Raw genomic sequence first — 121,896 nt, 5'->3', positions numbered from 1 at the left:
GTGTATATAAATACTCTTTTGTCACAGACTTCCAGTTTGCGAATTCTTTCTTTCTCAGGGGATCTATGACACCAACCAGAGGAGATCTCTTACCCTCAATTCTCACACCTCATCAACTGGTGGGTTCATTCTTTTTCTACTTTGTTTTCTGCTTCTAAGAGATCTAAGTAGTTTTCCTCTTTGCTTTCAAGTGATACTGGCTTGGCTGGTTTTTAGCTGTGATTTGTGTTGGCTAAGCTACTCCTGGCCTCCATCTTCTACTTTGCAGTGGTTATTAAGTCTCTTTTGGTGATTGGGGCAAAGACTTTTTTGATCTGCATAGCCTAAGGCCACAAGAACTTTATTCTGGCTGAAAGCAAAAACCAGCAGATGGCAGGTTAAAACTTAATCTTTTTTTTTTTTTTACTAGTCTTTTTTCTACTGCCATTTCCCTGATACTGTGGAGGATATCATCATCCTCCCAATCATTTAGAAGCATGACTTAGGTATCATCTTCCACTCCTTATTCTCTCTTACCCTTCTAAATGCCCTCTTTTCTTCTCTGATGTTTCCATTGTCTTATTGTAGACACTTATCACCTCATGCTTGTACCATTGCAATAACCTGTTATTTTAGTTTCCCTGTCTCAAGTCTCCCCCAAGTTTTTTTAGTTTATTTTTCACTCAGTTGTCAAGTTGATTTTTATAATATTCTCTCTAAAATGTATTTTTCTCTTGTTGGGGTTTTCTTGGGGTCTCTGGAGACAGCCTTCCTTTCAGTTCAGTAATCACCACAAGTGCAGCTAGGGATTAAAGTCCAAATCCTTTATTGTCTCTTTCCAAGTTTTGTCTCCTTTCCTGAGGCCCGGTTAGCTTTCTTATAGTCCAGATCCTTTATTATCTTCTTCCTGGGACTAGGAAGCTTTCTGGAGAGTCTTTCAGTCTGGCCTTGGTTCCAAGAGCTTGAGCTCCTGCCTGCCTTCTCTGACTTCTGAATCTCCCTGACTGAATCTTGGCTGAGGCTCTGAGAGCTTATAGTGTGCTTCTCCTTTCTGGCCCTGAGAGCGTCTTCTTATATGCCCCACACTGAGTACAAACCAATTATTGTATCACTAGGAAACCATTATTTGTTGTAGGATTAAATCCAATGCTAAACTAGATTTAACCATTGTCTCCTCAATTCCACTTAGTACCTTGTTTCAAGTTCTGGCCTATAACATCTCCTTGTAGGATTAAATCAATCATATTGAACCATGCTAAATTAGATAACTATCATCTCTATCAATTCCACTGACTTAGTATCTTGTAAGAATCCTTTGTTTCAAGTTCAGAGTTCTGGCCCATAACAGATTTTCCTAAAATGAAGAGCTTCAGTCATTCCCTACTGCCTCCAATCTCAAATATAAAATCCTCTTTTTGATTTTTAAAAACTTATATAACCTTCCCCTTTCTTAACTTTCCAGTCTTACTACACCTTATACCCCCTTTTCTTCATGAGCAATATGCCTGATGATTTACACTTGGTTGGAGTTCCAGCAGACAACAGCTGGACTCAGCCACTATCAACCATTTAAGAAGCTCTCCTTGTTTATAGTGGCAGTTCTTTAGATTTTGTTTTGGTACAGGATTCCTGCCCTAGTTATTGTACAGCAAGTTTCTGACTAGACTGGAGACTTTAACTAAGACCCCCATTCCATTCCAAAGCCAAAACCACATACCTATTCTTGCTTTTGAACTTGCTTTTAGCTCATTACACCAACCTATGGCTTGCAACCACTTTTCATCCCGGAATGTCACTCCTAAGTGTCATCTTTCTCATTTCATCCTGGATCTATGACTTGGAATAGAATACCCACAGAATAATGGGTGACAACTGCCAGTTGACACTTTATTCCGCACTCTATGCAAGGATAGATCCCTTTATCCTGGATATAAGATCCTTTTTGTCTCTGATGCACAGCTTCTTGCTATATTGAAACACTTAGGATTGTCTTTCTTGGCTAAAGTCAAGTCTCTTATGTCTGTAGATGTCTCTGTCTTCTTATGTTCCTCTGAATTGGAAAATGGCACACTGTGATTTTTTTTTCTTGGACTCTCCAATCAGGAATCAATCTAGTTTATTTTCTAGATCTGTAGGAGTTTATTGGAGAGTTTTACTTTCCTTTCTGCTACTTCACCATTTTTGTTCCACTTTCCCTCTTCTTTTATTTTAATGCCCTTCTAATTAGATTCACAAGACTTCAGGAAAATATATTCTTACTGCTGCCTCTTTGGTATATGCCATCTTTAGCTAGTAGATTGTTATTCCTGTCTTTTAAATCATGATCCAGAAATCCAAACTCCATTGTCAAACACTGTTTAATCAATTATTCGCTTTCCTTGGCCAGATCATATCTGACTCTGTTATGGACTTTACATTTTAGGTAAGAACATTCACAAGTTTGAGTTTATAACCTCCTTACCAGAATGATGATGATGAGCCCAGAAGTCATACCATACAAAAATAAATTCGAGAAAATTAGGGGGGGGGGGGGGGGTTAGGCTGGGGAAATATTGGAGAGAATTAATTTGAAGGCTGTCCCATGGAAGAGGAATTAAACTAGTTTTACTTGTTCCTATATCAGCAAGTAGATGGCATAGTGGATAGTGTGCTGGATTTGAAATCAGGAAGACTCATCTTCTTGAGTTCAAATTTGACTTCAGATACTTACCAGATGTGTGACCCTGGGCAAATCACTTAACCTTATATCCTCATCTATAAAATGAACTGGAGAAAGAAATGGCAAACTACTCTAGTGTCTTTGACAAGAAAACCTCAAATGAGAACATGAAAAATTGGACATAACTGAACAATAATTTGCTTTCATAAATCAGAAAAAGAAACAGTAGATTGAAGAACCAGATAGATAGGTTATAACTTTTTAGCAATTAGAGAACTATTCCAAAGTATACCATGCTATTTGAGGATATAGGGGTTCCCAAGAACTTGAGGTGTCATCTCCAGAATGGATATTGTACAGGGAAAAACTGTTCAGTTATACAATGGGCTAGGTGATCTTTGCAATATTCTGTGCCTACATGTTCCCATTCTTTGCTTCTCATCTTTAAACCAGCTTCTTGCCTGTATTTATTCCCTCAGAGAACCAACTACAAATAATTCATGAGAAGCAATTTCTTCTTTACAGAAAACATGTTGCATTTCCCTCTAATACTTTTTCTTATTTATTATAGGCTCTTGAAAGATGTTCAGAGGCCATAAGGACATAAATTCAGAGCCATAAGGAATCTCAAAGGTGAATACAACCCATATATTTTAACAAATGAGGAAAGTGAGGCCCCGGGTCACATAGCTAGTAAATATGTAAGTCAGGATTTGAACTCAGGACTTCCTAACTGCAAGCCTGGTGCCTTTTTCACTAGACTGTGATGTTTCATTGATTTTAAACTCCCTAGGTTCCCTCTGTCATTGCTCTGGTGTACAAAGATCACAAAGATCACATCTAATAAATCTACTACAGTGATTTTTTTTTTTATGAAGACAAGTTAAAAGTCAAGGATAAATCCGAGTAATTTGTCATATATATATAAATAAATATATATATGAAGACAAATTACTCGGATTTATCCTTGACTTCCTTCAGAACTGTCATTCATCTAGTCTGGTGATTTGTACATTTATTTTCTTCATCCATTCCTTTCAACAATTTGACTTGAATATCCTGAATCTTGACTACTCTTAATTTAGTGTCTCTTCCTACTCACTTAAGCTATTTTTCTTTTTTTTCAAAATGTGTCTCTTCCTATAAAAAGCTGACTCCTTAGGTAACCATCAATGGCTTTTTTTTGGTTCCTGAGTCTGCTATTTGTCACCCTTTGTATATAGTCACCAGGCTTCTTAGATTCACAGAATTGTATAGTTGAAATATCAAACTTTGATCTAAATTGGGAATTTCTAACAATCCCAATAAGTGATTACTCATACCCAAGTAGCTCATTCTATTTACTATGGTTTTATTTAGTGGCTTATGTTTTCTTAAGTTGACTTAAAATATGCCCTCATGCAACTTTACTTCATTGCTAGATATCTGTCCTCCAGAAAAATACATCAGTATGTCTGGTAACCAAAAATTTCAAGGCAGTTTTTTTTTTTTTTTTGAGTTACTGACTTTAAAATTTCTATGTGTTTCTTCTTAGTCTCTTTCCTAGATGAATGAGCCAGATTAATGCCCACATTTTCTCATTATTCCTTTCTCTAAAATTAAATAAACATATTATGAATGCTAACTGAGTCTTTCCCTTTGAAAATGATTAGGGTTTCTAGTGTGGGTTGATGTCCATGTCACTGGAGTGGATTGCAAAGAATTCATCATGGAAGCCAATGCCAGAGCTAGAGCTGGGAAGGTGGAGACATAACAAAGCCAAATGTACTTTATTGATAGGGCAATAGCATCATATAGACAAGAGCGGCTCCATGAAGCCAGGGTCAGAGTAGAGTCCAGTTTACTATCTTGTCACAACAAGGAAACAGCCAAGAAGGAACAATTATTTGAACAAGACTTCTTTCTAAAGTGCAAGGTCCCAAGAGGCACTGAACAAATTGAAAGAAGATTATATTTGGATTGCAATTTAGTATAATGTTAAAAAGAAAGTACTAGATTGGAAGTTGGTTTGAGGAAAGGGACCAAGATCTGGAGCATTTATCTCTGCCCCCACTTAAACTGGGGAATAGGGCTTCCTCAACTTTTCACTTAAGGGAAAACCCCTGACTTCTATTCCAATTATTTCACCAACAGTTTGTGTGTCAGTCTTGGGTCAGAATCTTAGTCCCAACAGATTGTGTGACCCTAAGGAAGTTGCCAGTCTGGGCTTCGTTTTTTTTCATCTTTAAAATGAGGGTGTTGAGGGGTGACTTTTAAAGTTTCTTCTTGCTCTAATATTCTCTAATTCTAGTCAGAGATATTAAGAAAAAATTTTATAAAAAGCAAAAGAAGAAAGGGCTGTTTCTCTTCCAGGTGGTCTCAGAAGAGTTCTGACCAATCTTTAGAATTGTTTCCATGAACATAAATTACCTATTTACATACATCCTGTGGTCTAGTAACTATTTATTTATACTGAGGAATTCATATAGAACAGGGATTCTTAATATAGGATGTGTGAAATTTTAAAAAATATATATTTTGATAATTATATTTTAATATAATTGGCTTCCTTTGTAATCTAATGTATTTATGTATTTAAAAATAATATTCTGAGAAGGCTTCACTAGACTACCCCAGGCATCTATGACATAAAAACATTAAGAACTCCTTCCATAGAAAGATACTGCTGCAGAATAACCCTTTACCCAAGTTCCTTCCACATCAATTGTACCCTTTCCAAGTAAAACCTCTCATGAATGAGTCCATTCTTGAGTAACTTATTCTCTGCTTGGTATTTTGTCGCTCATTCATACATGTATTTGAAGTTCTGTACCATGCAGAAAACAGGATTATGTTAGACTTCCTTTTTGCCCAAGGTAAGGAAACAAAGCAGAGAACTGTAGCTATTATTCTCCAGTATTACTTTCACTCCTATGGTAGGAGGCACCAGGCCCCTTTGAATATTTTTTAGCACTACATGGGTAACATTTTTATAGCAGCAGAATTTCAGCCAGTGGAAAGGAGAGTGTTACTTTGGTTCTCGGGTTCACTCTTAGAGGAGGAGTTGTTTTGAGAAAGGGAGCCAACTTTTGCAGCTTTTTTCTTTGTCCTTCTTATTCACTGAGAAAGGAGACTTCCTAATTTTCCAACTGAGGGGATGAAAGAAGGCAGATGCTGGATGGATGGGAAAGAGGATGAAAAAGAATCTCAGGGTGTCTTCTGGAATGGAGGTAAAACACTGTTGAGATAAGGGTCAGAGTAGGGAATGATGCTTTCTGCTTGAAGGGGCTTTCTGTGTTTTGTCACACATCTAAGTCTCTGAAATCCAGGAAGAGACTGAAAGCTTAGGAGGCTAGCTGTGTATGTCCTCCTCCCTTTCCCCTTCCCCTTCTACTATTAACATTTTTTGGAATTGATACAGAAGACAAGAGATTGATTTCCTTTTTCTTGCTTTCCCCATTTTAGCTTTTGTTTTTCATGTAATCCTCTTAGCAGGTGAGTTCGGTGAAGGCTGTCTCCATTCTATGAATGAAGATGCAGCTGACTGGATTCCAAACTCAGGACAAGGAGTCTGTTTACTACAACTGCTATTGAAGAGGCTTTGGAAGCATTTACTATAGTAACACAGAAATGGTGTGGTCACTGAAAAGCCAGGCAGGAGGTGTGGAAAGGTTGGAAAGGTATGAAACGATCACCACAGTCACCATATTCCTGGAAAACCACTGTAGAGAATATCCCAGCCCTTTGCTCATCTGCCTGGATTCTCTAAATTCAGCTCTACTACATAGTTCCTATGTGGGATAGGCTGGCCAAGGAAATACATATATAAAAGCAGATTATTTATCTTTGGGGATGGGGAAGGGCTGAAGGACTCCTCTAGGACTCAAATGTTTTGGGATTACAGATGTCTCTGTCCCTGAGGAATGGACATATTTCTCTTATATGATCTCATAATACCTTCTGGCTGCCATATAGATACAGGGAAGAAGCCTTAACATTCAGGTTCTTGCTCTCCAATCTCTGATTCCTTTGAGTTGCCTTATCAAATAAACAGTGCCTCTTAACTGAGATCCAAATGAACTGGAAAGCCTTCAAAAGGGTGTGGGGTGAGGAGAGGTCTTGGGACCCTTGACACACAGGCTGGACAGGAGAAAGGATTGACCTGGGGTATGGTAAGGGGAGGGAAGGAAGGAAAGGAGGAGGCTGAGCTCCAAAGGGGCAGGGAGTGCTGCTCAGCAGCAAGTAGTCAAAGGATTCTGGAGCTGGGTGCCCATTTGTACCACCCCCTTGGAGTGTGCCTCCTACCCAGGTACTAGCATTGGCCGACCCAGTCATGAGATCTCATTGCCAAACACCTCGAGTACCAGGGGAGTGAGCTTCATGCTGTGCTCTGGTTGGAAGGACAGGCAGCGGTACTGCTTTGAGTGTTCCTCATTGAGACTGCGCAGATCTGCTAATTTCTGGATCATCTTAGCATAGAGCAGGTGACTACCAGGTGGAGGGTGGCGGCAGCGAATGTAGGTCTGCAGCGTGTTGGACAGCCGGTCTTGGATGGCCTCAATGAGTGCTGCATCCTGCACTCCAGGCCGGTCTGTAGGAGGGAGAATGGCAGAAATAACTTCTCTGAACTCTCTCAATGAAACTCTGGCACTAGGGCTCCTCAGACACTCCTCCCCCTTCCCCCCCCCCCCCATTACATCATTTTTGGCTACACATCTAGGTGACTATTTTTTGTGAAAATTCTTTCCATTCTTAGAGTTCAAAAGACAGCCCCGGCTATTCAGGACTGGGCTTGAAAATAAATATTTCATTTATCTTTTCCATTAAGAGCTTGGATCCAATCATATGGGAATCTTCTTACCTACTTCATCCCTATTTCATGTCATGTTCCCTAGTAGACCCTTTCTCCACCCAGCCAAATTCCAATTTTCCTTGGACCTTCCTGACCCCTCTGGCCTTAGTTGTGGGCCCCATACCTGGGGACACAATGCAGATAGCCATGAGTAAGACATGTTCTTCTTCATGCAAGTTCAGTTTCTTCAACCCAACCTGGAACTTGATAAGTGGTTCAATTAGTTCCAGGTTGTGTCCAGCTGTAGAGGAGAAAAGCCATGGATAGTTCAACCTCTCAACATGAAGCTAGCTGAATTCCTTCCCTTAGTCTACCTCCTCCCAATCTTTCACCAATTTTTCTGGGTATAGAAGGAATAAAGGGAGAAACTGGGTGAAGAGGGATTGGAGTAACTTACCTTTGGCAACATCACTGACACGGTACTTATAGTCTTGGCTCCCACAGGTCCAAGACATGTCATCCATGGTGAAGGATTGGTTGGAGCGAAGCATGATCACTTCTATAGCACTCGATTTGAGCAGCACAATCTGGTCCTCAGAGGTGAGGTCTCTATGGAGCAGAGTTTGGGAGTGGGTGGTATAGAGAATAAGCTTGGGGTACTGGCCATTACAACAAGTCCAAGTCAGCAATACAATAGTCACATGATACTTTTGTGGCTAGCATTGTGAAGACATGCAGAAAAAGTAAATAAAACTACTTCTATCTTTAAGGAGTTTACAGACTTGTTGAAACTAATAATTAGTTTAACAATAAATTCTCATTTTTGGAATTATATGCAATATATCTCATTTCATCTTTCCAATGAAGATATAAATAATGGAGCCACTGTTTTAACAGATGAGGAATTTGAGGGGCTGGAGAGGATGAATAATTTTCTCCAAAGTCACAGAGATTGTAATTAGTGGTGCTACAATAAGAATCTGGATCTTATTTTTTTTAGATTTTGTTGACATCACAGTGTTTTGCACATAAAAAGCACTACATAAATGTTAGTTATTACTGTTATCTTTTGTTTTAATATAGCCTAGATTTTCCCTTACATCTCCTCTTTTCTTCTCCTAGAAAGTCTTCTTTTATAACAAAGAACCCCTTTTTTAAGAAGAAAGTTAAAAAACCATTCAGCAAAACCAATTGGTTTTAAAACATTAAAAACATCTGATATTATTTGCAATGTTCCATCTATGAGAATCCCCACATTCAAAAGGAAGTTATATCTCTTTTTTGGAAAATCCTAGTTCAATATTCTTTCTGTCATACTATACTTCCTCATACAAGGGCAAAACTCATAATAAAAAAGTAATGAAAAATAGGTTAAAAAAAAACCAAGAAAGTCTGCAATTTGAGTATTAAGGCAAGTTGTAACATAGAGGCTTTAAATAAGGGGCAGAAAATATAAAAGAGGAATTTATGCATGAGGTAAAATAGTTGTAAAAGGTAGCAGGAAATTTTTCCTGCTCCAAAGCTTCCCTAACCTGGCTAGCCAAACCTGACAGAGAAGAAATTGCAGTAGCAGGCAGTCAGAGGCTGAGGGAATTTCTTTACATGCACATCAGCATGTTAAATAATATGGTAAGCTTTTAAAAATTTAAATATTTTGTGATAGGCGAGGCAATTGGGGTTAAGTGACTTACCCAGTGATGCTTTCCCATGCACTTGCCCATATGTACTCTTCTATGAGTACTATTTTCAATTTCTTCCCCCTGAACTTTTGCTCATAGCAGATCATACATCTGAGATTTAGAATCAGAAGTGATCTCAGAGATAATCTAGTTCAATCCCTTCATTTCACATGATTCTCTGTGACTGAAATACCTTTTTTCTTAATCTCTATTCAAGACCCATACCATCACCACCAAATAAATTAAAATATTTTCTAAAATAAAAATATCAGGCATGTCAAACCTTTGAATCAAGCAAGCAGCATTCAGATCATAGACTACTTGTTAGGTAATTACTATTTGCAGTTGTTTGGTTGTTTCTGTCTTGTCCAACTCTTTGTGACCGTATTTGGAGTTTTCTTGCCAAAGATACTAGAGTAGTTTGCCATTTCCTTCTCCAACTAATTTTATAAATGTGCAAACTGAGATAAATAGGATTAAGTGACTTGCCCAGAATCACACAGTTATTAAGTGTCTGAGACCAGATTTGAACTCAGGAAGACTCTTCCTTCCTGACTCAAGATCCAGTACTATGACATCTAACTGCCCCAACTTGGAATTAGACTTACTGGTTCCAGGTTTGAGTAATCTATCTAATATTTTTGTGTCTTACATATGTATAATATATTATTTTTATTTTGTACACATAATATAACCTTATTTAGCCTCATTCTAAAACTGTAAAGTAGGCATTATAGACATTATTATCCTCTTTTTACAGAAGAGGAAATTCAGTCTCAGAGAGATTAAATGCCTTGCCCATTGTCACATTGCTAGTAAATATCAAGAGATTGGAATCTGAACCTAGGTTTTCTTGACATTGCACCTAGCACACTAACTACACTCCCATGCTGCCTGTCAGAGCAGCAGAATTCTTCTACCAGAGCATATTCCCAATTATCAGTAAATGCATCTATCAGCATATATTAAGCATCTGTTATATGTTAGATCCTGGGCAAGGTGTTTGAGATAAAAAAAAAATGCAAAGATAAAACAAATCCCTGCTTTAAACATGGGATATTTAATAATTAGATAATTAATGTGGATATATACAGTCTGTGGATTATATATAAAGAAATCATTACAAATAAATACAAAGTAATTAAATGTAATGTTCTCTTCTCTAAAATATAATCATTCTCTGGGAACAGATTTCTTGGGGAGTTTCTGGAGACAGCCTTAATTTCAGTTCAGTGTAATAATCACCCCAAATGCAGTCAGGAGTTCAAGTCCAATCTTTTATTATCTCCTTCAAAATAGCCTGGTTAGCTTTCCTTGGTTCCAAGAGCTCTTGTTGCTAGTCCTTTGCCTCTGCCAGCTTCAGCTTCCAGCTCTCTGTGAATCCTTCGTTCTGCCCAACTGAATCCTGGCTTCTCAATCTCCCCCACTGACTCCTGGCTGAGGCTTATCTTTTTATGTACTCTTTTAGAGGTGTGAACTCAAAGGTTGACTCCTCCTCCGAGAGTGGGATTGTGGGAGCTTTGACTTGTGAATCTCCTCCACTGAACTTGTGAATTTCCTGGACTAGTGAATCTTATAGAACTCCAATAAGTACTAACTACATTAGTGAACCAGAGAACTGCTAAGCATGATGCTAAAATTAGACAATTGACTTAGCGCCTTGTAAGAATCCTAACAATTAAAAGGTAGTTGGAAGGGTAGGCATAATCATTTGAGGGTTTTTTTTTTTTTTTTGACAAAAGTTATGTTTGATCTGAGTTTTAAAGGAAGAAAAGAATTCTATGAAGTTCAGTTGAGGAGTGGGTGCATTTGAGGTATGGGGAACAGAGCAACAGCAGAAATGTCCGAGTATCATGGGTTAGGAACAAAAAGAAGGTCATCTTAGTTACATTGCAGACACTTGGAGGGAGAGTAATGTTCAGTGAACAGTGCCAGGCTGTGAAGGGATTTGAAAACTGAACATAGCCGTTTATTTTATTCTAGAATGATTTATGGAATCATTTAAATTGTTTGAGTAGGAGTGTCGCATACATTTAAGCAAAATTGCTTTGGTAGCAGCACCAAGGTAGGCTGGCCTGATGTGTGGAAAGATGCAAGGAGGGGAGACTAGTTTCAATAATCCAGATGAGAGGTGACAAAGAATAAGGTGATATCTGTGCAAGGAGAGATGTGTGGATGTGGATATGAGAGATGAGAAGGTTGCAGAAATGGCAAGAGTTAGCAGCTAAAATATATGAAGGGAAGAAGAATGAGGAAAGGAGAAGACTGAAATTATAATCCTGGATAATGCCTTTGATAGAAATAGAAAAAATTTGGGGAAAGATATGTTGAGTTTAAGGTATCTTCAAGATATTTAATTTCAAATGTCTAAGAGGCAACTCGTAATGTAGAAATGAAGTACAGGAAGGAGACTGAGGTTCAGGAGTGTAAGTGTGGTGGACCTTGGCTGATTGGGAATGCCACGCCCAGTTGTGCTGCTGAGATGTGGCCCTGGGCGAGAAGGAACCAGCACCTTGAGAATGCAGAGGCAGTGGGGCAGGGATGCTGCTGGCTGTGGGCACTTGCAGGAGGATAGAGCTCTTTAAAAATAAAAAGAACTAGCAAAGAAGAAAGAAGCTCACTATTAAAACACATTATGGGAACAGGGAAGAACAGGGTTCATCTTCAGAGGAGGACATTTTAGTTAAAAAAAAAAAAAAAAAAGCTTCTACTCCAAAGAGTAATGTGAAATAGCTCCCTGCCCAGAGAAAATTTATAGAGCTCAAAAAAAAATTTAAAAATAAAATGAGAGACATTGAGGAAAAAATAAAAAGAAAAATAAAAACTATCCAAGAAAAACAAGAAGAGTATGAAAAAAAAAAGATAATCAACTAGAAAAGGAGGTACAGAGTCTCAAAGATAAAAATAATTTTTTGAAAATTAGAATTGGACCAGGGGAAGCTAGTGAAGCTATGAGAGACCAACAAATAACAAAACACATTATAAAAAAATGAGAAAAATAGAACAGAATGTGAAACATAAGAAAAATGACAGTTCTAGAGAACAGATCAAGAAGAGAAAATATGAGACTAATTGGACTATTAGACAGTTCTGACCAAAAAGAAAACCTTGATACAATAGTGTAGGAAGTAATCTAAGAAAATTGTCCTGGAATGATAGAACATGAGAGGAAAGGAGAAATAGAAAAAAATCCACTGAATGCCACCTCAAAGAAATCTTTCTGGAAAACATAGGAATATTATTGCCACATTTTGAAAACCCCAGATTAAAGAGAAAATTTTGCAAGAAAAAAGAAAAAAAACCAATTCAGATATTCCAGGGCTACCATTAGAATTGTATAAGACTTATCAGTAGCTACAATACAAGACTGCAGGTCCTACAATCATATTTACTAACAATCAAAAAAGCTAGGTTTGTGGCCAAAAATATCATATCCAGCAAAATTATAATTTTGAATAAGAAAAATGGAAATTCAATGAACTTGCAGATTTTCAGGACTTTCTATCAACCAAATCTGAATTTAACAGAAAATTTAACATATAAAAGCCAATATGAAAGATCAGTTTTAAAGAATTTAAGATGGCCAACTGTTAAAACATGAACAAATTATGGGGTTTTTTTATACATGTATATTTTATGTTTAAGATTCACATCAACAGTAGTATATCTCAAAAGAAACATTGGCAGAGTTAAGGTAAAAATAATCATGTTATACAAATTATGTGTAAAGAAAGAATAGACTCAGAGGCATTAAAGGGGGGGAAAGAGGTCTTGTAGTTCTGAAAACGTACTCACATCAATAGACAATACTACATATATACCATTACCAAAGATGAGCACCCTCCAAAATCTGTAAAGAAAAAAGGGGGGAGGGATGAGTGGATGAGGAATCAAAGGGTAAGAGAAGAAGACAAGGGAGGAATCTTTGGGTGAGGGGGAGTTTTAAGTAATAGTAAGACAAGTTAGGGAGCAGCATTTAATTAAAGAGTCAGCAGGGATAGGAAAGACATGTATATGTGGGATATATGTGTGTGAGTATATGTATATATCTACATATGTATACATAAATATATCTTTTATTAACTATACCTTGCCTGAGGGTTGTGGGGGGATGAAAAGGGGAAAAAAGAATAAAGTAAATAAAGTGAACAACAGAGAATCAAAGAACAATTTACAAGGAAGTAAAGAAAAAGTGGACATTCTTGAATGTAATTTCTTCTACTAATATATATATATATTACATATATATATATATATATATATATAACTTTCTTTATATGGACCTTTTTTATATTTTGAATCCTCCCTGATGTTCTGCTAGTCACATGACAATATTCTCTTTTGTTTTGCTTTATTTTATATTTTTTTTGTTTTTCTTTTTTCTTACTCTGTTTTCAAATAAAATTTAATAAATTAAAAAAATGATGGGAAACTATGATATTAAGGGTATGTGTAGATTGGTTGACTTGTACAAGGAAAAGAGTCATTCCATTATCCTAAACTGGAGAATATGAGGACAGCGTGGGATGATGTCAAGGGATTTTGAGATAAAGAGAGAAAAGGAAAGATCTTATGTTGAATGATCTCGATTTTAGCTTCTGTAGAGAGAGAGAGAGCAATTAGAGAGGAATAAACAAATTACCTTCAGTTCCAATGATCTTGTGATGAAAAGAGCCATCTATCCCCAGAGAGAGGACTATGGGAACTTGTAGAGGGCCGCAGATAGTGGGGGAACTCTGAGTAAGATATAAGACCCTTTAGCCCAAAGGAAACCCGCTGACAATATCTGTCCCCATTTCCCTTGGTGTTCACCCCTTTTCTTGAGAAATCAAGGAGGGTGTAACCACTTGTGTTCTACTTAAAGCAAGGATACTTACAACAGGGTGTTTATTCAGTGTGATTGATGAGATAATGGTTCTCTAGTTCACATATACTTAGTACTTAGTGTGTTATGGTGATATAATGGTTCTACAGTTGGTACATGCTCAGTGTGCTGTAGTGCTATAATTGTACTAAGAGATTTAAGGGCTGAGAGGACTAGAGAGGAAGAGTATGTGCTTGAGCTCGATCCCAGATTCCAGACTCTATCTCTGACCATCCTCGTGGTGACTCTCCTGCTAAGACCAACTCCCATCCAGAGATCTTTCAGAAAGCTAGCCCGGACACTACAGGGACTGAATGTAGATCACAGCATAATATTTTCACTCTTTTTGATGTTGTTCGCATGCATTTTGTTTTCTTACTCATTTTCTTTTCTCTTTGATCTGATTTTTCTTGTGCAACAAGAGAATTCTATAAATATGTTTACACATATTGGATTTAACATATATTTTAACATGTATAATATATATTAGATTGCTTGCCATCTAGGGAAGAGGATGAGGCTATGTAAGGGTCAATGTTGAAAAGTTATCCTTGCACATGTTTTGAAAATAAATAGCTTAAAAAAATTAAAAATAAATACATTCCAAATCCCCCCCCCCCCCCCCAATGTTCTCTGTTAGGTTTTCTTGGAGGTCTTTGGAGCAGTCTTCTTTTCTACAGAGTTAATCACCACAAGAATAGCCAGGTGTTAAAGTCCTTTATTGTCTCCTTCAAAATCTTGTCTCCTTGCTTAGGGCCCAGGTAGCTTTCTTAAGATCCTTCAGGAGTCTTGGTTTCAGTAGAGAAGTGCAGGAGGCCAGGCCAGCCACCACCTGACCAAAGATGAAATTGAATCTCTCTCCTCTTTCCCTCCAAGAGTTGAGCTCTCAGTTTATATGCTCTACACTGAGTATAAACCAATCATTATATCACTAGGAAACCATTATTTGTTGTAAGATTAAATCAATCATACTGAATTTAGAGAACTATGAAGCACCATGCTAAACTAGACAACCATTGTATTTATCAATTCCACTGACTTAGCACCTTGTAAGAATCCTTGTTTCAAGTTCAGAGTTCTGGCCCATAATGTCCCACAAAAAAACCAAATTGCCTTGCTCTGGTGAAGTTACTTATCATAAATAAACCCAGTCAACAGGGCTATTTCACTTCCTCCAGTTCTGATTGGTAGCATGTGGAGAATGCAGATGATAAGAAAATATATAGAGTTGAGATTTGACAAGAAATGATCAGAATAGGACAAGAAGTTGTGGAATTTGAGAACAGAGGACAGTATCATATTGAATTGGTTGACTACAAGTTTGAGATTAAAGAGTAAAGTCAGAGCAGGAGTAATAGCCTGAAGAAAAATTGAGGGGTGGAGGGATGAGAGGTTGAGATGAGGATAAATTAAAAAATTTAGGAGAGGTGAGGCACTGGGAAAGATTAGATGATAGCAATTTGTAGCCTTTCAAACTTTAGAAGAATGTCAGAGTTTTAATTAAGGAAGTAAACTAACTCATGAGTAATGGTGATATTGAGGGTGTAACCATCCATCCTTGTATGTGAGGTGGAGTACAGGAATAGGTCATGGGATTCAAAGAGACTGAAGAAATGGGAGGTTAGAGAGTTTGAGGGAACATTAATATTTATGTCCAAGTTCCCTAGCATAAAGGCTGGGGCAGCTACGTGGTATAGTGAATAGAGTGCTGGACCTGGATTCAGAAAGATCTGAGTTCAAATTCAGTCTCAAGGTACTTACTAGCTGTATGATCCTAGGCAAATCCCTTAACCTGATTTGCCTCACCTTGAGAAGGAAATGGTAAACCATTCCAGCATCTTTGCCAAAAAACCCCAAAATGGGCCATGAAGAGTCAGACATCAAATTGACTCAAAAATTGAAATAACTCAACAAAAAGAAAAGTGTAAGAGCAAAAGTTAGTGAACCAGGTGCTGAAGTCTTTGAGAAGGGAGGAAGAGCTAGGAAAGTTTGAGAGCTAGCACTCAACAGTTGTAATGTTCTAGACTGGATGAAAATTGTTAATAGTGAACTTCTAAGGAGAAGTTATTGAGTGATGGTAGTAAAAGGAAATCTGGAAGTGGCAATGGAGAGTAAGGAGTATTACAATTCTATTCCTTCTCCCCACCAGGAATAGTGAGTGTACAGAGTTGATTGGGTGGTGTGAAGAGAATGTGGGAGTGAGGATACAACCAGTGCTGGAGAGGATGGCTGATGATTTAGTGTCATCACCAAGTGTCAAATCTTAGAACTGGAAAATGGAAGGAATGTGAGAGAAAATGGTCCAAACTAAAAGGAAGTTTGTTCACCTTGGAATAGGAATTCTGGGTGGTGCAGTGGGTAGGGTTAAAGTGAGGTATCATTGTATAAGATTAAGTAGAAATGAGAGAACAGGAGAGGAGAGCTAAAGATACCATGTTCCTATGTGGCTAGAGATTGATTAGTATGAGCATGGGAAAATTAAGGGGTGGAAAGAAATTGTTAGTTATAATATGAGGCTATAAATAACAAAGCTCATATCTCCAAGAGGTATAGCTTTCATAATAATCCTTATTCACACAATAGTCCTTAAAGTATTTAATGATATGTTCCCAAATGCTGTTCCCTTTTTCTCAAATCTTATCTTCTCTAGGCTAATTTATCCTTAGTACTTTCTATTGTATACATGGTTTCTAGACTCTTATAATTGATATACTGAAATATCTGAGAGAAAACATTGTCCTTCAAAATGTACTTTAGATATGTCCCAATCAAAAGTGTTATTTTCTTTCACTGTGGTGAGGTCACTGCTTTCTACGATTTAAAGAAAATTTTCCTCAGAATACAAGTGTAAAGGAACAGTGACAAAGGAGAAGAAAGAAAAATGAAAAGGAAGATTTCAAGAGAAGTGAGAGACCACATTCTAATAGTCTGCCTGAAATCTTAGGAAACAAAAGAACTTTAAAAACCTTATAAATGTAAAGAATGTTTCAATTTATCCTGGTTCAGTTTTTGATTCTTTTAAGAACTTAGAAAAAGTTTATATGGGATGAAAAGGAAAGCAAGCTACAAGAAGGAATAATAATAATAAAAAATAATGACTTTTTATCATAGCAAGGCAGAAAAGACCAGAGTGGGGAATGGGTTGGACTTAGGATAAAGGTATCTACACTGGAAGAATACTGATTATAACCTACATAATATCTTCTTGTATTCGTTTCAGCTAGTAATTAGCCATAATACAATTTGACATTTGCCAATCATTCTGCCAATAGTTGGTACTTTTTATGTCCTGAAGTCAAGTAGCAGTCTTGCTACTGATTCCTTATTGCTGAAAAGGCAAATAAAATTTCATGATGTCTTTCAAATCAAGACCTCCTGATCTAAGATCTTATGAATCAATGAGATTACTCCTCATACTTGAAATGTTGGTAATAACATTTTCCAATTGGGATACCTGGTGGTACCTGGGTGTGGGTCATATTGTGAAGAGTTTGTTAGAAAGGACTTCAGGTTCCAGAAGTAGCCCTCTTTACCCCTCCAGAACTTAGCCTCTCCCTTTACATCTCCATACTTTCTATCTAGCACAATTGTCAAAGATACCTGAAACTACTAGCCCTTCTGGATTTCAATTGTGTCAATATTTCTTTGACAACGAGACTCAATAGTGTCAAGGCCAGACAGCAGAGGGCTCTATCATAACTTTCAGCCCAAAGTATATTCATGGATACTTGGAGTCTGCTTTGGCACCCCAGCAATGATTTCCTTATAACGTCTCCTTCCTTCTAGGGGAAAAGATAACTTTCGTAGGACACAGGCCTTTTAGTGCCTAGCCTAGAGGCTGAGGAGGAACAGTCAATCAGTCAACATGCACCTACTATGTGCCAAGCATTGTTTGAAGCACTGGTACAGGTCCAAGACCAGGCCCATGTTCAACTCCCACTCCATCTTGGTCACATGCTTATGTAGAAATTTCCTACTATATCCCCCTTCCTTCAACCTATTCACATAATAGTCTCATCCTCCCTTTCCTAAGCCCTCCACTTTCCACCCCCCACTTCTGGGCACCAAGATCAAAGCTGCAAGGGATAAAGCTACTGTTCCTCCAGTTCTTGGAATAACAGAATCCCCAAGCTCATAAACCAGAAGAACCAGGTTGCTGGGAAACTGCCTGCCCTGCCTAATCCCACGTGGGTCGCACCTGGGCCCTGAGGTCTTCACCCTGATATTTACCACCCTGGACTTTGGCACAAGCTGTACCATTGTCCTTCCAGGAGGCATTTGCCTAGGCAGACTTGGTCGGCAATGAGAAAAAACAAAGCAAAACAAAACATTGGCATTGATTCAGAGGAAGAGAGTTTAAAAATCCTTAAGGTACCTCAGAAATCACCTAGTCCTAGGTCTATACTGAACTCTCACTGTACTGTGTTGGTCATGTGCTTATTTATGTGTGTCTCATGGATCCTTTTACAGTCTGGTGAAGTTTAAACTCATCAAAATCATGTTGCCTACATTCATAATTGAAGGAAATATTACATTATTGTTAGTGAAAATAAAAATGCCATTTTCCCCTCACTCAAGTTACAACTCCTATCCATGCTTTCCTTGGAGGCTTTGTGGACCTTAGGTTTAGAACCCCTGACCTAGTCCAACTCACATTTTACTAATGAGAAAACTGAATCCCAGTGAAGTATGAGGATTTGATTTTAAATTTAAGATTTTTTCCATTGCACATATCTTCTACTACCAAGGATTGGCATTTACCAATCAGTTCATGTTGTCATGTAAGCATCTGTTGGTTTTGCCAACAAATAACAATGGCTTTTCAAATAGAACATTCCAGTGTCAGAGAATACCAAGAAAAATTGGTATTTGCTCTTCTACAATCTAAAACATGAGATTAAAGCCACTGAGGTGAGTAGGAAGTAGGCAGAATTTAGGACTCTCAATAAGTTAACAATTCCTTAGTAGTCCTAGTACGATTGTACCACTGTGTACAAGACAGAGTCTTATTTCAGTCAGAACTATGGCACTTCATTAAAATGGAACTATGTTGCAATGGTGTAGAAAAGGGATATACTATGCTGTTGATGATTTTTCTCATGTATTTACACAAAACAAATGTTAGCTCTATGCTAAATCATATTTTCAAGCCAGAACACCCTGGATGGGATGAAGGGAAGTAGAAACTTACTGAACAAAGTAGATCATTTACCAGTTTTATGTAGAAAAAAGATAAAGAAAAAAAGATAAAAGAGACAAATCCTGGGCATATAGTACTCACATGTGGGCAGATAATCCCTTGCTCATTGATTGATTATAACTGTTCATCCCTGCTGAACTCTCTATTTGATTACAATTAAGCCATCCCTTCAATAATAATAATAATAACTAGCATTTATATAGGCTTTAAGGTTTGTAAAGCACTTTGCAAGTATTTTATCTGTTTGGTAGATGCTATTATAACATCCTTTTTACAACTTAGAAGCACAGTAAGGTTAAATGATTTGCAGGTCTTCTTGACACCAAGGCTAGAGGTGTAGTCACAACTAATAACATTTTTTTTCCCTTTTTTTTTTTTTTTTTTTTTTTTTTTGCTGAGACAATTGGGGTTAAGTGACTTGTCCAGGGTCACACGGCCAGGAAGTATTAAGTATCTGAAGCCAGATTTGAACTCAGGTCCTCCTGACTTCAGGGTTGGTGCTCTATCCATTGCACCAATAACTAATAACTAATAACATTTTACTCTGATATTCTGCTATGGCATGGAGGTGATCCTGGGTTCTCAGGGGACATGCCAGTAAAATGTAAGATCTGAAAGTCCAACCAAGATGGAAAGGGTCCATTATTCTCATGATAGGCACTATATCTATTGTTTGAGGCCCAGTTTAGCTTAATGCAGAAAGGTTCATCATCTGTGAACTAATCATGATCATTCATGTAAAACTACCTATTAAGTCATGGAGATGGTAGTGATTTGCATCAACATACTGATTGAATCACAATTTTTAAAAGTATGAAAATACGATATTTCTAATTTATTTAATTAATTAAATAAATAAATGTGTTGCTTTATATATCTGGTTTCTCCTTTTGTGACCTTCCCCTCTCAGAGAAATATTCCATATAACAAAGAATTTTTAAAAACTGAAAGAGGAAAAGGAAAAAAAAAAACCAGTAAACCTGATCAATAGATTGAAAAAATGTGTGTGTGTGTGTGTGTGTGTGTGTGTGTGTGTATATATATATATATATGTAAAAAATGTTATACATCTGTGGATGTTCTCATTTCTGCTCAGTAGTAGTGGGAGGTAAGTTCTTTATCTTGAAGTAAGTTCATTTTACGAACATTTCATGTGTTGTCAAATATGTCATGGTGGCAAGAGCTTTGCAGTTTTTTTCTAAAGTGTTTTCTGGCTTGTTAAGGGTCAAGAATGTTGGAAACCTATTGTTTTGGGGGGCTGGTAAAAAATAAAATGACACTGGCCAAGGGAGGTTGGAGAATAAATGGGAAGAACTCTGTACTGATTGGTCAATGCTAAGTTAGTGAGAAATTAGTTTATCTGTCACTGACAATGTTAAAATGACATAATCTGAATTGGAAAATTCAACAGGGCAGCCAATTGTACTTCAAAGTGTGCTTCTACCTTAAAGTGCTTCTACCAGTCTGAACAAAGAATGCTAAGAAGCATGCTATAAAACTAACCAAGAGCAAGTTAGTTATAAAGCGCAACCCTCACATTTTGAAAACATCTTAAATTTTGTTAAGACTTATAATAACTATATAGGTCCTCAGGATAAATGTATAGCAAAATGTTTTGTCTTTATTAACAGGAAAAAAATCTTTGTGAAATAGTCTTGTAAATGAATCTGATAGGTTTTTGAAGGGAGTTGAAGAGATACTAAATACTGAAAAGAACATGAAAGTAGGAACCAATCTTCTCTACTAGCTATTTGGATATCGTTGGGCAAAACACTTCAGCAAACTGGGCCTTACCTTTTTATTTGTAAAATGAAGCCATCAAGTTAGATAATGTCTAAGGTCTTAACTCTAAAGTTCTCCTATACAGTGAAAAAAAGGGAAATCAGAACAGGGAGACAAAAATATGCTCCTTGTATATTGTCAGACATTATATAGTTATTTGTTCAAGTCAGATTCAACTTCTATCACTTAAGAGAGTAACCTATCTTCATCCAGTGAGATTATCTTGTTTAAATATATTTATAATTAACAAACCTATCCCTCAGCCTGAGTAGAAACTGAGAGCCATTTTACATAGTTTTATATTAAAAGAATATAAAGATTAGGTATAAATCACTGCTATTGCTCAGAATTGAGGCTTCTTACCGGAATCCTGGAATCATCTTGGCAAAGCCAATAACCTTCTGGATGCTATAACTGACCAGATCAGCCAGGTGGGGTAGCATGGAGAGCTGCGACAGGTCCAGGGTCACAGAGGGATCCTCAGAATCCTCACTTAGCACCAGGTTGGAAAAGGGCTCCATCGTGTCTGAGGTTAGGAAAAAAGATGCCTGGATCCTCATTCTGTATTGGCTCATTTTATTAAACCATCTATCAATCCACAAGCATTTATTAAACCCTATTATGTACCAAACACTGTACTAGGGTATAAGTACAAAGAATGAAATAACTCTTTACTCATTAAGAATTTACATTCTGTCAAGGGAGACAAGTACATGTGTACAAAAACATAAAGTGAATAAATCCAAATATATTTGAATTAAATACAAGGTGGTTTGGGACTCAATGAGGCAAAAGAAAGGAGGAAATAAATTCCAGGTTTGTTGGATAGCAAGTCATTGAGGCAGGAGATGAAGTGTCATGTGTAAGAAACAGGACAGTTTTGATGGATAGCACAGTGTGGGAGTCCAGTGAGGTTGAAAAGACACATTCAACCATTGAGGGCAGGTTGTGATGGGCTATTAAAAAACTAAATAGAGTTTTTATAGATTATTATAAAAGCAATAGGGAGCCACTGGAATTAATTGAGCAGTGGAGTCACATGATGAAATTTATAGTTAGGGAAAATTACTTTGGCAGCTGTATAAGAACATGGATTAGAGTACTGAGAAACTAGAGAGAGGGAGAACAATTAGGAAACTGTTGCAATAATCTAGGTGAGAGGTAATGAGGGCCTGAACAAGGGTGGTAGCTGTATGAGTAGAGAAAAAGGGTCTGATGGGAGAGATGTTGTGGAGATAGGAACATCAAGGTCTGGCAACTTATTGGATGTTAGAGTGAAGGAGATTGAGGAGTAAAGGATGAAATATCTAATAGACAAGTGATTTTATGGGACTAAAACCTGGGCCTAGATACTAGATACGCATACACATATACAAATATATATATATATATATATATATGAGTTATCTGGATGGAGATGTTAGTTAAAACCACAAGAACTTATGTGGTTACCAAGAGAGAGAGGAAACATAGACAAAAGGTTCCAAAAGAGCAAGGTGCTCTTTTGGACCTTGGGGGATGCACACAATTAGAAAGAATGATATGGATGATGCAAAGAATACTGAGAAGAAATTGTTAGACAGATAGGAGGCTAGGAAAGAGTAATTTCATGGAAACCAAGAGAAGAAAGTGTATCCAGGAGAAAGAAGTAGTCAATAATATTAAAAGCAGTGGACAGAGTTAGAAAGATGAGGACTAAGAAAAGACCATTAGATACAACAATTGAGAATCATTGTTGACAGTAGCTTTCATTGAATGATGAGATCAAAAGGAAGATACAAAATGTTGAGTGATTAAGCAGAGAAGTAGAAACAGCAATTAGAGACTTTTTTCAAATTCAACTTAGAAAGGGAGGAGAGAGAGAGAGTATAATTACTTCAAAGGAAGGTAGGATTTTTAAGGATAAAGGAGACATTGGAATTATTTGAAGATAGTAGAGAAGAAACTAGCAGACAGGGAGAAGCTGAAGATCTGGGAGGAAGGGATGGCAGAGGATGCAATCTAATGGAGAAGATTGGAGTGGAAAAAATCAAGCACATATATAAATGGACTGGCTTTGGTAAAGACAATGGGTCAGAGAATAGCGGAAAAGGGAGTGGGAGAGAATTCCATTTCTGTACAGACTATCATCCTCAACTATGGATAACTAAAAAATTTGGAATTATCTATCCTATAGGGCTGGAGATAACTTCTATAGTGTTATCTCTGATATAGGAAACTTTTTTTTATCCTTTCATGTAATGTTTCTAGAGTAGAAATTTGGAGAGAATAAGACTGAAGATGTAGAGGGTCACAATCAATGGGGAAACTCTGGGTGAGGTATAAAATCCTTCAGCCCAGAGGGAATCTTCTAACTATGTCTGGTTTGGCTTCCCATCTCCCCAAGGGCTCTCGGCCTTCCAGAGAAGTCAAAGAGCAATGACAACCTGTGTTGTGATTGAAGCAGAGTGATACCAGGTGGCAAACTACATAGCAAGTTGTTTATGTGATCCCACATGCTCAGTATATACACATGCCCAGTGTTGTTTTTTGTTACATTATAAAAAGAGGAAAGTTCTTGAAATAAAGGGACTCCATTTTTCCACCATCTTTGGGAGTCCCACCTCATCACTTTTCCACTAGGAAGGTACATCTTAATCACCTTGGTGTGGGGGCTCTAGAAAGCAATGGTATGTTTTGTCACACCAACTTGGGGGCTCTAGAAAACAGGACACAACACAAAGGAGGATGAAGATAAATGGGAGACATGGTGGGGGGGGTCACAATATATTCATTCTCTTAAAGGAAGCTTAAAGCCATCGTTTATCTCAATTCTGGTGATAGGTTGGTATGGGATCAGATTAGGAGTGGGAGGTGAGAGGATGGCTTGATGACTTCAAGTACATGAGTACTTGATGAGTACTCATGTTAGACTTTATTTTCAGTGGGCTCAAATTCAAAGCATTATTCAAAAGGCCAGAGATATCCTTGGGGATACATGTCCTAATCACCTTCCAACCATGTGATTAGGTTCAGGGTACATTTTATTCCTACCATCACCACATTTGCTGAACCAAAGGCTCAAGAGGAATAAGAGTTCAAAATGTAAGATGGGACATCTAAACTTCTTGACCTCTTTCTCCCTTTAGTCTGAGAGCAGTTAGTCCCAAAATACCTGGAGAAGTTAGGTAGGAATCTGAAGACAAGGAATCCCCTGAAAAACTGGGTGTATGTTCTGAGGAAGATTTCGAGGGATGGATACCTCCACCATCACTCCCTCGTACTGGAGGCTGGAATGGAAAAAAAAGGAAAGGGAAATGTGTCAATTTAAAATTTCCAGGCTTATATTTGTGCCTGTGTCCCTAGCCAGAGATAGCAGCAATAACTATTGAAAAAGAGGGGCCCCTGTTCCTTTTCTTATGGAGATTGGGTCTATCCAGTGAAAGACCCTCTGCTCTTTGCCATGTTATAGGTTTGCCAAATTGATCTTTGATAAATATCCCTTCTCTACTCCCCAAAGCCATGTTTGTTTTTCAACAATTTTTAGAGTGGGGGGTATTTTAGGCTTAGATGGTTGTCAGTCCTACCCGAAATTGGCTGAAGTCTGAATAAGTAGGGTCATAGGTCTTGTGGTGAGCATCCAGTAGGGTGGTGATGATGTGCTGTTGCTCTTCAGAAAGCTTGGGTCTCAGACTATCCTTCAATGCCTCTTCCTCCTTTCGTTTCAAGATCATTTCCCGTTTCCTTTGGACCTCTTCATCTGTCAGGATGACTGGAACCCAGGGAAAGATGAGTTAACATCTGTACCCCATACCCTTCCAATCTACCCTTCAGCCCACTCAGGTGGAAAAGAGGTTTTTACTTCAGGTCTTGCCTATCCTCAAGACCTTTTGCCATAGTAATTTCCTTTTCTTATTAAAGCTTTTTATTTTTCAAAACACACACCTGGACAATTCTTCAACATTAGCCCTTGCAAAACACTGTGTTCCAATTTTCCCTCCTTCCTCCATGCTCTCTCCTGGATTTGCCATAGTAATTACCACTTGCTTTAAGTGCCCCCAAATTAAAGAGGAACTGAACTTTTTATTTATTAAAAAAAGGCGATGAATATGATTACAAAGTAGAAGAAAAAGGGAGTGTAAAAACAGGAAATAGGAGAACTAAGAATGGAGATGCCACAGTTAATCATTTAGTCATTCAATCAAACATCAGGGAAGGCTAAGAAACTTATTGCCCTCCTGAACTCAACACACTTCACTTAATACAAGCGATCAAGCATAAATCATCCCTCCCCACTACCACCCACATCTATATTGAGTGACTTACCCTTTTACAATATAATTTATTCCCTAAGCCAGATAGTCCTGAAATCTCTAGAAAATGCTTCACACATTAGGGATGTTTCATAACCCTGACTTCAGAAATTCTTATCTTTGCCTAATTTTCAAAGGAGATAGGAAATTGTTGTCTACAAATCCCTGCTCTTCTGGCAATTTCTATCCCTTCCAAGAGCCTACTACATGCATATGAACACACACACACACACACACACTCTCTCTCTCTCTCTCTCTCTCTCTCTCTCTCTCTCTCTCTCTCTCCTGAAAGACTTCATTTTTATATTCACATTATATAAGTAGAGAACCAAAATCAGAGCAGTAGCTTATACATGAATTCATTCCCTCTGATATAATAGTCTTTAGTCTACTGGCTTTGACTTACTCGTTAAGGAAAATTCTGTGGTAGTGGTGCTCCCTTCATTGGTTGGGAAGATAGATTGGGAGCAAAAGGGCCTGGCACAGGAACCAAATAAAGATCCTGCCTGGCAGAGACATGCAGAATGCTGACAGCAGGACTGGGCACTGGAGCCCACAGCCTGTAGGTACTTGTTCTATGTTTGTGCTGCCAAGGTATCTGCCTACAGAGCTTGGGATTTGTTCAAGAGAAGGGAAAAGGAATCCCAAGTTTCAAAGAGCACAGGGTACTTAACAAACTTCTGGAGCACAAGATTGGGTAGAGGATGGGGTGACTAGTCGGGGAGGATCTTGGAAGTAAAAGAGAGATTGAATTTAGGTTATAGGGATAGTTGTAAATGGGAAATTGGTTGTAAAAATAGTATTCTTTTCATACTCAACCCATCCTGTTCTGAGTAGAAGCCCTGTTCAGACAATTGACTTACCTAACCCTAAAATGTGCCAAACCTACCACCAAGAGGAACAATGATGATTACTCCCCATAGCCCAAGAGATGAATTAGGGTGGGATAAAGAGGGGAGAACCTTGGACAAGTACAACAAATATGACTCCAGATTGTGGAGTCCATGCTGCTTTGACTTGGGCTAAAGCCTTGGGAAGGGGCGGATGGAACAGGAGAAATATCAACATATTCAAACTCTGCATGGACTTGGGCCATGATTTTTCTTTCCTCTCACCCTCCCCCCATTTTCACAAGCATCATTCCATTCTTGTGTTACAATGTCTTAAATGATCTCCATTTTTTTCTTCTCCTCCTTCTTCCTCTCCTTCTCTTACTCTTCTCTCCCTCCCCACTTTGCTTCTTTTTCATATCCAATTCATACAAATTGGGAGAAGTCATGCTCAGATAGTTGACTAACCTAGCCCTAAAAGGTGCCAAATCTCCCATAGAAAACTACACTAAGGATCACTATACATAGTCCAGGACATTGTTTATTGATTATGTTAAATCTTTTTTATTCAACATGATTTAACTCTATTGCTGAAAAACTATTCTAATATCTGACATCAACTGTGGCTACTCACCTGTTTTCTTTGTAATAGAACACCTCAAAAGATAACTATGGGCTGCAATTCTGCACTCCAAGTCCAAGTAGGACAAATATATTCTCTTTTCCACATAAAAATCCTTCAAATGATAGTTGCTTCAACTAGATCCTATTTAGTTTGTTTTCCAGTCTTCTTACCATTCTGGTTGTCAGTTTCTGAAGTTGTTCAAGCTTGCAAATGTCCTTGCTAAAATGTGGCACATGGAAATGGACACAATTTATGTTGTCCAACTAGCACATAGTATAGTGGAGCCACTATATCCCAGCAATATTCTTTGATTAATGTTTAAGATCACATTATTTTTTTTTTGGCTATCAGATGAACTTCATAAAAATATTTAGCCTCATCTATGACATATATCATATGTCATCATTATATCTTTAAGAGGCAATATCATCTTTAGAGACCAGCAGTTCAATTGTCATTCTGCAAAGACTGTCACTTGTATTGATAGTAAGGTACAAAGGGGAAGAAAATAAAGAGAATAGATAATTTTACCCCCTAAAAGAACTGTTTTAACTCATCTTAAAAAAAAAAAACACCACATGGAGAATTCTTGAAAGACTTTAGCTGCTGTCCTAAGAAACCTGAATGGTGGGACTGTGTTTTAGAACTTAGAAGTCAGCAGTTGTAGTGACTATGTTCTTTGTCACAGTTGATACACTGAAAATAATTTTTGTCTTTGTTTTTAATAACTTGCACAACCAGTAATCTTTAGTTATTTAAGCCTAAAGAGATTAAGAGGTTTATTTATACAAAGCATTTACTTATGTTTATCAGAAAAGAGATCCCTCCACTTTATTAAATGAATAATAATCATTTACATATAATTTATTTAGTCAACTGGGATAAGGACTTGGCTAATCAATGAGAAAGATGTTGCAATTTTATTATTTAATGTAGAAATAGCAGAACACACTCCCTGATTATTTTAGAACTCAGAATGAGAGAATGAAACAGGGAAAAAGAGCTAGTAGGTAAAGGTAGAGGAATAATCATGTAGGCAATGTGTGAGAGTATTAACAAAAAACCTTTTACTATATAAGTTCTTTAAATCTTAAATTCTACACATATGTCAGATAGTCTCATCATTATTGGCTGTCATATCACACTGTTGAATTATAGTGAGCTTTTAGGTTTCATCCAAAGATTTTTTTTTTATCACACGAATTGCTTTCTAGCCATTTTTTACCCCTTCTGTGGTGTCTTTAAAACAAGTGCACAATCTTATATTTATTATTGTAATAATAACTTCAATAGAGTTACCCACAAAGACTTGCAGATGGTGTTACATTATCTTTAAGAAGGAATGGAATCTTAGAGAAAGTATCATTTTAGAGACTATTAACATGTTGAAAAAGTTGAATGGTGGAATTATGTTTCCAGAATTGACAATAAATTAACAGCTGCACTTGATGGCTAAACATAACTTTTCATATTGCAATGCATTGTTATTGAAATATTTAAATATATTTTGTAATTTTTACTGTGTTAAAAATAGATAGTAATAGTAGTCTTTTATTTAAGCCTATGAGATAAAGGGTTTTGAGAAAAAGGAGAGAAAACTTATGGAGAAAGGAGTTTTTCCAGTAAGCTGGAAATAATATAATGAACTGGAATAGTTCAGAAAACATTAACAAGAGTTGGTATTTCTTTTAATTTATGCAAAAATAAATACCTCTTGGTTTCCTTAGATCTTGGGATGTAAATTAATAAGGAAATAAGCTAATAGTTAAAGTGAGGAGTGACTATGTAGCTTTGGCTACACAAAGGGTGAGTTCATTCCTAAACCATACTAATTTGCTATTAAATTTTGTCATCATATTTATAACATTAATTTTACTTATTAAGGTAGCTGTAGATCTCATTTGTGTCATTCAATAATTAAATGCCTTTTCAAATTTTGTGTTTTTTGAAAAGCTGCATTTATGAATTCTAAGTAATTCAGATACAGTGTTATACAGTTTTTTATTTCCTGGGGCCATAGGAAGTGGAGTTTAAATATCACCCCTTTCCTTTCCATCAATTAAAACGAGGGGCTTAATAGCTTGAGGTCCTTTCCCACTATATATCTATAATCCTGTGAACCTACTGCTAAAAATATTGACAGAATTTGGCTAAAGATAGACTTCTGCTGTATTCTTTTATTGACTCCCCGTTAAAGTAGGTATCAACACATTAACTAATATTCCTTTCACTCATTCAACCAATTTGGATCCATCTAATTATACTATCACTCAGAATACTTTTTTCCTTCTCTCATACAAGGATATCATATAGGACTCTATCAATATGCCTTGCTGGAATCTCAGGATACCATGTATATAGCTCCAAGTTTATTTTTTCTTCTATTTCTATTGTTTAGGAGTGATTTTGAGTCAAATAAACTGCTCCCCTTAATTATTTTTTGTTTTTCTTAAGAAGATCTTAAATACTTCTGTTGTTGAAAGTTCATCTTTTTTCATTGACCCTTAGAATGGGGCTTTCAGAAAATGAACTTGCTTTTTGGAACTTATATTCTCTCCTTTGACTTCCTATAACTATGGAATGATTTTGGGTTATTTGAATTCTTTTTTCTTCTTACATTAAGGATTTTCTTCTGGGTGCTTGCAAAAACAGACATTTTAAAAATATTAATACTATGTTTTGAAGTTTGAAATATGGAATTATTTTGTTTTTCTGGTGATATGTATATTTGAGTGATTAAAACTTTCTTGTCTACATTCCAAAGTTCTGGAGTTGTACTTTTCCTACAATATCTTTTGATTTGTTATATTTCTTTGGAAGACTTAGGATGCTTTAAGATATTTCTATATATTTGTTTTCAAGTCAGTTACTTTGACTTATATAGGATTTATGTATGTTTTTAATTATGTTCTTTTTTGCTATTTTCTCTGTTAAGTTTTCTTCCACCCCAGTTTTTTTTTTTGTTTGTTTGTTTCAAATTCATTCTTTCTTTCTGAGCCTCTACTTCTTCGGGGAGATTTTCCAGTATATATTCATTTTTTCTTATGCTGTGGTGTAAGAATCCTTGTTTCAGAGTTCTGGTGAAAATATAATGTTCTTGGTTTGGTTTTCTTGGAGTTCTTTGGGCAGCATTCTTTTCAGCAGAATTAATCACCACAAGAATAACCAAGTGTTAAAATCCAAATCCTTTATTTTCTCCTTTAAAGTCCTATCTGCTTCACTTAGGGCTCAGGCCAGCTTTCTGGAGAGCCTTTCAGACCTGCCTTGGTTTCAGTAGGGGAAGTGCAGGAGGCCAGCCACCAGGAGCCTGACTGAAATCTCACCCAGTCCTTGCTGGCTCTTTTGTACTCCATTATCATAGGTGTGAATCTTGTAGAACTGTATTAAGTACAAGTACATGTACTGAACTAGAGAACTATTAAGCACCATGCTAAACTAGATAATCATTACCTTATCAATTCCACTGAGTTAACACCTTGTAAGAATCCTTGTTTCAGAATTCTGACCCATAATACTGTGGGTCATTTTTTCTTTTTAGTTCTTCATAGATAGATATGTCTGATTTCTGACCGAATTTCTTTTTAATCATTTATTTCTTTTTTGCACTATTCTGGACTTTTGCTATTTGAACTTTGGTAAGTATGCAGAATCTCCTTTTCCATTGGGTAATTTTGACTTTTCTTCAGATTGTGCTCTGGTCCCATTTTCAGATTTATGCATTCCTCCTTCTGTCTTTATGATTCTATTTGGTTTATTAATTTATAATGTAGGATTTTATTCAGCATTTCTTTCTTGAACCTTAATCTTTGGATGTTTCTATTGTATTCCTTGTAAATTACTTTTTAAAATCCTTCCTCATATGTAGAAGGTCACAGATAGTGAAGGAACTCTTGGTGAGGTATAAGACCCTTCATCCCAGAGGGAACCTGCTGACAATGTCTGGTTCGACTCTCATCTCTCCTTGGGGAGGTCTCAGTCTTCCTGACAAGCAAGGGAAGGCATGACAACTTGTGTTCTACTTGAAGCAGAGATACTTGCAGTAAAGAGGCATTTACATAATAGTAGCAAGGTACTTATAGTTAGCACATGTTCAGTGTGCTGTAGTGATATAATGATACTATAGTTAGCACATGCTCAGTGTGCTATAAGGCTGAGAGAACTTGAAATAAAAGGACTCCATATTTGACCATCCACATGGTTTCCTGCCTCATCACTCCTCTTTTAAGACCAAGAACTCGGGCTAGTACTGAGATCCTCCAGAGAGCTAGTTCAAACAGTATATTTGGTGCCCAATGTGGGGCACAAGAAACAAAGAAACAGCAGTGCTCAAGAGCTGTTCATGAGTAGAATTCTCTCAGGAGACTTCCTTTGGTAACTTGAAGGGAAGGAAAGGGAGAAGAGACCTGGTAAGACTTTTTCAGTCAGGGTAATTAAAATTACCAACACATCAACACATCAAAGGGCTGAGCCAGGAGACTGATGAGAGACTTATGAAAAATGCCTGTTCTCACTACAGTCCTCTTCTCTGTCAGAAAATTTGCCTCTATGACATCTCATAAGATTCAACACTCATCAGAGGATTAGGATGGAAAAGACTTTGATAGTGCTGTTTGCATTTCTCATTATGTGAACTCAACTTCACAGTATTAGACAAACTTATTGACCATGCTGTTGGGGTAAAAATAATCATGTTCCCATAAAACAAAAAAATGGGGAATTATTAAAGACCATGAGTTCAATTTTCCGGAAGTCCCCACAGCTATGAATCATAACACTCCTGAAGGAATTGCAAATCAGCCTTTACTGATGCAAATGTTGCTTGTGGATTGGTAATTAAATAAACTGGAGGCCAGAGGGAAAAGGAGAGAGGTCAGAGAATGCAACTGCCTCTCAGTCTCCTTGTATCATTATCATCCTCTCACATAAAGGGATCTGTTCTGCTGGTCAGAATTAGATCCCCAGCAGCCACTAGCAGGTGGCTCCTGTAACACCCAGCAGCCACTAGCAGGTTATTCCTATAACAAATAGTGCCCAAACAGGTATATAAGAAACACAAGAAACAAAGAAGCAGCAGCACTTGGGGGCTGTTTATAAGTAGGATCCTCCCAAAAGAGTTCCTTTGATAACTCACAGGGAAGGAAAAGGAAAAGAGACCCAGTAAGACTTTTTCAGTCAGGGTAATTAAAATGGGCCAACACATCAAAGGGCCAAGCCAGGAGACTGATGAGAGACTTATGAAAAATGCCTGTTCTGACTATAGTCCTCTTCTCCATGCTCTGGTCCCTCTTTGAGGTTTATGCATTCTTCCTTCTGTCTTTATGATTCTATTTGGTTTATTAATTTATAATGTAGGATTTTATTTAGCATTTCTTTCTTGAGCCTTGGTCTTTGGGTGTTTCCATTGAATCCTTGTTAATTACTTTTGAAATCCTTCCTCATCCTTTGGCTTCTCTCCTTTCAATTTCTATACAGATTCCAAGTCTGACTGTGCTTATAGTCCTCAGCTTCTTTGTGTTAGAAGATGTGAAGTCCTCCCGTAGTAAGTAAGTCCTTGCTTAAAATAAATTTGAGTAGAGAAGACTAACTCTAATTCTTTCCATAGTGGATAGAGCATTGGACCTATAATCAGGAAGACTAGCATTCATATCAGGTCTTAGATACTTACTATGTGACCCTGGGCAGGTCACTTAACCACTGTCTGTTTTAGTTTCCTTATCTGTGAAATGGGAATGGTAATTATAGCACCTACTTTCCTAGGTTGTTGTGAGGATGAAATGAAATGATACTTATAAAAAGCACTTTGCAAATCTTAAAGAGCTATTTCCTATATGTGGCAGAGCCTATAGCTTTGAGCTGCATGTTGCATTATCTCCATCTTCTCTTTCTCCCAATTATACATTCTTTCCTTTGCTTGGCTGAGCAGAATCATAGTTTAATACTTCTTGATGTGTGAAGTAGGCTGCAAGCTGAACATGGGGTAAATCTTAAACTTGTGAGTTTGCTCATATAATTGAAAGAGTGAGGATAAAGGAAATTGAGACACTGAGTGGAAGCTCTATTAGTTCTCTGATTTTTTTTTTTAACTACATGGGGTGTTTCTGTTTTATCTTATATTCAGCTTTAGTTATCCTATATTTGGCACATAATTTCTCATTTTATGAGGTTTGGGGGTGCTAAAAATTTCTGAAAACAACCATTTTTGCAATCATGTTAGTCATTTGATCCTAGATATTACTATATTTTATATTATTTATTATATAAATTACTAATTTATAGTTATTTATTATTATAGATGTTATTAGATGATAAGAAGCTGTGGCCTTGCAGAAAGAGTCAGAATTGGGGTTTAGAAAGTCACTCATATCATTATACATTGCAACAAGACTATCTGATGATCAATTCTAATGGACATGGCTCTCTTCAACAATGAGATGATCCAAACCAGTTCCAGTTGTTCAGTGATGAAGAGAGTCATCTACACCCAGAGAGAGAACTGTGGGAACTGAGTGTGGACCACAACATAGCATTTTCACTCTTTCTGTTGATGTTTGCATGCATTTTTGTTTTCTTTCTCAGGTTTTTTTTCCCTTCTTGATCCAATTTTTCTTGTGCAGCAAAATAACTGTATAAATATGTATACATATATTGGATTTAACATATATTTTAACATATTTAACATGTATTGGACTAACTGCCATTTAGGGGAGGGGTGGGGGGAAGGAGGGGAAAATTTGGAACAGAAGGTTTTGCAAGGGTCAATGTTGAAAAATTACCTATGCGTATGTTTTGTAAATAAAAAGATATAATAAAATTTTTAAAAAGTCAGTCATACTCTCTGAGAACCACAAAGAACTTGATACTACCCAAGCACCACTACTTAGCAGAATAGTGTGTGTGTGTCACAGCTACCAGCTGAAAGTAGTATTTGCCCAAAGTCAGATCCTTGTTAAGTTAGGATCACATTAGGTGACTAGCAATAGCATCTGATGTTTAAAAATATAAATGAGAATTACATAATAATATAATATATAATATAATAAACTATAGTAAGAACTTTTTAATATGCTACAGAAATTCTATGCGCTATTAATAATAATAAAACATTAAATTTTATAGACATAAAACGCTATATTTCATATAAAGTCCTAAAATAATAATTGGTATAAGGAAGTATTTGTTATATAGAGTGATATTTATTTTTTATGTATGGTTCTCAACTACAATATTAGCTCTTTGAAGGCAGACATGCTATCTTAAAACTTTGCACAGATTGTCACTCACATCTGAAATGCTTTCCAATTTCACCTTGGCTTCCTTAAGCCCCATCTTCTGCAGGAGATTTTTCCTACTTCTGTCAGTTACTAGTGCTTTTATATCCAGGGTTACCTCAGATCTGTTTTGTTATGTGCCTTATACATATTTATATATGAGTATATTTCCTCTCCTAGTAGAAGTAAGCTCCTTGAGGTCTAAGAACTAGAACTCAAGACAATGAAATAGAAACTATTTCATTATTGTCTTCGTAGGCTCAGTTTCTAGGGCAATGCCTGACACTATTAGGCATTTAGTAAAAGGCTGAGATAAACCAACTTCCTCCCCTGCCAGAAAAATATTATTTATCAATTCCTCCTTGTCTTCTTCAGAAAATCTCCCTTTACTCCTTTAGCTCAAACTGTTAAGTCCCAATGGCACTTAAAGGTGACTTTACATATTTTAGCCCTTGTGTTTCCTTGTTTTTGCTTTTGTCTCAATCAGTGAGGTTTAGATATTTACTATCTAACACATGCAAAGTGTGTGTATGTCAGGAAAAGGAGGGGCAGCACAAAGGAGATACATTCTAGTCTTTTGTATGGTAGTTTGGTGTTATTAACTAGAGTTATATTATAAGCTGCCACAGAGGAGAAACTGTATCTTATTGTTTGCATCCCCAAGTGCCTAGTGTATGGTGGATGTTTAGTAAAGATTGATTATTGGACACTTACATTTTCTCTAAGGCATTGTGGTATCCCACTGATCAAGTTCTGTTAAAGAAATAAAGTTTTGGGTTTTTTTTTTTCATATAATTGATTTTAAGTTTACTCCTTTAGTAGCCAAAACTTTGTATTTTACCCATTTTGAAAAGAATTTTTTCTAAAAATTCTTTCCTAAAATACAGGCCCTTGTTTTCTTGAACTGGGTATGTTGAACATAATTTAACCTTGTTTTGATAAGAGATTCATCATGATGAAAATTAATTGCTGTGATATGTGATGCTCTTAGGAGCAATTGAAATGTATGGGGGTTTTGTCCCCCAAAGTAAGGAATTGCTATACTTTTTGTTCTTTTATTATGTCCCCCATTAGCATTCTGCCTGCTTCTATTTATGGTACCCTTTAACCCTTTCAAATTGGCCACATTTACTCTGCTAGAAAGTGGGAAGCCAACTAACCCTGGTAGAACAATTTCAAACTAAGAGTAATCAGACCCAAAATGAGGAACTGAGGAACTTTTCTATTTAAAGTGGGTAAGTATTTATATCATGGACTTTTAAACATTATTTTGACTAGATACTTTTTTCTTTTCTCTTAATTCCTAATTATTGGCTGTTACTACTAATTAAGTTGTGAGATAAGTTAGTGACCTCTGAATATCTCTAATACACAAATCATAAAGATAAAAAGGTTCTTAACAGCTTATTTTTTTCCTACTTAACTATTTTTTAAGAATTTATTTTTTTAATACACATTGCTTTATGAATCATGGGAAAGAAAAAAGGAAAATCATGGGAGATATTTAAAAAACAGAAAAAAAGTGTACATAGCATGTATTGATTTTACATTCATTCTCCATAGTTCTTTTGGATGCAGATGGCATTTTCTATCCAAAGTCTATTAGGATTGCCTTGGATTACAGATTATTTAATTTAAACCCTCATTTTCTTGATGAGGAAGTTAACCTCTTGCCCAACCTCATGTTGCCAGTAAGTGACAGAATTAAGGGAAGAACCTTAGTTGCTTGATTCCTGATGCCTAAAATTTTGATCCAGTTCAGTTTTACCTAGGACTCTTTAGTCCCACAATGGGCCTATCCTCTTAGGCTTACCTAAGTGAATCAGATTCCCATTTCCCCATCCCCAAATGCTCTAGAACTGCAATAACCATCAGGGGCCTGGGTACAAACTTTAGCATCTTTTGTCCTGCTATTACATACTTGGGGAGTAATTGGGGGAGGTGTGTCAGAGTTCAGAAAACTATGAGCTTAGGAACCTGGTTCCCCTTTGAAACTGAAAAGTTTCTGCATGAATAAATAATGAAATAAGGACAGGAAAGAAGTTGTAAATTGGGAGGAAAAAAATCTTTCAGATATAAACTGATAAAAACTTGATATCTGAAATTTATAGGACTAATAACAATGGATAAGTAATGAAATGTTAGAATAAATGATTCTCAAAAGAAGAAATGCTAAGTATTAATAACCATAAGATATATTGATCTATTTGGAACTATGCTCAAAAAGTTATTAAACTGTACATACCCTTTGATCCAGCAGTGTTTCTATTGGGCTTATATCCCAAAGAAATATTAAAGAAGGGAAAGGAACTTGTATGGGCCAAAATGTTTGTGGCAGCCCTTTTTGTAGTGGCTAGAAACTGGAAAATGAATATATGCCTATCAATTGGGGAATGGTTGGGTAAATTGTGGTATATGAATGTTTTGGAATATTACTGTTCTATAAGAAATGACCAGCAGGATGAATATAGAGAGACCTGGAGAGACTTACATGAACTGATGCTAAATGAAATGAGCAGAACCAGGAGATCATTATACACTTCAACAACAATACTATATGAGGATGTATTCTGATGGAAGTGGATATCTTCGACAAAGAGAAGATCCAATTCAGTTCCAATTGATCAATGATGGTCAGAATCAGCTACATCTAGAGAAGGAACACTGGGAAATGAATGTGGACTACTTGCATTTTTCTTCTTCTTCCCAGATTATTTTTATCTTCTGAATCCAAATTTTCTCGTGCAACAAGAGAACTGTACGGATATGCACACATATATTGTATCTAAGATATACTTTAACATGTTTAACATGTATGAGACTGCCTGCCATCTAGGGGAGGGGGTGGAGGGAGGGAAGTGGAAAAGTTGGAACAGAAGTGAGTGTAAGGGAAAATGTAAAAATTACCCATGCATATGTTCTGTCAATTAAAAACTATAATAAAAAAGAAAGAAATATTGCTCTGATTCACTAATAAAAAATAAATCAAAATAATTTTGAGGTTTCACTGAATACAAAAAAAAAGCAGAGACTTGTTCAAAGTCATCCAGCTGGTTTAGGTATATCTTTAACTCAAGCCACAAACTTTAATCATACAAAGTCCCATTTAGAACTCAAACCACAAAAAATTCTGACCACAGAGCTTGAGTCTCTTGCCTCCCATTACAGAGATCCTGCCATTATACACACTTGAATGATACCTTGACGAGCTGCTTGGGCCAACAGTGATATTTGTGGAGAAAAGTTGCTTTGCTTTTTACGAATTTTGTTTTTCTGTCTTTCAACTAGATTGTATAGTATTTTTGTTTTTGTTTTTTTTAAGTGGGGAACGATCTACTTTTATGTATCTCTCATGTATCTAAAACAGGCAATGGATTTCTTGAGAACTAACACTGTGGTAGATAGTAGAGGATTAATTCTGAGGAAAAAGAGTGACTAGGGAAATGACTGATTTGGGAGAAATACATATTGTCTGGCTATATGATATCTCCTGGATTTCTGGGTAGAGTCTACATTTGCATGGGTCTGCCAGAGAACAACTTAAACCCTAAGGAAGCCACGGGGGCTTCTAGATAATACAGAGACTAGAGTGCTGGGCCTGGAATTGAGAGACCTGAATTCAAATGTGACCTAAGACATTTATTTAAGTTGTGTAATCCTGGTCATGCCACTTAACCCCGGTTTGCCTCAATTTACAATTCTGTAAAATGGGGATGACAATAACAGCACCTCCCATATTGCTCAAAGTTGTAATGAGGATCAAATGAGATAATGATTATAAAGTGCTTACCACAGTGCCTGACCATATAAATGTTAGTTGTTACTACTACTACTACTATTACCACCACTACCACCACCACCACCACCACCACATGTTATCATTAACATCTCCAATTTATGTTTAGCCTGAGAACTCTATGCCTGTAGTGCTCAAATATAGCTTGTAGAATTGCTTAGTTGTCATCTGGGATTGGGCTAAGTGATAATAAATTAGCAGTGCTCCCAGGACTCTAGGCAAGAACCTTTCAGGTAAATCAACTTTCAGGTAAGAAATATTTCCTTATGGGTATTTCCCTCTTGTTTTTGGTATTCCTTAACTAAGCCAAGTTACCTAGATCAAAGCTGGTTAGAGATATGGTAGCTAAATCTCTATTAGACGTGGGCAGAGTACCTCCTCCAGCTGGTAGAAGTACTAAACCTAGTCTTGGCTCAATGTTCCCATCTTAGCTATGGGCTTTAGAGTGCAGGAAACAGATCCTCCCCACTTTCTAATTTTTTAAAATTCTTAATGGATTTTTATATCACTTAGATTTCCCCTGTAAGTATTCCTCCTCTCAATGAACCTTTCTTTATTAATAAAGATTTTTTTCAAACAGTGAAAAGAGAAAGAGAAAAATCAAAACCAATCAATATGTTTAAAAAATCCTTTAATATTATACCCGATATTCCAAACCCATAAGAGTATGAGTCTAAACTTATTCTCCATCTCTGTGAAGGAGCCATCTACCTCCTGGGGAATCCAATCCCAGATGATTAGGTCATGGATGCTCTAGCACCCCCATCAGTGGATTTCTGGATTTCTCTTTGACTCAAGCATAACCATTCCTAGCAATAGTTTCTTAAGTGATATGCACAATGAAGTTATACCTGGTCCAGTTTGAAAGGGAAATACAGAGATTGTGTAACAGGGATGCAAGTGAGTACAAGGACAGGGGGATTACTAAAGCAGATAGAATTCTTCTCAGTAAAGCAATAGATTTTTTTTTTTAATATTACACTGTGATTGCTGATATAGGATAAACTTTGGATTTGAGGACTTGATATCCTATATTCAGGAGATTATTATTTTTTGTATAAGACTCTATCCTATTCCAGAAATATTGAAGAATACAAATATCATACCTGATAACTCCTTCCCTAAAAATTAACTAGGATGTGATGAAAAAAGCCCTAGGGATCCCACCTATAACTCAAGCTCAAAATAGACCATGGGTGACCAGTTTTAGCCTTACTTATAAATTGAATTTCTTCCACTTCCATTGGCAATGCCTTTATTCCTTACCCTTGTGCCTTATGCCTGTGTAAGACAGAGCAAGGGTCTTTATGAAAACTGAAGGAATCAGAAGGAGCAGGACAAGAGACTGGGTGAAAAGAAATAAAGCATTAAGGAGTAGTCATAAGAAGAATCAGAGGAGATGAAGTAAGAAGCAGGAGAGGGGGATAAAGTGGTGACAGGATGGATAGGATTAACTCAGGTTTAATAACCTTGTGGTGGAGGTCAAGGTAAGGAAATATAATTTCTTTTGAAATTTTTTCTCTCTTTAAGTGAGAGGCTTAGAATTTAACAAATTTGGCAGATTTGTGCCCCAAAGGAACAGAACAGAAAGATAGGGCCCATAGATTTAAAGCTGGAAAGGACCATCAAATCCATTTCATAGATGAGGAAACTAAATCCTAGATGAGTAAAGCAATCTGACTAGTAAGGTATGAAAGAGATTTGAAACCATCCAGAAGACTTCATTACAGAATCTGCCTCCCCTGCTCTGTGAAAGTTATAAGCTCTTTGTAAGAAAGGACTTAGTCATGATAAAATTCCATTAAGGAAAAAAAGCAGTGTTTTCCCAGCAAAGTCAATTATGAGGCATTATGATCTCCAAAGAAGCAAAATGGTCTTCAAAGCAAAGGATCATTAGAGAGAGACACAGTACCAGTACATGACCAATTATTGATGTCTTATATTAAAAATTGGTATATAAGACATGAAAAAAGGAGTAGAGGGTGTTGAGGTAAGGAAATAAATTCTTGCTGTATGTCAGAAATTGTGCTAAATTTTTTGTTTGTTTGTTTTTACAAATACAATCTCATTTGATCCTCAAAAAACCCTATAAGGTAGATGCTGTTATTATCCCCATTTTATAGTTAAAGGAACTGAGGCAGGCAGAGGTTAAGTGACTTGCCCACTTGTCCAGGATCACAGAACTAGTAAGAGTGTAAGGTTGGGTTTCAACTCAGATCTTCCTTATTCTAAGCCCTGCACTCTATCCACTGTACCACTGGCTGCCTCAAACAGAAGTAGAATTATATGATCAGAAAAGGTGATCAGGTCTTGCAATGAGAGTGAGAGGGAACAGATGGATAATTCATATCCTACATTGATACCCCCAAAATGCTGTTATTCATAGAAGTAGATTTCTAGATGGTATAGTGGGCAAACCACATGATGCAGGTGGAACAGGTATTATTATCATTTTCATTTTATAGATATGAAAATTGAGATTAAGAGTTTCTTAAAATTTACTTAGGAATGCAGGAGATGGTTGGTAAGTGATAAAGTACAAAGATAATGGGGTCTGGAATCAGAGAATTTGGATTCAAATCCCACCTCTGATGTGTATTTCCCGCATGACTTGTGGGTAAATCTCTTAACTTTCCTGGACCTTTGGCTCCTAAGGCCTGTAAAATAAAGGAGTTAATTAAATTAGATGACTCTTGAGGTCCTCTAGCCCTAAGACTTTTTTGATCCTAAGAACTCAGATCTTCAGACTCAGTGTTCTTTACATACTCTAACATGCTACTTTCTTCAATATATGGTCTTCTTTGTTAAGTCCAAACTAGCTCCCTGGAGGTCTCAGGATCAGCCAGAGTTAGGATAAGTAAAAGTCCTTGGTCTTTAGGGGGAGAAGTTAAAGAAGCAGGCAAACTGTCAGGAGTTTTGCCAAAGATCTCTTCTTGATTCTGGAGTCCAAAATCTCCATCTTTCTCCTCCTCATTCTGACGCCTAGTGACTCTCTGACCTCTGTCACCCCACCCTCTAATCCTTGCCTACAATTATATTTAACCTCAAACATTGAGCCAGCATCAAACTGTGAGAAGGGCCATTTTTCCAAACATATGCTAATAGAGTCATTGTCAAATAGGTAATTAGCCTTAAGTGCTCAGTTGTCTGATTCAAATGCACCTTTTCATAGTTTCAACCCTTTACACTTTTTATCCAGTAAGTTATCTACTGTGGTATCTGTATGCAGTAGCTGTTTAATAAACATTTATTGATTGGATTAATAAATGGAAACCTCCATAAGGTCACCCATACCTTCCTGCCCCCAGTTTCTTTAGGATATCCTTCACTTATCCTGGCAGTGTTCTGGCCAGCAAATTAACAGGTCGAAACCTGATATGTTCTCTGTGGAGGTAAAAAAGAACCCCTGCCTACAAATATCTATAAGGAATTTAAAGTGTCAGCTGGATACCAGGAAGTAGGGGCTGCAAAAAAATATCTGTGGTTTATATACTAGAGCATGAAACCGGTGCCTTGATGAAGATTTCAGTTCTCTTCACTCCCACAGTGAGAGGATTATTTTTTTTTCTTTTACTGAAGGAAATTCCCAAAGCCCAAGTTCTGTTATGTGACTGCTCTTGACCCACTTCCCCATCTCACTTGTCCAAATCTACTGTAGGCAGGAAGCCTTTCATAGGTACATCTCAGAGACCCTGTCCTCAAAAGCTTCTTCCCCCTTCTTTTCACCCAAACCTTTCTTTGAGGTAGGGCAAAAACCCTATCTTTAGGTGATCAGGGGGAGGAAGTAGCAAAGGTATCACCTAGGGTGATGAATAAAGAGAGCTGGAAGAGAACTACTCACCATACCATAAGCCAGGGGCAGAAAAAATGGGACTCCTTTGAGGGCTATGTTCAATTTAATTTCCTGGTTTGGTTAAAAAATAACTAGGCCTACAGCTCAAAGGCAAAGTCCAGGGGGTTATTTTTAACTCTGAACCAGATTTCATCATCTCTACATATCTTTCATCTTGGTCCTCACTCACAACCCTCAGATAGTTCTAAGTAGTCCCCTGATGGGGGTAAGCCTTAAGTTTAGGCTACCCTCCAAGATTTCCTTTAGCTTTCCTCTTAAAATTCTCTACTTTCTCTGCTTCCATAATTTCTTTAAGGAGCCAACCGTCAGGTACTCAGTTGAGCTCCAAAAGTATGAGTCACTATAAAGGGCAGGATGAGCTAGACTCGAAAATAACTTCTCAAGGATTTTTTAGGCTTTTCAAACTTAGAAGGTAATGCCTCCCTACTGCTTCTGATCTTCTTTCAATCCTTTGTAACCTTTTATCCCAAAGTCTAGACCCAGAAAGCAGTCAAGTTCCTAGAACTCAGTCCCTTACATGTAGGATCTAGGAAATGTACAGATTATTGGCAAGTGATTCTCAGAGGGAAACTTGGACATAGAAATCTAGTGAGACTAAGCCCTTCAAAAAAGGGAAACCATGGACAGCAGCAACCTGACTTCCCTGCCTTATCCCAGAGTTCAAACTAGATATACCCCACAGTGAGGGAATGAGAACAAGAACTAGAATTGCTCTCTAAGCTTCTTCCATAGCTCTCCATCCTCAGCTTAGTTGTCTGTTATTTCCACCCTATCTCCACCTCAATGAACTCACATTCTTTCATCATGCCGATGTCCACACAACGCTTCAGTCGGCAGGCTTGGCAATGACGCCGATTGTCTTTGGTGATGCGGCAGTCACCATTGAAGGGACAAGTGAATAGGGCCTTCCGTTTCATGCTCCTCCTGCCAAGAGATCAATTGTGGGGGGGAGGTTTGAACAAGTTGTAGAATATAATAATGATGGAATTCTACTATGCTATAACAAATGATGAGTCAATGATCTTAGAAAAACATGGAAAGAGCAGACATGATTTTGTTATTCATTAACAAGATCTCCAGAACTTCCAGCAGAGAAGCAAGCTCTCTTCATTAGAGACCTGCACAGATACTGGAAAAGAATCACTGTTCATTTACTTTAGATCCTTACCAGCTATGTGACTTTGGGTACAGTGCCTGATAAATGTCTACCTCAGTTTCTTCATCTATAAAATGGTGATAATAGTAGAACCTAATTCTGTAAGGTTATTGTGAGGATTTAAAGTGTGTTACAAAATGTTAAAGCTCTATATAAGTTGTACAAGTATTATTATTCTCATTTTACAGACAAGTAAACAGAGAAATGAACTTTCAGAACCAAGACTAGAACTCAAGTATTCTGCTTTCTTTCTTCTCCTATGCTGACTAGCACTGGTACCATGATAGCCTAATGGAATGCAGCAAACATTGCTGTAGTTATAGGACATAGGTTCAAGTCTTAACTCCAATACTTCTTAGGTATATAAGCTTGAACAAATTACTTGACAGTTCCAAACTTGTTTCTTCATCTATCAAACAGGTACATGCTACCTAGCTTACAGAATTGTTGTGAGGAAAGCAAAAAATAAAAAGGAATTATTATTACTATTAATTACAGCATATCCTAGAGCCAAAAGGAAGAACATTAGAGCCTATATCTAAAGAGAAGATTAAGAAAAAGAAAAGTTGTGGAAGAGACTTTTTCCAAAAGTAAATGTGGGTTGGAAGCTTGTATAACTGTTTTAACATCTATTGATGATAGTGCAGAATAACATTTCTTAAACTTTTCCCACTTTCAACCCCTTTTCACCCTTCAGCTTTAAATCTAGGATCCTTTGAAAATAAAAGGCTTGCACTTTAATAAGGACTAGCTTGTGATTTCCTTAGTATAGGGAACTCCATCTACCAATGCAGTTTATCATCTTTGCAACTTAGAGAGTTTCCTACACTTCCATAAAGTCATACAATCAGAATGTATCAGAGATGAGACTTGGCCCCAGATTCCCCTGGCTGCCAGGCTGACTCACCACTCTGCCTCTCATCCTCCCTTAAGGACATGTAAATCATTTTCCTCCATGACAGCTTCATGAGATGATGCTTACAAATATTATCCTTTGCTTTAAAGGTTGATCAGCTCTAAATTTAAAATCTAGCTCTAAGCCAAATCTACATACTTATATCCTGACTAGGCTGTATTTGCCTTAGAATAAGACCTCAAGGATAGTTTACCTCTCAGACCTGTGGAAGAGGAAGGAATTTATGACCAAAGAAGAACTAGAGATCATTACTGATCACAAAATAGAAAATTTTGATTACCAAATTGAAAAGTTTTTGTACAAACAAAACTAATGTAGACAAGACTAGAAGGGAAGCAATAAACTGGGAAAACATTTTTACAGTCAAAGGTTCTGATAAAGGCCTCATTTCCAAAATGTATAGAGAATTGATTCTATAAGAAATCAAGCCATTCTCCAATTGATAAATGGTCAAAGGATGAACAGACAATTCTCAGACGAAGAAATTGAAACTATTTCTAGCCATATGAAAAGATGCTCCAAGTCATTATTAATCAGAGAAATGCAAATTAAGACAACTCTGAGATACCACTACATACCTGTCAGACTGGCTGAAATGACAGGGAGAGATAATACGGAATTTTGGAGGGGATATGGGAAAACAGGGACACTAATACATTGTTGGTGGAATTGTGAATACATCCAACCATTCTGGAGAGCAATTTGGAACTATGCTCAAAAAGTTATCAAACTGTGCATACCCTTTGATCCAGCAGTGTTACTACTGGGCTTAGAAAGAAAGGAAAGGGATCTGTATGTGCACAAATGTTTGTGGCAGCCCTGTTTGTAGTGACTAGAAACTGGAAAGTGAGTAGATGCCTATGATTCGGAGAATGGCTGAATAAATTGTGGTATATGAATATTATGGAATATTATTGTTTGGTAAGAAATGACCAACAGGATGATTTCAGAAAGGCCTGGAAAGACTTACACGAACTGATGCTGAGTGAAATGAGCAGGACCAGGAGATCATTATATACTTCAACAACAATACTATATGATGATCAATTCTGATGGACCTGGCCATCTTCAGCAATGAGATGAACCAAATCAGTTCCAATGGAGAAGCAATGAACTGAACCAGCTACACCCAGTGAAAGAACTCTGGGAGATGACTAAGAACCATTACATTGAATTCCCAATCCCTATATTTTTGCCCACCTGCATTTTTTGATTTCCTTCACAGGATAATTGTACAATATTTCAGAGTCCAATTCTTTTTGTACAGCAAAATAACAGTTTGGACATGTATACTTATTTTATATTTAATTTATACTTTAATATATTTAATATGTATTGGTCTTCCTGCCATCTAGGGGAGGGGGTGGGAGGAAGGAGGGGAAAAATTGGAACAAAAGGTTTGCAATTATTAATGCTGTAAAATTATCCATGCATATATCTTGTAAATAAAAAGCTATTAAAAATTTTAAAAAAAGAATAACAACTCAATCTCATCCATTTCTATGGCTTTAATTTTTTCTTTATTTTATTTTTTTAATCAACAAAATTCCTTTTGAATTTTGCAACCTTGTCTTAGTTTGTCCAGGCAATTTAAGGTAATTTGAATGTTCCTCAGTTCAGGGATTGGGGATAGTAGTAATTGTCCCAGTTTCCTCTAGGTTCAGAGAATCAGTGATTTAGAACAGAAATTGTTCAGAAGTCATCTAGCCCAATTTCCTCATCTTGCAAATAAACTGAGACTTTAAGAGATTAAGATGATTTCTCATGATCACACAGCTAGTAAGTGAGGCAACAAAAAGTTTAAATGGCTATGATCACATAGCAAGGGTTGCCCTGATACATATTAATATTCTGAACCCATGAATTCTCAGAGACCCCAATCTCAATCCCTTTGTTACAACACCAGAAATCTTGCCCCCACTCAGCCCAGACTGAATCAGCTGCCATATCCTACCCTACTCTAAGCCTAGAAATCCATGGCTTTTGCCCAGCAGTAACATCATTTTTGAGATTGTGAGCATTATATTCATTAGCTACTACTAGCCCTATGGATTGCAGACTCCCATCAGCAACTTCTTATATGCAAACTAAATTTCTGAATTTCACTCCTTTGTCTCTCATTTCTTTCTTTCTTTCTCTACCCTACATATCATTCCATTTCATCCTTCTCATATTCCTTCCATCTACTTGATCTTATTGAAATTTGGCTTCTACCAGATGATACTGAATTCATGGGTATACTCTCTATCATATGTCTTCCTTCACCCTTCCCCAACTCCACACATACATTAATCCTAGAGAGGGAATTTGGAATAAAGTACTGTCACTTCCAGGCTCTGTCTTCACTAGCATCACTCAGTAAGCTGTCTTTCTTTGAATTTTACTCTATCAACTTTTTATCCTATACAGTTCAAGGTGGCTTATTGTGTACCAACCACCAAACCATTCTTTTTTTTTTTCAAGGCACACAGAACCTAAGTTACACACTTCCTTTCCTCCCCAAACCCTGTCTTTACCAGAAAACTTTAACTTTCATGCTGATGCTGTCTCAAGCTACCTTACTTTTCCAATTCTTCTATCTCCTTAAATCCTACTTTAGCCAAACACAGAGAGGATCACACCTTGAACATCACTAGTGGAATACATCAGTTTTCATTCCATCTCTCCCTATGTGTCACCTCTCCCAAGTCTGTTTTTCATCCTCATCTAAATCTTCAACTCCTCTACTCTGACTTTTTTCTTCCCTCTCCAATTTCCTTATATTTAATCAATTCAACTTTACACTGTTCCCTACTCCCAAATTTCTCATTCCTTTTTTCCTATTCTTGCCAAACCTCAGTACCAGATTACTCTTACTATCTTCCTCTATCAGTCTTACTCATAATCAGGGCTGGAAAAACTCAGAGAATCACTCTGACATGGTTTATTATAAATTCATGTTCATCAATTTTAACTTGGTACTCCCTGCAGTAAGGCATTTCTTCCTTACCCTGTGCCTCACAGGAGCCATTCCAGATGTTCTCTTCTCAAGATTCCTATACTTCCTTTTCCTTCTGCCCTCTCAACTGAGGAGCCCCACTCTTACCTTACTGTAAAAATTGAGGACATTCACCATCATGAGTTTCCATTTCTTCCCTTCCCTCCATCTCAAAACTTCTTGCCATAATCCACCATATGACTTTGCTTCTCAGTTTCTCTCATGCCTTGCTATTTACCTCTCAGATAAAATAGAGGGGATTCAGGGAAAATAGAGGGGATTCAGGGAAGGCTATATGTATTGTTGTTGTTCAATTGTTTTAGTTGTGTCTGATTATTTGTGACTAGGTTAAGCAACTTGCCCAGGGTTACACAGCTAGTAAATATCTGAGGCCAGATTTAGACTCAGTTATTCTTGGCTCCAGGTCCAGTGCTCTAACCACTGTGCAACCTAGCTGCCCTAGATTATGTGGAGAAGCTGCCTAGGTTCTGTGTATATATGTATGTATATTTATGTGTGTGTGTGTGTATGTATACATATACATGCCTGTTGCCTCTTCTAATAGAGTATAAACTCCCTTAGACTAAGCATTGTTTCATTTGTATTTGGATTCCTTGCATCTATCACACACTCTGGCATACAGTAGACACAATAATTACTTACTGGATGCTTCACTGGTATGGGATTGGTTTGATTCCTTATCACTCACTACAGCTCATATACTTTCCACATTTCAACCTCCTCTTTCTTTTTGTTTTCTCATTGTAGTCTCTCTGCTACCCTTGAGAGGGCAGAATAACCACTAAACTGGACATGCTTTCTTTTCCCAGCTTTAAACTCAGGGGAATTTCAGAAAAAAAATTATTCTGGAAGCACATACATACACAACTATCCACAAAATACAGGGATAGTTAAACAGATGTCTACCTAAGGATTTAGACACATATATGATTACACACATATTAGGTGATAGATACACACACTGGGAGAAAAAGAAAGAAGGATTAAGCCCAAAATATAAGCACAAATGTAAGAAAAGGAGGGACAACTGAGAGGTAAGAGGCTTGAGTTCAGGCCTTGGTTGATTGTGGTCCTTCATTTTCAAAAAGGACCAAAATGGCATCACTATGTTAGAGTCAAATTAGTATATCTGAATGTGACTGATCAGACGAATATGAGCTCAAAATGCTCTGCCACTGGCCAGACACAAAAAAGTGCATGTGAACATATTGGATGGATTCTCCAAGTCTGTACATATCACATTTCTTCTGAACTAATTCAATTCTGCTTTGCTCCTAGGACACAATATCCTTTCAGATGAGGGCATGCCATTCTGGGAGGTCCTGTGCCAGTGTCTCTCTTGTCATACAATGAATTCTAAAGTTCTTAAGAGAGAATATCCTTGTATTGCTTTTTCTGATCATCTTGTGAGAACTTGCCCTAATAGATATATAATAAAAATAAAATAATAATGACTATCATTTATATAATACTTACTGTGTTCCAGGCTCTATGTTAAGTACTTGACAAATATCTCATTTGATCCTCACAAAAATTCTGAGAGGTAGATGCTATTACTATCTACATTTTACATTTGAGAAAATGAGGTTAAATGACTTGTCCAAGGTAATAATCCTAGTAAGTGTCAGAGACTGAATTTGAACTTAATTCTTCCTAACTCCTGGTTTTACATTTGATCCATACCTAGATGCAGCTAACATTTATATAGTATTTATTACATGCTAGGCACTGTGTTAAATACTTTACAATTGTTATCTCATTTGATCTTTACAACAACCCTGGAACATTGGTGTTAGAGAAGTGATTTGCCCAGAATCACACAGATGGTGTTTGAGGCTGGATTTGATATCTGGTCTTTCTGCCTCCAGGCTCAGTTCTACTCTGTATGACTTAGTTGCTTTCTGATATGTGTGTGTTTGTGTGTATACACACAAATATGTACATACATGTATGTATATATACATACACATATATGTACATGTATATGAATATGATTGTGTGTTTATATATCTTAAACACATACACAGATCTATAGATATATCTATCAATTAAAGATGGAGCAGGAAACTTCCCTAAGTAGGACTTCATTATCACAGGCCCTGCACATCTAGAAAGCTTAAGACTTTTGGGTCTAATTTGAGCCATATCATTTAATTAATGCGAATTCTTCTCCCTCTTTGTCAGGAATCGCTAAAATATTCATCCTGGGATAAGGGAAAGGGAGGGTGAAAAAAAATTTGGAACATAAAAATTTGCAAGGGTGAATGTGAATTCTCAGTGAAACTTCTGAGGTCCCAAAGTAGGGACTGACCTCTTTTTTTCATCATCAGAGAGTTTAAAGAGTTCTCAGTCAGTAGAGAATAGACAGACCAAAACCTTTGATTTCAGAGGTTTTTGAGTCTTTCCCCATCTCTAGAAAGACTTCTTCTAAAACTATTATGCAAGATTTCCAGGAAAAAGAAATTCTGTGACCTTCCTTATTTGCCTTACCACCAGGAAGTTCTTTGTTTTCTATGCTTAATTTAAATCTCCTTTGCTTCAGCTTGAATTTCTTCTTGCTCTTCACTCAAGTGAAGATAGATAATAGATAGTTTCCAATTACCAATTAGACAACAGGAAAAAAAATCTCTGATGAGGGAAGGCAGTAGAAAGGTGAAAACTAGGACAAGAAAGACCAAATGTGCAACTGACATTTTCTTCTCATTTAATAGGCTGAGACAAGAAAAAACCCCAAATTTGCAGCATATTTTGAAATTTTAAAAAACTATAAATAATATAGCAACTGATTGTCTCCCCTGAAGATGGAAGTAGAACAGATGGAAATTGAAGCTAGAGATTGTGGGAAGCTAGATGGTAGGAAGAATCTCTTGGGGTCATGAGAAATTCCAATGAGTTTGCTATAAACAACACTGGACTGAGAGTCAGGAAGCCTAGATTCTAATAGCAATTCTTTCACAAATCAGCTGTATGATCTTGGACAAGTCATTTAACTTCAGTTTCCTCAATTATGAAATGAAAAGTTTGGATAAAGTGGTATCTAAATCCTTTCCAGCTCTAATAGTTTTATGATTTCTTCCCCAGTGGCCAAATGAGATCCATAGCTATCTAGACTGAGAGAAAGGTTGTCTTTTTTTTTTTTTTTTTTTTTTACCCTGAATGCAAACAAAGTTACAGGGATCTTATTAATATCCTTTATTACCTTGTATTAGACATTGATGGTTAATTTTGCAGTGATGAACCCAGGGTATTTCTCATCAGAATGTGAGAGGAGACTACTGGAAAGCCTAGTTTGTATACAGTGATGAAGGGTCTGTTTTGCTAAGTTGGAGGAGAGGGAGAATAAGAAGATACAGTAATTTTGGGAGAAGATAGTTGTAAGAGGAAGGAGCATCATAGTCTGGGCAATATACTACTAGCTTATTTATTTAAAAGGCCAGAGGTCCAATACAGGTTGGAAAGTGATTTTGAAAAAAATTCACATAATCAAAGCCACTTCTGCCAATAGTGCAGAACTTTCAGATGTCAGGAGAAAACAAAATAAAACGAAACAATGTAAAACAAACACTACTGTATTTATGGCCTAGCCAATGGTAGTGAGCAAGGAAACTTACCCCAGAAGCTCAGAGCTCAGATCATTCCTTCTTTTCTACTATATTTGATGTATATTTCCATTCAGTCTTTATCATTCCTAATATGACTTCTAAAAGTGTGGCTCCCCTCCCTCAGAATCAGGAACACCATTCTGCTCACCTCACATGCTTTGCCTATGTCCATTCCATGTCCACCCTGCTTCCCACAATATATGTTAAATAACTGTGAGCCAGTCTGGTTTGAAGAAAGCATAACTGTCAGTTTTCAAAGGAAACTGTTTTCTCTTCTGCCCCCTCAAATCTGGGACCCTGTAATTCTCTGAATGGTCTGCAATTATAAACAGAGTTGGGAAGTAGCTGGATGGGGGTGGAGGGCCGTCCTGAGCTAAATATAAATGGAATTTCTAGAAAGCCAAGGATTAGGGAAAACATTGCCTCCTTATCCTGCCACAGACCTACTGACCCAAACATGAAACTGAGACATGAAGCTTGGGGTTTTTGGGGCCAGGATTTGAGGGAATATGTCAGTTATACTTTGGGGCCTTAATATCTGTATAAAGTGATCCTTAGCAGCACACCCCATATATTTTAGATCCAGAGTCAAATATTCATCATGTAGGCTTTGTCAACAATGCAGTTTTAAATTTTAGAGAAATCCCAATCTCAAATTAGAAGAATATTACAACATATTATTTGATTCCCTCATCTGAAAGACTTAGTTTATCTGATTGGTATCTGAGATTAAAACAGGCTTGTGTGTGACGGTACCATGGGATTTCAGGCGAAACAGAATACCTCTCCAACCAGATTTTGTTTTCTAAGGGTAGGATATTATTGCCTAGTTTTTCTGCCCAGTGCAATGGCTCACACCTCACGGAGACATGGTGATGGTGATGCCCAAATCCACTATTCTGTCTCCCAGAAGTCACTATCCACAATCAGCTGAAATTCAGACATCTACCACTGAGGACAATTCAGAAGCTAGCCTGCGCTCTCTTTTAGTCATTTGCCAACAACTAATTTATTGATTCCTATCCTAGCTACTTCCTAGCATTTCATGCATATGGTCTTCCTTGACTGTTTTGAGAAGTCATTTTGACCTGGCCAGGAAATGTCATCCAAGTTGCAAGGATACTAGACTGAACAGTTTCCAAAATGGAGAACAAATGGGAAAGATTGTCACTTAAACCCTCTGGGTCTCAATTTCTTTATCTGTAAGATGAAACTAAATTTGGCAGCTTCTGAAATCCTTTTTAGCTCTTAAGCTATGATCCTGTGACATTTCTCTCCCCCTTCTTAACCAAGGCTTCTTAATCTGGGATTAAATTCAGAGTAGTGGGTATAGCACCAAGCCCAAGTTCAAAACTAATCTCAGATAGTTACTCACTATATGATTCTGAGCAAGTCCCTCACCTCTGCCTCAGTTTCCCCAGATGTAAAATGGGAATAATAATAGCATCTACTTCCCAGGGTGAGGGGTAAGTGAGAGGAAAAGCACTTAGTATAATATTAGACACTATATACAAATGCTTATTCTCTTCCTCTTTCCCTGGAGTCCATGGATAAATTTTGGGAGAGGGAGGAGAGTTCCAGGAATTTGGATGGGGAAAAAATCTTTATTTTAAATAAATAACTAGTTAGAGTTTATTATTTATTGCAATTATTTAAAAATACTGTCCTAAGGAGTCCATAGGCTTAACCAAACTGTCATAAGGATCCATGACACAAAAAACCATTAAGAAGCCATGCTCTAAGTGCAGGTGCATAATTCTCCTGCCAAGTTGTTAACCTCCTAAGAGGCTGTCATCATGACGGTTATTTATCCAATATAGAAAGAGCAACCTGTTAAAAATGAGCTCCAAATTAAGGCCAGTTGCATGAGCCAAACATTATTTAGAAATAGCTTTCCAAGACCAAGAGGGCAACAGGAAACCAAGATACACAGACAATAAGCAGAAAGCTATTTAGGTTGGATCCCTTGGAATATGGAAGTCTGACTTTTCTTGTTAAGCCTATATTCTTTATGTAGAGGATTAAAAGGGGTATAGTATGAAAGATCATAAAAACTTAGATCCAGAGCTAGAATGAACTTCAGAGGGCATCTAGTCCAATGCCTCCATTTTACAAATAGGGAAACTAAGGTTCAGCAAGACAAAGATCATACCCATATACTAAGTGTCACAGGCAGGGCAGAAATGTATCTTTGTATATTTATATTTTGGAAGATGTGTTTATTATAAGCATGCAGTTATGAAAATCATTCCTGGTTCATATTGATTAGGTTCTAAAGTAATTATTAAATAGACGACAAATGGTCTTTTCCCTTTTTTCCTTTCAGTTACTTTGGGGGACTTCATTGTCGATACCTTCAACATTTCCCCATTTTGGTGCCTTGTTTGGACTTCCCTGCTCCCTTTTACCAAGGAGCTTCCAATCTTCACTAGTAACTTATCCATTAAAAACTGATTTCCTTGCTCTTGCACTCATGATTGTTGAACAATTATGGAGGAATACTGACCCCCAAACTCACTTCTGCCACGCCTATTTTGTCTCCTTCAACTCTGACCAAAAACCAGTATGTTTTTGGCTCTTCTCCAGTCTGATTTCTTCTTCCTCAAACATCCCCCTTCCAACCACCCCTTACTCCAAAAAAACCAAAAAAACCCAAAACCATAATTACTAAGGTCACTGGGGACGTCTTTACTGACAAGACCAAGACATTTCTCTATCTGATTGTTCTTAACATTTGCATAGCTTTCAATACTGTGTGGGTCACTACTGGTTTTTTAAAATTAAATTTTTTTTTCAATTTATGTAATAAAATAAGCATTTTCGTAACATAAAAAAGAATCTTCAATACCACTTCAATTTTTTCTTCCAAGGCTTGGGTATAAAATGACAAATATCTTAACCACTTCCTATTTATTGCAAGTCTCCATCCTCTACTCTTTACAGTTGATCCCTGGTAATGTCATCCAACATTCACAGATTCATCAGTCAACTAAAAATCTAGTTTGTCTAGCTTGAACAAAACCCTCAGTTCAGGTCTATATAAATTTACTGACTATGTGTTATTCTGGTTTTGGACATCAAGCAAAGCAAAGCAGAAATAGTTTTGCTTATTGTTCTTTCTGGAGCTTGGACTTTTTTTTTATTGGGGGTAATTGATAATCAATTCCATAATTTTTTAAATTGTATGATATAAGCGGATACTTGATTTTCCACTGAGCCCATGAAAGAAGCAGAAAAAAAAAAATGGCATGCCCAGAGACAATTGGACAGGGCAAAATTGTGGAATTTCTGATTTTTTTTTAAAGGTGTATATGTATATGCATGTGTGTGTATGTATATATATATGCATACATACACAACAAGTCATGTGATATTACTGATGTATTCTTTGGAATATTGGAAAATGAAATATCCTAGCATCAAGCTCCAGGCCAGACTGATGATCATTGTGAATTAATTGGGACTATCATGAAAATAAGACATTTTTGGCTCATTTTCATTGAAGTCACCAAAAGCTATATCTATCTTATACAACCAAATAGAATGATCATCTACTAGGACCTGGACAAGTAGCCTTTTATAGCTTATACCCTTTTCTTCACTCTTAAAGATCTATCTATAGGTCTTTATTACAATAGCTTGATGATTGGTCCCCTTGTCTCAAGTCTCTCTCCACAAGAATCCAGCCTCCTTTTAACTGCCAAAATGATCTTATTAATGGGCAAGTCTGACCATGTCAGACAACCATCTCCCTTCATTCCAACATGCCTGCCCCACTCCTCCCCCTCAACAAACTCCAGTGGCTCCATATTGTGCCTCCAGGATCAAATACAAAGATTCTGTTTGGCACTTAATGCCCTTCACAACTTGGCTCCTTCCTATCTTTCCAAATTCTGATAGATACTTTATTCCTTTCCACATTTGCTAGGATCCAGTGACTCTGACTTCCTTGCTGTTGTTTAAGGGAAGTGACCTGGCAATTAAACTGATTTGAAAATGGGCTTCAGGGACTCTATAGATGGAGCATAATATTACATTTCCTAACATTGTTCTTTTTCATTGGCTATCCTCCATGCCTGGAATTTTTATCCTGCCTTATTTCTTGGCCTTCAAGAGTTAGCTCAAATCATACTTTGTGCAAGGGACTATTTTTGATTGCTGCCATTGGTAGAGCCTTCCCTCTGAAATGGTCTCCCATTTATACTGTATATGCCTTATATTCTCACAATTTTTTGCCTGTTGTCTCTATAAGAGAAGGGCAGGGAGCACATTTTGATCTTTTTTGAATCTCTATCACTTAGCATTGTACATGGCACTTAGTAAGTGTTTAATAAATGTTTGTTCATTGACAAAATGATCCTATGATCCCAGTCTCTACATATCAACCATAGATTTCCATGTTTCAGTGCTGCTTTCATAAAGGCTCCCAGTATTCCCAAGATTCAATCAGTAGTTTCTCTAAGGATCCTGTTCCCCTGGGCTTGATCCTCATTTCCCAGAATCAAACTCTGGTTATCAAGGAAAATAAAAATTGTTCTGGAGAAATGTTCTGACCAGGTCACTAGAAATAGGATCTAGAAATCTTATAAATGATAGAAGGGGAAGAAGATGTAAATGTTTCTTGGTCAGTCTTATGCACTTCTGCATAGACTTCTTGATCAGGGTTTTCCAAGAGCCAGCTGCTGTATAACACTTGAAATTTGAATCATACTTTAGAGCTTTTCAGAGCATGTTCAGATTTATGATCTCATTTAATCTTCACAATCCTGTTAAGTAAGTAGAGCACACATCATTATCTCCATCTGCTAAAAGAGGAAACTAAGATTTTTAGAGAAATTAAATGACTTGGTCTAATATATTTACTTAATAGCAGAGATGGTACTAAGGACCCTTGGTTCTATAATAGAAGGTGGGACCTATCCTGTCAGAGTTCAAGAAGCAACCACTCTACCACCAAGCCCTGGCAGGAAACAACCTAGGTACGGCCCAGGAAACCTGACCCATGTTTCAACAGGGCTTACGTTCCAGGAAGTAAAGTATAATAGGTGGGAGGAATGATAGATGCAGCAATCTGTAGCTGCTAGTGTTGCAGGTCTGGTTCCCCAAGCTGGGGAGCACCCTAATGGGAAAAGAAGGAGACCTGCGCCAGGCTAAACAGATAATTAACTCCCACAGAAACCCTGTTGCCTGGCAATTGCTCAGGGGAATGAAACTCTGGGCTTACTGGTTTCTGAAGCAGAGCCTGGGGTGAGTCAGATTCCCACATTTCTAGAGAACTCAGGATAATCCCAAGGATGGGAGGAAGTCTCACATAAAGCCCAACATTAGTGCAATTGATTCTGACTCATTCCATTGTCAAGGACAGAGCAATGCCAGGTGAAGCCCACAGATTCAGAATGGTACCAATAGGATATGAGCATCCTACCTCTGGATTTTGATTTTCCTTTTCTTAATATCAAAATTCCTGGTTTTGGTTTTGCCTACCATAAGTTTTGATTTGTATTAGTTCCTTTTGGTCCTCTACATGAGGCTTCCATGGGAGAAGGTTGTAGAAGAAGGGGAGGGCAAATTAAAGTGACTCTATACAAATAGGAAGGAAAAGAAAATTGTATAGGCAACATAGAGGGATTTAGTGAAATATGTCAGAGAAGGAGTCTGGAGGAGAAATTTAGAGAAATTGAGCAAAATTTCATAGAAAACAATCTTCAGGCTAAAATATTTGATCAGCTCCTACTTCTGGGTTGAAAAGGAGAATGGGATTAAGAATAATTAAGGACATAAAAAAATTAAGAAGGATTATGGCATGGGACCTGCATAGGACAACTCAAGAAAAAAAAAGTAAAAGGTGGCTGGCAAGATAAGGTAAGAAAATATGTAAAAAAAGGTAAGTGGAATAATTTGAGGGCAAAGCAATTAGTGGGTGGGGCAAATTGGTGAAATGGTAGGAAACTGGTACAAAATTGAAGGGGAGTGAGTGGAATGAGGTGGCTAAACTAAAGGAAGGAAGTTGAGTGAGATTATTAGATTACTAAGAAGTGGAAATTTTAACCAGGTACCAAGGGTTGAGGTATATATATTCACAAGTAATTAAAAAAATGAAAATAAAGTGGGAGTCTGTCCCAAGCCCATGGCAGCAGCTTCAGAGCTTTCAATGCATAGACAGTAAGGTGGTCAGACAAATGGTCAGGAAGACATTACAGGGTACTCTTTGTTAATACTGATTGGCAATTTAAACATATGCAGTTTGGGGTTACAGTTCCAGGACTGAGAAGAGCACTGGAGGTTGGTCATAAGGGAATAGGGGGTCCCAGATGCAGTTCTAAGATAAAGAGAGTATGAGAGCTTGTGGTTACAGGACACTAGAAGACCTTCCTAGGTAAATACCAGAGTGCAGATCAAGAGAGCAAGATGACTTGCTTTGGAAAGACAAAAAACTTGCAGATCCCCAGGTCTGAAAACAATAGCACAAAAAAGTCTGAAACTTGGTGCACTGAGATGAGAAGAGCCCAGTTTTAACATAAAGTTTAAAGTCAAGAAGTACACCAGAAAAATGAGCAAACAACAACAACCAAAAAAAATAATTTGGCCATAAAAAGCTAGTATGGTAGCAAGAAGAACCAAGATAATGATTCAAAAGAAGGTAACAATGAGAAAATAGCTACAAACAAAAGCCTCAAGGAAAACTGCTAATTGGATCCACGTCTAATAAGAATTCCTGGAAGAATTAAAGAAAGAGATAAAATGGTAGAAGAAAAATTGGGGGAAAAAATGAGAATGATGCAAAAAAAAATTATGGAAAAAAGTCAATAGCTTGGTGAAAGAGGCACATAAAAGTACAGAAAAAATAATACCATAAAAAAGCAGAATTATCCTAATGTTTAAAGAGGCATAATAATTCACTGAAGAAAAGAATACTTTTAAAAACTAAACAGGTCAAATGGAAAAGGAGTTACAAAAATTCACTAAAGAAAAGAGCTACTTCAAAAACAAATTTGGCCAAATAGAAAAAGAAGTACAAAATCTCCCTGGAGAAAATAATTCCTTGAAAATTAGAATGGGTAATGGAAGCTAATGATTCTATGAGCTATCAAGAAACAATAAAAAAGGTTTAAAAATGAAGAAAAGAAGAAAAATGTGAAATATCTCATTGGAAAAACAATTGACTTCAAACATAGATCCAGGAGAGACAATTTAAAAATTATTAGACTATCTAAAACCATGATCAAAGGAAGAGTCTTGACATTATATTTCAAGAAATTATTAAGGAAAACTGCCCCAAGACCTTAGATACACTGGTTCTAGAACTTGAAATTCAGAATGTCTATAGCAATTAGAATCTACCAATCACCTCCTTTAAGAGATCCCAAAATGAAATAACAAGGAATATAATAACTAAATTCCTGAGATCTCAGGTCAAAAAAAGAAATATTACAGCAGCCAGAAAGAAACAATTAAATATTGTGGAGCCATAGTCAAGATCACACAGTTAAGATCACATAAAATTCCATATTAAAGAACAGAAATCTTGGAAAATGATATTCTAGAATGCAAGCCTAACAATTAATATTTACTAGCATTACAACTAAGAGTAACCTACTCAGCAAAACTCAGTATAATCCTTCAGAGGAAAAAATGGATATTTAATGAAATAGAGGTCTTTTAAGAATTCCTGATGAAAAGACCAGACCTGACTAGGAAATCTAATATTCAAGCACAAAATTCAAGAGAAGCATAAAAAGGTAAATATGAAAGAGAAAACATAAAGGTTTAAATAAAGTTAAATTGTTTATATCCATTAATTAATTAGATAGCTAATTAAAATACAAAGAAATAAGACTTCAAAGGTACAAAATGGAGAACTCCAGTTGAGAAGGGAAGATTTAATCCTTATCAAAAGTTGAAGATTAAAGAAAACTTTTACATAAAAAAAGGAAAGAAAAATGATATCTGTAACAATTAGACGTTAAACATACACACACACACACACACACACACACACACACACACGACTTAAGGTTCTTCCTGAAGAGGAACAAGCATTTATTAAACACTTATCATATGTGAGGCACTGCCCTAAGCACTTTACAAATATTATTTCATTTGATCTCAACAACCCTGTGAGGGAAGTGCTATTATCCACATTTTACAGTTAAAACTGGGGCAAACTTGACCAACGTCACACAATGTATAAGGCCAGATCTGAACTCAGATCTTCCTGACTCCAAGCCCAGCACTACACCTATTGTGCCATCTAGCTGAAAGAAGATAAAGTTGTTCAACCACTAGAGGTATCAGATGAGAATCCATCTAACAAGATGGCCTTAACAAAGGTCAGGGAAAAAGAGAAGAGAAGTAAAAGTTAATGATTCTCTGCTCAGGGATAATGAGACAGTTATTTGTTGATTTGATATCAATAAAAGGCTTCTTAGAGCATGTAACCAATACATAATAGAGTATTATCAAGACATCAAAATGGTTGGAAATTACCCACTTTTGTTGATTCACTTGTATATAAAGTATACTGCCATAAGTAACCTAAAATGATTATAAAGTCTTCAATAAACTGAAGACGCCTGATATGGCATTTTCCTTATAGTTACTCACTGAAGAAGGCAAGAGGTACAGAAAATATAAATTAATTTGGGAAGAGAACAGTCAGCTAAGAAGATGGTGTCTAAAAATTGCATTTAAATTTTTTGTACATGGCTTAAAACATAAGGATGATAAATCCCAAGCTAAAAATAGAGTATACCTAAAGCCTGATAAGAATACATGTGACAAGTATCTCATATATCCATAAAAATACTTTAAACTAAAAAGTATAGGGGATTGTCTATATAAATCCTCCAAGTTAGATTATCTTATAAAGTAGATTCAAGGAAAACAATACATCCAGAAATTCACAGGAGACAAAAAGAAAGGAACCAGTGGTAAGTAAAATCCATGGCTTCAAATGGATCTGGGACACACATGCCCAAAGTTTAGCCAACAAACATGAAGAAACGGCGGTCCTAACATAAGGAGGCAAATTTGGTCTTACAGGTTATCACTGAGATTTAGTGAGATGAAATCCATGAGTGAACTATGGTTCCAGATGGGTCTACTTCATCTTCCTTTCAAAGAAATAAGCTAGGTTAGAAGGGATAGGGTAAGGGGAGTGGGGGAGGGTAACAGTGTATTTTAATAAAGTATACTCAAGAAGATGGCGGAGAAGACACACGCGACTTTCTAAGCTCTTCTCTTACCCTCGTTACCAATATTATATCGAGCCTCAAAAATAGTCTTGACTGCTACAATTCGGAAAGATAAGAAGTAGAACAACCTCACCTAGCCAAAGAAAATCTGCAGTCCGCCAAAAAGGTTGGTTACGGGCCAGGGGGGAGATCAGAGACGGAGAGAAATTAGGTTCCGAGAGAGTCTCAAAACCGAGGGTGAAAGCACAGATCTCAGCACAAGCGCCAGAGCCCCAACCCGCAGTAAGGGCTTCTTCCTTGGGGCAGTTGTGATCCTGCACGGCAGGAGGACGAGCTCGGTTAGCCTCCAATCTGCACAGTGGGGAGCCCAGCTTGGGGCCATAGAGCTTCTTCCAGGGCCGATTTGCATTGGGCAGAGACACTGGGGCAGAGTTCCCATGGTCGCGGTCTGCGCCCAGCTGCTACACACTCACAGTCCCACAAGAGGCTCCGCCTGGGGCAGTGACACTTTCACCACTTAGTCTCTAGCCTAGGGCAATCGATAATCCACTCAGCCCCTACTAAGCCGCTTTGATAGCTCGGCCAGTGTTGAATCCACTTCCTGTTGGGGAAGGAAAACTCTCACCCAGAGCACCCCATACCCTGAGCTCGGAAACGCTTTAAATCTTTCCCTGCTCTGCAGAGGAAGCTGGTAACCCCTTGCCTAGAGACTCACCCTAAAGGCTTTAGAAACATGAATAAAAAGATGAAAAGAACAATCGACAGCTTCTATGCAGAAAAGAGCAGGTCAGCAAACCTGAAGAGACCTCAAACAGCAAAATGCATCAGACTGTCCTCCTTACATAATGCTCTCATAGAAGAGACTCATTAAAAGTCCTCAAAAGAGAGTTAGAAGATAAATGGGGAAAGGAAAGAGAAGCTCATTAAGAGAGCAACAACTTCCTGAAATACTTAATTGAAAAGTTAAAAATTCCCAGGAAGTGCAAATTATGAATTGGAAAAATAAAAAATCTACAGGAAAGTAAGAATTGTGAATTGAAAAATAAAGAATTCTACTAGAAAGTAGGATCCGTGAATTGAAAAGACAAAGAACACGCAAGAAAGTAGGATCGGTGAATTGAAAAGAAAATAATTCACTAAAAAAAAATTAGTGAAATGGAAAAATCTCCACAGACCAAAACAATACATTCAAAACTCAATTGACATATACAGAAAGAAGTAAAAAAGCTTAATGAAGAAAATAATTTTAAAATTAGAACTGAACAAATTGAAACTAATGATGCATTGAGACAGCAAGAATCAGTCAAGCAAAACCAAAAAATGACAAACTGAAAACCATGAATTATCTATTGCTAAAATGACAGACTTGGAAAATAGATCTAGGAGAGATAATCTGAGGATTATTGACTTCCAAAACTATGATGAAAAAAAAAGAGCCTAGATACTATTTTACAAGAAATCATCAAAGAGAACTGCCCTAGATGTAATAGAATCGAGGTAAAATAGGCATTGAAAGAATTCATCGAACACCTTCTGAAAGAAACCCTAAAAAAAAACACCAAGAATATTGTGGCAAAATTTCAGAACTATCAGATAAAGGAAAAATTTTACAAGCAGCCAAAAAACCATTTAAATACCTGAGGTGCCACAATAAGGATCACCCAGGATCTGGCTGCCTCTACATTAAAGGAAAGAAGGGCCTGAATATGATATTCCGAAAGGCACAAGAACTTGGATGCAGCCAAGAATAAACTACCCAGCTAAGTTGGAGCATTTTCTTCCAGGGAAGAAGATGGATATTTAATGAAACAAATGAATTCCATTTGTTTCTGGAAGAAAACCAGAATTAAACAAAAATTTGATCTCCAAGAATAGAACCTCAAGAGATGCAGAAAAAGGTAAAAATAACTTTGAGAATTGTATTTCTGTTGTGGATATACAAAAAAATACATGTAAAATTTGATAGTAATCTGATACATAAATAAAAAGGGAAGTAGATATGGAAAAGGATGATGGCAGAATAAGGTGGGAAGGAGGGATAAAAGAGAGGAAACCACATCCCACAAAGAGGCTAAGGAAACTTATCATATCTGAGGGAATTTAGAGAGGGGAGGAACATTGTGTGAATCTTACTCTCATCAGAGTTGGCTCAAAGGAAAAATAATTGACATTTGTTTTAGAGAAAATTCCTCTCACCTCATTAAAAACGGGGAGAGGAAAAGGGAAAAGAAAAAAGAGTAATAAGGGAAGGAAGGGGAAAGACTCAAAGGGGGGGAGGGAGGGATTATAAAGAGGATAAGCATCGTGATACAAGAGGGGTACATAAGTTTAAAAGGGGAAAGAGGGTTGGGGAGGCAAGAATCAAGTAAAGCACAATCTGAGGGTTATTAGGATGGCAGGAAATACAGATTTAGTAATTCTAACCGTAATGTGAATGGGATGAACTCCCACAAAGAGGAGGCAGATAGCAGACTGGATCAAAAGTCAGAACTCCTACAATATGTTGTTTACAAGAAACACATTTAAAGCAGGGGATACATATGAGTAAAGGTAAAAGGCTGGAGCAAAATCTATTATGCTTCAGGTGAAGTCAAAAAGTTAGGTAGCCATCCTTATCTCAGATCAAGCAAAAGTAAAATTGATCTAATTAAAAGAGATAAGGAAGGAAACTACATCCTGCTAAAGGGTAGCATAAACAACTGAAGCAATATCAATATTAAACTATATATGCACCAAGTGGTATGGCACTCAGCTTCCTAAAGGAGAAGTTAAGAGAGTTGCAAGAAGAAATAGACAACAAAACTGTAATAGTAGGAGATCTCAACCTTGCACTCTCAGAATTAGACAAATCCAAACCACAAACAAATAAGAAAGAAATTAAAGAAGTAAACAGAATATTAGAAAAATTAGGTATGTTGGATCTTTGAGAAAATTGAATGGAGATAGAAGGAATATACTTTCTTCTCAGCAGTTCATGGAACCTATTCAAAATTGACCATATATTAGGACATAAAGACTAAATTAAATGCAAGAAAGCAGAAATAGTAAATGCTTTCTTTTCAGATCATGATGCAATAAAAACTACATTCAACAAAAAAATTAGGGGAAATAGACCAAAAGTAATTGAAACTAAATCAATCTCATCTTAAAGAATGATTGGGTGAAGAGCAGCAAATTATAGATACAATTAATAATTTCACTCAAGATAATGACAATGATGAGACATCATACCAAATTTGTGGGATGCAGCCAAAGCGTAATAAGAGGGAATTTTATATCCTTAGAGGCTTACTTGAATAAAACAGAGAAAGAAAAGATTAATGAATTGGGCTTGCAACTAAAAAACTAAAAAAGACCAAATTAAAACCCCAATCAAATACTAAATTGGAAATTCTAAAATTAAAAGGAGAAATTAAAAATATTGAAAGTAAAAAATCTATTGAACTAATTAATAAAACTAAGAGTTGGTTCTATGAAAAGCCAATAAAATAGATAAGCTGCTTGTAAATCTGATTAGAAAAGGAGGAGGAAATGAAATTAGTAGTCTTAAAATGAAAAGGAGAACTTTCCACCAAGGAAGAGGAAATTAGAGAAATAATAAGGAGTTATTTTGCCAACTTTATGCCAATAAATTTGATAACCTAAGTGAAATGGATGACTACCCAAAAATATAGACTTCCTAGACTAATAGAGGAGGAAGTAATTGTTTGAAATAGTCCCATTTCAGAAAAGAAATAGAACAGGCAATTAAACAACCCCTAAGAAAAAATCCCCTAGACCAGATGGATTTACATGTGAATTTTACCAAACATTTAAAGAACAATTGGCCCTAATGCTATATAAATTATTTGATAAAATAGGGAATGAAGGAGTCCTACCAAATTCCTTCTATGACACAGACATGGTACTGATACTCTAAAACCAGGTAGATGAAAACAGAGAAAGAAAATTATAGACCAATCTCCCTAATGAATATTGATGCTAAAATCTTAAATAAGATATTAGCAAAAAGACTACAGAAAATCATCTCCAAGATAATACACTATGATCAAGTAGGATTTATACCAGGAATGCAGGGCTGGTTCAATATTAGGAAAACTATCAATATAATTGGCCATGTTAATAACCAAATTAACAAAACCATATGATCATCTCAATAGATGCAGAAAAGCATTTGATAAAATCCAACATCCATTCCTATTAAAAACACTTGAGAGTATAGGAATAAATGGACTTTTCCTTAAAATAATCAGCAGCATCTATTTAAAACCATCAGTAAGCATCATATGTAATGGAGACAAACTGCAACCATTCCCAATAAGATCTGGAGTGAAACAAGGTTGCCCACTATCACCACTAATATTTAATATTGTATTAGAAACGCTAGCTATAGCAATAAGAGCTGAGAAAGAGATTAAAGGAATAAGAATAGGCAATGAGGAAGCCAAATTATCACCTTTGCAGATGACATGATGGTATACTTAGAGAACCTCAGAGATTCTGCTAAAAAGTTATTAGAAATAATCCACAACTTTAGCAAAGTTGTTGGTTATAAAATAAACCCACATAAGTCATCAGCATTCTTATATATCACTAACAAAATCCAACAGTCAGAGTTACAAAGAGAAATTCCATTTAAAGTAACTACTGATAATATAAAATATTTAGGAATCTATCTGCCAAGGGAAAATCAGAAACTTTATGAGCAAAATTACAGACCACTTTTCACACAAATTAAGTCTGATCTAACCAATTGAAAATATTAAATGCTCTTGGATAGGGCGAGCAAATATAATAAAGATGACAATATTACCTAAACTAATCTATTTATTTAGCGCTATACCAATCAGACTCCCAAAAACTATTTTAATGACCTAGAAAAAATAACAACAAAGTTCATATGGAAAACAAAAGGTCAAGAATTTCAAGGGAATTAATGAAAAAAATCAAATGATGGTGGCTTAGCTGTACCAGATCTAAAATTATATTATAGAGCAGCAGTTACAAAACCATTTGGCATTGGCTAAGGAATAGATTGAGTTGATCAGTGGAATAGAGTAGGTTCAAGGGATAAAACAGTCAACAACATATAGCAACCTAGTCTTTGACAAACCCAAAGATCCCAGCTTTTGGGATAAGAACTTACTGTTTGATAAAATTGCTGGGAAAATTGGAAACTAATATGGCAGAAACTAGGCATTGATCCATACTTAACGCAGACACCAAGATAAGGTCAAATGGGTTCATGACCTAGGCATAAAGAATGAAATCATTAATAAATTAGAGGAACATAGGATAGTTTACATCTCAGACCTGTGAAGGGGAAGGTCTTTATGACCAAAGCAGAACTAGAGATCATTACTGACCACAAAATAGAAAATTTTGATTATACCAAACTGAAAAGTTTTTGTACAAACAAATCTAATGCAGACAAGATTAGAAGGAAGCAATAAACTGGGAAAATATTTTACAGTCAAAGGTTCTGATAAAGGCCTCTATTTCCAAAATATATAGAGAATTAACTCTAATTTATAAAAATCAAGCTATTCTCCAATTGAAAAATGGTCAAAGGATATGAACAGACAATTCTCAGATGAAGAAATTGAAACTATTTCTAGTCATATGAAAAGATGCTCCAAGTCATTATTAATCAGAGAAATGCAAATTAAGACAACTCTAAGATATCCACTCACACACCTGTCAGATTGGCTAAATGACAGGAAAAAATAATGATGATTGTTGGAGGGATGTGGGAAAACTGGGACATTGATTCATTGTTGGTGGAGTTGTGAACGAATCCAACCATTTTGGAGAGTAGTTTGGAACTATGCTCAAAAGTTATCAAACTGTGCATACCCTTTGATCCAGCAGTGTTACTACTGGGATTATATCCCAAAGAGATTATAAAGAAGGAAAGGGACCTGTATGTGCACGAATGTTTGTGGCAGCCCTTTTGTAGTGGCTAGAAACTGAAACTGAATGGATGTCCACTCAGTTGGAGAATGGCTGAATAAATTGTGGTATATGAAAATTATGGAATATTACTGTTCTGTAAGAAATGACCAACAGGATGATTTTCAGAAAGGCCTGAGAGACTTACACTGAACTGATGCTGAGTGAAATGAGCAGGACCAGGAGATCATTATATACTTCAACAACAATACTAGATGATGACCAGTTCTGATGGATCAGGCCATCCTCAGCAACAAGATCAACCAAATCATTTCTAATGGAGCAGTAATGAACTGAACCAGCTATACCCAGAAAAAGAACTCTGGGGATGACTAAAACCATTACATTGAATTCCCAATCCCTATATTTATGCACACCTGCATTTTTGATTTCCTTCACAAGCTAATTGTACAATAATTCAGAGTCTGATTCTTTTTGTACAGCAAAATAATGTTTTGGTCATGTATACTTATTATGTATCTAAGTTATATTTTATTATATTTAACATCTACTGGTCATCCTGCCATTTAGGGGGGGGGGGGGGTAAGAGGTGAAAAATTGGAACAAGAGGTTTGGCAATTGTTAATGCTGTAAAGTTACCCATGTATATATCCTGTAAATAAAAGGCTATTAAATTTAAAAAAAAAAAAAAATAAAGTATACTCAAATGAGGCAATCCAAGAAACAGTAATAAAAGTGAGTACTTAAGTGGAAGTAAAATAGAGAGAAAATAGATGAGCTTGGGAAACACCAGCTCAAAGGCATAAAAGGCAACTTAAATTATCCTGATATCTGCAAGGGCTCCCTCTTTCTCTGCCAAAAGAAGAGGGGACAAAAACTTCTTGATAATTTCATCCTTCAGAAGATAGAGACAACTTCTACCTCTTCTTTTCTGAATCTGATTCTTACTAAAAGGGAGAAATTCCCTTTGTTGGGGTGGAAATTGGGATAAGTGATTATTCCCTTCCAGGGTTTTGATAGAAAGAGGAAATCCAGGCACAATGTGACATGTAACCTAGAGTTGATGAAAGCAGATTTCAAGAGATTCAGAGGAAAGACAGTGAGGATGCTATGGACTAAAATGCTTCAGGAAAAGTCAGCCCAAGAGGAATGGGAAATGTTTAAAATTAAAATAATGACAGAGAGGAACAATTCCAATAAGTTGGAATAAAAGGGGTTTGTCTGAAGAAATTGGATATGGAAGTATAGGAAATTCAGTAATCAACCTAGGTTTTTAAAAAGAAAAGTACCAAAAGATGGAAGCACAGTTAATGAATGATAATGATGGTCCTGAAAAATAATGGCAGTCCATTCAAGCCTTAACTCATTCTAGGAGTTACAACTAGCAATGGAAGTTAAGAACAAAAGCAAAAATTAAAAGAAAAAAATATATATACATATATATATATATATATATATATATATATATATATATTGATAGATAGACAGACAGACAGACAGACACACAGCAATTTGCGGAGAAAAAGGAAAGAGGGAGAAAAAAGAATATTGAAGAAGGGATAGGACTTTTCCTTAGGGACAGTGATAAATGATAACAAAAAAAAAAGCAGAGCTGCTTAAGTTTTATTTTGCTTCTGTTTTTTCTTCCAAAATTAATGATCTTCATATTGGAAATGACAGAACAAAAAATGACTAACCAGAGTCTATAGGAAGATATACAAATAAATAACAATTAATTACCTTTAATGAATTCAATCACTTGACACAAGTAAACTATATAATATGTATATATAAACTAGATATTCATATGATAATGATGAGGTAGACGAAAAGTTAACATTTATATGGTACTCTGATGTTTTCATAGTTTCATATTGTTCTTTCATTTTATTTTCACAATCCTATCCCCCATTTTACAGATGAAGAAATTGAAGCTGAGAGGGACTGAAGCAACTTGCTCAATCCACAGCTAATAAATGTCTGGGACAGAATTTGAACTCAAATCTTCCTCATTCCAACTCTAGTGTTCTATCTGCTGTGCCACCTAATTGTTCCTAAGAGATCCACAACTTACCCCCAACAAAAGAATAACAACAAACCAACAACAAAATTGGCACATATGACTTGTTGAGCTTCTGTCAATCTGAAAGATCATGGAAAAATGAAAAGAGATGCCACAAGATTGGAAAGGGGCAAGTGATGTCCTAGAGAAAGAGAAAAGAGCTTGCAAACAGAACTTGGCTTCAGTTCCTGGTTGGCAAATACATAGAAAGAGAACTGGAGGTTAAGAAGAATCAGCATGGCCTCATCAGGAATACATCATTTCAGACTAACCTTACTTCCTTTTCGGGAGGCAGAATTACTAAACAAGTAGATGGAGGTAATGCTATGGCTTATTTGGACTTCATTTGGACATTTGTCTCTTGATTAAATATCCCATACTTTCTGGAGAGGATGGAGAGAAATAGATGGGGATAATCATGCAATTAAATGAATTCAGGACTAGTTGGATTGTGGATACACAAAGTAGTCATTATTGATTCAAAATCATTGTGGCAAGAAATTTCCAGCATTTTGGACAACTATGCCCTATGGTATTTAGCTTTTTAAAAATCAATTAATTAGATTAATTAAGTATCATTGTCATGGTCCTCAATTGTGCAAATGACAAAAATCTGTAATGTATTGGCTAACTCGCGGAATACAAAAAAGTCAGGATGCAAAAAGAACTTCACAAGATAGAGCACTGAATTAAATCTAACAAAATAAAGTCCAATAGAGATAAATGGCACATCTTGCATTTTTGTACCAAAAAAAAAATCAATTTCACAAATATAAGACTGGGGAGGCATAGTTTGTGGTTGTTATTGTTGACTTGTTTCAGTCATGTCCAACTCTCCACAACCCTATCTGAGATTTTCTTGGCAAAGGTACTAGGATGGCTTGCCATCCACTTCCTTCTCTAGCTCACTTTACAAATGGGAAATGGATGCAAATAGGGTTAAGTGAGTTGCCCAAAGTCACCTAGCTAGTAAATGTCTTGAGCCAGATTTCCAACTCAGGTCCTGTAGACTCCAGGGCTGGTAGTTACTTTGAAAAAGACTTTAATATATAGGCTGCAAATATAATATGAGTTATCAGCCTGATATAGCAGCCAAAAAAGTTGATTTGATCTTGAGCTGTATTAAGTGAGGTACGGCTTCTAGGTGTTAAGGTCAAGGAAGGAGCCATGCACAGTGTGATCAGGAGTAAAGGGGCCCTGAAACCTGAGGTCCCCGGAAGTGGTTTTCTGTGAATCAGAAAGGACCGCTTGTGGGCAGGAGCTCTGATAGAATTGAGATCTGCATCATCACCCAGAGAGGCGTCTCCTTTTCTAATTAGCTGTGCATGTGACCTCATAGACCCTATATAAATTGTGGGGAGGAGGAAGTGGGTCTCTTTGACGGGGAGTACTACTAAGAGTAACTAAGAGTGAGGAAGTCAGAAGGGTAGGATATGGACGCGTGAATAAAGACCTTGAGCTTGGACATGACTGTTCTCAGGTGCTCTATTGTCCATTAAACCACCGCTCCAGGAATTGGTGGACAGAGCTCTCTGAAGAGATCTCCAAAAGAGATAAGCTGGTAAAATTGGCCTAAGCACTGTAAAAGACAGTGGCCAGAGATTCCTATAAGGGCCTGGAAATTAGGAGAGACTGGCAGTAGTGATGGTTGAGTGGGCAGTCACATCCAGGAAAAGAGAAGTTGTTAGTCCTGCTATATTCTGCCCTTGTACAATTTGTCTGAAGTACTTCTGGCACCATAATTGAAAAAGGACATAAGGTGGATAGTCAGGAGCAGCCAGGATAACGCAAAACTAGAAGTCTTTATCATTGGAGGATCAGATAAAGAAACTGTGGATGGTTAGCCTAAAGGAAAGAAGTCTCAAGTTGGGGCATGTCTTTAGGTATCTAAAGAGCTGTCATGTGGAGGAAGGATTTGATATTTTTATTTGTTTCCAGAGAACAGAAAGAGCAGCAACAAGTGAAAAATACAAACAGGTAAATATAGGCTTGATATCATAAAAAGCTTTCTAATAAGGCTTCCTCCCAAAGTGGAATGCCCTTCCTTGAAGGTCCTTAAACAGAGGTTGAATGAACACTCAGTGGATATATTAAGGTGTGGATTCCTTTCATGGACCAAATGGATCCTGAGATGTCTTTGTTCAAATTCTGTGGGGATTTTTTATGTTTCTCTCTTTTCTCCCAATAAATCTGGTCTAAATTATAATTTCCCTCTCTTCTCTTCTCAACTACTGCCTTTCATCACCCCTTCTCCTGGAGCTATCTAGGTCTGTCTTACTACTCTTCCTTATCTCCTTTTCCATGAAGCCCAAATTTATAGGGAGAGCTGCTAAAGATGTTGATCCTGATCAAAAGTTTTTACAGACAGAAAATTATATAATTTAAAGCTAAAAGGAACCCATGAGTTCATGTGTGCATTTAGCCTTGTATGTACAATGTCTTCATTTGATTGATTTATCTGACTCTCTGATTATCTGAAAATTCTTGGAGCATGAAGGTAGGCAGAACCTGGGGGGGAGGGGTTGGGTAAAGAGGAATTTTGGATATGAACACAGAAGGAATTCATATTTATCTAATGCTTTAAGTTTTAGAAAGCCTTTTTCTCATAGCAACAGTTATCATCTCCAGTATTTGGCAAAGTACTTGGCATATAGTAAGTTATTGATAATTGCTTGTTAATATTGTAGCATTCCATTGTCTTCTAGTTAAAATATTTCAGCTTTTGAGTATCACAGCTTAGAATCATAGGATTTAGAGTTGAAAAAAATCATGTATGTCATCTTGTCCAACCCCCTCATTTTACAAATGAAGAAACATCTTCAGAAAAGCTACATAACTTGCCCATAGTCACACATATAGTAAATGACAGGACTCTTCAATGGCAAAGGACACAACTACTGACATAAGTTTTGGTGCTTTTCCCTATGAGAAATTGTTGAATGATCATAAATTGGGTTATGTGGGTAGATGAACTTTGAGCAGGCTGTCTTGGTGTTCCTGCTCCCCTTGGCTTAGAAGGCTATGGTTATCAGAAGTGGATATAGCCAACTTCACACAGGATGAGGGAGTTGTGGTAGTGGATTTCTAGATAGAAGACCTAGAGAAGGAATCTCTAGGACCATCACAGATGGAAAGTATTGAGCCCTAAGAACAAGAAGCCAGGAGGATTTGGTGAGAGACCATATCACTGTACAATCCTCCTAGTCTAATTCCACAGTAGCCATAGGGAGAGGATTATCATCATGAAAAGCTCATGAATAATCTACCTCTCTAAATAACAGTTTGTGTGAATAATTTACCTGAAAAAACCCTTGCAGCCTTCACAAGTCATGGCATTGAAGTGGAATCCAGTAGCTCGATCCCCACATACCCCACAGATCCGAGGTACATTTCGGTCAAAATCACCACAGCTAGGATCAGGAAAGGAAGTACTAGCTGCCATTCCCACTGTTCCTGCAAAAGTAATACATTATTCAGACCCCACTCTAGAGTCAAAGACAAAGCTAATTGTGGTCTTCCATTCTCTCCCTTAAACCTATTAGAAATCATGGAGAACATAGGGTAGCACCATAAAGTAGAGATGCCATTTCTCCTTCATTGTCCCTATCCCATTTTGTCTCACTCCAAACTCATGTTCCTGGTGTCCTCTGAACAGACTTTTAGTGTCTAGGTTTGCTAGAACCTTTTTATCATGCAACTTCCATTAAAACCAACAGTGAGTGAAAAAAGTGGAAGGGTCTTCAAATTAATCGAGAATAATCTATCTTGTCCAATGGCCCCCAAAGAGAAGGATAAATCTCCAGTGTTCTCAGTCACATATTCACTGGAAAAAGCCTTATTATTTAGCTAATTTGGGGAGGAAGGAAACCCAGGTGTTTCTTTCCAGATCTAGCTATGATTAATCACATACATCTATGAAATTCAAAATTGACTCCCAAATTAAGTAGTAATGTGTAGTATATGAGAGAAAATAAGAATGATTTTAAGATACCATCCAAAGGAAGAAGGTATGCAAGGCATGCAAGGGAGCAGGAGGAAGTCTTTTATTTGATAGTTTTCTTGTTTAATTATTCTTGGATGTTTCTCAATTTTTGATATGATTGATAATGCTAATTATTTCTATAATGTTAAACCATCTTTGCATCCTTGGTATAAAGTGAACTTGACTGAAGAGCATAACTTTTTGAGATACACTGGTATAATCTTTAAATGAAAATTTTCTTTTTTGAACTTTAATTGCTACTTATTAATGATATTGGTCTCTGCTGCCCTTTTTTTGTTTTATCTTTCCCTGATTTAGAAATTAAGACTACATTTATCTTATAAAAGAAATTTTATAGAGTGTTACTTGTTTCTCAGTTGTTGAAAATAATTAGTGTAATAGAAGCATTCATTGTTCTTTGAAAACTTAATAGAGTCCTCTTGTAAATACATTAGGGCTTAAAGTTTTTATAATCACTTTCTCCTTGGGCAGTTCCTTTTCAGCTAGAACAACTTCTTTTGCCAATAATAATAATTTATTATTGATCTTTATTTAACATTGGGTTTTTTAGGCAGTTTTTCCATATTGTTTTGTGCATAATTCTCTATTTCTTCTGAATTTTCCTTGTTGCTGGCATATAACTATATATATGTAAGTTCTGATAATTCTCTCAATCTGATCTATTGTGGTCTCACACGTTCACCATGTTAATTTTTTATTTTATTAATTTGATTTTCCTTTCTTTTCTTTTTAATTAGGTTGGGTAAAGTTTTCACATTTTTGTCAGTGTCTTCAAAGAACCAGATTTTAGTTTTGTCTCTCAGCTGTTTTAAAATGTTTAAAACATTTTATGTCTCTTCTAATTTTCAGAATTTTTCTGTGCTTTTTTATAGGATCATAGATAAAATATTGGAAGTGACATTAAAGGTCATCTGTTGCAATTCAACTCCTTTTATAGATGAAGAAACTGAGGGTCACAAATCTAATAAAACCTCCAAGAAAGAATTTGAATTTGGCTTCCTGACTCTAATCTTTTTTCTATTCGTATGTCATTTCATTTAGCTGCCTCTATTTTTTTGGTTTACTAATTTTTTAAGTTGCATATTCAGTTCATTAATCCTCTCTTTCCTAATCTTTTAAAATGTTTTCATGAATATATTTTTTTTTCTGAAGACTACTTTAGCCACATTCCAGAAATTTACACTGGTTCATCATTATCATTGTTTTCCACATGCCAATTATTTCATAATTTGTCCTTTTACTCACTCATTATTCAGGAAGTTGTTATTAGGATTTCTTTCAGGTCTGTATTTTTGTATTTCGGTATATGTTTGCTTTTGCTCCTTGTGTTTGAATTGCTATTTTTGTTGTGTTATGGTCTATATACTTTGTGTTTAGAATTTCTGCTTTATTACCTATATTTATAATTTTATTCTAGTACTGAAATACTTTAGTAAATTACCATGAAATGACAAGAAATATATATATATATATATATATATATATCTTCTTTAATGCTCATTAAAAATATACACTAAGCTTTTTAGATCTAACTTTTCTAACAGTTTGTCACATTCTATATTTTTCCCTTTTGTTTATTTTTGTTAGATTTGCCCTGCTTTGCCAGAGAAACATCAAAGGTTCCTACTATGCAATAGCATATCTATTTCTTTTTGAAATGCACTGAATTCTTCCTTTATGAACTCAGATATTATGACATTTAGTATTAATATTTAATCATAATATATAATTCCTTGTTTTATGTGAATTTCCCCTTTTTGTTTACCTGAGAACATAATTGCAATTCTTGCCTTTTTCAATTCAGTTAATGCATAATTGGTTTTATTTTAGCCTCTCATTTTATTTTTGTGTGTGTTTCAAGTTTTTTTAGGTGTGTAATTTTTTTTGTATACAACAAATAATGGAGATTGGTTCTCTTGTCTATTCTGTCACTCTCTTTAATTTTATTGAGTTGTTCATCCATTTACATTTAAAACTATGAATGTTACAATATGACTAGGGTGGAAATATGTTCAATAGGATTGTACATGTATAATCTATATCAGATTACTTGCCATGTTGAGGAAGGGAGGGAGAAAAAATAAAAAAAAAATCTTATAAAAGTAAATGTTGAAAATTGTTTTTACATATAACTGGAAAAAATATAATACTACTAAATTGAGAGGGGAAAATCCATTTCAAGAACATTCTCTGACTTTGAAACCATAGCATTTTAAAGTTATAGATGTGCTGGAAGGAACATTAAAGATCATCTGGTTCAACCCTCTCCTTTTACAGATGTTGAAAGTGAGGCAGAGAGAGAAGTTAAATGACTTGCTCAGGTTCACAAAGCTAGTCAACTAACAAAAGCAGAATTTGAACTTAACTTCCTAACTCCAATCCCAGCATTCTACTCTATTAAATTCTGTTTTATAAAATCACTATTTTAAATTCCTTTGTTCATTAAATTTTGATGCCCTGGGACAAAACTCTAAACAGATCATTTCACTTATAACTCTGTACTAGCTTCTTGGAGGGTTTCATGACATGGGTTAGATGGGTTTGAGAAAGGGGAAAAAGGATTAGTCATTTTCTCTGCTTGAAAGAGCTCATTGGGCCTAAAGACATCATCTTATCTCTAGCCTAAGAGAATATTCCCCATTGATCTGCTCAACCTGTTCTCTTCTACAAAATAGGTACTAGAATGACTTAAGAGTATTTTTTCTACTGAACCCATGAAGAGGGTTCAGTTTTTGTGTTTGCTCCTATTGAGCTCCTATTGAGCAAACACAAAAAACTATTTCCACACCCACTGCTGGTGGCAGATGATAGATTCCCTAGTCCTTTCTGATGTCACTGGATTGGTTCCCATGTTGGCTTTGAGGATGGGATGTGAGGAAAATAGGAAAAAAGTAAAGATATAATAGATTTAGGAATCCCTACTGTAGGAAAAGAACATCTATTCCCTTTTTGCAAGTCATTAATAATAATATACCATCTTAATTCAGCTACACTTAGCAACTTGTTTGATTACTTGGTGAATTGAATGAATGACTGGGCATTGTAGCCTTTTGGGACTAAAGAAAGAAGCTAAAACTAAAGAAATGAGTAATAAGTCACACAGGACTGCATGAACCATAATTCCTCAGTATCAGTTTTCTCCTTTGCAAATTCAGCCATCCTCTTAGAAGAATGAGAACAAGGAAAGAAGCACCTACCTGGAGGAGCAAGACAGCAAAAATGGATGTGAGAGATATAATAATAATAACTCTCTTCCAAAATGTCTTGGACAAAGAAGATTCTGAAATAAAGAAGGGAGAGCCATCATTTAAAGTTGTATCCCTACTTCAACCTCAGCCCAAAAGCCCAGTGTCTTATGGAACCCTCCTACATAGTTGAGGAGCTCTGTAAAGGAAGAAATAAAATAATATCAATAGTTTACATTTACATAAAGCTTTTTAAAGTTTGCAAAATGCTGTGCACACATTATCTCTTTTGATGCTCACAAAAATCCTGTAAGGTCAGATCTACAGGAATTACTACCTCATTTTACAGATGAAGAAACTGAGGCTCAGAAAGGTTAATAAATATTAAAGATAATAAGTATTAGTCTGTCCTGACTTTTACTATGCTATATTTTTCACTGTTCCATGATGCCTTTTATGTAAGATGTTTTAGAACAACCAATAATTAAACATTTTAAGGACTTAAATTTTTACTAAGTTATCAGGATACAAAGAAAGGGGGAAACAGTCTCTGGTCTCAAGGGGTTTACATTCCAAAGGGGGAAGTAGATAGATATAAAAGGTACAAAGTATATGGAACATAAAATGCCTGGAGAATTGGAAAAAGCTTTAAAATCAGGGGCCTGTGACTTTTAAAAAATATTCTGTTCTTCCATTCTGCCAACTTTTAAGGAAGTGAAGTCAGTTAGCAGTAGCTAGTGCTTCTCCTAAGTCCAAGGATGGGGCTAGTGACTACCAAGTGGTATGATAGTACATGTACAACTTAAAAACTGGCCCCTTGTCATCTTTGCTGCCCCTTGGTCCATTGTACAGAGGGAACCAAAGATAGAAATAATTTTTCTACAGAACTGGCATCATCAGTTCTCCATTCTAAACTGAATATCTGGAGACACCAGTCTAGTATTTCTGAGGTATTAGTTTCATCACCATACAGATACAGAGTGTTCACACCATATGGATGGCAACAGCACTTTCTGCCCAGACATTCTGGGGACTTTGAAGCTTTAAACCCAGTACTCTATATTCAAGAGTTTTATTTTCCTTCCAACCAACAATGCCTACTTGTATCTTCCAGAGCTGAAGTCCAGAGTGATTAGGCCACCCTAATACTGAACCATTTCTTTCCTCACTTTCTGTTGCCAACTCAGGGCTTTTTATAAGCAAACTATCTTTTTATAGTTGGTCATCTCTGTTTCATATAGAAAATAGAATTATATATATATATATGTATATGTATGTATATATGCATGTAAACTAAAACAGAATGGCAAACACTGTTTCTTTGCTGCATAAATAAATACATTCCAGAGTAGTGAGTGAACCACAACTGGATCAACCAGTCCAATTCAACTGACCAGAAACTGGAGTCAGCCTAGCCAAAGCAGCCAAAGCTATGAGCAAAGATTCCTTCTCTCTTTCCCAAGTGCCGCACCCCCCCCCCCAATCCCTCTCTTCAGCCCTTTCCCTTAGGACACCCAGTACCACAGACCCTGGAACTTAACACCCTCTACACAGAAATCAGTCTTTGTATTGCATCCTGGCTGCTCTAGGCTTCCATCTCTCTCTGCCTCCCAAACTGGACACCAGAGAGCAACTGGATAAAAGGCAGCTGTATAAATGAAATCAGCCTAGGGTGCTTAGGATGAGGAGTAGAAGATGGAGATATTCAGGGAGTCAGGTCTTGTGCTTTCTTTTCAAAGAGTGTTATTATAGGGAGTTGGAGTGGGTACATCTGGAACTGTCACAGATTAATGCACCGTTACTATTTTTTCTTCCCCAAACAGGATGCTTTCTGATACTCTTAATTTTTTCCCAAATATGCTTTATCCCTCCAATCCTGGTAAAGAGAAGAAAGATTCAGTTTTCCTCCCTCTTATCTACCCAAAGTATGGACATATACATTCACACACACAAATACAAACCTGTCTCCCTACTCCCCTGTCATTCCTCTGCTCACTGTCACAAATACTACCAAGAAAATACATAGACAGAGATTCAGTATCTATGACCTTTGTATGTAGTCTGACTGGAGAAGAGGAAGACCTCATGATTCCAGATTTCTAGAGGGAGAAGAGGTTTTAGTTTTAGAACTGTGTATTTCATACTGTTCCAAGTAAGACTGGCCACCTTCAAATAGCCCTTAGTACAACAGCTTGGATAGTCTCCTTTTGTTATTTATTTCTTCAAATAGAGGATAGTGATCTGTGAATCTGAGACTTAGTGTCTCACTCTCATACTCTGGCCAGCTCCTCAGGAAACTCCATTGCAAGAATGTCTTCTCACAAACCACTTGTTGGCTCACAAATTATGCAAATTCCCTTATCTCACACTATCCAAATTCATTATTCAAGAATATTCTGCTTTTAGGTCTCTATAGCTATTTCTATAGAAGCTTACTGGCTCCATGACTTCAACCTAGTAGAGGGCCAGGACTCTCCAAGGAGGGTACTCAAAAATGAAATAGGCATAGAACTTGGTATTAAGTTTTGCTGCTGTCTAAGTGGATATAGGATTTTCTTGTCAAAGTTACTGGAGTCACTTGCCGTTTCCTTACCCCCACTCACTTTACAAATGAGTAATCTGAGGCAAAAAAAGGTTAAGATTACCCAAGATCACATAGCTAATAAGTCTGAAAGCCCATATTTGAACTCAAGGATTCTTGACTATAAGCCTGATGTTCTATCCACTGAACCAGTTACTTGCCATATAAATAAATACCTGCCCCCAAACTCCCTTCTTATTCTTTAGGCAAAGATATACAATTACAATCTTCAATACTGGTCCTCTTCTGATATTCTTTTATTGGGTCAAGAAACAATGAAGGACAAAATAATCCTCAAGATCCATTTTTCCAAGAGCAGGAGTATATGCATTTCTAATAACAGGAAGAACCTGAGGGACCATCTCATATCACTTTCACTCGTTGCTAAGAAACAGAATCTGATTGGGTAACTCCTCCTAGATTATTCCATGTGAACTATGAGTTGTTCATAGGATCAAAGAATTGAACCAAAGGAGACTTCACAGATGAAGAAATTGATGCTCAAACTGAGTAGCTTGCCTTAGCTTATATAAAGCCAGTATATAGTGCCTTTCAAACCCAGGTTTCCCTATTCCAAATCCAGTTCTCGTTCCACTGTACCATACTGCCTTAAGGACAGGAAAAAGCGAATACTTCAAGAGAAAGTGACATATATAATTTTATGTGCTGAGGATGGGGGTTATGAAGGAGAGTGAGAGAGACTACAACAAAGAGAAAGATAGAAAGATACTGATAGAAAAGAGAGCCAAAAAAGAATAATAAATAGGAAGGAAGAGAGACAGAGAATATGAGACCATAGGATCCAGGAGAGACCTATTTGACTATTTGTTTTAGGAGAGATGGGACGACCAGATTGCCTGTTTAGTAGGGGATTAACCTAATCAATATGTGGGCCAAGGACATTTTCTGCAGTAGAAAGTAGGGCAAAGTTGTGGGTTGAGAGAGAATGGCGGGGGTGGGGGGATAAATTTACTTACCTCATTTCCTCACCCAGAGCCTAGAATCTTTCTTCCTCTACATTTACCATCACAGTAAATGCTGCAGCTGTCCCCAAAGTAACCATGTCCTGACATCACATACAAGAAGCATCAAATTTACTCAATATCATTATAAGAAAGGTCAGGGGAAACTATAAAGATGTGGAAAGAGGTCGACAAAACTCCTAGTTAAGGTCCAGAATAGGGTGAGAGGGAGAGGATTAATGAATGGAAAGTACTTCCTCCTCCTCATTCTGGGTCATGTAAGTGTCAGCTCTTGACAAAGAGAATTCAAATGAAGTACTTGCTGACTCTCTGGAATCCCCCAGATTGAGAGTCTGAGGTCAGACTATTGGGCTTTTCTTAAAGTGTCTCTCAAAACTGAAACTACAGTTATAATCTAGGATGTAAGCAATAGTAGAGAAATTGCAAAGAGTGAACATCTTGTCTTTGGCACTATGTCACATATCTGCCAGCAAATCACTTCTCTGACCCTCAATTTTCTTATGTATAAAATAAAGAATTATCTAATACACAGCAGAATTGATCTAAAGACCAAATTCTTTGAGCCTCAAATTTCCTCTTGTATAAAATGAGGCAATTGGTCTTGATGATCTCCAATGTGCTATCCCTCAATTATTTCATTCTAGATGATGTTTATTAAATTTAGGTAATGGTTTTGAATGTGCTTTGAAAAAATGGTTTTTTTGAAATTGAAAAGAGATCAAGTTGATAGGCAAGATGGCAGAATAGGTTTTTTTTTTCCAGAAATCCTTAGCAACCCCAAAATCTCAGAAAATAAAATAATTACACATAAGATATGAAATAATAAGATATAATCTAGAAGGTGACAGACATTCCACAAGGTAAAAAATCTTATTAAATAACATTGAAGAATTTACATATTTAATGTTCCCACTCAATGTCCCCATTTCCCTCAAGATCTAGCAATAGGACTCCTTGCTTGTTCCCTTCAGTGCAGTAATTCAAACTAACTTCTCCCTTACCTCTCCAGAGGCAGGAGATACTGTCATTCTTTCCATGTCCACAAAGAGAACAATGGAAAAGTAAAAGTGAGGGGACAGAGAGGAAGATGGAAACCTATAGAATCACAAGCTAATTGAATAAGAAGTATTGGCACCTGTGGGAAATGGGACTTAGAAACCCAGATGTGGTCTGTCCTTTCCAATCAAGTTTACTGGAACCAGGACATCTCAATATCCTCTAAGACAAAGATATCAAAGATAACAAGAACCAACCAACTTGGAGGGGAGGGAGAAGAGAAGGTTCTGTGCAGTTGTGGAAGAAGGAGAAATGAAAAAATGAGGAAGGAAACCAGAGGCAAGTGACTAGAAATACAAGGGAAAGACTGCCTTGTTTTAAGAGAGAAATCCTGAATAAATTTATCTTCTTCAGGCAGAAAAAGATAGAAAAAGAGTAAAAAGTTAAAATAAAACCCCAAAGAGATTCTAGAGTTCATTGAATGTGCTCTGATATGAAGGAAATGGAACCAAAATGGCTCAAAAGAGAAATAAAAGTTAGAAGAAAATATTAGAAAAGAAATTTAATCAGAATTCTTCAATGAAGAGAGGAGAAAGGAAAGCATCTTCTGCAAGCCATTAATAAACAACAAATACTTTTATATAAATAAGAAGTGGAACAAGTTTTATTCTCCGTCTTAAATTGGCAAAATAATGATGGATGGATCTTTGTATATCAATTCTGAAAGCATATGCAATTCACATTTTTCTTTGGGATTTAACATTGACTGCACAATACCAAGAATATGAATGATTAAGTTTTTAAAACTTTTCATCCAGATATTTTGACATAAGTTTAATTGTAGCTGTTCATGCTTCCTTTCCTCCTCACTTTCTTCATCCCTAAAATTCTTTCATAGGAGTAACTAAAATCTCACTCAAAGAATCAGGAAATGAGCTAAGGGACAACATAAGTTGTATCTGCCCAAATAATCCTTTATTTTCTTTTCATTTCAACAATGGGAGGAGAAAGACTTGGGGTGACTTCTAAGATTCTAATGGTCTTGGGAGAATCCAAAAGAATATCTTACCTCCACCCTACCACAGTGGGAGCCATGAAGTGGGGAATGACTATGTGAAACACCTGTAATTTCAACCTAGACCCCTATAGTGATGCGACTGAAACTCTCAAGGCTTCGTCAGTCCAAATAACTAGCACCAAAATCAGGGCCTTCAGGGCTTTAGATATATTCAATATTTGTCATAGTGGGCTTCATTTTACAATAAGGTCCTATCTTGATTGGTGCCATCATAACACAGGAATGAGCATTTTGAGGGGTCAAAAAATAATAGGGGACTGACCATGCATGGTGTATTTCCCAGATGACCACCCAGGTAGAAGCCAAGAGGTCTGGGGAATCTAGCCTGCTAGATCCTATAAGCCCTACAATAGGGTCACAGATTTATAGCACAGAGACATGACAAAAGGGACCTGTGAGATCAAATTCAAATCCCTCATTATACCAATGAAGAAAATTCAGGATCAATCAATAATTTGCTAAAGATCAAGCAAGTGCTAAAGCAACAAATCTGGGCTTCAAACCCAAGTCCTCTGGTTTAAATTCTAATCCAATATTATATATTATGTGGCCATATATGTAATATAATATAATACATAGAATGCTATATATAATGTAGCATAGAATGCTATATATGTCATTGTGTGTGTCTGTTTCTGTGTATAACACCCAAAGTACTTATGGTTTGGATCATATACTCCCTCATATTCTAAGAATAACCCTACAGGTGGGTCACTCCATGTGTTTCCTATTGACTGTCAGTCAATAGACTCAATTAATTGTTACCAAAAGCATTTATTCAAATAGCATAACAAGGAAAGTAATTACAAAACAATCTAGCCCAAGAGGACCTGATGAGAAGGGGGATTCTAGAAATTCTTGGAGCCTCTCCCATCAGCCCTACCTACTGTATCAGCATCGACTATTTTGGGGAGAAGTAAACTAGACTTGGATGGGCCTCACTTGTCCCAAGAAAAAGAGATAATGTTTTCAGACACCTTCGTTGAGAAGCCCAGCAGATGAATCAAAGCAATTATACCTCAAAGGGACAAACAATCATGGAATTCCAAGTTAGGAGGAACATTAAAGATCATTTAGTCTAGCCTCTTATTTTATATGCCAGAAAGCCAGAAATTGCTCAAGATCAAGGCAAAAAAATACAGTTTAAATCCTAATCCTAAAAAGCAGGTACTTCCTTCCTATCCCAAATACACACACACTCTCCTGCTACCAAGTGTGATCACTGAACAAAGTCACAGATATTTCAACTAATAGTGAAGTCATATAGTTCTTACATTAAGTTGCTTCCTAGATTTCTAGTTGAGCTAAAGGGGCAGGAATTTAAAAGGTCCAAGGTGATGGGTGAGAAAACATATGTGGTATATATACAAACACACACATTTCTTATCTAGAATGATTGCTCCTGCAAGCTGTTTTTTCCAGTGGAAACTCTGCTTTCAGCTTCATCAAGATTCCTGGGCTGATTACCTTACTCTAGGTAACAGCCTAGGTTGTTTCCCACATCACTGCCCAGAAGAATAGGTGGCAACAAAAACCAGTGAATCATGGGAAACAATCACTCAGAGTTTTACCAGATAAGAATAAAAGTAACTTAAGTCAATTTTTTACTTTACAGATAAGGAAAGATTCAGAAATGTGGTTTAAGGAAATACATTTGGTTGGTGTCAGACTATCCTATTTCTAGCCTCTCTTTAGTCAATTCCATCTTAGGAGCTAAAGTCTCAATCCGAATCAGCATCAAAGAGATCATTATACATGTATATATGTGTAATACCTCAACTTGTATTTGGGTTGGGTAATATACTACCTCAATATTATAGGTAGGTCATTCCATGGTACTTCCTATTAATAGTCAACTAATAGACTCAATAGATTCTTATCTAAATCATTTTCTCAAATGGCATAGTGAAAAAAGTAGTTACCAAAAAATTCCCCCATCAACTTGGGGTACACTCTCTCACAAAATATAGTATACATAGGAAGAATGGGTTCTCATTTAAAGTGCAATGGCAGTGAGAAACATTTGTGACAAAGCCAACTTGAAACCCCTGGTACTGGCAGGGGTGAAAATTCTCTGTCTCCTTACAGAGGCTTCATGTTAGATTCCCAGGGTCTGTTTGACTCATCTACCAACGGGTACCATCTTTTCTTGAAGCAGGTTCCTCCCTCAGGTCTCTATGTCTCTATGTATCTGAGACAGTTTGATGTGTGTTTTTCATTCCCACTGCAGGTAGTTTTCCTGCTAGTTCAGTGGGTCCCTTTCAAAGTTATATGACTAATGTTGGTTAAGAGAGAAAAATAAAAATTCTGTACTCTTCCATTGAAGGGAGTCTCTTCTACAAGATAGCTCCTGGCTTGCAAGGGCTCAGAACTCTGAAAATCATCCAGAAGTTACTTATTTAAAGTGCCTATAGCAGAAACTAATTTGTTTGCTCAGCCAATCAGGTTATTTCCATCCATGACTCAAAGAAATATTTCCTTCGTAAAGGGATCAGAGTGTATGTACCTCTTGTTTATTCACTGTAACCTCATTACATGAGACATCAGTTGAGCTGGAGCTGGTATGGGGGCTGAAGAAGATGAAGAATCACATCTCTCCTGACAAATGTATGGTATAAAGGGACCTCATTCCTCAGGGGGAGGGAAGTAAATAAAAAGAATAATAATAATAAAAAAGACTTAAAGGCATAACATAGAGTAACAGATGGAATTGTCCATTCCATTCAGAAATATCAGAATAGCAATGTGGGGAAAGAACCTTATGTGGAGTCAGCAAACTTGGTTCATGCTATTGATTCTGCACATGATTTTTGATGTCTTTATTCTTCTTAAGGCTTCATTTTCTCCCTCTATAAAATGAAGGGAGGGAGTTGTACTTGAAAATCTTTAAAGGTTCTTTTAAATCTCTAAAGTTTCAAGTTTCTATACAAAAGTTTGGAGGAGGATATAAGACCTGACCACTTGATAGACATTCTCTTTGTGCTTCACTGTTGGCTTATTTTTTTTTTTTTTTATTTGACTGCAGCAAGAAGTCTGGAAAGAAGTTTAATGTACTTGACCTTTTTCTCTCTGGGTTAGAATTTTCTGGGACTTTGGAAAACAAATAATAATGGCTAAATAGTACTTTAAGTTTTGCAAAGTGTTTTACAAATATTTTATTTTATTCTTACAATACTCCTGTAAGATAGGTGCTATTATTATACACATTTTACAGATAAGGAAATTGAGGCAAATAGATATTAAGTGATTTGGCCAGAGTCATCTAGCTACTAAGTATTTGAGGACAAATTTGAATTCAGATCTTCCTAAACTTCAACTTCAGGATTCTATCCATTTTGATTCCTGGTCTACATTCTAAAGGCAGGTAGGTACAAGTGAGAGGACAAGATTAGTTGCTAAACCGAGGGATTTTAGCCAAAGGAAGGAGAAGCTAAGGCTAGTGAGAAGGAAGGACATTGTAAATATGGGAAATGAGAAGATCCAGCTTCTCTTGGGTACTTATCCTTATTAATGAAAGACCTAAGTCATTACTGCCATTTGATCTCTTTTCACTCCTGATTTTTGGCTCTCTTATTCATGTTGTGAAAGACAGGAAAGTTAACATTCCTTTCTTATTGAATTGTAAGCTCCTTGGGGACAAGAACTGTTTCACTTTTGACTGTGTGTATCTAGTACTTAGCACACAGTAGACATGCAATAACTACTTGTTGGTTGATGGATTCTCTCAGGCTATCTTTTCATGAGGGTTATAATCTGTGATCCTCTCGTGTGTTTCTTATCAAGCACCTCAGGTTGCTCAGTGTTTGGGGACTTCAACCAGGCTCCATGAGTGATCAACTGGTGGTCTACTTTAACATCTCAAATCTTCCGCCTCAGCTGATATGTTCCAGACCTACTTTATAGTCTTTTTTTTATTCTATGATCACTGTGTAAAGTATTCTTTCATAGGCCAGGTGATTGGACCAAGATTCCTTATCTTTTTTCTAGGGGTTAAAGCCTCTTACCTGTTTCCCTTTTCTTCTCATTTACCTCAATTTGCCTGGCCCCCCCATTTTCTTTCTTCCTGCCATTCTCCAGTTATACTAAAAGCCCCTAAAAGAAGAATCGAACACCTTAAAAGAGAACAGTGGATCCTGGAGAGGAGCTGGGGTGGACAGGAAGTCTCCTCTCCTTAGCTGTCTCAAGTGCCCCACCCTAAACAAACATTGCTCAGAAAGCCACAATTCTGCTGAACTGGGAAAAGATTGTGACCACTCCACCCACAAGCTCCAGTTTCCAGGAATGTGGATGCTTTTTTGGGGGGAGGAGGGTCTGAGCCTCTTCTAACTTCTCCCCTATTTGGCAGAAAACCAAAGGTAAAAAGCTGGACTTTCCCACCAAGGGTCAAGAATCCAGACTCTAACACTATTAACCTTTGGATGTATCCTATTCAATATCTTTTCTCTATATTTGTGTTTTAATCCATACCATACCTTTTCAAGGATGTCCTGGTTTATGGATTATTTCCTTTAGTAGAATGTGAGAAATGGCTGCTGGAGATTGCCTCAAAGATTTGACCCCACTATCATTTGCCAAGTGGAGAAGAGTATAACCCTGAGCACACCAGAGATGGTCATATTGAGGGTTCTGCCCACATTCTCCCACGGTAAACTGATGGAATCAGTATTAATAGGGTATTGGAACATATCCCTCCCAATTCTTATTTAGTACTGAAGGATTCAGTCTGAAACAGTCCTAGTTAGTAAGGTCATCCTCTGAAGGATCTGAAGAATAACCCAGAGTGCCTTTTAGTGTATTCTCTCAAAGTCCCCTTTGCATCTTCTAACACTTATAAGGAAGTTAAAGTTGGGAAAATTCTATAAAATAAATAAAGCTTTCAAATGACCTAATTCATATTCTATTCTCTCAATAGTCTATTCTGGACTAGAATTTGCACTTGCTAATGTGGATTTTTATTAAGTGACTAAATGCTCTAGAGTAAAAGTTCTTAATCTAGGGTCCATAAATAGATCTTTAAGAGGTCCTTGAACTTGAATGGGGAAAAAAGACAACATTATTTTCCCTAACCTCTAGCTGAAATTTAGTATTTCCTCCAATTATTTAAAAACATTATTTCCAAGAAGGAATCCAAAAGATTTCCCTACATTATTAAAAGGGTCTAGAGGCTTTACTAAACTCTTAAATGGATCTATGATACACAAAAAGCTTTTCTTTAAAAATCCTACTCCAGAGGTTATATGTCTGAGATTAATGGGACTAAAACTGTTTTTTGGGGGGACTTGCTCCCTGACATGCACCAAGGGCAGCTTCTTTGTTAATTGTCAGAAATCACTCAAATTGTTATGATCACAAAAAGGATTAAAATTGGAAGTGCCTGTTATAAAAATTACAGACTGAGATTAACTGTGTCTTTTTAATACATCTGAAGAATTCCTGAAAAGCTGTACTATAGTACTATTCTTGAAAACAGTGTCAATTGACGTTGTCCTGACCTCCCTGGAAAGCTGTTGATGACTTTGCCTCTCTCCCTTTGCAACAGTAATACTAGTTTACTACTTCATCTTTGAAAGTAGTAATTATATAGTTTGCCTTCTCTAGGTATTTTCCTATTAAGAAAGGACAGTGTGAGATATAGTTCTATAAAGTGTACTCCAAAGGGCTTAGAGTATCCTGAAAGAGCTGAAAGAGACCCCTTCAAAGATCATCTTATCTATCTCCTACTTCCCATAAGATCCCTGAACCCATTTTGGACAGGTATCTATACTATTTAAATATTTGAAGGAAAGCATATGGTAAACCTTTGGTAAACCAATTTCACCAATTAGGAAATTTAGGTTATATGTGCTTACTGAACTGAAAGAAGAAAACCCATATAATACTATTTCTAAAAAATCATTATATTTTAGAATTGTGATTAGATAAAAATCACCAATCAACAAGCATTCATACCTTTCCCCCTTTTTATTATTAAAACTTTTTATTTTCAAAATATATTCATAGATAATTTTCAACATTCACCCTTGCAAAACCTTGTATTCCAAATTTTTTCCCTCCCTTTCCTCCATCCCCTCTTCTAGATAACAACTAATGCAATGTATGTTAAACATGTACAATTCTTCCATACATATTTCCATAATTATCAAAACATTTATATCTTGAAGCAGAAGTTTTTCAATTCTTTTTTAAAAAGTTATGGTCATTGCCCAGTTTCCTCCTCCAGCTTCAATTATTCATTAGTGCTAGAAAAAACCATGGGTTCTTTCCTATTCTTTGATTCCGTAAGAGACCATAACAGAGAAAAACAGATCCTCTTTGAATAACTGGAGCCACCCTAACTTGCGAGTAGGAACTGGGTATCTCACAAAGAATTTCATAGGTAGTATTTCTTCAACCTCTGTGTAGTTCATGAAGAGATTAGAGACCTTGTTGAAATAGTACATTATATCCTGGCCCAGAAGAGAGAGCAAAATTCAAATAGAAAAAAGAAACTGAGTTCAGATAAACTGGGCAAATTAAGTTATGTTGTTGGAGAAAGAAAAATGTCTATGGTAAAACTTAAGGAAAAGGGGAGAGGAAGAATAGCTCAGCTGCCACAACTCAGATTTACCTTCCTTCTAGCAACTGAATAACAATCTATTCAAGACAGATATAACTTCTGACAGTAATATATGCTTCAGTGTTTAAAGTCAACACATAGCACACATGTCCCCAAACATGTCCTACAATATTTTCTGTTTTTTCCATTCTTAACTACATTTAACCAAGTCACTTCCTTGTGGTCAGAGATTGCACTGGAGATGAGACATAGAAATACAAATTGACAATCATATACACTGTATACAAAGGAAGTAAACAAAATGTGCCATATATGTAACCCTAGGTTCTCACATTCTCACATACCCAATACTGCTATATAAGCAGACACTATGCCAGAGCTCACCTTGCTTGTGATGTCTCTTTGGGATTATGTGTTAGAGAATTTAGGAAGGGAGAATTTTTTTTTTGAGAGATAAGTGCCATTTTTGGCCCTTTCTTATGAAAATTAGGTGAGAATCCAACTGTTCCCAGATGTAGCAATTAGGGTTGTGAAGTGCCCAAGAAACTAACAAAAATTAAGAGAGACAGTTGGTGAGAACATGCCAGCCCTTCACTAGAACATCTCTTTAATTACCTCACTCACCTCAAATCTGTTACAGATGAGAGAATAACTCTCCATTAATGATCTGTCTCTTTTCCATTCCCACAAAAGGTGAAAATGAGTATGTTCATTTCATTTCTGCATCTCTAGGAGATACCAATTTCTTCCTATCCAAGAAATTGTTCCCTCCCCTTTCATTACTTGTTGTCTTTTTAGTGCTATTATCCTTATTATACAAAAGAAAATCCAATGGCCACTTGATCCTTGTCTGGTATGATTAATGTTGGTTCCAGTAGACTTTAGAGGAGAGATTAGGATCTCTAAAGAGCAGGAATTCTTACCTTGGGGATATATGGATAGGTTTCAGAGTATCTGTGGATATGGCTAGAGAAAAAAATAATCTCTCCCTGCCCCCACTGAGCTTTAAATGAAATTTAGTTTTTTCAGCTATTAATTTAAAAAAATTAAACATTATTTTGAAACATCTACAGGCTTCAACAGATTACTAGAAGGATTCATGACCCACCCTAAAATTTAAGAAGCTCTATTATAGAGGGATGGGAAACACATTTCTGATTTAGTGTACCCAAGATGTGAGAACAAGAGCAAATACCAACTGTATTTAGAAGGCCTAAATACAGTATCAAAATAATATGTGTATACAAGAGCACATTTCCTTAAACAGGGGAAATTAAAAGAGAAAAACAATAATTTTATATTTAAACCTTCAGGAAAAAGCAAGCCAAGCCTGGGAAGGCAGGCAATCAGCTATGTCTTAGGGCATCCATCACTAATTATATATGGAATCCAAATTTATAGAAACCCAGAACCAAGTACCCTTCATTGGAGGGTCAATCAATCAATCAATCAATCAACATTTATTGTTTGTTTTATGTGTCAAACACTGTGCTAAATGCTGGAGAAACAAAAACAGGCAAAGACAATCTCTGCTCTGAAAAGCTCACAATCTAGTAGGGTAGACAATTAGCAAAAAGTTATATATATATAAACAAGCCACATACAGAATAAATAGGAAATAATTGAGAGGGAAAGCACTAGAATTAAGACACATTGGGAAAGATTTCCTTTGGAGAAGGTAGAATTTTAGTTGGGACTTAAAGGAAACTAGGGGAGGTAGCAGGTGGAGATGAGGAGGGAGAACATTCCCAGTTTTGGTGACAGAATATGCCCAGAGCTGAGAGATGAAGTATCTAGTTTGTGGAACAGTCAGGAAGCCAGTGTCACTAAATGGAAAAGTATGTAAAGTGTAAGAAGACTGGAAAGGTGGAAGGGGGTTAGGTTTTAGGGCTTTGTATTTGTTCTTAAAGACTATAGGAAGCTACTGGAATTTATTGAGGAGGGGAATGACACTATCAAACTTGCAATTTAGGAAAATGCTTTTGTAGTTGAATGGACGATGGATTAGAATGGAGAGAGACTTGAAGCAGATGGAACCCCAAGGCATGATGTGATGAGGGCACTGCACTAGTAACAATGTCAGAGAAGAGAATAGGGCATATTTGAGAGAACTTGAAGAAATGAAATCAGCAAGCCAAGCTTGGCAACAGATTGGATGAGCGGAAGGGGAAGAGAAATTCTAAAGGCTTTAGCCACAAAGGCAAAGGAGATATAAGATGATGGTGGGGATAAATGAATCAAGTGAGGTTTTTTTCAGGGTGAGGGAGATGTGAGTCTATTTGTATACAGTAGAGAATGAAATAGTAAACTAGGAGAGATTAAAAAGAAATTAAAAATAAATGGAAAAATGTAGATGACAGAAGGCAATCTATTGGAGAAGATGGGATGGAATAGGATCACACACAAAGATGATTATATCCTTGATTTTTCCATCTCCCACAAACGTACCACCTCCATGTCCAAGAATCCTAAAAAATCCCTATCTAACCATAATCTATTGGAATTGGATTTAGTAAGGAGTAAGACCATCTCATCAGGTGAGATAGGGATGAAGAAAATGGCAGAAGACATCTGAACAACAGGAGATGAAGATTGGGGGAGGACAAGGAATTCACAGTGAATGGCCACGATTTTTTTCCTATAAAATATGAGGCAAAGTTCTTAGCTGAGAAAGTGGAGAGAAGAGGGGCTACAAGAGATCTGAGGTGAAATGAAAAGGTTAGAAAAGCCTCTGTGGAGAATGGGATAGTGAATTGATAAGGGAGGCATAGTAGGACTTCCTAGTATCAGTGAGGGCCCAGTTGAGATTGTAAAATATAAATTTCTAGTAGACCTAGTCTGAATGTTTGCATGACTTTTCCTATCTTTGTTTAGCAACCCAGGTATGGGAATGAAGGTGGTATATAGTTATCTAAGACTTAAACTTAGCAGGGCATGGCAAAATTATAAGGGGACTTGAGAAGAGGACAGTATAGAGTTGAATTAATTCACTGAGGAGTCCAAATGAGAAGTGATTAATGCAGAAGAGCTGATTTAGAAGAGGATTGAGGGGTTGAAGATTATGGTATGGAGGAAGAGTAGGGCTTAGTAAGGGAAGGCAGGAGATAAAGAAAGTCAATAGATTATGTTTGGATAGGTTTTTTTTTTTTAAGAATTCTTAATGGCAAGACAAGGGTATGACCATCTTTGTATGTGTACCAATCTGACATGGTAGATTGAAAAATTCAGTAGTTAGGGTGTTTGAGAGACAGTCAACATGCATTTTTAAGTCCTAGGCAGGAACTGGGGAAGAAAGAAAAATTGTGAAGTATGTACCAAACTCAATGAGGAAGGAAGAGGAATGATCTGTATTTTGTAGACATTCTATCAGGATTTTGATTGGGTGGTAAGAGAAATGGCATGAATTCTCAAAGAAGGAGAAGTTACTGAGTGATGGACAACATCTAGTAGTGGCAATGGAAAATATTCCTATTTCTCTGCCTTGATCAGTGAGCTGAAGGGAATGAGTAAAGATGCTGCTAATACTGGAAAAGTGTGGCCAGAAGAATGGGTCATCAGGGGATTCAAGTTTCAATGACAATTAGAAGATGAAAGGAGTATAAAGGAAAGGAAGCTCTAAGGAAGAAAAATATTTAGGATGAAGGGAAATATTTAGGATGTGGAACATGTGGAGAAAAAACAGTCCCCTTGCATTCTTTATAAGTGTACATCACCCTTGCTCTTTATATCTAAATTATATTTATACAACACAGATACATACCCAAAAACAGCATATCTAAAAGTTGTGCCAACAGCACAACACAAACTTTTCAAAATTCTCAAACCTAAAAGGCCCTCTGGGGAGTTGTATTTTTTTTCCAAATGAAAAAATTTATTCTTCCCTAGCTCTTATCTGTTTGATTGATTCAGCATCCAGAGTGCCCATTGATATTACTACTTATAGTGCATTTGTCTGTGAATTTTCTCTAGAGGGATATGCCCTTATCCACTAACTTTTTCAAAGCTTCAATATCCTGGATCAGGATATATATATGTGTGTGTGTGTGTGTGTGTGTGTGTGTGTGTGTGTGTGTGTGTGTGTTTAGGGGAAAGGGACATGGCATGGAATTATTTTTTTTTCCTTTTCCTTATTCTCCAATAGTACTTTATGTGAAGATGTCTCTCCTTATATACAGAGGCTGAGATGGACCTGAGCTAATTCAGGAGTCAGCCATCTCTGGGCTCAGGAAGAGCAAAGCCTAAGGCTGAAAGAAAAGCTTTTTTCCCTTCTGTTCTACATCCATTAGATTACAGGATCATAGATTTAGAGTTCGAAGGGACTGTCTGATGTAACCCTTTCATTTTACAGATGAAGAAACTGTCGTCAAAAGAGATCTTGTGATATATCCAACATCATACAAGCAAAGCCAGAATTCTAACTCAGATCCTCAGATTTCAAATTTGAGCCTCTGAACTGAAGATCTAAACAGTGCCTCCTGTAGTCCTAAGAAAGAAACAAAGCCAATTCAAGTGGAGGACACTAGTAGGTGAATCCTCAGATCCAAAGCCAAAATCAAAAGAATTATAAGCGAAGCAATGCTCTATCTTGGACTGCTTCGGAGCTTCAGTATATAAAATGCCTAAGACGTAGAAATTCAGGTAATTTATGATTGTCCCACAGGGCTTTGTCCTGGGCCCTCTTCTCTTCTAGCACTGTACTATCACTTGTTGAACTCATTAGTTCCTTTGGATTCAATTATTGTTTGATCTTTTCAGTTTTATTAGAAATTATAAGATAGAAGCTATCAGTGTATATAAACATATACCTTATACCTATAGAAGTATATGTGTATGTACACACACAAATACATCTATAGGTGACTCTGGGCATTTTCTCTGGCTGTTTCCCATGCCTGGAATTTTCTTCTGCCTCATCTTAGCCTTTTGGCCTCTTCCAAGTAAAAGCTAAAATCCTGCCTTCTGCAAGAAACCTTTCCTCGTCTCCTTTAATACGAGTATATCTTATTTCTATTGATTATCTCTAATTCATCCTATACACAGCATATTTTATATAGTTTTGTTTGTCTATTTAATTTTCCTATTACATTGTAAGCTCCTTGACTGTCTTTTCCCTTTCTTTCTGCTAAGTACTTTCCCAGTACTCAAAGTGCCTGGCACTTAATAATGGGCACTTATATCACCGTTACTATTTAATATTGTATTAGAAACACTAGCTATAGCAATAAGAGCTGAGAAAAAGATTAAAGGAATAAGAATAGGCAATGAGGAAGCCAAATTACCACTCTTTGCCGATGACATGATGGTATACTTAGAGAACCCCAGAGATTCTGCTAAAAAGTTATTAGAAATAATCCACAACTTTAGCAAAGTTGCTGGTTATAAAATAAACCCACATAAGTCATCAGCATTCTTATATATCACTAACAAAATCCAACAGTCAGAGTTACAAAGAGAAATTCCATTTAAAGTAACTACTGATAATATAAAATATTTAGGAATCTATCTGCCAAGGGAAAATCAGAAACTTTATGAGCAAAATTACAGACCACTTTTCACACAAATTAAGTCTGATCTAACCAACTGGAAAAATATTAAATGCTCTTGGATAGGGCGAGCAAATATAATAAAGATGACAATATTACCTAAACTAATCTATTTATTTAGCGCTATACCAATTAGACTCCCAAAAAAACTATTTTAATGACCTAGAAAAAATAACAACAAAGTTCATATGGAAAACAAAAGGTCAAGAATTTCAAGGGAATTAATGAAAAAAAAATCAAATGATGGTGGCTTAGCTGTACTAGATCTAAAATTATATTATAGAGCAGCAGTTACCAAAACTATTTGGTATTGGCTAAGGAATAGATTAGTTGATCAGTGGAATAGATTAGGTTCAAGGGACAAAACAGTCAACAAATATAGCAACCTAGTCTTTGACAAACCCAAAGATCCCAGCTTTTGGGATAAGAACTTACTGTTTGATAAAAATTGCTGGGAAAATTGGAAACTAATATGGCAGAAACTAGGCATTGATCCATACTTAACGCCGTACACCAAGATAAGGTCAAAATGGGTTCATGACCTAGGCATAAAGAATGAAATTATTAATAAATTAGAGGAACATAGGATAGTTTACCTCTCAGACCTGTGGAAGGGGAAGGTCTTTATGACCAAAGCAGAACTAGAGATCATTACTGATCACAAAATAGAAAATTTCGATTATACCAAACTGAAAAGTTTTTGTACAAACAAAACTAATGCAGACAAGATTAGAAGGGAAGCAATAAACTGGGAAAATATTTTTACAGTCAAAGGTTCTGATAAAGGCCTCATTTCCAAAATATATAGAGAATTAACTCTAATTTATAAAAGTCAAGCTCATTCTCCAATTGAAAAATGGTCAAAGGATATGAACAGACAATTCTCAGATGAAGAAATTGAAACTATTTCTAGTCATATGAAAAGATGCTCCAAGTCATTATTAATCAGAGAAATGCAAATTAAGACAACTCTAAGATACCACTACACACCTGTCAGATTGGCTAAGATGACAGGAAAAATAATGATGATTGTTGAGGGATGCGGGAAAACTGGGACATTGATGCATTGTTGGTGGAGTTGTGAACTAATCCAACCATTTTGGAGAGTAGTTTGGAACTATGCTCAAAAGTTATCAAACTGTGCATACCCTTTGATCCAGCAGTGTTACTACTGGGATTATATCCCAAAGAGATTATAAAGAAGGAAAAGGGACCTGTATGTGCACGAATGTTTGTGGCAGCCCTTTTTGTAGTGGCTAGAAACTGGAAACTGAATGGATGTCCATCAGTTGGAGAATGGCTGAATAAATTGTGGTATATGAAAATTATGGAATATTACTGTTCTGTAAGAAATGACCAACAGGATGATTTCAGAAAGGCCTGGAGAGACTTACATTAACTGATGCTGAGTGAAATGAGCAGGACCAGGAGATCATTATATACTTCAACAACAATACTAGATGATGACCAGTTCTGATGGATCAGGCCATCCTCAGCAACGAGATCAACCAAATCATTTCTAATGGAGCAGTAATGAACTGAACTAGCTATGCCCAGAAAATAACTCTGGGAGATGACTAAAACCATTACATTAAACTCCAATCCCTATATTTATGCACACATGCATTTTTGATTTCCTTCACAAGCTAATTGTACAATAATTCAGAGTCTGATTCTTTTTGTACAGCAAAATAATGTTTTGGTCATGTATACTTATTGTGTATCTAAGTTATATTTTAATATATTTAACATCTACTGGTCATCCTGCCATCTAGGGGAGGGGGTGGGGGGGGGTAAGAGGTGAAAAATTGGAACAAGAGGTTTGGCAATTGTTAATGCTGTAAAGTTACCCATGTATAAATCCTGTAAATAAAAGGCTATTAAATTAAAAAAAAAATAGTATAAAGAGATACTGAGAACAAAAAAAAAAAAACAAAAAAAAATAATGGGCACTTAATAAATGTTTATTATCAGAATGACTGACTCAGCTGAGGCATCCATTTTGAGAAAGTAGAAAGCTGCTTAGAGCCCAGGATAAGTATGGCATGATTAAGTGAAGGCAGGTAATACTTACATTGGCTATCATAAAGAGCCACAACTCACTCTATGTTCCTCAATACCACAATGGAAAGAAACATCTAACTCCTGTACTTGCCAGAAATGCCCTAGACCTGAAAAACAACTCTAAGGATAAACCTCTCAAACAGCCTGGGTTTGAAATTTAACAAGAAAAAAAAATTCCTTAAAGTGAGCTGTTTTTTTTTTTTCCCTCAGTTTTCAAAATAGTAGATCTGGATGACGGTTCAGGAAATTAATGGTACCAGCCCCCTCACCCAACCCCTCTGATCAAGGTATCCCAGAAAGCTAGGAATTATGGTCACTGAGCTTTTAGGACTCTGCTTAGCCTAGCCAGTTGCTACTTTTAATCTCAAAAAGAGGAGTTGGGAGGGTGAAATAAGAATGGCATACATGTACCTTGGCTAGTCCATTAAGAGGGGAAGGGCAGGAAAAAGGAATTAGCATTTATAAAACACCACCATGTGCCAGGCAGTATTCTAAACACTTTTTAAAAAATATTATCTCATTTGATCTTCATAATAACTCTGCGATATTGATACAAATATCCCTCTTTTATAGTTGAGGAAACTAAGGCAAATGGTTTTTAACTGACTTGCCCAGGGTCTTACATCTAATAAGTGTCTGAGGCTGGATTTGATATGGGAAGTCTTCCAGACTCCAGACCCAGCCAATGCTTTATCCATTGCACCACTAAGCTATCTCAAACATTCAGGAAGAGCCTTAGGGCGGCAAGTTGTCATATCCTCCCTTTTCCAGTAACAATGGTAGTATTTATTCAAGTATTATTTCCAGAGCAAGAACAAGGGGTGGAAAGAAGTGGGTAGTGGGGGTATAATGTATTTGGTAGCTAAGCAGATGGCAAGCTGGCTACATTTAGTAGGTTTCTGTTGTCCTGATGGTTTCATGCCAGTTCAGTACATTGAGTTAGGTGAGTTCTCACTCACTAGTTGGAATAACTTGGCGTCAGGAAGAGATTCAAAGCTTAATGGATCAATTTGATGAGGGGTGGGAGACCTGGCAGGGAGAAGGGATCAGCAAGAGGATTGATCAGCAAGATACCCATGCTGAGTTGGTGAGCCTTAATGCATTGCCAAGTGGACTATAACTTATCTCAATCGTATTTTCTTATTTCAAAAACTATTCACAATGAGGGCACCAGCCAACGACTTGCCTACTCTTTTCCCTGGAGACCTACCCAAATATTATCAAGTAGATAGAGCTTCACACTAAGTTGTTTTTTTGTTTGTTTATTTTTTTGGGTTTTTTTGCCCAGTTTTTTTTTTTTTTTTTAAACACAGTCCTATCAATGCCTTGTTGCTTTAAAGTCAGGGAATCTGGATCTGAATCCTGACTTACTACTTGTGTGAATTTGATGAGGACATGAGCTCTATGGGTCTCATTTTTCTCTTTGTAAGATGAAGGGACTAGTCCTGATGACCTACAAGTAAGTCATCTATACTGATATAATAGGAAGAGTTACATAAGGAGTCAGGAGAACTGGACTCGAGGCTTGACCCAATTTGGGCCAGTTGACTTTTTTGGACTTCAGTTTCCTTACTCCAGAAATAAAGGAGGGATGGGATTGAATGATCTCCTAGATCCCTTCCAATTGTCATATGAAATGTGGATGAAGTAATCCAGTTGTGGTTAAGCTCTTTAAAGCTTTTTTGTCTCCAACGGGAAATTCTGTTCTACCACCAGGTCAGAAGTCCTAGTCATCTGTATAAAACACAAAACTCTCCACCACCACAGAAAAGACCCCAGAGTGAAAATGGGAGTAGGTGTGTGTGTGTGTGTGTGTGTGTGTGTGTGTGCCCTCTTCCTACTTATCATCCTGAGTTAAACTATTGCTTTTTATTTGCCGGTTTTTTCCCTGCCCCCAAAAGGAGGTTGGGTAGTAGCTTGGTTTCATTCCTTAAGTACTACATGCTGGGGATACGATTTCTTCCACTACATATATTTAAACAAGATTCTATCACAACAAAATAATTTGGAGTCTTATAGAGTTCATCATAATGGAATTTTGCCTGAGGCATGTAGAAAAGTCCCCCATTCTCTCTCTAAAGTAGAGACAACCAAGAGGTTGGTGTGCCAGGTGGGAAGAGCAGAGATAACTTCCCAGTCCTGGGAGGAGTATTTAGAATAAATAATTCTGCCTGCCAGTGTTTTCCTGAATCTCTTTGACCAATCTAGCCTAAGCCCTGTTCCTTCTCCCCAAACACCACCCTCTACCACCAATGATACTGTCTCTTCCCAAGATTTCCTAATCTTGGATTTGAAGGGAATTTGGCTGGACTTAATAACTAGTTTACTTTATGAGAAGATTCACAGGATTCAAATTGGAGTCTTGGATCCCCTAATCAGCATGGAAGAACAGATTGTAGTTCAAGTCCAGTCATGACGAGTATATGTAGCTCACCTACAGAAGAGAGAACACAGAGTGGACCCCTGGAAAGAGGGTTGGATTTGGAATCAGTTGAGAGCTGGGTTCAAATTATAGCTTACTACTTGTGTGATTTTTGTCAAGTTTTTCCATCTCCCTGAGCATCTGTTTCTTCATCTGTAAAACAAGAGGTCTGGACTAAATGGCCACTAGAGTATTTTTCCAATTCTAAATCTATGACTCCATGAAATGCTCATTAGAGTTATTTGGTAATTACTGAATTGTTAATTACTGGGAACAGTTTTGAGGGGTAGACAGTTTGACTAAGTATTCCTCATCTACCCAGTGTTGTTGACAGAATAGCTAGGGAGACAAGAATATTTATATTTAGAGAAGATGAGATTTGGTATATAATGTTGATTGAAATTGTTCATATATCTACTAACCTGGAGAGAGGCCTATAGCAAATGGCTGGAATAGCAGGCACTTGACAACTGAAGTGTTAGTGTGGCCAACTGAAAGTCAATAAGTACCAGTACACCTTTTCCTACAATTCGTAGACTACTTTCAGGGGCATGGTACTAAACTATGCATGGCTTAGAAATGGAATAAGTTGTTCTCTGTTGGCATGTTGCCCCATTCACATCCTGCACACCTCCCAAGCTCAGTTCTATCCTACCCCCACAGGAATCAGAGGGCAGAGCACATTCCAGCCACTGAGTTACTAGAGTCTATTAAACATCAACCAATCATCCAGAACCCTGAAGTAATTAGGGAGCTCAGAGGACACTACATGGTCCTCCCCTTCTCTTCTATTCACCTCTGCCCTCTGCTTCTTCTCTCTGTCCCTCCCCCTCCTTATACACCATTTTCTATATAATATACCTGCAGTCTTTTTCTCCAGACTTGTTTCAAGAGAATTTCTCAGGGGAAAAAACCCTGCTTGAGAATCTACTAGAAAAAAATATTACTGAATTCTCTAAGCTGTGCAAGCATTTCAAGCTTAATAGGAATTTATTAAGTTCCTACTAAGTGCTAGGCACTGTGCTAACAGCTGGGGAGACAAAGGGGAAAGACTCAAGGAGTTCATAGTCTAGTGATATATGAATCCATCCTTAGTTGTACTTAACAAAAGGATAAATTGGAAAAAAATCAATAGAAGGAAAGGCCTTACATTAAGGGAGATCAGAAAAGCCTCCTCAAAAAAAGAAAGGATTTTATCTGGAATTTGAAGGAAGCTAGGGAAGCCAGGAGGAGGAGATAAAGATAAAAAGAAGGAGAGAAGATGCCATCCCAGGAGTGGGGGAAAGACAATAAAAATGCCCAGATAAAGGAATACAGAAACTGGGGTAGATGGGGGGAGATGTAAGGTATAGAGGTACTAGAAAGATAGGAGAAGTCTAGGGCTTTGAATATTAAAAAAAAAAAAAAAAAGATTTAGAGCTAGAAAGGCCCTTTGTGATTATTTTAAATACCAATCTCCTTATTTTGCAGATCAGGACACTGAGGCCCAAAGAGTTTAACTTTTTCAAGTTTACACATATAATATGTTGCAAAGTTTGCATTTGAACCCATATTCTCTGCCTCTGAATCCATTGGCTTGTATATGAGATTAATTTTTAATTCTAATAAATGCTTCTTTTATCCCATTCTTTGATTTTTTTTGTTAGTCTAAAAGTAATAATAGATTCAAAGACTTATGCTATGAGAGACTTGCAGTGCTCATGATAAGCATTAACAAATCCCTATTGATTAATCAAGAAGGGAAAATTTACTACTTGCCTTAACAGATCCTTCAAATTTCATATCATGAATTATCATAATTATAATTTATCATGAACTCTTTCTTAACAGAATCCATTTAATTTTTATCTCAAGATTACTGCTTTACTTTATGTTTTATTTCATCTTGAAACAGAGACCTAGCCTATTTGGTTTTCTACGCCAAAGGGCCAAACTTAATTCAAACCTAACTCAAATCAAAGAGATAAATCAAATCAAGATTTGATTTATTTAGATGATGTGAAGTCTGCCAGCTATTTGGTCTTTGGATTGTAGAGCTGTTCCTCTATCTCAAGAGCCAGCAGGTGACACACACAAGATAGGTCACCAGCTGGCTTGAATGAGCCATAATGATTGAGATTTTGCACCTTGCACAATACCTCAGAGTAAAAATGGTTGCATGAAATCTAAGTGTCAGCCAAATGTCCTCAGCTTTTTTGGCCTGCTTCACTCTGTATATTTTCCTGCTGGCACAATTGACCCCATCTTCCTTCAGACCAGGATTCTTCCCCAAGCAGAATGAGGACTTTGTGCAGCATCTGGTTCTAGGAACACTGCTAAATGTATTTCCTGGCAAGGACCCCAAAGAGCAAATGAGAATTTGTAGGTATGACATCTGCACACAGTCCCAGAGCACCTGACTCTCCTGCCTGACTTTTTTATAACTCTTTAAAGTTTGAAAACTACTTTATGTGGATTTTCTCATGTGACCCTTGTTATCATCACCAATTTACAGATAAGGGAAATAAGGTTTCAGAAAGGTTAAATGATGTTCAAGGTCACAAAATGAATAGGTATCTCAATGGCAGCACTTAAACCAAGTCTATCAGATTTTAAGGTTGGCCCTCTAGCCACAATGCCTTTTGTAACATAAAATGAGAATTTGTATTCTATTTTATGGGAAAGAAATGGACTCTCAAAGAAGTAAATTATCTTGCCTAAGGTCACACACTTACTAAATGGGAGACTCAAACTTTGAAATCATGTCTCCTCACTCTCTAGTACCAGGGGTCCTCAAACTACAGCAGCGAACCAGATGCAGCAGCTGAGGACGTTTATCCCCCTCACCCAGGGCTATGAAGTTTCTTTATTTAAAGGCCCACAAAACAAAGATTTTGTTTTTACTATAGTCTGGCCCTCCAACAGTCTGAGGGACAGTGAATTGGCCCCTATTTAAAAAGTTTGAGGACCCCTGCGATGTCTATGCTATGTCGCATTCCTCTTAATTCTCCTTTATCTTTACTGTGACCTTCAATTTCTCTACTCCTAAGTATTTTGCCAGATCTCTGTTCTGGCAACATTCTCTTCCCTTTCCAATCCTGAACCCCTGGTGAACCTGTTCAACTCTATACTCTACTCTTGAATTCCATATTTGTCCATTGCCATTCATATTTTGTCAAACCCCAACCTTGAATGATTCCCACTATTTGCTTCTATTCCTTCTCATGTGCTGCTGAATAGAGCTGGAGGAAGTCATACAAGCATACTGACTAGAGCTAATGCAAATATATGTTATCTAATTTCAACTGGACCCTCAAGGCAAGCAGCAAGGAAATCTTTTTAATTGTTGTTCATTCGTTTTAGTCATATTCAACTCTTCATGACCCTATTTGGGGTTTTCTTGGTAAAGATACTGAAGTAGTTTGCCATTCCTTTCTTCAGCTCATTTTACAGATGTGGAAACTGAGGCAAACTTTTACTCCTCTGTAGTTGATTTTCTATCTCACTCATGAGATAGCTAAGTAGGCTAATGAGATAGAGCCCTGAACCTGGAGTCAGAAAGGCTTTAGATACAATTCTGCTTCTAGTACCTACTTGGCTGAGTGATCTTGGACAATCTTATTTAGCCTTACTTTTTTCATTGTAAAAAAGGAGCAATACTATTAAATACCTCATGGGGTTGTTTAAAAAAAAAGACAAAATAAAATAACATCCTTAAAGTGCTATATAAAAATTAGCTTGTCAAGTTTTATAAATTCTGCCTCCATATCTCCTTTCTATGGACATAACCACCACCTAGTTCAAGTTTTTAATCATATCTCTTCTGGACTATTGTAATAGTTTCATATTGGATTCTCATTTTTATGCTTCTACCCATTCCAATTCATCCTCCATATAACTGAGAAAGTGATTTTCCTAAGGTACAAGTCTAATCATATTACTCAACTTAAGGGGATCCCTAGTACCTCGAGGACCTAATATAAATTCTTGTATTTAACATTTTAATCCCTTTAGAACCTGGACTCTTTCTACCTTTTTAGTCTTTTTATCCATTATTCCTCTCTTTGAACTCTGGTCCAGGCATATTGATTTGCTTGCTGTTCCTGCCCTCTTCACCCTCTATCCCATTTCTATGACTTTGCACTAGCTAACTCACATGTGTAGCATGTAAAATATATCTTCATTTCTTGGAATCCATGGTTTGCTTTAAGATAGCTCAAGAACTACCTTTTCACAGAGCCTTCCTGATCCTTCCAGATGCTGGTATACTCTCTTCCAAAATTTTCTTATATGCACTTTGTATATATTATGATACTTATCTAGTATGTTTTATCTACCAGTAAAATGTAAGCTTCCTGATGATAGGGACTCTTTTATTTTTGTCTTTGTATTACAGGGGTCTAACTGACCAAAAGTCCCACAGCCTTAGGATAGAATAGTTGGGTTTTTTTCCCCCATATGTAATGACAATAACATGTAACAACTGAAATCAAACCTCTGTGTCCAAGGAAACCTGCTCTGTCTTTAGCCTCTTAGTCCCTCTTTCTATCTCTAATCGTTGAGTTGTTTTTCACCTCATTTAGCATTTCCCCTGGTACCAGTACACTTAACCTGTGATCTTTTTGCCTTTTTCCTTATCTGGTCAGGATCTGACTTCCTTCATCTTTCCTCATTAATTTGCTAAGTTAGATCAAGGCTATTTACTCTGGTAGATGGAGTTAGAACCATAAAAACCTCAGCTAGAAAAGAAAACCAGAGTCCTGGTGCCCCCATCAATTGCAATTTCCATTCATGTTGGGTTATGGGAATGTGGTTGACCTTTCTGTTATTCAGAAATATTCAGTCATATATCACAAAATGAAGTAGCTGGGCACTGGGTGAGAATGACTAGAAACAGTAATGTATTTCCTAAGGGGAGTGGAACTTGGAAAATCTGATAAAGAAAAAAATTATTCTGGAGGGAGTGGTCACTCTGTCTTTAGAACCAGGTTTCAGAACTTAATCATAGTCACCTTAATTACATTTTACAGTGACTCTTTAGTATATACAGCCATAACTTTGATGAATAGCAGTGCAAGAAGAATACTGAAGTTAATAAATAAATAAAAACTGAATTAAATGCCCGAAAGAGATTGCCTTACTGCTTGTCTTGAGGGCGCAGTTGAAATTAAGTAACACAAATTTGTATTAGATCTAATTGGTATGCTTATATAACTTCTTTCAGCTCTGTTTGGCAACATATGAAAAAGGATAGAAGCAACTAGTGACAACAAATCAAGATTAGGGTTTATAAAGGTGAGTGGCAATAGACAAATGAACATTGAATTTAAAAGATTATTCAATATAAGCAGGTTGGATTTATACCAAAAATCATCATTAGAACAAACATAATAAAGCACATTAATAACAAAATAACAAAAAATCATGAAATTATTATCAATAAATGCAGAAAAAGACTTTCACAAAACACATAAACTATAGCATCTATTTAAAATCAAATGCTGGAAAAATTATAAGGGATAAATACTGAAAGCCTTTCTATTAAGATCAGGGTAAAGCAAGGATATCCTGTGTCACTGTTAATATTTTATGTACTTCTAGAAATGCTAGCTATAGAGATATTACAAAAAATAGAAGAAATTGATAGAATTTTATCTAGTTTCAAACTATATGATAATTTGCTGTGTGAGAACTGTCAATGAAAAAATTAAGTGAGACAATAAATTACTATTATAATAATTTACTTTAGTAAAGTACTAGGATATAAAATAAACTTCCTGCAGGAAGAACTAGAAAAATAAATTCCATTCAGCCTGTGGCTTATCCTCAGCACAGATTGATCCTCCAACAGAGACAATATCATGGAGACTTGGTGGGTATAGATTTGTCTAGCCTACATTTTACCCAAAATTTCATTAGGTTTCTGTGGCTTTTGACCTTAAAGGAACTTCCTTCCAAATGAGAGGAAGCAGAGAAGCCAAGCAAATAAATGATACCAAGAGATGGAAATAAATTATAGTGATCATATTTGATTCTATGTTTCTCCTGATAACCTTAGTGGAGAGCTTGGATTGAGAACATCAATTCCCTGTTGATAAAGGCAGAGGATATCAGAAAAGAACAGGCTGAGAATGGAAAAGAAGGTGATGATAAGCTCAGAGTTATAGAACTGGGAATGAATAAAGGACCAGAGCATCAAATGCATGTGGTTGGTGAGAGAAATTTAAGTTTAGTTCACATTCCCTTTGCTTCTCGTTCTATGAAGAAACCCTGCTCCTTTAATTTGCCTGAACATGTTTCTTTCTGTTTAGCCCTCCAATCTGTGGGGGAAAGAAAATAGTTATATCCTCCAGCTACAAGTCATATTATAGCCTGCTGTACCTTGTTTTAACATCTGTGTTTGTATGCTCTTTGATATTACTATGAAAGTAGATGAGCATTAACAATGATTTAGCCATAAGTGTTCCTTTTGAAATTTAAAGAAGGGAAGCTAACCCATACAGAGAAGAGATTTTCCTCAGGTCAGACTGGAATAGAAGTGAACTGATTAGGGAAAAAGTTTTTTGTAATTTTAGTAATATTTTAAAGCATAATCTAAATTGTCTTTTCAAATAGGAAAAGGGTAGGAAAGGATGGAGGGAAAGAGAGACAGAGAATAAGACACTCACAGAAAAAAGAGACAGAAACAAAGATACAGAGAGAAATTAAATGAGAAATAAGCCAGATGGAATGAGAAATGGAAATTAGTATATTTGTTCAAGTAATCACATATAATACACTTAGCCAAAACCCAACTCGCTACAAAAATAACTACAAAGTGAATAAAAAACATTTTGAACACAATTAGAATCCATATGATTACAACTACAAAACGGACTCCATTTTAAGAAGGACAAATAATTAGAGAGATATCTTATTCAAAGTTGGGCCACTCTAATACAATAGAAATGTTGACAAAGTTATTTTATAGAACCAGTTTCAGTATAAAATTTATCTGGATGAATTAAAGATCAAGAGCCAGTAGGGAAGTAATGAAAAAAAGAAGGAAAAAGAAGGGAGCAGAATAGCACCTTGTTATGAAGGAGGATTCTGTTGAGAAGGCATTAGGAACTGACAGTAATGAAAAAAATTAAAAAGTATCAACATTTGAAAAGAAAAAAGTATACTATGCAAAGGGAGGGAAACAGGGAATGGGCCAGTGAAATAGGTAGAAATACTACCTAAAAAAGAAATCCTTATTGCTCAGGGAAGAAATAATAACAGGTCACATCTATAAATTATTTTAAGGTTTATAGATTTATATATTCTTCATGATAACCTTTCCAGTAGAATTAGTATAACTTAAACCCACTTAATAGTTGAAGAAACTGAGGTTTAACTGCATGAAGTGATTTGGCTGAAGTCCCACATTAAGTGTCCAAATTCTGATTTCAGGTTTCTCAGGACAAGACTTTTTTCTCTAGTCTCTGCTACTTCTAGAAACCAATTAAACTTTGGTCCAAATGAAAAGGCTCATAAATCTTTCCTACTGTGACAAATAGGAGAACAAGAATATGTATGATATTTTAATAGAAAAAAAAAGTACCAAACTTGGAAGAAGAAACTGATTCCCTCAGCCTTTTTTCTTATCTGTAAAATGGTATAATAATACCTGTCCTATCTACCTCACAGGAACAAAGAAGATAAAACATATAAAATGCCACACGCTACATAAATCTGAACTGTTGTTATTAGCTAGAATACAGTTCCAGTGGAGATTTCTGAGTCCTCCTGACACTTGACCCTCAGTTCTGAGGGAACCAAGTAGATAACCTGCTCAAACTAGGAGGTTGCTGGAAGTGGTTCTAGAAGAATTTTCCTGGACCAATATTTGGTTCTAGCTGTCAACATGGGACAGAATGTAGCGAGCTGAAAAAACTAGGCACTCCTTCAATCTATCTTTAATTAAAGAACTATTTCATGCTGGCCCAGTATTATTCCCCAATTTTGCACAGCCAGTCCTGGTGAAGTGTTGGGTTTATTCTTTGGGCAAATTCAAGAGTTTCACTTTATTTTTATCTAGGATTTATTATCAAGGAGGGATCAATCCTAAGGTAAAGTGAGGAGAAGATTCCAGGAAATAAATTATATGAACCTTTCACATTATTTATACAAATGAAGAATAACTGATCAAATCCAATCCCAATGAAGTAAAATGGATGAGAGGTTAGTTTCCCACAGGATTCTCTCCCTTCTCCCCTTTAATCTTTTCCCAGACTGACGCTAGGAAGGGCTCAAAATGTTGTATCTTTCCGGAAGTTCCTATCACTGATGACCCAAAGAGTCACCAAACCCACAGGCCTGTGATCTGGTTGAAAAACGGATTGTAGAATTCTCAGCTTTCTACAGTCTGAGTCATCTCCATAGTCCAAGGAGGCATCAGGGCCTCTCCTCAAATGAATTGAAAAAAGGAAGCAGGGTCTGGAGCCAAAGAAGAAACTCTGATGTCTCCATTATTCCCTTAGGATTCCCTACCCACAGAATGAAGACTAAAAAATATAAGGGCTACTATCTCTAGAGTAATCTAGCTATATATCAATTCTGTCTTTTTTCCTCCAGGAAGAAACAGGGAGGAGAAGGAGGGGAGAAGGGCGAGGAGGGGGTGTGTTTGTGTGTGAAGTGGTAGGCAGTAGAAAGCTAGAGCATTTCACTGACAACTCTGGAGTACTAAGACTCATCACCAAATGTTGAGAAAGAAATGGGAAAGACATGTAGTCACACCTGGAGTGGTCACTCTGGTTTCCTTTCAGAAATATCCAAGAAAACCCTAGGGCATTGCTCCCTTGAAAATGCCTGTTTTTTTTTTTTTTTTTTTGCTATAACTAGTCCGCCCTAGTGGAAGACAGCCACCTAATAATGATTTAGAGGCAGTCCTAAACTCTGCCCCAGAGTGCTTCCGCAAAGCAGAAAATATCTACTTACCCAGGCTCTAGCCTCCCTGGCTGTGACTGAGCTCAGACAGGAGGCTGACTCACTCACCACACGGAGGAGGACAAAAGAGGAGGAGGAGGAGGAGGCTCAAACAAAGGGCCCAGACAAAACTAGGCTGGGGGCACCCCGCCGGTCCAACCCCCTTATCCTCCGGACAGCAAGGGCTTCATTCTTGGTCTTCTAATAGTAAGAGGGTTAGACCCTCTCACCTGAGTAGCTCTCCACCGCTCCCTCAAGACCCACATGCTGTTATTTCACAGAAACTTTCACTCATTCACCCACTGAAATTTCTCATTTCAACTCATCTCACTCATTCAGAACAACTCCCGACTCTCCTTCTAACTGAAATTGTCCCAGAGCTATTTTATCACCCTCCCCCAGACCTCCTATCCCCGCCGCCACACGCGTACACACTCTAAATTAGAGGCACTTCCTTAATTAAATGGCACAGTAATAAAAATGATAGTTGTAGAAAAATCTGTTTTAGAAACCTTACTTGATCACTTCATCAGCACAGTATAGGAGTGTTGGAGACCCCTCCGGGTGCGTTTTACGCTTCCTTGGGGGCAAATGGACACAGATAAAAAGCATTCTGTTGGACTATAGAACTACTACTTTTAGTTTCTTTCTCTCTCTCTCTCTCTCTCTCTCTCTCTCTCTCTCTCTCTCTCCCTCCTCCTCCTCCTCCTCCTCCCCTCTCTCTCCCTCTCCGTTTCTCTCTCTCTGTCTCTCTCTCCATCTCTGTCTCTCTCCGTCTCTCTCTCTGTCTCTCTCTGTCTCTCAACTCGAATGCTTTTCGTTTTGGGGGTAGAGTCAGCTTTTTTTTTTTTCTTTTTAACTGCAGCCTACAGTCTAGTTCCCCGCCGGGTAAAACTTTCAGGACTCCATTCTTTCTCCTAGCTCAATGTCCAGTCTGACTCGTGGCACCACATCCTGGCACTCCGAATGCCCTCACCTCCCAGCCTTGCACCGCGGTCCAGGACGCACACACTCGCAAGAACATACACCCTTTTTCTCGGTCCCCGAGATCTCGAAATCTCAACTCCGCACCGGTCCCGGTATCCAAGCTCTGCGTCTGGTCCCGGTCCTTGCTCCACACCTGGTCTCCGCACGCGCCCGCTCAGAGCGGCTCAACCTCGGAGGAAGCCTTTTGACAAGAAGAGACTGCCTCGCACCTGGCCCCGCCCCCTGGCTCTGACCCTGCCTATAGACCCGCCCCATTATTTTGGCCCTATTCCTCAGTCCCAATCTTCCCCATTCAGTTGCTGGAGTAAATTGAATTTAATTTGCGCCGACACCATTTTGAGTTTCGAATCAACCACTCGCCAGTGCAGGGGTGGGTGAACCTATCCACGCACCGGAATCATGTCCCTAAAGCTTTGGTAACAAGAAGCGTTCCTACTCTCGTATTTATGTCATTCTGGTCTCTGTGATTATGAAGATTCATATTCCGACCTTTATGTCGTATTTTGTGGACTGTCCCCCCAAAACACATACATCTCACGGTGGTACAATTTATCGTACTTTCCAGGTGTGTCGCCCACACCTGGATTGGTTTGCGCGTTCTGAATATTGTTAGCGCCCGTTCTATAGGCTATGGAAGTTAAATCTATTCTTTCCTGGCTTTGGAGAGGAGAACAAGGGATTTGGATTTCGGCCCAAATGCTAACGCAAGCATGCTGTTTCTTTTTCTTCAGAATTTTTATTTATTTTAATTTGTTTTTGTTGTTCTGAACTTGACAAATATCAAGGAACTAGAACAATTCGGAATATATCGGGGGCTGGGGCAGGAGGGAGGGAAGGGGAAAGGTAATGTACGATACGAAGAATTTCTATTTATGTATGTAGCTTTTTAAAAAGCATACCACCAATGCATCGTTACTGCCAAAGTTGTCTTAATTATCTAGGTCTCCCTCAGAACTTCCTTAGCTTCTCTTCTGTGCTTTAAAAAATGTTATTCATATTTACCTCCCCCTCCCCTTTTTTTTTATCATCACTATCACTAACATTTTCTTCCATCCTCCCCAAAGTCCTCCCTTGTGAATAGTAATAATAAGTATGGTCTAGTGAAAAACAAATTCATTGGCCATATCTGAAATTGTATTTTCCATTCGGCACTTCTAATCCATCACCTTGTGAGTTCTAGAGGTCTGGAGGACTTGGGTCCCCTAGGGTAGAGCTGATGGCTGGCAGTTTAAGGAACTACTGCAACAGAGAAATGATAAATGGATTGAACTAACTGGCAGACATATCCTGGCAGTTGTTTGGACTGTTCCAAATACTTAATATCTAATTAATAGTCTTTGATTTTTCAGTCATCTCTCATTTGATGGGTACACTCTTAATTTACTGAATCAGAGAATGTGAATAGTTTGGTGGGGTTTTTTTTTGGGGGGGGGTTAAAATTCCAGATTTCTTTCCAGAATGGTTGTACCAATACACAGCCCCACCAATTCCCCTTCTTGTCATCTTAGTGAATTTGTTGAGTGTGAGGTAGAATACCAGAATGTTAATTTGCATTTTTTTTAGTGATATCAAACATTTTTTTTCATATTGTTGATTATTGCTTTGGGGAATTGTCTGATTATAGTTTTATCTGTTGGGGAATAGCTCTTTTTCTTCTGTATTTAATCTATTACTTATATATCTTGGACATCAGAACTTTATGAGGAAAACTTTTTAAAGACTTTTTTTTTTAACTGTTTCATTTCTCACTTTAATTGTATTAGTTTTGCTTGTGTGCAGCTTTCGGTGCTATACAATAAAAAATATTCATTTGTTTCTTATGATCTCTATTTCTTGTTAAGTCAAGAAATCTTCCTCTATCTATGGTAAAAGCTATTTCCTTGCTTGCTTCTTCTGATATGACCTTTTATATCTATATTATATGTCCATTTGCAACTTATTTTGGTATATAATATGAAACACTGGTCTAAATCTAATGTTTGCCAGACAGTTTTTCAGTTTTTGGAACAGTTTTTGTCAACTAGTAAATCCTTAACCTAGCAGTTAAGGTTTATCAAACACTACTTTATGATGTTTGCTTCTAAATTTGGTGTACCATTTTTGACCAATCAGTTTTCCTAATTTTTTTTTTTTAATGGCTTTCTAGTATGACTTGAAGATCTGGTGCTGTTATGCTCCCTTCCTTCTGACTATGTTGTTCAATCATATTTCAATCATGCCTGATGTTTTGTGATCCCATTTGGTGGTTTCTTGGCAAAGATACTGGAGTGGTTTGCCATTTTCTTCTCTAGCTCACCTTATAGATGAGGAAACTGAAGCAGAGTCAAGTGACTTGTCCATAGAGGTAGTAAGTAATGTGGACTTTAAGCTTACTCTCTTCCTTTGTCAGAAAGCCCAACTGGCAATTATCAAGCATAACCAAATTCTACTCTATCCTGTTTGTATAGAGTGATTGCAAGAATAGAACTCCTTATGATCCTCTTGTCTATCTCTTAGACCTCTGGGTATCTTTAAACAACATTTGAGATATTAATTATTGTATCTTTTAAACAGGTCTGGGATCTGGTCTGCCAGGTGCGTTTTATTTGGGTCTTCTTTGATCTCTTCCTCTTAGTTACCAAATTCTTTCCTGGTACTTCTCTTGTTCATCTGAGAAACCTCCACAGTTATATGTTCCATCTAAAAGATGCTCTCATGATGAAGATCTATGCTAAGTCCTTTTCAGGACCAAGCCCACTATGAAGTTCTCTGTCCCTCACAGTGCTTTCCTTTTAATGGTATATTTCTCCATTCTCTAACTCTGGTAAATCTGCTAAAATCTTCTGTGGATTTAATCTACTAAGCAATGGCACATACTCAGGCCTCATGATGGATTCTTCCAAACTTCTTTTCTTGGTAACCTTATTGCTCTCCCAACTCTATTTCATATTTACTACTTCTGGTGTCTATTTTACCTCTTCATTTTGTCTGTAACCTCTTCTCTTAAATAAGAATGGCCATTGTGACAACATGTTTACTTCAACCTAGGAATTGTGACCCTGACCTCATCAGTAAGTGTCTGAAGCCAGACTTGAACTCAAGAAAATTAGTCTTCCTGATTTTAGTCCTGACACTTTATCCACTGATACTTTATCCTCCCTGCCCATTCACTAAAGTTTAATAGTAATTTACTTAAGTATAATAGTAATTATACAAAATAATTTCTAAAAACTCCTTTACTCATTTGTTGTGATTTCTCCTCTTTGATATTTGTTATTTGATCCATTTCTCTTAAAAATCAGATCAGCCAGGGCAGCTGGATGGTGCAGTAGAAAGAATACCAGCCCTGAAGTCAGGAGGACCTGAGTTAAAAACTGGTCTCAGATACTTAACACTTCCTAGCTGTCTGACCCTGGACAAGTCACTTCACCGCAATTGCCTCAGCAGAAAAAAACCCCAAAACAAAAACACAACAACAAAAAAATCAGATCAGCCAATAGTTTATCTGTTTTCTTTATAAAGGTCATTTTCTAGTTTATTATTAATTCAATGGAGTTTTTTGCTTTCAATTTTATATCTTTGACTTTTACAAATTTTATTTTTATGTCTATTTGGAATTTTTTTGGTTACTTTTCCAGTTGTTTTTGAGGTGGGTTTTGTGAGTGTGTGTGTGTGTGTGTGTGTGTGTGTGTGTCTTTTAAATTGGTCACTCAAGGCCTACCTGTACCTGATCTAAAACTATATTATAAAGCAATTTTTGGTATTGGCTAAGAAATAGATTAGTTGATCAGTGGAATAGGTTAGGTTCACAAGACAAAATAGTCAACTAGAGCAATCTAGTGTTTGACAGACCCAAAGATCCTAACTTTTGGGATAAGAATTCATTATTTGACAAAAACTGCTGGGATAACTGAAAATTAGTATGGCAGAACTTAGGCATGGACCCACACTTAACACCGTATACCAAGATAAGATCAAAATGGGTCCATGATTTAGGCATAAAGAATGAAATTATAAATAAATTAGAGGAACATAGGATAGTTTATCTCTCAGACTTGTGGAGGAGGAAGAAATTTATGATCAAAGATGAACTAGAGACCATTATTGATCACAAAATAGAAAATTTTGATTACATCAAATTAAAAAGCCTTTCTACAAACAAAACTAATGCAAACAAGATTAGAAGGGAAGCAACAAACTGGGAAAACATTTTCACAGTTAAAGGTTCTGATAAAGGTCTCATTTCCAAAATATATAGAGATTTAGGACTCTAATTTATAAGAAATCAAGCCATTCTGCAATTGATAAATGGTTAAAGGATATGAACAGACAATTTTCAGATGATGAAATTGAAACTATCTCTACTCATATGAGTGTTCCAAATCACTATTGATCAGAGAAATGCAAATTAAAACAACTCTAAGATACCACTACATACCTGTCAGATTGGCTAAGATGACAGGAAAAAATAATGATGACTGTTGGAGGGGATGTAGGAAAACTGGGACACTGATGCATTGTTGGTGGAGTTGTGAACGAATCCTGGAATTATGCCCAAAAAGTTATCAAACTGTGCATACCCTTTGACCCAGCAGTGATACCTACTACTAGGCTTATACCCCAAAGAGATACTAAAGAAGGGAAAGGGACCTATATATGCCAAAATGTTTGTGGCAGACCTGTTTGTAGTGGCTAGAAACTGGAAAATGAATGGATGCCCATCAATTGGGCTTGGGTAAATTGTGGTATATGAATGTTATAAAATATTATTGTTCTGTAAGAAATGACCAGTAGGATGACTACAGAGAGGCTTGGAGAGACTTAGATGAACTGATGGCAAGTGAAATGAGCAGAACCAGGAGATCATTATATACATCAACAACGATACTGTATGAGGATTATTCTGATTTCTTTGGATTTCTTTGACAAAGAGAAGATCTAATTCAGTTTCAATTGATCAGTGATGGAAAGAAGCAGCTACACCCAAAGAAAGAACACTGGGAAATGAATGTAAACTGTTTGCATTTTTGTTTTTCTTCCCGGGTTATTTTTACCTTCTGAATCCAATTCTTCCTGTTCGGTCCTGCACACACATATTATATCTAGGATATACTGTGACATATTTAACATGTATAAGACCCCTTGCCATCTGGGGGAGGGAATGGAGGGAGGGAGGGGAAAAATCAGAACAGAAGTGAGTGCAAGGGATAATGTTGCAAAAAATTACTCAGGCATGGGTTCTGAAGTTATAATTATTAAAAAAAAAAATTCAAAAAATAAATAAATAAATTGGCCACTCAATTTATTAATCTATTCTTTCTTTTGTTGAGGAAAGCTTTTAGAGATAGAATTTTTCCTTAGGACTGCTGTATCATTGTTGCAATTTTTTAAAATGAAATTATCCATTGTTTCTTTGTTTGAACCACCAGTTCTTTAAGTTTAATTTATTTAGTATCCATTTAAGATCAAATTTTTTCTTCAAATAACCTTTATTGATTACAATTTTCTAGTGGTCAATAAGGATGTGTTTAATTCTCTACTTTGTGCATTTGTTTATGAAGTTTTACATCCTCTACATGTTTAATTTTTATAAAAGTGCCTGACAATGTGTTGAACATAGTAGCTGCTTAATAAATGTTTGTTGATTAATAAATTAAATTGCATATCAGAGTAGCTAAAAACAAATGGAAATTAAATGATGTCAAATAAAAGTCATATATTTCTATGTCTTGATTCTTTCTTATTAGGCTTACTGTGGCAGTTCCTGGAGTGATTAGCAACTATGCTGGTAGAATGGGGTAGTTCTTTTCTCCATCAAGCTCTGCTCCAACTCCTTTGAGGTGGGAATAAGATGAAAGGGGCCAAAACTTGGGCAACATAAACCAAGGATAAATATAAAGCAGAGCTTTTGGTGACGATTATGAAGATACTGGAACTGTTTATTGTAAGAGCTACATGGAATTTTTTTCCCTGAAATGCTTTTAAAAATAGGAGAGATATTCCTTTTATAAAAATTGTAGAATCTTAGCACTGGAATCAGTTTCCTCTAGCTTAATCTGAAGCATGAATTTTCTATTTATCTGAATTAAAGGATAGGTCCTTCAGACTGGGAAAGAAGGAAAAGTGCTCCTTATGAGGTGCTCTGATTTTCCGAAAATTCAAATGTAGCAGCTGTGATCAGAAGAACTATTCAGTTTTATGAATCTTTCTCCCTCCTTTTTAAAATCTATGTAAAGATATTATCATATGAAGATCTTTGTTAGAAATAAAAATCTCCCAAGGAGCTAGATTTGCCTTAGTAACTTGGTCCTCCACTGATACATTGTTGGTGGAGTTATGAACGAATCCAACCATTCTGGAGAGTAATCTGGAATTATGCCCAAAAAGTTATCAAACAGTGCATACCCTTTGATCCAGCAGTGTTTCTACTGGGCTTATACCCCAGGGAGATACTAAAGAAGGGAAAGGGACCAGTATGTGCCAAAATGTTTGTGGCAGCCCTGTTTGTAGTGGCTAGAAACTGGAAAATGAATGGATGCCCATCAATTGGAGAATGGTTGGGTAAATTGTGGTATATGAATGTTATGGAATATTATTGTTCTGTAAGAAATAACCAGCAGGATGAATACAGAGAGGCTTGGAGAGAATTACATGAACTAATGCAAAGTGAAATGAGCAGAACCAGGAGATCATTATATCCGTCAACAACGATACTGTATAAAGATGTAATCTGATGGAAGTGGATTTCTTTGACAAAGAGACCTAATTCAGTTTCAATTGATCAATGATGGACAGAAGCAGCTACACCCAAAGAAAAAACACTGGGAAATGAATGTAAACTGTTTGCATTTTTGTTTTTCTTCCCGGGTTATTTTTACCTTCTGAATCCAAGTCTCCCTGTGCAACAAGAAAACTGGATCTGCACACATACATTGTATCTAGGATATACTAGGACATATTCGATATATAAGACTGCTTGCCATCTAGGGGAGGGGGTGGAGGGTGGGAGGGAAAAATCGGAACAGAAGTGAGTGCAAGGGATAATGTTGTAAAAAAAAAAAATTACTCTGGCATGGGTTCTATCAATTAAAAGTTACTATAATTAAAAAAAAAAAAAGGAACTTGGTCCTCAGTAATTGAGACTATTTAGATAATGATTAGTGGCTGAGAGTTGGGGGTGGGCTGGGTAGGGAGAGGCTCCAGTTAAAGACGCTCCCTCCCTCCCAACCCCCCTTTTGTATCTATGGAAATACTCCACCTTCTTTTGAGGCCTTTATTCCTTTTGATAAAATAGCTCCATTTATAACCCACTCTTCAACTCCTTAAGGTAGACGCTTCATATAAACAAGAGGGAGTAGGAGATATAAGCTTTTGTAGGCAAACCTAGGGATAGGATTGACACAGCCCACAGTTCTAGTATCTTGACCAGAAAAAGAAAACTCTTTTTGATTGAATCGGTCAGAACCGAATATAAATAGGATCTCTTTGAACGAGTTAAAGCCAATGCATTAGAGACTTAGTCAAACCATAATCAATTTGTATAAAAGAGGGAGGCTATCTCAGAATTGGAAAAAAAATTGATTCCGAAAATCTGAGTATAATGCAATTGAAACATTGGTACTAGCATGGAGCAAAGCAAAGACGGAGTTATGACAGAGAAAGAGAGAAAGAGCTTTTATGGGTATCTTAGAAAGAAGGACCCAGGGTGAGGGAAATACCCCTAAAAAAAAAAAAATTGGCCCTTTTCCTAACTTCCTCTCCTGATACCTCTGCATAGCCACAGACATTATAATAGTAATCTGCTGTTTCATTACCCAAATGTTTCCAGTAAACTGAATTTTGCCTCAACCACAAAGAAGCTATGGGTTAACTGGAGATAGATATGAATGTTAGGTTAGCCAGAGACCCTTAATGTTAGTGACTTCCCTCTGAGATTATCTCCAGTTTATCTTGTATATATCTTTTGTAAGTAGCTGTTTATATCTTCTCTATTCCATTATGAACTCCCTGAACATAGATATTGTTTTCAATATTTTTGGTATAGTATTTGGCCCATTGCCTGGCACATAGTAGATGCTCAATAAATGCTTGTTGTTGTCTAGTTAATAGGATTTTTCCTAAGTAGGGTGTCTAATTGATTGCAACTAAATTAAGTTTTAAACTCATTTCAATTGAGTCTCTTTGGGGTTTTCTTGGCAAAGATATTGGAATAGTTTGCCATTTCCCTCTCCAATTCATCTTACAGATTCGGAAACTAAGACAAAGAGGGTTCAATGGCTTGCCTAGTGTCTCACTGCTAGTAAGTGTCCAAGACTGGATTTGAACTTGGGTCTTTCTGACTCCAAATCCAAAACTCAAAGAAGAGAGCCAAATAGACTTTAACCATGATTATATTGGCCCCTAAGCTTAAATGAGCTAATATGGTGTTACACAAAAAGCCACCAAATTCTTGCTTCTTTGTACTTTTCTATTTCTTTTTATAAGCCTGGGTGTAAATGACTATCAATCCTGAGAAATGGATATTTCTAGCATTGGTAGCTACTTCACGGGGAGGGAGTTCCTGAATTTAGGATTCTGTTATCAGCCAACTAAAGGTATATTAAACTCTTTAACGTGAAGGCCTAGAGATCTGCACCTTCTTAGCTTTCCATGATAATTATGATTAATTACTTAGGCAATACAGGTCCAAGGTGAATGTGAAATATTTATTCAGGAGTCTCACATTAAAAACAAAAAACCAAAAAAATTTCCAGGGAAGACATAGTGAATGGAATGCTCTTTTAAAGTATTTGAGTTCATATATTTGTTTATATATACCTGTATTTGTTCATATGTACCTGTGAGTCCTTTGTAACTTATAAAGTTTCTGTAGTGGAGGAAATAGAAGCTGTCCATAGCCAGTAACAACATTGGACTTTCTGAGTATTTTTGTAGGATGAAACCTACTTTTTGGAAGACACTGATATGAATCATAGCTAAATTTTGCTTTATAGATTTCCCTGGAGTTTTTCTGTGTTGTGGCAGCAGAGCCAGTCAGTGAGTCAGTAAATAAACAATTATTAGGTACCAATTATGTGCCAGGTACTGTGGTAAGCACTAGGGAAACAAACAAACAAAAAAAAAAATGCAAAAGCTAATCCTTGTTTTTAAGAGCTCACAGGACAAAATGAAGATAAATATATCAAATAAACTATATGCAAGATAACTTGAAAATAACTTCAACCAAGTGAAGTACTAATATTAAGGCAAACAGGGAAAGGCTTCCTATACAGGCTTGGATTTTAGCTGAAATTTGAAGGAAAGCAGGAAAGTCAGGAAGTGAAGATAAGGATGGAGAACATCCCCAGAGAGATAATCTAAGCCTTTTGGAGGTAAGGTCCCCTAAGGATAAACATGGTGCCATGTGAGCTTAGACTTGAATTCCTTATCCTTTGGGATAAGGAATATTCATTCAAGGTCCTATGTTGAACCTACCTTCTAAGAGTAGATTTAGATTGGGGTAAAATGTAAGCAATTGTGGATTTTGAATTGGAGTACAAGAACTTGAATCTTAGCTCTGAAGCTTACTACCCTTGAGCATGTCACTCAATTTCTCCAGGCCTCAGTTTCCTCATCTGTAAAATGGGGGAGGGAGGATCTAAATTCCAATTCCAAACCCATGACTTTATACACAGATAAGGCTGTGTGCTCTTACTGATGTGGGAACTTCTTCCATAAGTACAATTGTACTTTCTGCCCATCTAGATTCTATCAATTTTCAAGGCCCAAGTCAAATCCCATCTGTTCAACTAAAACTTCTTTGATTATTCTAGGCCTTAATGATCTTTTGGCTTTCAACTTTCTTTGCTATTTATTATTTCTAAAATATATTTTAACACTGGGTTAATCAAATTAGGATAAATAGCTAATGAGAGAGAGAGAGAGAAAGAGAGAAAGAGAGAATGCCTTAGACACTTACTAGCAATATAATCCTAGACAAGTCATTTAACCTCTTTCTGTTTCAGTTTGCTTATCTGTAAAATAGGGGTGTTAATAATATCTAATTCCCAGGTTTTTTGTGAGACTCAAATGTGATAACAATTGGTACTTTGTTACTATTTGTTAATAACTTTTATTAGAATGTGAACTCCTTGAAAGCAGGGATTGTTTTGCCTTTCTTTGTATCCTTAGTACCTAGGACAATGCCTGGCACATAGTATGTGTTTAATAAATGTTTGTTGTTATGGCCTAGTTGGGAATTTTTCTAAAGTGGGTCTCCAATCAATTTTGACTAAACTCAGAACTTACATCTAAAATAAATTACATAAAGCTGAAAAGAAGGGAGCCAAGAAGATCTTGTGGATGGTTATTAGCATTTTTAGCTCAGAATCTGGCACATATTAAACACTATATAAATGTTAGAAGGCTGCTAAGTGACTCAATGGATAGAGCACTGGACATGGAGTCAGGATAGAGCAGAGTTTAGATATTTACTAGCTGTGTGACGTAGAATAAGTCACTTAATGTTTGCTTTACATTGGAAAAGGAAATGGCAAGTTACTCCAATAACTGTCAAGAAAATCCCATGGACAATATTGGAAAGAGTCATATATGATTAAACAACTATATAAATGTTAGCTGACATTATTAGTATTGTTATTATATGTATTATGTATACCATGTATATATAGAATACATATATGTATTAGTATATCATCTGTATGTGTGGTACATATACATACCACACACATACCTATAGAGAGAATGGGAGGAGAAGTGGAAGTGGTGTGATAGAGAGAGACTGAGACAGAGAAAAAGTTATAGAGAAGAAAGAGGGGGATGGAAAGTCTATTATATGGAAGGTATAATGCTAGGCAGAATATTATCGTGTTATTATTTGTAGAAAAAAGAAACCCCCACACCATTGATTTCTGGGAGAGTCAGTTTGAAAGGAAAAACTCTGAAAGAGCATAGTACTCACTCTACTATACAGAGACCACCGATGAATGCTTCATTTCATAGAAGTCAGGGAAAAGAAAAGGGGTGGCCAACTCAGCCTCTCAACTATCTATGCCAGATTTTTGTGGCCAGTTTAGCTTGGGCTGTATTCAGGCCACAGCAATATCATCTGTTCTAGGCTTTGGGGCCTCCTCCCTTCTGGGGACACTATCACCAAAGTTGGCTGGCCTCTCCAATGTCAAAGTGCCAAGGCAAATCTAGCAGTTGTCTCTTCAGGGGCTCTTGAAAGGGACTTTTAACAGATATAACTATTTATATGGTTTAGAAACTATTCCAGGTAAAAATATGCCCTTTGAGATCTTCGTGGAGTACTCTCCTAAGACTGTTTATTCCCCCCCCTTTTTTTTTTAGGGCTCTTCTTTTTTCTTTAAATATTTTATGGTTTTGAATGGAGGTGAGGGAAGTGAAAGCCTTGCTTTCATATGGCAATTCAGAGGTAGATTTTCAATTACATTGGATTTCTATGCTTTTTTTTTCTCCTCCAAAGATCACATTCATAAATTCTGGGTTACAAAGTAGTAGACTTGCAGGTAGAATCATACATAGGGTTATGAAAAGATCTCAGAAATACCTAGTTTAACCACTTTCTTTCATAAGTGACCTGCAAATATTATTGTTCTGTAAGAAATGACCAGCAGGATAAATACAGTGAGGCTTGGAGAGACTTATGTGAACTGACGCTAAGTGAAATGAGCAAAACTAGGAGATCATTATACACTTCAACAATACTATATGAGGATCAATTCTGATGGAAGTGGCTATTTTCAACAATGAGAGAATCCAAATCAATTCCAATTGATCAGTAATGAATAGAACCAGCTATACCCAGCAAAAGAACACTGGAAAATGAGTGTGGACCACAACAAAGCATTTCCAATCTTTCTGTTATTGTTTGCTTGCATTTTGTTTTTCTTCTCAGGTTATTTTTACCTTCTTTTTCAATCTGATTTTTCTTGTGCAGCAAGATAACTGTATGTATATATGTATATATATATATATATGTATATATAACTGTATGCATAATATGCATACGTATATTGTATTCAACATATACTTTAACATATTTAACATGTATGGGACTACCTGCCATCTAGGGGAGGAGGTGAAGGGAAGGAAGAGAAAAGTTGGAACAGAAGTTTTTGCAAGGATCAGTGTTGAAAAATTACCCTGCATATGTTTTGTCGATAAAAATCTATAATAAAAAAAGGATAATCATAGCACTTAGATGCAGAGTTGTAAAACTCAAATGATATAATATTTGTAAAGTGCCTTTCAGACCTTAAAGCAGCATCTTAATAGTGATGATGAAGATGATGATGATGATTCTTATTATTTAATGTCAGAATCTTTTAATGCCAAATGGGCTTTAGAAATTCAAAAAAGGAGATATTTACCACTAGTATATGACATAGATTTTTTTCTATTCCCAAATCAGACAACAACTTAATTCAGTTCATTCTTTTTATTGTATTAATAAAAATTACACTTGCTGTTGTCCATTTATTAAAAAAAAATGACCTGCAAAGATTGTCACTTATTCTTCCTGCTCAGGATAAGACAAGGAAGGGACAAACATTCTTTCCATTCTTCATCCTCCTCAGCCTTTGTGTAGGATTCAACATTGTTTACCATCATCTAGTTCTGAATACTCTGCTCCCTTGCCTGTCTGACTTTATTAATCTCCTTCACTAGTTTGGGATAATGGAGGATGCAGAAAATACTGTCATCTGGAAATGAAAGGGACTCTGAGAAAGCTTGACAAATAATGTGGTAACTGAATTCAATGTTAGAAGATAAGGATGGGGAAAGGCAGAGATGAGGCATAGTACTGTCCATTTTCTTTTCTTGCTCCACACTCTTCCTTGTTAAATTTTTCTGTTGCCTCGTATATACCCTCTATGCAGATATCTCCCAAATGTCTCACCTCTGCCCTGAACTCTAGACTTGCAATTTAGATTAGACTGGATATCTCCACGGAACTATCTCTATTCTAGCACTTCAAATTCAATATATTCAAAACTGAACTCATCAACTTCCCTCTCAAATCTGTCTCCTTTGTTACTTTCCCTATTTTGCATAACGCCACCAATCACCTTTCCAATAACCCAGGTTTGAAATCTTGGGGTTATTTTTTACCTTGTCTGTCTGTCTGTCTCTTTCTCTTCCCTTCTGCCCCACTTTCAGTAACTCACCAAATCCTATAATTTCTGCCTACACAATGTCTCTGAGATCTATTCCATTCCCTCCCTTCATACTGACACCATCTCACTTCAGACCATTATCACTTCTCATTTGTACTATTGTAATAACCTCTTAAGTGAGTTCCTTTCTCCAGTTTTCAATATGAGTGCCAAGATGGCTTTTTTAATAAACAAGTCTGACTATAATATTTGCAAATTCCTGCTTGCAAACCTTCAGTGATGACTAGACATATGTTACAAAGGTTTTCTTTTTCCTTTTTTCTTTCAGTTAGGAGTTAGGGATGAGAACATAGATTTTTTAAACTGAAAAATAAATTAAAATTTTTAAAAATCCCTCCAGTGGCTCCTTATTCTCTCTAAAGTAAAATATGAATGTTTTAGTTTAGCATTTAACAACCTCCATGGTGTGACCCCAATCTCCCTTTCTAGATACAATTTCCTCTACTTCTCTTTAGTATACTCTATATTCAAACTACTCTCATTTTCTAAGACTGAGAATGATACCTTCAGCTTCCATGAATTCATTCAGACCATGCACATGGAATATATCTCCTCTTTATTCGTGTATTTTCCAAATCTTATCTTCTTCTTGTTCAGGTATCACTTCATCTATGAAGCCTTCCCAGATTCCTTCATCCTAGTTGAAAGTATTCTGCATAAAAATCAACTGGCTATGGTATATAAGTTGGCTGGTAGTTCATTTGCAGAATTGCCTTTTGAAGCATTGTAATCTATTTAGTTTGTTGTAATGTTCTTGGTTTTGGTTTTCTGGAGGTCTTGGGGCAGCCTTCTTCTCAACAAGTTAATCACCACAAGAATAGCCAGGTGTTAAAGCCCAAATTCTTTATTGTCTCCTTAAAATCTTGTCTCCTTTTCTGGGGCCCACTTAGTTTTCTTAAAGGCCTTCCAGAGTCTTGGTTTCAGTGGAGAAGATGCAGGAGGACAGGCCTGCCACCACAGGGTGTGAGATGGGATGAATGACTCTGAGTCCAAGGGTTTGTGCTTCAGCCTCCAGTCCACTTGTCTTCCCTAGCTCTGAATCTGGCTGAGGCTCCCAGCTTATATGCTCTACACTGAGTAGAAAAGAATCATTATATCACTAGGAAACCATTATTTGTTGTAAGATTAAATCAATCATACTGAACTTAGAGAACTATTAATCACCATGCTAAACTAGATAACCATTGTCTCATCAATTCCACTGAATTAGCAGCTTATAAGAATCCTTGTTTTAAGTACAGAGTTCTGGTCCAGTTTGACTAAGTTAAATCTCTGTAATGTTTGGGGTGGCCATGTCTCTTCATATATCTATATAAGATTTTTGCATATGCATAATGTTAATGTTATATGTTCCTATTTGAGAATACAGAGCTAATAATGTCACTATCATAGGAGGCTTATTCAGAACATAAATATGTTCTATTTATTTTAGAACAAAACTTCTAAGACTGAGAATGAAGAAACTGAAGCAATCAGATAGTTTTAGACTGCCTTCCATTTTTAATGAATTAGGAAAGACTAAGGCTTCATAATTAGAGTTTTAACTTGAAAGATTAGGGTTCGTAATTAGAGTTTTAACTTGAGTGTGTGTGGGGGCACTGTTGAAGCTCAAAATTAAATGTTTAAATTTACCATACCACTTAGGAAAACCATTCTCTTCAACCAATTACCTTCTATGTTGTAAAACACACTGTCTTATTTGAAATGTATTGATTTATTTTTCAATTAAAAGCTTTTTCCCCTTTCTAAAAAAATTTTTTAAAAAAAGTATTTTCTATATTTTCAAATTTTCCTAAGCACTCTGTCTAGGTTTTTTTCTTAACCTTCAACACATTCTGCCTTGTATTATACTTAATTGTATGCAAACTACATCTCTTGCAGCATTATACAAGCTTCTTGTGCCTAGGAACTATGTTATACTTATTTATTATTACTATGTCCCCAGTACCCAGC

At 36.7% G+C, this 121,896-nt stretch overlaps 1 protein-coding gene across 1 annotated transcript; it reads right to left on the bottom strand.

The window, feature by feature from the left end:
• Positions 1-4,101: 4,101 nt before the first annotated feature.
• On the bottom strand, positions 4,102-74,716 carry VDR (vitamin D receptor). The gene is made up of 9 exons (XM_031938044.1): positions 74,640-74,716; positions 70,739-70,892; positions 42,392-42,522; positions 24,501-24,685; positions 24,089-24,203; positions 21,298-21,460; positions 7,867-8,018; positions 7,594-7,710; positions 4,102-7,208 (listed from the first exon to the last, which is right to left on the bottom strand). Exons 2-9 carry the CDS (start codon positions 70,879-70,881, stop codon positions 6,949-6,951), a joined length of 1,266 nt encoding a protein of 421 aa, XP_031793904.1. The 5' UTR covers positions 70,882-70,892; positions 74,640-74,716; the 3' UTR covers positions 4,102-6,948.
• Between the last annotated feature and the right edge of the window lie 47,180 nt (positions 74,717-121,896).

The sequence above is a fragment of the Sarcophilus harrisii genome, chromosome 5, assembly GCF_902635505.1.
Source record: "Sarcophilus harrisii chromosome 5, mSarHar1.11, whole genome shotgun sequence".
Classification (NCBI taxonomy): Eukaryota; Metazoa; Chordata; class Mammalia; order Dasyuromorphia; family Dasyuridae; genus Sarcophilus; species Sarcophilus harrisii.
The sequence above is the reverse complement of the archived record's forward strand: the minus strand, read 5'-3'. Positions and strand labels throughout refer to the sequence as shown.

What these genes read in the sequence shown, in the direction of transcription:
- VDR (XM_031938044.1), bottom strand. Translation starts at nt 70,881, where the DNA reads ATGGCAGCTAGTACTTCCTTTCCTGATCCTAGCTGTGGTGATTTTGAC. An exon ending in CATCGGCATGATGAAAGAAT is followed by an intron (nt 24,686 to 42,391) that starts GTGAGTTCATTG and finishes CCTGGGTTCCAG; the next exon opens with TCATCCTGACAGATGAAGAG. An exon ending in TGTCAGTGATGTTGCCAAAG is followed by an intron (nt 7,711 to 7,866) that starts GTAAGTTACTCC and finishes TCTCCTCTACAG; the next exon opens with CTGGACACAACCTGGAACTA.